Here is a 144,179-nt window from a genome sequence, read left to right as displayed (position 1 = left end):
GTGTACATCCCCAGACCTGAGTCAAACATATCTGCGAATTCCTCACATACTGTCGCTAGACTTGCAACTTGCGTCCGGTTGATTCTTGCCTAGTGCATCAAACCAATTGAGCCCGATCAGGCTCGTTCACTGACCCCCTACTACAACAACGTCCAGGTGCCCAGAAAACCCCTTAAATTTCATGGCCAGTGTGGCCGCACCCTTGACTGCAACTCTGGCATTCTGGAAGTTGGTCAGTATAATGTCAGATGGCCTCAGCTTGACCCATCTCTTGCTGCAAATGTATATGAAGTTAAATGTCTCAAGTGATATAATGGACACGGCTGAGTCCAGCTCCATCTTGCAAGGGACCCCTTGTAGCTCCACCTGAAGTCTAAACTTCAGCTTAATAGGGCGGCAAGCTCCTGTGTGGCAAATACTTCTGTGGCTGGAGCAAAACCCTATGTTATACTGCCCCAGGTCCCCGGTACCTCTCCTAATTGGAATGTCCGACTGGCGATTCAATTGCCGGTCCCTCTGGCAACCTCTGCAGATGGATGCAATGTCTTCCTGCAGGACAAGCACATGGCTGTCTGGAACCTACAGTCCATGCATTGGTGGTGGCCACCACACCCTGGACACCTAAGGAAGTGATCTGCCTTGTAATTCGCCCCTTGTTGCTTGTCGCTGTGACATTGTTGGTCATTGTGCCTTTGTAGCTTGTCAACTTCCATGTTGTCTTTGTGGTCTTCCACGTGTTCGGGGTCCTCGTAGTGGATGGCTTCCTCATGCTGTGCTGTTTTGGCAGGCCGCATGACTCGTATGGCCCCACTGGCAGCTTCATCCTCCATGATCTCTTTCAGCACATCTGGGAACGACAGGGTCTCTTGATTCCAGAGGCTGCAGACGAGCGGGTCCCGGAGCCTCTCCTCTACGTTGGAGAACTGACACAGGCATGCAGCCTGCCTCAATGCCATGATGAATTCAGATGCTGTTTCACCTTGTTACTGAACCCGCTGTTTGAATGCGTGGCACCAAGTGATTACCGACAGCTTGGGCTGGAAATGGTCGCCGAGCTGTTTCTTCAAGTCCACGAATGTTACAGACTCCAATGGCATTGGCACGAATAAGTTATCCACGATGTTGAATGTGGCTGGGCCACACACACACACACACACAGGAGTGTAGTGGCCTTCAGGCCATCCTCAGCAACTTGATTCGCACAAACATAGTTCTTGACTCTAGATAGATACAAAGGCCATCTTTCTGGGTGAGCTATATCAAATTCTTCCAGCTTTCCGACCTTTTCTGTTGGTCTTTGTGGCTGGGGCTTGTTGTGTTCTTATCCTGCTCCTCTGTATGCCCAGGGACTGTTCCTCTGGTGCATGGTCAGTAGTGTGGTTGTGCTAGTCCGACCGTAGAGGGGGAATTGCTTTTCCCACCAGGTGCATTCAGCCTCTGCCCTAGTGACTCTCAGCTCAGTTGGAGAAGCAGGATCCCACCTTCATCGCCAGTGTTATATATTAGGTTCGTTGCTTGATTGATGAGACGAGACGAGACGAGTGAGTTCAGCAAGAATCATTCTTTATTTGCTTAAAGGTAAAGGTAAAGGTTCCCCCGCACACAGGAAAACAAAAGCCATTGGTGACAGGGAAAAATGTGAAGACTAAATGCAAAGTTCCAGAGAAGGGAAGAAAGATAAAGGAAAGTACTGAGCTGTGCAATGTAAGAAGCATGATATGTCATATAAGAGCATGTTACACTTATATGAAGAAGGCCAGAAACTCCTTTATGGCAAGAAAGGCTATGATCAGAGGTTGTGATGGGCAGGAACTATATGACCAAAAAGGAATCAGAGCAACTTTACACAAACAAAGGCAAGGCCAAACCATAAGAGAAGAAGCTTACCTACCAGAAATGGAACCAGATATCCTGGAGAAAAAGGTAGTGTGGACACTCAACCAGCTGTCTAACTGCAAAGCCCCAGAAATAGATGGAATTCCTGTAGAGTTGCTGAGACCACTGCCAACAAAGCAAGCATGCTTTGCCAAAGTGCATGGAAGTCTGGCTAGTGGCCAAAAGAATGGAAAAGGCCAATATTTATCCCAATAACAAAGAAAGGTGATACAAAGGATTATTCCAATGACTGAACCATAGCCTTGATACCAGATGTAAGTAAAATTCTCTTGAAGATAATCCAGCAACATTTGAATCCAACAGGGAAATGCCTGTTGTACAAGCAAGATTTCAGAAAGGCAGAGGAACATTTGATCATAGTCAATCTATGTTGGATGATGGAAAAAGCAATGGAATAACCAAAAGACCTCTACACATGCTTCATTTCCTACAGAAAACCCTAGAATTGTATTGACCATGACAAGCTCTGGAATTGCCTCAAAGAACTGGGAATATCACCACACCACATCCAGTTAATTCAGTCATTGTACTGTGATTAGGCAGCGACGTTAAGAACAGAATATGGAGACACAAAATGGTTCAGAATTTTTAAAAAAACACTTGGCAAATTTGCATCCTATTGTCAGGATCTCCATTGTCAGACTGGCATCTTGCTTGGTTCCTACCATCAAACGGAGGAGGCATTCGGGGCAATGTCTAAATATAATGGTTCTAAGCCATGAATAATCCAACCAGTTATTCCCCCACTGCCACCAACTAGTACAGGGGTGTCAAACTCGCAATGTCATGTGATGTTCACAACTTATTGGAACATTTTTTTCCCATTGCTGGCCATGGGGTGGGCATGGTTTCACAATAATGCATCTGGCCCATGGGCTGGCAGTTTGACACCCCTGAACTAGTAGCACCTGTATAACCATCAGGGCACAAACAAAAGCAAAAGCCCCCAAAACAGAAGGCATTGAAGTCTTCTGGAGGGAGATGAATGGTTCCAGACACATAAAGATGAGTGCACTATGAGAAATGGTTTGACGTGGGTAGAAGCTAAATTGTATGCCTCGAAAAGCCAGAGACTGTTAACTCTAGAGAAAAGTCATGACTCTAAAGCTACCGAACATTTCAGTTCATAAAACACTCCACTTATTCAAACAACAGTTTTGATCGCCATCTCTGAGAAAGGATATTAAAGGTTACATGGCAAGCTGCTCAGTATCTGCCTTAGCCAAATGATGGCAAGGGAAAATACCAGGGCTCCTTTAACCAGTAGCAGAGCCTAGACTCCATGTAAAGAAATCTCCATGGACTTTATTGTGGAACTCCCTAGGAGTTCAGGAAATATGGTGATCTGGGTCATTCTGGACTTATTCTCTAAACAAGTACATTTCATACCCTGCCAAAAGATCACATCTGCAGTGCCTTGGCTAAACATTTAGTTCAATGTGTCTATAGACAGCATGGGGCTCTGCAATGAATATTCTCTGATCAGTTTGGAGAGTGCAATTCACCTCAAAGTTTTGTCATGAGTTTCTAAGAATTTTGGGGACTTCCCAGGGACTAAGCTCCAGTCATCACCCCCAAACTAATGGGATGTGTGAAAGAGCCAATGGGCAATACCTCAGGTTTTATGTAAATTACCAGCAAGACAAATGGATGGAGCTCCTCCCATTTGCCTCAATAATTTCATCCATAGCAGCACAGGCTTCACACCATTCAAAGTGGCCAAGGCCAAGACTTTGCCTCACTACCAGAATTACCCTTTCTTTCACTTGTCTCAAAGACTGGGTAACCCAATTACAAAACATCTGGCCAGTAGGCTAGAAAATTGCTAGAAGAGGTAAGGGATGCCTATAAAAAGCAAGCAGACAAAAATGCATGAAGTCTAAGGACTTTAATGTAGGGGATCAGGTGTGTTTATCAACCAAGTACTTGCAATCCAGGCCATCCTCGAAAAACCCTTGTTGGACCTTTTCCCATTAAATGCCTGATTAATCCAGTCACAGTAGAACTTGAATTTCCCAAATCACTCAGGTGCATCCACCCAATCCTCAACTGCAGTCTGCTGAAATCTGAGACACTGTCCCCCTGTACCCAGTGCCACCAGCTCCACCTGAGCTTATCATGATCAAAGGAGAGTAACATTCCAAAGTCAAAGACATTCTAGATTCCCTCAAACACTGTGGGAAGAGCCAGTATCTGGTGGCATGGAAAGACTTTCCTCCTTCCGAAATGGAATGGGTGGATCTTAAATATATTAAAGCCACCAAACTCCTTAAACACTTCCACAATCGATACCCTGACAAACCAAAATGATCTAAGTCTGGGTTTTCTTATTCTCTCTCTCTCTCTTCTTTTGCAGGACTAATGTCCTTGTCAAGGGGTACAGCATGTCAGGATGTCCATCGTCAACCTGATGCCTTGCTGGCTTTCTGCCATCAAAGGGGAAGGGAGGGGGGAGGCATTTGGGGCCATCCACACATGTGTATCTGATGGTGGGAAATGGGAGGCAGAAGTGACAACAGAAGAAGACCAGATCAACAAACTGATTTGCGCCAGGATCTTCAAGTCCATTTGCCCTGAGAATAGAATGTTACCAGTTTCACATCTCAGAATTTCTCAAAACATCATACCAGTATCATATTGGATGCCAAGGGGACTGGTCATGGGGAGGGCTTGGGTGTTGGAAATAATAGCTTTGTATTTTGTGCAGGAACACCAGATTCCACCTGACTTTACTACAACCAGTTTCTTTCAGTAAAAGTTCCTTTGCTTCAACTACATGGAGTCATGAGTCTTACTTTCCTGAGAGAGCAAATGGGGACAGGTCTGACTTCTGTACTGTTCAACATGTACACAAATATTTGTGAGAAATGCACATTTAGAGGAATCTAGCATTGAGGTTAAAATGCAGATGATACAACATTGCTCACAGAAAACATGGAGGATCTGGAGTGGTTAATCCTGGGAGTCAAGGATGATAGTGAAACATTTGGACTGCACCCTAACATCAAGAAAACAAACTGCAGAGAACACATAGGTCAAAGATCTCATAGATCAACAATGAGACCATCAAAACAATAAAAGAATTCATCTTCCTGGGCTCTAAAATTGACCAAAGTGGTAACTGCAGCCCTGAGATCAGAAGGCATATAGCACTTGGAAGAACTGCAATGTCTGGCACGAATAATGTCTGGAAGAGTAAAAACATCACCTTCACAATCAGATTAGTTAACTCAGCAATGTTTTTCAATTGCTACTTAAGGCTGCAAAATGTGGATTCTGAAAGAGGCATAAAGAAGATTGGTGGACGCTTTTGAACTATGATGCTGGAGGCAACTATTACTCATCTCATGGACTGCAGAAATGACAAAGGAAGAAGTCCTAGACCAAACCTCACCAAAAATATCACTTGAAACCAAGATTGCCAAACAGAGGCAGTCATATTTTGGTCATGTCATGAGAGCTGACTCACTTGAAAAGTCAATCATGCTAGGAGAGATCAATGGGAAAAGGAGAAGGGGTCACCCTAATACCTGTGGTACTATAAAAGATGACACCAGGATGACCTTGGTGGATTTGAAGCAGGTGATATGAGGAGTGCTGAACCATAGAATGGCCAAGGGTCAGACATGACTAAATGGCTGATGACAATTTTTCACATTTCTATATTTAGGTTATAGACTTTATTTTGGAAGTAGGTCTGATTGGAGTTTGTAGAACTTACTTCATTTTAGAGAGCATTGTTAGATCACTAGCCCAAAGGAAACAAATTTGACAAGAAGGTTGTAACTACACTACTTTCATTGGGAATGGCTATAATAACAGAATCTTACAGTCTGATTTGTCCCTTTTCTTATATGCCAGTGAATTAGAGAGTTGTCTACCTGAGCTGCTTCCAAATGTTACCCTGTTGTTCTGGATTTAAAAAAAATATTTGAATACCTTTTGCTTGGGTAATGTTTCTTGCATATTTACATCAAGGTCATGTTCTGTATTCTCTATATCAGGGCTTTTCAACCTTTTCACCCATTGTACCACTTTTAGGATATGGCAACATACGAGTACCACCAGTCACCTAGCAAGGTGTCAAAAACGTGATGACCCCCCAAAAAATGGAAAAAATGGATGAAGTACAGGTAGTCCTTGACTTACAGCAGTTTGCTTAATGACTGTTCGAAGTTACAATGGCACTGGAAAAAGTGGCCCCCAAGCCACAGCCAAGCAAACACCTGCCCGCCCGGCGGCGCTCTTCCTCCTGTCTGAGATTTTCATTGTTGAGAGCATTTCTGCTGAGGATTGGCAGCAGGGGTGGGGTGAGGGGGTGTTTGGCTTTTATTTCCCCCCTCTCTGCTGGGTATTGCAGCAGGTTTTGGTCACTTCACATGACCCTGGGACACTGTGACCATCATAAATATGAATCAGTTGCCAAGCATCTGAATGTAAATCACAAGACCCTGGAGATGCTGCAACATTCCAGCTGATCGGTGCTTCTTCTGGGCTCAGCAGATATGCCGGGATCAGCACCGAGCTCCAGCTGTAGCTTGAAGCCGATCCTAGCGCTTCCGCTGAGCCCTGACAGTGCTGCAGCTCCAGCCGTCTTTTGCTCAGGCTTGTGCATTGCTGCCACCAGTTCAGCTCATTCCCATCCCCCACTACCACTTTTCTAGCATGGTCGCATACCACCTGCCAGGTGCCAATGTACCACAGGTGGTACCCGTACCACTGGTTGAAAAGCCCTACTCTATATCACTTCTCTTATTAGTTTCTAGACCCCCCTTACATGCCCAGAGAACTTTGGCTCAAGGTCATTGGAACAAACTTCAGATTCACTTCTATCTATTTCTGCTAGCAACTCCCAAGATTACTATATAAATCCTATATATGGTAATTAGTGTTTGTCCCTAGTCCTCTTTCTGCAGTTGTTCAGACTGACTTCCTTAAATCCTCCCTGGCTGTTCCTGCATCCCATGCAATCCGTCTTGTAGCCCTAAAGTAGATGAAGCTGGGATCCTGGTTTTCCCCCACCTTTTCTTAAGCATGAAAGTAATTTTTCTAAAGTTTAAAGTTAATGAAACTTTCTGAAAACCCTTTATGTCAATAGCTGAACTAAAAATTACTAAAAAATCTCCTAGTGACTCTTGTGGTCAGATGGGAATTGATTTTTCTCACCTACAGCTGTAATTTTACCCATCAGAATGCATCAATTGTTTGGCTGAGGACAAGGTTGTTGTTAGTTAAGTGGTATAAATTATAATTTGTGACTCTGCAGTTTGGTGCAGTTCAAAGATCAGGATTCCAAGTTTGACAAGTTAATTCTTAGAATTTCATCCAGTTGTAAGTTCTACTAGCATTTTCTTTTACACAAAGAAAATTGCACAGGCATATAAGTTGCAATCTCAAGACTTCACTGTAGCTGATACAGCTGTTTAATCAAGTGTTTCAGGAACAAAGGCCAAAGGGAATTCAAAGAATTGACTGAATGTTTAAATAACTGAGTAAGCTTTACAGTGGAAAAGAAAGTGAAGAAAATGGAATCATGAAAGAATATCATCTGTTTTTCCTAGGGAACGTGAAAAGCATACATAGTAGGCACTTGAATAATACTCTGTGTGATGTTGCTGCTGTTCCACACAGAATCTCTGATGTGAGAAACAGTAATGATCACCACTATTTTGTGGGAAAACAAAATTTCTCTAGACAATGGGAGAATAAGCCATCGTCTTAACAATGTAAACTGTTTACAATGTTAATTAATTTATAACTAATGCAGGATACACTATGAGAGAGCAAGCTGCCTGCAAAATGGTCAACACTTGGGCTCCTCTTGCCCTGTCCCTTTAAGACCTCTTCCTAGATAGGGTCCAGTGTTCAAGTGTGTCAAGATCCATTTGGATCTTGAGCCTATCTTTTAGGGTATTGCCTATTCTTGCCCGTTTGCAAATTTGATGAGTTCCCTTTCTATTCCCTCATCTAAATCATTTATAAAAAAATATTGAAGAGTACAGGGCCTAAAATGGAACCCTGTAGTACTCCGCTGCTTACTTCCCTCCATGTAGATATAGTTCCATTAAGGACTACTTGCTCAGTGTGATTTCTCAGCCTGTTACAAAACCATCTGGTGATGATGCTTCTATCTCACATTTTTCTAGTTTACTAAGAAGTAGGATGTGGTCTACTTTGTCAAAGGTACTAGTACTAGTCTTTGATGCTTGTGTGTATGTTGCTTGGGACCTGTCTAGTTGTGTCGGCTTTCTTGGATTTTGGAACCCACTGATCAGGGTATATGTAAAAGAACCACTGAAGTGTACATTCTGCTTTGTGAGCACTATTCTTTTAAAAGACTAGAATACTTTTATCTTAGCTGGGTTTTTTTCCCTTGGTATATTTTGTGCGTTTTGTCTCCTGCTGTAAAAGATGTGCCCCTTAATCAGAATTTTAAAAAGAACCTTGCATGTGCTATGGGAAAAATGCCACAAGGAAGCCTTTGAAATTATGTACTCCACCTGAGATATTGTAATATATTCTTTAGTTGCTTAACTTCCTTTTTTGCAATGTAGGAAGAGAAAGTGAGTGAGATCCTATCAGTATAGTGTAGAGGCCATTGAATATTTCCATCACAAAAATTTAAAGTTTCAATAGAATATATTTTAATACCAGCTATTCAGTCTTTTAAGAGAAAAATAAAAAGAACTCCAATTGATATCTTGGCTGGAGGCAAATTATCTGAAAAGAGATTTAAAAAAAACTGAAAAAAAAGAGTTTTCCATAATATAAGCCCAAATGCATGCTATTTAGGAATAGCATATCCAAGACCACTAAGAATAATGGGCAAGGTTTTTGTTGTAATGAAGTGTTATAAAGAATTAACTACCATGCATACAATAAAAATGGACAAAATGCTTTGAAATGTTGAAAGAAAGTGGTCTTGTGGGCAATGTGTCAGCAAAAATAAATATTGTTTTTATGACAAAAAAAATGCTGCTACCAAGTTTTTTTTTATTACATTTATATCCCGCCCTTCTCCGAAGACTCAGGGCGGCTTACAAGCTTAGCAGTAGCCTTCATTCTATGTATATGCCTGCTTGTTAGGGCTTTCACACACACCCCCCCCAAGCGGCATTATTACAAAGTCAGCTTATTGCCCCCAACAATCTGGGTCCTCATTTTACCTACCTCGGAAGGATGGAAGGCTGAGTCAACCTTGAGCCTGGTGGGATGCGAACCTGCACTAATTGCAGACAGCTGGTGTTACTTAAGGAGGCATCAGCCCACTGCTCCACCAAGGCTATGCCACTAACCTGTGGATTAGGATTAAACTGTGTTATAGTTCTGATAGTTCACCCTAAAGTGAAATTCAGACTACATTGTTTTATTCTAGAGAAAATATATTTAATATCTCTATTTCACTTGTTAACCATAATCTATTTTGGGAATTGTTCTTATTCAAACGTCTGCTAGTGCCTCAAAGAGAAATCATAAGTTATACATTTGTGATCTTGCAAAAATCATTATCAATCTATAATTAGTATTGTGATATATTAGTGTGGTTTGTTGTTTTCACTAATGATGAACGAGTTGCATTTTGAAAACAGAATATTTTTAATCAATATGAATGGACATGTTTGGAGGCTAGAAATATAGAGCCCTTTGTATGTCTAATTTTTTTTACCATTGAGATGTTTGTTTCTAAAGCACACACTTCTATTTTCAAGATATCTAATTTAATAAAGTAATTTCTGACAAAACATATATGTATTAATGATTGTACTGTTAGGGAATAATAAACAGCAATCCTTTTCAACAGATAATTTATTTTTAGCTGTATCTAAATTGCCTAAACTTTTATTCTGATAAAAATGGCATTTGCTTTAAATAAAAACGTAATGCTTCACTTTATACTGCAGTCACAACATCTATTTGATATGTGCCCTTTATGGCAAAATATATATGAAACAAATTTGTTTCCAAGACAAATGCATGTAATCCAACTGATCCTTGTGATTAAATCAAAGAGATTAACTGAATATGTTGTTCTCCTCTCTCCCTCCCCTCTCTCTCTCTCTCTCTCTCTCTCTCTCTCTCTCTCTCTCTCACACACACACACACACACACACACAACACAGAGACTAATTATTAATATAATTAATGAAAACTGTCATAACATTAGTCTTCTCTTTTAATAAGCATTGATATAACATCTTCAAGCCAACATGTAGTTTCTCAATTTTGTCCTCACCATCTGTAAATCTGAAATGCTTTAAATATGATGTTGTGTACATCTTTTTTGTTTCTGGAGCTCACAGAAAGCACTGGGAAAATATTTCTCAGTTGAGCCGGTCAATAGAGTTTAGAATAGAGAATGTAAGCCAATCAATATTCATTGGTGTGTGTCCAGCTGGCTAATCATTGAGTTTGCTGTCTTTAAGGTACTGTCACGAATTAACAAATAACATTTAAATTTTCTTCTCACAAAGAGAAGCAAATAATTGTTTCACACTCCTTCCGCTCAGTATATATGCATTTGTTCACATGTGTTTGTGGACATTCCTCCTGATAGGTTGCTCTGGTAATTGATTTCTAGGAGCTGGAAATTTTAAACAAACTTCTATAAATATGGAGAAAACTTCTGGGAATACAAGTTTCATTTGCCACTAAGGAGAAGACGCAAATATACTTTTTTCCCCAGAATGCTGGAGGTTTTGTTTAGTTTGTACAGTATCTGTGTGTACTAAAAATATGGCACAATTGATGCAGAGACAGCAAAAACATTATAAAGAAAATATAATTAATTCCAACATGAAAACTGTGATGCATAATGCTAAACATTTAGCATACCATCATATTTCATAAGCAATAATCTTTTTTATGAAAAACAGTGGATACCAAGGAATCAAAATTGTAGTGTGTGTATGTGTGTAATGTTACTCCAAGTGTAAAAGAGCATAATATACAACTGATAATTTCTTAGGACACTACCTAAAGGTAGTTTTTACATATCAAAAGAGCTACCCTTTTTGTTTTACATCAAATACATTTGTACATAAAATTAAGCTTATTTAATTCTTGGACTATTTCAGAAAAGAAAAAAAAGGGAATTTCTATCTAATGAGATTGTCATGAGCAAGCCTACAGTTTTATTTTTTATTAATTGCATTAAATGTTAATGCATTTATTTATTTTAAAGTATTAGAATCCATGTGGAAAATCCATAGATTATGTTGTTCTTTGTTCAACAATATTACCCTTGTTATTAGGAATTTTTTTGATTAAGATAACTTATAGCTTGAAATTAGATGAATACAATCTTGGCCAAATTATGTGAACAAGAAATTTATTGCACTCAGAGCTTTGCCACTCATTAATTAATATCTTCTGTCACAGAAATGAATGTAACCATGAATGGGTAGAATATTAAACTGGAATTCTAAAGCATATTTATCTAGAATGAAATAGCATTTCAAGCCCTATTTTGCAAGAAAATTCTTACATTGTAATGTATTTAATGTCTGGAATACAGCCAACCTCCCAATCTACGTACTACAGATGGAAATTGATCAAGGAGAGATAAGGGAATAAGGGGGAAAAATCCTGACAGTGAGAACAATCAACCAATGGAACAGACTGCCTTCAGATGTTGTTGATGCTTCATCACTGGAGGCTTTCAAGAAAAGACTGGACTGTCGTCTGTCAGAAATGGTGTAGGGACTCCTGCTTGGGCAGGGGGTTAAACTAGATGATCTCCAAGATTCCTTCCAACTCTGTTATTCTATTCTACTCTACATTTTGAGGTCATGGTTAAAATTGACATTTACATGGGATCACATTGTAGATTTATCAGGCTTATTTTCCAACACTAGTAAAACATTGCACAAAAACATTGTCTTAATTATGAAGAGATTTTTTTTGGTTAATGCAATTGCTGTAAAATATACCAAATAATTATATCAAGGAAACATTTTGGCCAGATGTTAAGGTTGATATACATATTGATAAAAATGCTTATGTAATACAGGTAGTCCTCGAGTTATGAGTGTAATGGAGCCTGCCCATTCCACTAGTAACTTAAAAACTTGTGGGAATGAATCTCGTACCTTGAACAAGATCTCTCCCTTACTTGTTAAGATGCATGTGGCTTGTTAAGTGAACATGAGGTATCCCAGGGTGAGGAAGACCATGGAGGGCCTGGTGATGGAATAGGCCCCCAAGGCCTCCTTGACCCACTAAGATACCTTATGCTTCCCCGTCTTTCTGCCACGTCGGACTCACCTTGAAAAAATCCATCTCCTCTCTGCCACGGTTCCTGCTGCCACCCAGATCTAAGGTGGGGGACTCTTCCACATGCCTTCAGAGACTGGATTGGGGCATCAGAGGCCTTCTCCAGGCTGTTGCTGCCCGGATCTGAGGCTGGGGGATGCTTCTGCAGCCCTCCAGCAGCCTGATCCAGAAGCTGGAGGCCTTTTCCAGGCTGCTGCCACCTGGATCTGAGGCTGGGAGATGCTTCTGCAGCTCTCTGGCAGCCCATTTCTAGGTGCCAGCAGCCTGGGGGAGCCTCCAGTGCCCAGATCAGGCCTCTGGAGGCACGTGGAAGCATCCCTCGGCCTCAGATCTGGGTGGCAGTGGCCTGGAAAATCTAGCCTCCAGAGGCATGTCCCAGCTTTGGTTCAGTTCTCTGTTGCAGAGACCAGAGGCCTAAAGTACATGAGTTCCTGCAAGATCAGTATTGTGAGATCTCGTCCCACTGATCTTGCATGATCTTGCATTACTTTAGACCACCATTCTCTGTGAACACACTGAAGGCCTGGAGCAGCCAGGAAAGTGAAGGATCTCGATCTTCACAGGGTGAGTATTGAAGGTCTGGTGCCTAGGGAGACCTGGAGTGGAGGTGGGGAGGGAGGGAATAACCAGGGTGAATGTTGCAGAGCCTCTGCGGTCACTAGTAAGCGTGAACAACTGCTGTGGTGCTACAATATTCATAATTTCAGGACTTGCTCATAAGCACTAGGGAGCGCTTATTGCATAACTTCAAACGAGCATTAAGTGAACACTCGTAACTCAGGAATTACCTGTATGATCCTTTCCAGTACAGGTGATAAAGTGCTTATATCTGTCTAACAATAGGACAACTCTTTATAAAATAAACAAAACTAAACAGGACTAAATTTGGTATGGTGGAAGACTTGGCAAAAATCAAGTCTAAAAGTGTGCTTCAGACTGTGGAAAAATAAACCAGGCATCCCTCCTATGGGAAAGGAAGTAGGGCAGCTGTCTAGAATGCTGAAAGCTCCTAAGCTGATTTCTGTCTTCTTTCCTGGACACATGTTCCAGAATAGAATGTATGCAGCCAATTCCATGCAACCCAATATACATATATTCTGTACCCCAAAATGCAACACTGTTGTGTATTAAACAGTTATTATTTCTCACACAGACCACGAGGAGAAAAGCACAGCAGCCCGCTGACAGCTGTCAAACGGGCTGCCACTCGATAACACGCAGAACAGAAGCAACTAATAGCTGCTGCACAGCTATTTATACGGTTGGCTTCTAGGCGGCAACCAATAGGTTTAAACTAGCAGTTTCCTGCCATAAACCTAATTAACAGCTTGGAGACAGCAAGTCTAGTTCAGCACAGCAACCGATACATAACACACAGAAAGTAGGTCAGCCATTAAGCAAGCAGTCAGACAAAAAGCAAGTGAATTAAGCATATAAGAGCCTTGGTGGAGCAGTGGGCTAATGCCTCCTTAAGCAACACCAGCTGCCTGCAATTAGTGCAGGTTCGAGTCCCACCAGGTTCAAGGTTGACTCAGCCTTTCATCCTTCTGAGGTAGGTAAAATGAGGACCCAGATTTTTGGGGGCAATTAAGCTGACTTTGTAATAATGCCGCTGGGGGGGGGGCGAAAGCCCTAATAAGCAGGCATATACATAGAATGAAGGCTACTGCTAAGCTTGTAAGCCACCCTGAGTCTTCAGAGAAGGGCGGGATATAAATGGAATTAAAATAAAAAATATAAGGCCAATACATTACACCCCTTCCCCCTAGATAGCACAAACTCTCAATTGTTTTACATATTGCAGGTACTTAGGTAGCCTTCTTGACCATTCAGAATGTCTAGGGGTTACTGGGATGTCCCAGTCTATCTGCTTGCCTACCAGGCTGGGTAGACCAGGGCTCTGAGGTTCAGTGGAGTCACAGTGACTCGAGTTCCTTTGGCTGACCAGTCCCAGTCAGCCCAAACCAAAGTCCAATTATGCAATGAAGTCTGCAGGGCTGTCTCTCAGTTCAGTTTGTTTGTCTGTCCTGATCAGTGGGAACAGTCTCTGTTCACCATGAACAAGAGTTCTTTCAAAGCATGCAAGCTGCTCTGTTGGACCGCTGTCCTGTGGACCCTGTGTTTCTCTCTCTTGGGAATCCTGAGCCAGTGATTGATCTGCTAGCTGTAGATGTAGCTTATCAATGTGCCGGTGAATGACTCACCCATCTTCCAGGACCACCTTGCAGGAGAGTGGTCCTGAAACCTTAACAACATTTGCTGCTACCCACAAAGCCCCTTGCCCATAATTCTGGGTCCAAACCCAGTCCACTTGTAAGCTTCTTGGTGCCTTTGGCTGTGCAGTGTCTGAGGAGACTCTGTCGGGGTGCAGCCTGTCCAGTTTGGTGATCAAACACCTGCCCCAACAAAGCTCGGCTGGGCTTTTGCCCATGGTGGTGCAGGGTGTTAGGTGCTGGCAGAGTAGAAAATCAGCCAGCCTGTGGTGCCAATTCCCTGTGACAATTGGTTTCAGGGATTCCTTGGTTGTGCAGACCATATGTTCTACTTGACCATTTGATGACAGGTGAAAGGGAGCCGACGTGGCATGAGGTTTGCCCTGAGGAAGGCCTGGAATTCTGAAGCAGTGAACTGGGCCCTGTTGTTGGAGACTAAGATGTCTGAAAGCCCATGTGTTACAAATAGTTTTTGCAGCACCTGGATGGTCCTAGTAGTAGTCATAGTGGAAATTGGTACCACCTCTAACCATTTAGAGTGGCTGTCAACCACTATTAAAGGCCTGGCAAAATCAACGTGGATTCTTGACTATGGTGTGTGTGTGTCCTCCCATTGGTGGACAGGGGCCTGTGGCATCTCCGGTCTGGATTGTTGACATGTGTAGCAACCATGTACTTGGGCCTCAATAGCTTTATCTAGCCCTGGCCACCAAAGGTAACTCCTCGCCAGTGCCTTCATCCGGATTATTCCTGGATGGCCTTCGTGCAGAGACTGAAGAACCCTGGGCCATAATGAGCTGGGGACTATGACTTTACTTCCCCAAAGGATGCACCCTTTATGAGCTGAAAGTTCATTCTTTCTCATAAAAAAACTTTGAAATTCTGGCCCTGGACATTTGTCTACCCATCCTGTGTGAACCCAAGTTAGTATGCAGCTAAGCATTTTGTCAGTTGCTGTCTCAGCAGCTACATCTCCAGCATGGAGAGGAGACTCTGGCAAGTCCTGTAAGGCTAAAATGCATGCAGCCAGAGCCGGGTCTGGCTCCACGTATAGCAAGGGCAATCTGCTAAGGCCGCCTGCATGGTCCATTTCTTTGCCTGGTTTGTGAATCAGCCTGTAGCTGTAGGCTGAAAGGAATATAGACAAACTCAGCATTTGAGGGGACAGAATCTGAGGTGTCTGCCTGTTCGTAGTGAATGATCCTAGCAGTGGCTTGTGGCCTGTGAAGACCATGAAATGGTGGCCATACAAATAGTCATGGAACTTTTTAACCCCAGCCACAATGGCCAAGGCCTCCTTGTCAATCTGCGCGTAATTGCACTCAGCAGAAGACAGGTTCCTCGAATAATAAGCGATGGGAGACTGTTTCCCATCAGCCGATAGATGGCTCAACATAGCCCCAACCCCATATGGGGATGCATCACATGCAATGCAAACTGGCAGCTTTTTGTTAAAATGAGTGAGCACCGAGTTTGAGGACAGCAGTGATTGCTGGAAACTCCTTTCGTGGACATTGGTCCACTGCCACTGAGCGTTTTTGTCTAAGAGCCGGTGTAATGGCTCTGCCACTGCAGCCTTATGTGGGAGGAATGCATGGTAAAATTTAAGAAGGCCCAAGAAGGCTTGAAGCCCCCCCTTGGAGCTAGGGCTTGGTGCCTGCTGAATCACTTTCAGCTTTGAATCCGCCAGATGAATGCCATTGGCATCAATGCGGAATCCCAGGAACTCAGTTGACTTGCATTTCTCTTTTTTTTAATTTAAGTCCCACTTAAATTTTGTAACAGATCCTGAAGTTGAAACTCAAATACTTTGGCCACCTAATGAGAAGGAAAGACTCACTGGAGAAGAGCCTAATGCTGGGAAAGATCGAGGGCAAGAGAAGAAGGGGACGACAGAGAATGAGGTGGCTGGATGGAGTCACTGAAGCAGTAGGCGTGAGCCTAAATGGACTCCAGCAGATGGTAGAGGACAGGAAGGCCTGGAGGAACGTTGTCCATGGGGTTGCGATGGGTCAGACACAACTTCGCAGCTAACAACAACAAAACTTTGTAATTGTGAAGCTGAATTTAAGTGATGTGCTTTATTTAAAATCTTGATCTTTTGCCAGTTTAAGGTTTAGCTTGACTCCTTTTTTATTAATAAGCAGACAAGTCCTTCTTTAAATTACTCTTCTTTTATGATGAATTACAGTCCAATGTTGAGAATAGAGATTAATCCAGAATCATGCCCACCTCTAAGATATCAGCTTCTCAGAGCTGCATTTATTCTTGACCACAGAGAATGTAATGCAACAGAAGGAGAAAGCAATGTGAAGTTGCTTATACCCTCAAAAGCTTTTTCTCATGATGGACAATATGACCACATTATTTATTTAGTTGCACCGTTCAGGAAATGTTATATGCTTTTAAATCTATATAAAGTTAAAAAAAAACCCTGCTGGTTCTGATATTATCCTAGCATAAGACAAAGTATATTGAACTTTCCCCCTTCTTTTTGTTGATGATTCTGCTTTTCCGATTTCTGGATTTTTCCAAGGTCCTAGAATTGTGCCTAGATATATAATTGTGATTTTGTTCACTTGAAATTATTCCAATGGTATAAGCTCTGATCTGATTTCCTTGTTAAACATTAATGCCAGCATTTTAACAGCAGCCCTGGCATATAAACCAAAACAATCAATTGTACATTTAATTATCTACTCTGCCCATCTGGTTTTATAAAATGGTGACCAGTCTAGTATAATAATTGCTAACTGATATTTTTCTTATCCATTAAAGAACTGAAATGATGAATGGTGGTTTTGTAAAATTTGAAAAATGTCATTGTTATAAATAAATAAATACAATTCAACTTTTTGGACTAAGATTGACAAAATATGAATTAACTTTTTCTGGTATTAATTAGATTACAACATGTACTCCAATCCCTCAGCAGAGTCACTACATATCATTTACATATCAAAATGTTTTCGGGCATTTAAGATGTACTGTACAAAATGAAACTTATTTCAAGATTAATTTACATATATGGGATTTGTCTTTGTGTTTGAAGAAGACATATAAATTATTATAAAAGTCATTAAATACACCAGTTTCTTCTTTGTACAACAATGTAAGAGACTGGATTGGCATTGCTATTATGTTCTTTTACGGAATAGGGGTATAGCTTTCCAGTAGCCTTTAATTCTTTGGCTCAGGTCAAAATGTGTTGCCTTTCACACATTCATGACAAAACTTAACCTTTCTTCTCTCTGTTTTTCCACTTTAATGTAAGATCTTTGGAGGCAGCTTAAGAATTCTTAAAAAGTAAAAAGAAATGTAAGAAGAAACTAACATACAAGGTTTGGCATTTTTACTGAGGTTTTTTACTGTTGAAGAAAAAATGTATTATTTTTAAACTAGATTTGAATTTTAAATTTGGGGGCTATAAAATGCAGTAGGGTGTTCATAATTCTGTGCTGATAAGTTTATTTTTGCCCTGAGAGTGATTATTTTTATAAGGATTTTGAAACTGAGCTAGGACAAGGGACCTGAAGAGTGTTAATTGCACATTCCTGTGCTATGAACATGTGTTTATAATCCCCATCATATTGCACACTTCCTTCCTTTTGTCAATAAAGCAACTGTGTATTTTTCAAGGGGTATGTTTTTCACCCTGCTTATTTCGGAGTTGCTGTCAATACTGTCTTGCCTTTGTCCCTCAGCTTGACAATTTTTCACTTTAGTGTTCTGATGTTTATTGTTCTCAAGTCAGTGCACTTATTGCACAAGATTATGGTTAATTTTCTTTTGGGGCAGCGAAAGGATTTTATTTTTGCCGAAGAAAAATAAATCCACTCTGCCTCAAGATCCTTCAGCAGAGAAATATAGTGCTTTTCATTAAAACACTCAACAGACATTCCATTAAAAGGTAGAAAAATTGCTTCAAATTTAATTATGCAGGAATAAATTAGAATGGAGCCAAGCCAACACTGATAGACTTTTGCTCATTTTTTGATCTGTAAAATATATAACAGTTTTGGCCATCAGGAAGATTAAAAAAAACCAAGAACAGTAAAAATCTAATAGTAAAAGTATTTTTCATTTCTTCATTAAGAAGAATGTAATATTCATTTAGGTACTGCAACTTTTCACATGCCGATTCTAAATGTACTAAAATAATTTAAATTCACTTCAGGCTTCTATTAGACAAAAAAAAATATGTTTAGGACAATTGGAGGTGTTCATATAGGAATAATTTTTCCATATTTTTAAAAGCACCAATGGAGCCAGTAATCCAAGAGGTATAAGCTGCCTAAAGAAATGGGAAACTAAAACATAATTGGAGGAGAAAAATATTCAGATATTCACAATAAGTTTTATAACAATGTTGTTTTTGAAAAAGAAAGTACATTATATTGTTCAATAATGAGTTCTTCACATTAACTAGTGAAAAGCCACTGTCCCATATTTTTTATCTTTAAAAGAGATGAGGTCCCTTCCAGCTCTATTCTATTCTATTCTATTCTATTCTATTCTATTCTATTCTATTCTATTCTATTCTATTCTATTCTATTCTATTCTATTCTATTCTATTCTATTCTATTCTATTCTATTCTATTCTATTCTATTCTTAAAGCTGAGAGAAAGCGATCAACCTGAATTCGCCAGGCTGGCTTCATAATGACCTATAAAGCTCTAAATGGCTTGGGTCCGGATTATCTAAGGGAACACCTGCTGCCGGCATCAACTTCCCATCATCCTGTGCACTCCCACAGGGAGGGCCTTCTCAGGGTACCGCCGGTTAAGGAATGCTGGCGGGTTATTCCCAGGTGAAGGGCATTCTCTGTGGGCACGCCAGCCCTATGGAACCAACTTCCCATGGAACTCAGTACTGCCCCCGACGTTGGCTCATTTCACCGGGACTTGAAAACCTGGTTCTTCGAGCTGTTTGGCCCAGACTGAGGGGTTTTAATTCATTAATTTATTGGGTTTTAGCTTAACTTTAGGGACTGTAATTTAATTAATAGTTTTAGTTGATTTTAATTTTGTATACTATGTATTTTAATTCTCCCTGTAAACTGCCCTGAGTCCTACGGGAATAGGGCGGTATATAAATTTAAATAATAAATAAATAAATAAATAAATAATATCTAAAGCAGGACCAGAACCCAAGGCCTCCTGCTTTCTAACACAATGCCTTTAACTAAACTGGCTCTCCTTAAATGCACTAGCAACCTAAGTATCAAAAACTACTTAAAACCTGAACTTTTGATCTAAATGCAAACTCACATTTTGTAGATTTATTTCCCTTATATATAAATACCTTTCAGTTTCTGGTTTATTTGTAAATGTTCTTTTTCATCTCAGGTTTAAATTTCTCACTAATAGAAACTTAATTCTTCTCTGGCTACTTTCATGAAACTAAAACCAACATTGTTTTAAGTCCTCTAATGCAACATACTGGTCCTTTATTAATTGAATCTATTTATAGCTATAGATTAGATATAGATTTAGAGTCATAATACTCCTAGGTGGGTCAATTAAATTAGATATTTTTCTAGTTTTCCATTCTGAGAAGTTTCCCCCTTTACTCTACTTGGTTAAGGAATTCTTGATCTCCAAGGACCATTGCTGAACTACAATAATTGAGGGCTTTCTCCAAAACCCCAGGACTTCTTCAAGGTGTCAAGCACTACCTTTTTATTCTGCTGCAAGATGAGGATAGCAAGAATGTTATGCTGTAATGTTTCTCTAATATTTTGATTTTTGTTTGATTCTTCACAATTGCCTCACTCTCGTTGGATTACTCTTCTGTGGCTTGATCTCAATTCACATTGGCAAACACTGGAACAAGGCGGACAGGAGAGAAAGTTACAGGATCATCTGGTGAGAATAAATCATGAGACCATATAATACAGATGTCCTTCTGAATATATTGAGGAAATGTGAAAAAAAATGCAGAAAACCAGTTCTATATTTGCAGTTGGAACTACAAAATCTGCCTAAAAATCAAAGTTATCTGATCCAAAGTCTGTAAGATAGTGCATATATAATATATATAGCTGGACTTAAGCTGGTTGAATGTTGATGTTCTTGTATGATTGCATCAAGTATATACATTACTTTGGTACATGATATGTCACATCTCTGCTGTTCACTATTTATCTGAGTCTCCTAAAATGCTTTGTGTTTAGATTGGCCTACAGAATTCAATAATAATATCTTTTTACCAGGATATTTATTACTAATCACCAGGTAAAAATAATTGAAGCAGCACTTGCTGCCAACCTGCTTAAAATGAAAATCGATAGGCAAAATGAAAGAGAAAAGGGAGATCAATAAAGCTTGACAGATTTTCCAAAGAAAAAGGGATTGTTTGTTCATGTGAGAAGATAATAATAACAATACAGTAGATTGCAACCAATATCCAATTTACAAGTTAACTTTGAAAAATATTCTGTGGTATTCTCTGGTAACGAAAATGCTTCCAGGTGAATTTTGCTATTTTGCTGCATTTATTATAAAAGATTGGCAAAACCAGAATATTTTTTAAAACCATAGCTGAGTTCAAATGACTTTCTATAATACATTTTTATATAGTCGCCAGTCCATTTAATATTTGACAAACTGCTTTTTCCTTCTAATTTACACATACTTTTAAAAATTATGGATTAGACAAACAATGCATCACCAAAAAAGATAGGAATTTAAGCACATACATTATTTAATATTATTTTATTAAGATGGTTCAAATAATAAGAAACTCTGGTAATGTTTAATGACAATTGAGATAACATTGGGTTTCTATTAGCTAGGATAGTAATACTTATCCCTGATAATAAATTAATATATATTAGTGAAATAACATATTTATAATATGTTCTTAAATTATTTTCTTTTTAACTGTGTGTGTTATATATACAATATATATATTTATATGAATATATTTTGCAAATATTCATAAACATCAAAATAATGTTGAATTCATCATCATGCCAATATGTGTGTGTGTGTGTGTATTATTTCATTTCTTAATGCAAAATAATACAATGTCATCACACAATTTCATTTCATTTGTGTGATGATGTCCTGAAACATGCAACTTTGCTAACCTTCAGATGGATGCACATTAAAGTAACAACTTGGTTTCATATGAGTAAAGCTCAATCATTCCCTAAAATGTTTAGATCATATAAATGAAAACCATTAACAACATGTTAAAAATCATGTATATTGTTTTAATAGCAATGGAATCTTGCCACTAAAATAACATAAAATTCTTATTCTAAGAAGGCCAGGTTCCTAAAGGTCTAAAAATGTGGTTTGACATTTAAATTTATTAAATCTCAATGAAATTCTTTATAGATAAAATTCCTTTTAAATATTATTTATTTATTTTGGCCTTTAACTAGCAAATAATGTTAATGTTAATGTTAATGTTAATTTAATTTATATACCGCCCTTCTCCCTGGGGACTCAGGGCGGTTCACCGGGCATATAAATAAAAATACAATACTATACAAAAGTTAAAACAAAGATTAAATCAGTGCCCAATTAAAAAACAATAATGCAATCTAAAATGACAATTTAAAACCCAGCTCCCCCATCAGGCCAGACCGGCCAATTCAAACAAATGGGTCTTCAGACCACGACGGAAAGTTCGGAGGTCCGATGCCATCCGGAGCTCCACCGGCAGTTGGTTCCACAAAGCCGGGGCACCCACAGAGAAGGCTCTCCCCCTGGGGGCCGCCAGTCGGCATTCCCTGACCGGAGGCACCCTGAGGAGGCCCTCTCTGTGGGAACGCACAGGGCGGAGGGGAGTTGAAGCCAGCAGCAGGTGGTCCCCGAGGTACCCCGGACCCATGCCATGTAGGGACTTAAAGATCATAACCAAGACCTTGAACCTCACCCGGAAGACAACTGGTAACCAATGCAGCTCGCGGAGCAAAGGTGTAACATGGGAGTACCGGGAAACTCCCAAGACAACTCTCGCGGCCGCATTCTGTACCAGTTGGAGCCTCCGAGTGGTCTTCAAGGGAAGCCCCATGTAGAGAGCATTACAGTAGTCAAGGCGAGAGGTCACAAGCGCATGAGTGACCGTGCACAGGGCATCCCGGTCCAGATAGGGCCGCAACTGGCGCACCAGGCGAACCTGGGCAAAAGCCCCCCTAGTCACGGCCACTACATGATCTTCTAGGGTAAGCCGTGAATCTAGGAGGACTCCCAAGTTGCGAGCCCTATCCATGGGGGGTAAAAGCTCACCACCCATAGAAAGAGATGGAACATTTTGAATGTCCCGGGATGCCGGAATGCACAGCCACTCAGTCTTGTCAGGGTTGAGCTGAAGTCTGTTCCTCCCCATCCAGACCCGAACCGCCTCCAGGCAACGGGACATCACAGCGAGGGCATCACTGGGGTGGTTTGGGGTCGAAAAGAAAAGTTGGGTATCATCGGCATATTGATGATACCCAACTCCAAAACCACGAATGATCTCACCCAGCGGTTTCATGTAGATGTTGAACAGGAGAGGCGAGAGAACCGACCCCTGAGGAACTCCACAAACGAGAGACCTAGGGGCCGATCTCTGCCCCCCTGCCAACACCGACTGCGAACGTCCCAGGAGATAGGAGGAGAACCACCGAAGAACCGTGCCTCCCACTCCCAATCCCCTGAGACGCCGCAGCAAGATACCATGGTCGATGGTATCGAAAGCTGCCGAGAGGTCTAATAGGACTAGGACAGAGGAATATCCCCTGTCCCGAGCCCTCCAGAGATCATTCACCAGAGCGACCAATGCCGTCTCCGTGCTGTACCCGGGCCTGAAACCCGATTGGTAGGGGTCCAGATAATCCGCTTCATCCAGGACCAGAGGGAGCTGATGCGCCACCACACTCTCAACAACCTTCGCAAGAAAGCGAAGGTTGGAGACTGGACGAAAGTTGTTCAATACAGCTGGGTCCAAGGCAGGCTTCTTGAGGAGAGGTCTCACCACCGCCTCCTTCAAGAAGGTGGGGAAATAACCCTCACTCAAAGAAGCAGATATAACCGCCTGGAGCCAGCCTCGTGTCCTCTCCCTAGCTGCATAAACCATAAATAAAACAATGACACATAAAAAAGTCAAAATGAATAAATACAAATACAGCATATAGAGCAGACATGTCAAACACAAGGCCCGGGGGCCGAATCCGGCCTGCGAAGTGGTTTCATGTGGCCCGTGAAGCCATCCTGGAAACATTGAGGGAACGGTCCCCACTGCCTTGGCCCTGGCCCAGAGACCCTCCTTCTGCCAGAGACCCTCAGATCTCTCCCACTCCTGCCCAGGCCCCCATAGGCACCCTTGATGCCAACGATGTAGAGCTGGCCACGCCCACCCAGTAGGCCCTACGCACTCTAGCCACGCCCACCCAGTAGGCCACACCCACCCTGGCCATACCCACCCGGCCCCCTGAGGGCAACCGCAATGCTGATGTGGCCCTCAATGAAATTGAGTTTGACACCCCTGATATAGAGCCATACAACTTAAACCTTATTATGGATCTTCTGCTGAAGCTTATACATTCAGTATCTTTATTTTAGTCTTTTTGCATTTTCATAGATCTTTCCAAAACTATATTGTTTACTTTTTATTTTGTTTTCCATTTTCAGAATTTATATTGCCATTTATTCTTTGGTAATATTGTCTTTGCTCTGATTGAAATAGTTGATTTTGCTTAAATTGTATGATTTCTCCCTCATAGTATTCAATTTTCTCAGTTATTGCTGTTATTTGTTGCTTTATGATTTCTAAATATTCTTCACATTTTCTGGTGCTAAGGTAATTTTTTATGAAGCTGTCTTGATCATTACACTGTTCTGTTTTGCCTCTTTCGTGGTCCATTTTAACCCTTGCAATTCTTTATTATAGGTGCCAGAACTTTTTTTGGAGCACTATTTTCAAAGCTGGCAATCAAAGTCTTCCTACTGTTAATTCTGCATATGCCTTGATAGTATTTCCTCCAGTGAGTTTGGACTTTAAGATCTTCTTCACTCTCTTGATGTATTAATCTCTAATATTTTATTGACTTCAGTGTGCTTGAAAGATTCCCAGGTGTTTGTAGTAATCATCTTCATCCAGACTCTTAATAGTATTTTTGTGGGTCATCTTGATTCCTTCAGTTTTCACTATTTTTTCCTTGTTTTATAGTGAATGTGACACATTTGTCCATTCCAAACCTCAAATATTTTGGCTATATATATGTGGACAGTGTTGAGCAGTGATTCTATTTCAGATGGAGTTTTCTATACAGTTTCAGATTGTCCATGTAAAGGAGGTGGGATAGTCTGGCAAATGTTTCTGATGTTTGGTAGCCATGCCCTGAGTTCTTCAGTATTGTTGACAGAGGAAACAGTGCAATGACAAATAGTATTGGTGATAGTGAATCTCCTTGAAATATTCCTTTCTTTATATTAACCTCTCCCAGTCTCTCACAATTGACCTGCAATTCTGTCTTCCATTGCACCATCGATCTTTGCACAAAGCTTCTGATGTTTCTACTGACACCTGTTATTTCTAGGCACTTGACTATCCAGTCATGCGGCAGAGAGTCAAATGCATTTTTGTAGTCAATCCATGCTACATTTAGGCTGGTTTTCCTTCTCTTGCAGTTTTCCAAAATCATTTTGTCAATTAGGACTTGATCTTTTGTTCCTCTGCTATTGGGGTGGTTTCCTTTCTGTTTTGGTGGAAAGAGATTGTTTTCAACTCGATGCTGTTGGACTGCATCAGCTACCACACCAGTTAGCAATTTGAAAGTTGTTGTTAGCAATAAATTGGCCTGTAGTTACTTGGTGCTGCCCCTTTTGTTGGATCTTTCATTATCAAGTAGGTTTTCCCAGATGTTAGCCACTCTTCAATTTCACCTCCTTGTAGTATGTTGTTAGAATGCTTGGAAATCAGTGGGTATAGACCAGTTAGATGTTTCAGCCAAAAACCATGCAGTTCATCTTGACCTGGTGCTGACCAATCCTTGATCTTTCTTGCTCTTTTCTCTACCATTTCTGCTGTTATTACTATTTCTTTCATTTCAACTTTTTTTTATTCTTATCCACCTCTTTTAACCAAGCTGTGTCATTGCATTTTTTTGGGTTGTCCCACAACTGCACCCAGAACTGCACTGTTTCTTCCTTATCAGATACTGACTGATTCACTGCAGTTTGTCCATTGATAGATTAGTAGAAACATTTCTGATTGGATTGAAATTGGAGGGTTTGTCTGTAATTTGCAATTCGAGCTTTATATCTGCCAATCTTCCTGGCTGTAGCTGTTATTTGCTGCTTTATTATTTCCAGTGCTTCCTTGATTTTCCTTGTTTCTAAATTGTATTTCTTGATTAGATATTCTTTGGTCTTCTTGTTCTTCAGCTTCTTTTCTTTCATCTGTTCTTGCATCTGTGCTTGCATCTGATCTCAACTTGCTGATCTCATTTTCCAATCTAATCTTCCATTTCTGCGGTGCATTGTTTGGTTTTTCTTTCTTCTCTGTTGATTTTGCCTCCCAGGTATTCAGTTATAACTGCCACTGTGCGGTTCAATAATTTATTTCTTGCAGTGAGTTGGTGCTTATACTTGATATTGCAGTATTTGCATCTTTTAATGCTTGTGCTAGATTCTTTGTTTCAATTATTTTATTTCTTTAGTTAGAGGACATAGTTAGAGGATATTGTTCTTCCCAAGGCAGAGGAGAAGGTGCCTGATTTCCAAATGAAAATAATTATGTATTTCTTCTGGATTCCTCTAAATTCAATTCCCCTGGTTTGCCTCTACATTCTGAGTTAGTTCAGGCAAGACTTTGATTTTTTTGCCTGGGTATACCTTTGCAGTTCTTCCAATTCTACTTCTGTGACTACTTTATTTCTTATTATAAATCATAATTGATCTGCTAGCCTCTGTTCTTTTATTTCTGATTCTGGATATAGTTCTTTCCAGAATTGGTGCATTTATTTTAAATATCCTCTTCTTTTTGGACTTGATCTGTAGTAACAGATCATTATTTCTTTGTTTTCAATCACTGTAAATACCTTTTCTTCCAGTAATTCTGCAGCTGCTGGCCCTGATTGCTCAGCCAACAGTCCTGAATCCTGTGGCCCATTTTTCATAGATATCCAGGAACTCAAACATCTAGCGTGGCTTATTAATCCAGGCAACATCCAAACTGGTATGGCTTTCTGAAATTTTCATCTCACCATATTTTTCTGATTCCTCTGATGAGACCTGGCCAGTATATTGAACTATGTCCAGTATGGCATAGCTCTCATCTTCCTCAGAACACATAACTCCCACAGCCACATCAAGGTACTGATTCACTGGCAGTTGTTGTTATTATTAATCATCACATAGTCAGCCAGATGTTCAGATTGGATTTGACATTGAGTCCTTACCAAGGACCTGAATTAGGTAGATCTGGATGTTTGGTGGTGTTACAGATTGCAAGCTCAGCAGCAATTCCTATTGGTTTCCAAAAGCAAATAGCATAGCTGACTCAGGAATTCTGGAAGTTGAAGTCCATGAGTCATAAAAGAGCAAAGCCTGCAATAGGCTTAAGCCAATAGCAGCACAGCTTGTGCAAAAGCTTTTTTTTTTTGCAAAAAAAAGTGCTGGTACGCTGTTCTGAGCATTCTATGAGAAAAAAAGCCCTGGCAGAGATGTTAACAGAGGAAATAGATTATTTTGTTATCTAATTTTACCTTCCGAAAGACAGAAGCAGATGAAAAATGTGAGGTTTTTTCCTGTTGGCTTTTTTGAATTAGCTGTTTTATATTCTAAAAGTTATTTCCTAAAGAAGTAACCCTTTAAATAATTTTAATGTCCTCCTCTAGTGCAGGGTAGGCAACTTGGCTCTTTTATGACTCAAGGACTTCAATTCCCAGAATTCCTGAGCCAGCATGGCTCAGCTTGGAAACCTCTTCCTTTCCCCTCAGCATGGCTGGCTCAGGATTTCTGGGAGTTGAAGTCCAAGAGTCATAAAAAAGAGCCAAGATTGCCTAGCCCTGCAATAGGCTTAGGAAAGACAATAGAGGGAGCTTTTTCTTTTTTCTTTTTTGCAAAAAAAAAAGTGCCGGAACGCGTTCTGAGCATTCTATGAGAAAAAAAAGCGCTGGTGATGAATATTATCATCACACCTTGTGATGGGGAAACCCACCATTTCTCTGCAGAATTGGTTCCATTTCAAACTTCTGTTACTGTTATGAAGTCTTCTTTACAGCATTCAGTTCATATTTACCTTCCTGTACTGAAAATGAAGCATTGTTTCAGTCCTTTACAATGATGGAAAATAGGTCGAACTTGTGTGTGATATCCGAACACATACTGTAGTTCAGAATGCCATTATAATTTCCCTTCATTCCTCTATAAACATTTCTAATACCTTTCATCTATCCTCACAAGATGTAATTTATAGTGCTATAGAAGAATGGGTACTTAAAGTATCGAATCTTGCAGAAATGTCTAAGATTTCTGCTTATTTGAAGGATCACTCACAAGAAAGATATATTTCAGTTTGGAGGAGATGGATAGATTATATTCAGAATAAATATGGGACTAAAAGTTCCATTTAGCTTATGAGTAGATTTTAGATTGTTATTAATTTTAGTATTAGTATTGATTATATTTTTGTTTAAGTTATTATTATTATGTTTTTAATAATTTGAATGTATCTATGTTAAAGGGGAGTTAAAGCACATTATGAATTTGGTTAATTTTATAATGGATAATCTTAGTTAGAATATGATTATTATATCTATAACCCTGTATTCAGCTCTGGGAAGTGGGGGGGAAGGGGGTGGTTTGGGGTGGGTGGGTTTTGGGGATATGTATTGTAAAAATTTTCTTGTAAAACTCTTTAATAAAAAAGTTTATAGTGCTCTGATTTTCATCAGTGACTCTTTGCAAATTTGTCCTAATTTGTAAGAATACTTTTTAAAATCCAAGAATTGGACAAAACACTTCTGGAACTTTGGCCAGCATGAAATAGAAGGCTTCTTATGATTTTAAAACTATATTTCTGTTCAAGAAAGGGACTGAGTTACTTGGCAATAAATTCACAGCTTTTCTGAAGGAATATTTAAACTAAACAACGGGGACAGTGAGTTAATTGATACAGAACATCACTGTCCCCGGCAATCTAAGAAAATAGGGAAACTTAGGCACCACACAAGTTATGTAACAAGTAAACACAGGGTCAGTCATAAAGGACTCAAATGTCTGTACACCAATGCGCAGAGTAAGAACAGTAAGCAGGGTGAACTAGAAATTCAGGTAAATGAGGGCAGATATGATATTGTTGCCATTACAGAAACATGGTGGGACGAAACCCACAAATGGAACACACAGCTAGAGGGATTTAAATTATTTAAAAGAAATAGACTAAACAAAAGAGGAGGTGGAGTTGCTGTATATATAAGAAATAAGTTTATCTCTACAGAAATAGAGCACAACAATGATGAGAACTGTAAACCTGAATGTATTTGGGTCAATATAAAAGGGGGGGGGGGAAATGACATTGCCATAGGTGTATACTATAGGCCGCCCAACCAAGCAGAGGAAATAGATGAACTTTTTGCTGGTCAGTTAACTAAGGTATCTAGGAAGTGCATCACAATAGTAATGGGTGAATTTAATTACCCTGATATCAACTGGGAGACAAATTCTGCACCAAGTGGAAGATCTAACAGATTCCTGACAAACCTAGCAACTTTCTCTCCCAAAAAGTAGAGAAGGGAACTAGGGGATTAGCCATATTGGATTTAATTCTCACAAACAGAGATGAAATGATAGAAAGTGTCAAAGCCACAGGAACCTTGGGGGGAAGTGATCATGCAATATTGGAATTCAACATTATGGAAGCACAAGCAATAGAATACAGCCAAACTAGAGTCTTGGACTTTAAAAGAGCTAATTTCAATAAACTTAGAGAGACCTTGGGAAGAATTCCATGGATGAGAATCCTAAAAGGGAAAACAACTCAAGAAGCTTGGGAAATTTTGAAAAGTGAGATAATAAAGGCCCAGTCTAGCACAATACCAACAAAGAAAAATAACAGCTTTCAAAAGAAACCAGCATGGCTGCATAAAGAACTCTCTGATAAACTGAAAGATAAAAAGGACAAGTATAAGAAGTGGAAAGAGGGGCACATAACTAAGGCAGAATATCAGCAAACAGCCCGTGCCTGCAAAGATGAAGTGAGGGAAGCTAAGGCTCAAAATGAACTAAGGCTTTCGACCAAAGTAAAAAATAACAAAAAAAGCTTCTTTCAACATATAAGAAACAAGAAAAAAGTTAAGGAAATGATTGGTCCATTAGAGGGGGAAGGTGGCAAGAAGGTGACAAGCAACAGGGAGAAAGCAGAACTATTTAACTCATTTTTTGCATCTGTTTTTACACAAAGGGAAAAAAAGTCCAACCTACCAAAACCAGTGCCATAAAAAACAGAATAGAAACGCAAGTTAAGATAGGCAAGAAAATGGTATGTGAGCACCTGTCCAGCCTAGATGAGTTCAAATCACCAGGACCAGACGAATTTCACCCCAAGGTTCTCAAGGAACTGGCAGACGTGATCTCAGAACCACTGAACTATATTTTTTCAAAGATCCTGGAATACTGGGGAACTACCAGAGGACTGGAAGAGAGCTGATGTAGTTCCCATCTTCAAAAAAGGGGGAAAAAATAGATCCAAGAAACTACAGACCTATCAGCCTGACCTCAATACCTGGGAAGATTCTGGAAAAGATAATCAAACAACAAATCAGCGAACACCTTGATGCAAACAAAGTTATCACTAAAAGCAAACATGGGTTTGTCAAAAACAGATCATGCCAGACAAACCTTATTGCATTCTTTGACCAAGTGACAAAACTAGTGGACCAGAGGAATGCTGTAGATATAATTTACTTGGACTTCAGTAAGGCATTTGATAAAGTAGATCACAACCTACTGCTTGATAAGATAGAAAAATGTGGGTTAGATAGCATCACCACCAGATGGATTCATAGCTGGCTGACAGGCTGTACTCAGCGTGTGGTCCTCAATGGAACCGCATCTACATGGAAGGAAGTGTGTAGTGTGGTGCCCCAGGGCTCTGTTCTGGGCCCAGTGCTCTTCAACATCTTCATCAATGATTTGGATGAGGGGATAGATGGGGAACTCATCAATTTGCAGATGACACCAAGCTGGCAGGAATAGCCAATACTCCAGAAGATAGGCTTAAGATACAGGAGGATCTGGACAGACTCGAACACTGGGCACTATCTAACAAATTGAAATTCAATGGTGAAAAAAGTAAGGTTCTACATTTAGGCAGGAAAAATCAAATGCACAGGTATAGTATAGGTGGTACCTTGCTCGATAGTAGTAACTGTGAGAGAGATCTCGGAGTCCTAGTGGACAATCACTTAAATATGAGCCAGCAGTGTGCTGCAGCTGCCAAAAAAGCCAACACAGTGCTAGGCTGCATTAACTGAGGGATAGAATCAAGATCACGTGAAGTACTAATACCACTTTACAATGCCTTGGTAAGGCCACACTTGGAATACTGCATCCAGTTTTGGTCACCACGATGTAAAAAAGATGTTGAGAATCTAGAAAGAGTACAGAGAAGAGCAACAAGGATGATTGGGGGACTGGAGGCTAAAACATATAGGGAACGGTTGCTAGAATTTGGTATGTGTAGTTTAATGAAGAGAAGGGTGAGGTGTGACATGATAGCAGTGTTCCAATATCTCAGGGGCTGCCACAAAGAAGAGGGAGTCAAGCTATTCTCCAAAGCACCTGAAAGCAGGACAAGAAGCAACGGATGGAAACTAGTCAAGGAGAGAAGCAACCTAGAACTAAGGAGAAACTTCCTGACAGTTAGAACAATTAACCAGTGGAACAACCTGCCTCCAGAAGTGGTGAATGCTCCAACACTGTAAGTTTTTAAGAAGAGACTGGACAGCCATTTGTCTGAAATGGTATAGGGTTTCCTGCCTTAGCAGGGGGTTGGACTAGATGACCTCCAAGGTCCCTTCCAACTACTTCTTCTTCTTCTTCTTCTTCCTCTTCTTCTTCTTCTTCTTCTTCTTCTTCTTCTTCTTATTATTATTATTATTATTATTATTATTATTATTATTATTATTATTATTAGTCAATTTTTGCAGTTATTTTGCACAGTTGACTTATGTTTTCAATCAAAAATCTCTTCACAAATATTATTACTAACTGGTAGAATCATGGAGTTGAATATGTCAAGCCAAATAGTTGCTCCTTGAAAAAACAAAGGGCAAAGTATTAACTGTTAACAAACAGATTTTTCAAGATTTATTTATCTGATTGTTTTTTTCTTTTGAACGTTTAGTTCAAAACGTTTAGTTCCTCACAGAAGTGAAGATTTTATATTTTTTCTACAATATTGTGTTTGTTACTTTCTTAAATTTATTTGCTGCCCATCTCCCTTTCCAAAATGACTCTGAAGTATTATGTATTTGAAGACTTTATAATTAGAGCAACACTGATACATAGAAGTGTAAAATGATTTCATTAATGCTACTTCTATTGGAGTTTTCCTTTAATTCATTGTGAGGAAATAAATAGTGTTAACTTAGAAAGAAGTATTCCTCAATTTTATTTCCATCTTATTTTTGTCTAGATAACTATAGAGCTACTAAGTACGCTTATTTTGTTGACTTATTTTCAACTAATAATTCATTTACATACTAATATTTAATAGTATATATGTAAGGAATTCGCCCTTCAAAATATTATTGACATCTTTGTTTAGCTTTTGCTAGATTTAAAATAACTTAGATTCAGTACACAACTTGAAATAAATTCCTAATCTAATATAAAGAGGTTTTTGCTACATTATTTTTGCTACAAAAATGTCATTTGGGAAAAAATGGGTTACATTCTTGACTGCTTTTCTAGATTCCTCCTCCATATAAAGAGTTGGGAACATGCTGGGAACATTCTAACATTCTCTTTTTTGATATATCAACTGAAACAACAATATTTAAAATGTAAAAGGTTTATTTTCCTTTCATCAAGCATTTTCTACATACATAACACTCATATATGTAGGATAGATCATAAAAATGTAGAAGAGATGAACTACTGTAAATCATAGAGTAACAGGCTGTTCACAGAATCTTTTATTCTGTAGTAATTACTGTTATTATCACAATGGGGAAAATTGCTAAAAAGATTCAGAATTGAGAAATTTAAAGTCATTTTTGTTGGTCAGTTATCTGCTAGTTTCTTTAATCTAAAGAGAAGTCTACTGTTTCATAGTCCAGGATGCTAATGACACACAAGAAAATAGAAATTTCTAATTTCTAATTCGCTTTACCTATTAGAGTAAAATATTTGATTGCATTGAATCAAATATCAGTTCAATAGTTTCAGGTATAGAAACCCAGTTTTTAAAATGATAACAATAGTCAAACCAATCTATGTATTTCTTAAAAATCTGAAGAAAACACAGCAATATATTATTTTCTCTTTTTGTAGTGATTACAATAATTCTAAATTTTAGAACCTTAATTGTTTCTATGTAGACATATAAACAACATCCCTAACTAAGTGGCAGTTTATAAACTAAAGTAACCATGAAATAGAAAGCTAATGGCAGTAATAAGTTAAAAAATTACTTTTATCAACAGTACTAACAAAAGGCATGATAGACATTGTATATGCAATAGTGGTACTATTTAGCAAGATGATCTGAATCATTTATTTAACTGTGAATTTTATTGATTTCAGTGTACTGTACTTTCAGAAAGAAACTTGAAACACAATCTTATGTAAGAAAAACTGAACTCAATGTGATTTACTTTTCAGTAGACATATATCATTATTCTCCACTTTTAAAGACTTAAAAGACTTCTTAATTCTCTTGAATTGAGTGGAACCTACTTCTGAATAGGATTACTGTGTAAAGTGTATTATTAAGCACAATGAACTTATAGTAAGACATTATTTTTTGCCAATTTAAATAACCCTTACTATTGATTTTAAATAAACATTTTCTCCTAAGCAGCTAGATATTATGTTTCTCTTCAATAAAACTAAACTCTACCATATTGATGCAACTGTTTTGTAGGTGGGAAACTAATAATTAAAATCTGAACAGTTAACAAAATTTTAATCTTAAATTGTAATAAAAATAACCATATCTTCAAGCTGTAGTAATAAAAATGATAGCACAAAATGTTGCAAATATTTTTTCCCTTTGACTTAAAACTATGCTTTAAAATTTGTGGAGATGAAAATTTTTAGATATTAAAAACTTTGCAGAAGATAAAGAGAACTTATAACCACAAGAATACAATTACATGTTTGTAGGTTTTTCTTTCCATATGAGACATTCAAGGCACAAAAATATTAAATAGTGGTCAGGACAGGGCATAGTGTTTTAATGCAAAAACCTAACTATGCACATGGTGTGTAATATTAGCAATTCAATGAATTGTTTTTGTTGTTGCTGCTGTTGTTATAATGTGGCATCATTTTGTCATATATCCTATGTATTTATTATAATATAATATTGTCACAAATTGGCCACTTTTCCCCATGGAGATTACCAACAGTACATATTTCTCACAATTTAAACATTTTTTTTATTTCACCAAAATTCCATTTTAGTCAACCACACAACATGTACAGAAGGGTCTAACATCTTTAATATAAAATAATGACAATTTAGAGAATGAAGATAAGTGCAATGTACTTTAAAACTATATCCACTTGGGTGTTATCTAATATGGTTCTTTATGCCTCTCCAACCCAAATTACTGTGTTTCCTCTCTCAACTTCAGTGATTTCGCAATTAAGCTTATTTAATCGTCCATCTAGAATAAACAAGGATTCCTTAGAAGGTGTCATCAGGTACTGACCAAAGAGCCCACTGCCTTCAATTAATCGGTTCTTATTGTTCCAAGGCCATTCATCTGGTTTAAGAGGTTCCTTAAGATTCTTCACCATCTTCACCTTCCCAGAGAACAGTTCTACAAAAAGGACATCAGTCTGTGTACTAGAGCTACCAAAAACATTATATTGATGGACTTCAGTAAATGATGGTTGGAAAGCCACATCAGATATGTGCAAGTTTGTGTGAATGTCAAAGGCATCTTGTATTTCTCCTCTTAGTGTAATTGTCTGGACCTTCATGAGACCTTTCACATCATCAATGCTGACTATGTAGTGACCATCTGGAGAAATATATGGAGATCCTGTTACATCACCATTATATCCAATAATTGAGTCAGTTACACTATCTACTATTATTTGTGGTGGAATAGCTCCAGTAGTGTCAGGCTTACAGTTGACAAAATAATATCCTCCAATATGTGTATATGCCAGAGTCTTTGGAACACAGTTGTAATCCTTTAAATTAATTGTCTTGATATACGACATTGTTTCAAGATCAATTTTCTGGAGTACAGGCTCATCCTTGTGAAGAATGAATCCAAATCTAGATGAAACAGAAAACATTTTTTTAAAAAAAAGTTATATCCTATAGTAATTTAAAGATTTGTATAGGAAGCATGCATTCTTTTGTGTCTATACATGATTTAAAGATACATGAATTCACTTGTTCAGACCATATAGTTGATAAATGGTATTTGGATATATGAAATCAAAATGTTTAGAAAAAAATTGTCTGCCTGCAATATTTTATACCTGTAATGATCAAATCACAAAGGCAGGTTATGCTTCAGGATTGTAAACTTTAAGTAATACACACAGAGCCAGTTTGGTTTGCAGTGGTTAAGGTTCTTGCCTGAAACCATTCTATGCCTCCTATAAAAGTGAAATTCAGTTGGGTGACTTTGGGCCACTAACTCTTTCTCACCCCACCCCACCTCAAAACATTGTTGATAGATAGATTAGATAGATTAGATTAGATGATAGATTAGATAGATAAATCAGATAGATTAGATTAGATTAGATTAGATTAGATTAGAATAGGATAGATAGATAGATAGATAGATAGATAGATAGATAGATAGATAGATAGATAGATAGATAAAAATAATGCCACCTAAAATATTACCAATTAAGGCAAATAAAAGAATATTTTTGAAAGTGTACTTACAATGTTAATTCAGGAATATGTTTACCATATAAATAGAGTGAAATGATACAGTGTTTTTAAGGCATATATTTCCAATAAGATTGAGTTTATTTTAAATAAAACAACTTGCATAAATTAGGAGAAATAAACAGCCTCAATGACTAATTTCCCACTTTTGTCATGAACAGGAAATGATAGTAATTTTTATTATTGAAATATTTATTCAGTCTTCATTTAAATTCAGAGAAGTTAAATTCCATAAATATTTAGGATTATGTCTTCAAAAGTATGTTCCAAAAGTAGTTTTATACTTAAAAATGATTGATCCTGGAAATTAGCTATATTGCTGGAAAACATAATATAATATAGCATAGTCTAGCAAGGCTGCTGTTAATAACAAATTCTACTCTCCACTGTATAACATACTTGACAGTTAATTGGGTATAAAGCATTATAAACATCCATTTAAGCCTTATACTGTAGAAAATGTCAAAGAGCAATTGTCAGGATGTAGCCAAAGTACATAATCAAACAATCGATCAAAGTGATAAAATTAGCAAATCCTACTTGTCTGTCTCTAATATACAGAGGACAAATTGGACGTTAAAGAAGAAGCCATTCAGGATTTATTGTTAAAATAGTAATTTTGCCAACAAAAAACCAAGGACCTGATGTTTTAGTTTCCTAATTCATAGTTTTTTGACCAATCGTCATAACTGAAATGACCAATTATCATTTCAAATATATTTAAAAATATTTTTAAAAGGTATGATTGGTATTCAGAAAGGCAGACAGTGACCTTCCAATAATATTATAGAAGAACCATTTGCATGAGCACTCATTGTAAGCACAGCTCTGTACATTACTATTACAGTTGGGTCGTAAAGTAGGTAAAAATGGAGTTTTTCATACTACTTACACTTGAGAGGACAATCCATTTCAGACACAGTGACATAGAAAATGCAGATTTAACACTGTTTCAAAGAATAGTTGATAATCATAGTTACAACAAGAATTAAGCTGAATTGGAAAAGGAGGCAGTTCATGAAGTGTGAGTGTCTGATTTAACAACTCTATGAACCAGAACCAGAAAATTCTAGAATGGCTCTAAAATGACAGATTTTTGTACATTTGTAGCTAAAGATGAAATCTGAGAATTTCCCTTAGAGGAAAAAAAAGGAAGATCAGATTTCCTGAAATTGCTCATAACTAAGTAAATTTGAATGAAACAGGGACAAGGCAAGTTGTAAATACATTTTAAAATTTGATTAGATAGCTTGAATTCAAAAAAAGTATCCTTTTGTTCTAGGAGTCAAGTCTACTGACATTTAAGATTTTGATTTATCTTTTTCTTGTTTTCCCTTGGGTTTGAGTGATCTCAACACAAGTAATACAACAACTAATAATTATTTAAAACAAATGATTATAGATGCATCATTATTTTCTTCAGATACAATGCAGTTTTACTTTTATTGCTCTTTTTCATAACTGTACACATTTTTAATCCTAACCCTTTGATCCTCTGGATTGAATTTCTTTCTATTCATTCCTTATACATTTAATAAACCTGATGAATAGGGTTAATATTTTATTACATGAAATAAAGACATGATGAAACTTGGATTGTAAGCCCACATAAAGGTAAAGGTTCCCCCGCACATGCGTGCTAGTCGTTTCCGACTCTAGGGGCCGGTGCTCATCTCCGTTTCAAAGCCAAAGAGACAGCGCTTGTCCGAGGACATCTCTGTGGTCATGTAGCCGGCATGACTAGATGCCAAAGGCGCACGGAGTGCTGTTACCTTCCCACCGTAGTGGTCCCTACTTTTCTACTTGCATTTTTACGTGCTTTCGAACTGCTAGGTTGGGAGAAGCTGGGACGAGTAACAGGCGCTCACTCTGTTACGCGGCACTCGGGATTCGACCCGCCAAACTGCCGACCTTCCGATTGACAAGCTCTGCGTCCTAACCCACTGAGCCACCGCGTCCCTTTTAAGCCCACATAGGGATATATATATATATATATATATATATATATATATATATATATATATATATATATATATATATATTCCTTGATAAGATTAAAAATACGAATCCCAGGCATATTAAAATTAACACTGGGATGGAACAAAAAAAACTAAAACAGTTTTTATTGCTAAAAAAATCAAGCTTTCGTTGGCTAACTGCCAACGTTGTCAGGATGGAAACGCTGGGGTGGGGAGATTGCGTTTATACTGTTGGTGTCTGCACTTCGCTCATGGAGCGTGTCACTGGTCTGTTGAGGCCAGCCGTATTCCTTTGAGTTGTTGCACATCCGTTTTTGGGGATGTAGTTGTCTCTGAGTGTCTGTTGTCAAAAGTGGATTGCTGACAGTTCCATGTGTTATAGCCATAGCTCTAGCCATTGCCCGTGTTCTTATACCAGAGGTTCTAAATAGTTTTTTCTCTTCTTCCCTGTGTTCTACAATGCAGGGTGGTTGTGTGTTTGTGCAATCTTGATATTGATACAATGAGGTGCTCTGTTTGGTCTATCATGTGGTCAATGAGCAGAGCGCGGAACCAAACAGGCTTACCAACGGTCTTTCAAACCTTCAATGCTTTCTCTGATGACACTGGTAGAGGACCAGCAAAAGCTTAGATTAGGTAGATATGCTTTAAACGATTACTTTTTATTGCTTATTATGATCTTTTAGCAATAAATGACTGTTTTTTATCCATCACGGTGTACAAAGATTTTATACTTTAAGTAAATATGCCTGGGATTCGTATTTTTAAAATTATTAAGAATATATATATATATATATATATATATATATATATATATATATATATATATATATATATACATACACACATATTCGAATCTCAGATAAAGGGTATGACTAACTGATGAGAACATAAATAGTTCGAAATGATCATCTTAGCCTCCCAAATTCTTTATTAGCAATTTGAATAATTTGCACAAATAATGAGCTGTCATAAGTTGACTAGTTCCTGCGGATAAGCCCTGAGCCGGGCCAAAACAGGAATGAAAGAGTTAATTAGCAAGGTCCACTCAAAAAACCTTGACAAATACTTAAACATACATTTGCCTTGCCTTGCAGCTAATATAAGAGAGAAGGAACCCGTGGCTCAGGAGGTTAAAACACTGCCTGATATATATAATCAGCCCGGGTTCAAATCTCAGATAAAGGGTATGACTAACTGATGAGAACATAAATAGTTCGAAATGATCATCTTAGCCTCCCAAATTCTTTATTAGCAATTTGAATAATTTGCACAAATAATGAGCTGTCATAAGTTGACTAGTTCCTGCGGATAAGCCCTGAGCCGGGCCAAAACAGGAATGAAAGAGTTAATTAGCAAGGTCCACTCAAAAAACCTTGACAAATACTTAAACATACACACATATATATATACATATACATATACATACATATATATATACATATACATATATACATATATATATATATATATATATATATATATATATATATATATATATATATATATATATATATATATATATCTTTGCTTGATTTTTATATCATTTATTTGTATTTTGGCTATGGAATTCTGATAACAGAAATATACAGGGAATTATTGAAGGTTAAAAAATATCATGAAGATCACCTTTCGTAAACTGATGTTTCCAGTTACATGTGATTACCAGTTTATCATATTTAATGCATGTCTGAATGATTATACAAATTGGAATTATATAATTAAATACTATGGTAGTAAACAGCAATATTTTTGGAATTTTCTGGTCCACAAAGGATCATGTGTGATTAATACCCATTTATTGCATTACTCAAGAAGGTCTGATTATGTTAGCACCAAGTGATCTCTTTTTCATATCTGACACATTTCAAGACAATGTAATCTATTAAATAAACAGTTAATTATCTATTTTGTGACTTGTTATTTTCTAAAGAAAATATGCTTTAAAAATATTTGTGTGAGACCAGTGATATTTGAATGACTATTGGAAGAATTTTATTATTAAGGATAAAATTATTAAGGATAAAAATTGCAAAATTATTAATTTTGTGGATGCAAAATATTTTAGCATTTCCTATTTTCTTTCAGTTTTAAAGCTTTAATATAGTTATTTTTGTTTTATAGAAAATTGCTCAATTATTACATTATTAAAAATGTTTTGAAACTGATAATTTTCTCAAAAATAAATTTCTGAAAATTAATAAATAAATATACAATAAATATTTTTGTAACCACTCATGTATACTTTGTAACTCAATAACTATTTAAAGTAATGTACTGGAAATCAGCAAAACATAACAATACTTTAAATTTTTCAGAAAATGACCTTTTAATATTTGAGCTAGGACATTTGTGAGCCAATGTTTTTATTGCTCTCTGGAATTGAGAACCTTGTAAAATGTTATTGATTGTACTGCTTCTGAGATACTTACTTATAACTCATAGGTGAACATTACTTGGATCATCTTAAACATTTCACTCTGTGATTGATTTGACAAGTGTTACCTACATGATTATTTTCAAGAAGTTTGTGTATGACTATTCATGCTTTGGCTATTATTTCAGTATTTAAGAAACTGCCACAAAGAAGAGGGCATCAAACTATTCTCCAAAGTACCAGTGGGTAGGACAAGAAACAATGGTTGGAAACTGATGACAGACAGAAGCAATCTGGAATTAAGTAGAAACTTCCTAACAGTGAGAACAATTAACCAGTGGAACAGCTTGCCTTCAGATCCATTACTGGAGGTTTTTAAGAAGAGACTAGACAGTCACTTGTCTGAAATGGTATAGGTTTTCCGTAGTGGTGGAATTCAAATCTGTGAACAACTGGTTGTCTGTTTGAATGCTGCTTCTGAAAGTCCATTCTGGGGCTGGGCAAAAAAAATATTCTATTCTATTCTATTCTATTCTATTCTATTCTATTCTATTCTATTCTATTCTATTCTATTCTATTCTATTCTATTCTATTCTATTCTATTCTGCAAAAAACTACTATCTTGGTTTTTGACCTAAATCACTTATTTCGCTAACTTAGGCTCATCTATGCAAAAGCAAAATCTATCTTTTGCTCATTCATTCCAACCATTTTTCCTTATTTAGAGATTGGGAATTTCTGACAGAAAATAAAATTGCAAATGTTCAATGAAACTGGAAAAAAATAATGTACAGGCATGTTACTATTCATTGCTGTTACTTTGCTACATTGGTTTTGCTTAGTATGATTGCTTTAACTTTTTATGCAGAATATTAGCACAACTTTTGTGAATACAACCATATTTTTAAAGTCCTGTGACTATCTAGAGTCTAGATAGGTCTAGATTCTAGACCAATCTCTTTGATAAAATTTTTAGAAGTGGTTTGCCACTGTGGGATTTTAATTAGGAAGAACAACTTAATTAGCATACATCATCTCATCATGATGAAATTTCATATATATATTTAAAATATATAAATATATATAAATATTTAAAATAATTTGGTTTACAACTAAATAGAAAATTAGATTCTAATTTAGACTCATTAGACTCAGTTCTAATAACTGCTCTTCAAAAGTTAGTCCCATGAAATGCCAAAGGCCACATACATAAAATTATGTTGTAAACATATGAATAATGGTTTATGATGATGATGATGACGAAGGTGGTATTTCAAGAATTCCAGAAAGTGTCGAAGTGTTTTTTTCTTCTAAATGAATAATTAGCAATATGTTTGTTTCTTTGTGGAATCTTCTCCTAGAAATGGTTTAGCTCCATCCCTTGTACTATTCCAAAAATCAAGACTTGGCTATGTTATCAAGGATGGGGCATCCCAGGGAACCAGGGAAATTTTGCAATGACTTCCTTACTATGATTAATATTATCCTCTTTTCTGTGCCTTTTTAATACCTTATTTAAACTGTGACTATTTTTATGATGTATTTTTTAGTTTTTAATTCAGTGTTTTACACTGCCCAGAGTTACTTTCATGTGAGATGGGCAGCTATACAGATTTGATAAATAGAGTAGACTAAAATTTATTTTATAAAATTATTTTTTATTTATTTTTTATTTTAATCCCATTTATATCCCGCCCTTCTCCGAAGACTCAGGGCGGCTTACAAGCTTAGCAGTAGCCTTCATTCTATGTATATGCCTGCTTATTAGGGCTTTCATACACCCCCCAAGCGGCATTATTACAAAGTCAGCTTAATTGCCCCCAACAATCTGGGTCCTCTACATCTGAAGTTCTAATGAAAATGCTCAGACAAAATTATTAAAACAATTATTTAACATAAACAAACAAGACTTAACTTTGAAAATATTAAAGAAATTACATTTTTACTTGTTTGTGAATTGATATGTCCCCTATGACCAATAACAGTTTAGGCAAACAGAATGAGCTATTTCTCAGACTAATTAATTCTATTAAAACTCTAGGCCATCATACCAGTTATATGATTGTTCATTCTTGTACATGTGAAGATAGCTGCTGTGTGATGTTCAGAACACCTGCTAGAACTATTAAAAGAGCTAAAGATAAGTAATGAATATTTTACAATTACCTAATTTAACACTGCTTTGAAACACTGTATAACATTATAATTACAGAGTTTAATTTATTCCAATTATCTTACTTAGATTTATGAACTGTGGTGCTAACTTCTAAAAAAAAATTCTTTGGGTATTTTTTGTCTCTTATTCTACACACAAATGGAATTTTTAAAACATAGGCTCTTTGGGCATAATTGAGGACCTCCTGTCATTTTCACAGATATAGATTCAATTACTTTAATATAAATGCTTGCACTAAACTAGTACAAAATTAGAAGTTATTCAACACATGGACAAATTTAACAAAAATTCCATACCTGTTTTTTTTAATATGGCACCTTTAATCTCTTTCATTAATCTACAGCACAGAATCCCTGTAATGAGCTACATCTCCCTCTCAGCAAAGAGGATCAAGGCTGGAATCTTGGTTTGGCAGTGAATAGGATTTTCTGGATTCCTAGGATCCTTTTGGGCATATATGGGAAGAACTCAGGGACAGAGTGCAAAGATAGTGTAGAACTAGGGAATACTTACCCCAACTTACGCCCATTGGGACTGACACACATAACTGTGATTTATTGCCTTCCTCCGTTATATGTGATCTTATTGCTTATCTGGATGGGAAGCAGGGGTTATTATGGTCTGACAAATTGTGATAGTAGCTAGACACCATGCCAAACACAGAAATTAATGACAAAAGGCCCTTTTTAATATTTTGAGCAAAAAGTGGTCCTCTGCTTATTTACCTAAGAAAGCCAAGTCTTTTATTTTGCCTACCTTTTTCTGCAAACTTTTTCAATGAAAGTTTGCAATTCCCTCTTTTTTAGGCTGGGAGGAAATGGCTCAAAATCACTCAGCTGGCTTTTATGGCTAAGGTGGGTTTAGAACTCAGAGGCTCATGATTTTTAGCCTGATGCCTTAAGCACCTTCCAAAAGGTGTCTTATATAAGCACTATTATACCCAACAAACCAACTATTAGCATTCATGCATGGATCATAACAATTCATATCATATATTCATATCAATATTGTTTTAGAAATGGAAAAGCATGTCACATTTCAGAACTTTTCATTTTTTAGAGTATTTGCTGGAACCTATGCTTTAGGATTTTCATGTAGCCCACAAGGGACTTAAACTTCCTCTTGTACCAAAACTGCTTTTTGAGCCAGCATCATCATCAAGCCCATGCTTGCTGCTTAATTTTCCTTCAGCAGTCTTTGAAAATTTAGCCTTCTCCTGAAATTTCTTTTTTTTATTAAAGAGTTTTACAAAAACAAAATTTTACAATATATCTCCAAATCCCTCCCACCCCAAACCCACCCACTTCCCCCCGCCACTTCCCAGAGCTAAATACAGGATTATAGTTACAATAATCATATTCTAAATAAAAATTATGCATAATATACAATTAACCAAATTCATAATGCGCTTTAACTCTCTTTTAACATAACTACAAACAACGTGCCAATAACAATATCCCACTAAAATCTACTCATAAGCTAAATGGTACTTTTTAGTCCCATATTTGTTCTGAATATAATTTATGCATCTCCTCCAAACTGAAATATATCTTTCCTGTGAATGATCCTTCAGATAAGCAGAAATCTTAGACATTTCTGCAAGATTCGAAACTTTAAACACCCATTCTTCTACAGTGGGCAAACTATCCTTCTTCCAATATTGTCCCACCAGTAATCGTGCTGCCGTTATCATGTTCAACATCAAGTTAGTTTCTTTAACATCACAATCTACAACAATGCCCAATAAAAACAATTGCGGGGAAAACTTTATCTTTCTCTTGAAAATCTTTTGAATGTTCCACCAAATTTTAATCCAAAAAGCTTTTATATATCTACAAGTCCACCACATGTGAAAATAGGTAGCTTCTAAACTACCACACCTCCAACATTTAGACTGTAAATTAGGATACATGTTGGACAGCTTCTTGGGATCCAGATGCCATCTATAAAACATTATATAAAAATTTTCTCTTAAATTTTGAGCCTGGATAAATTTAACATTTCTGACCCAAATTATCTCCCAGGTGTCCAACAAAATTGGTTCCTGAATATTTTGTGCCCACTTAATCATGCAGTCTTTAACCAGTTCCGTTTCTGAATCCAATTCAATTAAAGCATTATATATCCTCTTTATATGTGCACAATTTGAATCTCTAATTTGCTTTACTAAATTTTGATCTGTAGTAGTAACATAACAATTCATATCATATATTCATATCAATATTGTTTTAGAAATGGAAAAGCATGTCACATTTCAGAACTTTTCATTTTTTAGAGTATTTGCTGGAACCTATGCTTTAGGATTTTCATGTAGCCCACAAGGGACTTAAACTTCCTCTTGTACCAAAACTGCTTTTTGAGCCAGCATCATCATCAAGCCCATGCTTGCTGCTTAATTTTCCTTCAGCAGTCTTTGAAAATTTAGCCTTCTCCTGAAATTTCTTATGTGATCCCCTTTTGCCAATATATTTCTGTAGAAAAATTAGTCAGCTAGCTTTCCAAATGTAGATTTTAGATTGAACCCAAACAGTACAATGCAAAGTCTTTCCTGTTCAGTTTCATTTTGTACAGTCTATTATTTCTCCATCCTTAATAAAATCCATCCCATTTTCCAACATATTTGATTTTTTTAAAGGTATTTGGGGGCATTTTAATATAAATATTTTCCACTTTGGATTAATATACAGTAGTATACTCTGATTTGTACACATTCATTATAGCTCTATATTTTAATTGAAATCAAAAGATGGAAAAATCTATGGATTTTGACATATAATTGTTTTTTTATTCATTAAAAAGTATTGGATGCCTAATTTACAATAAAAATCTTAGCTAAAGTGGTGGGGTAGAATGAACTGAAGGGCAATATGTGGGGAAAAAATCTGTTTTACTAGAGCAAGAAGTCAAAGGAAAATGATGCTTTTTAACCTGCATCATCTTTACTCTGCTTTTTATGACTGAACAGACATATGTTGAAATGGGGACAATTTTGCTTCTTGTCATTTTTATCTCATGGTGATGGGGAAAGAGGAACAGAGCCATAGAAAAATACTGGTTTTATGTTTTTATATATGGGAAAGTAAAATGTTTCTTCATAAAGTCTCTGGATGTGTCAGAAAAGCTGAATTTTAGAGCTGGGAGATGTCCCTCTCAAAATGGCAATTCAGAAGCTGACCTTACAGGGGGAAAAAGGCTATATTTAAAAATGTCAGTGATACATTTAATATCCCTCAGGTATTTCCATGTTACTTCCATACTTTCAAAATCAATAATTTATGTGTTGCTATGAAGCTTCTATATTTTATTTCCAAGTTTAGCTTTAGTAAAGATTTGTATTTTGTTTTCATAATTTTCATAATGAACAGCAATTAGATAGTTTCGATGTCTTATATCACTTATAATTAATTCCGTTCTTTTAATCTTTTTGGGCATTCTTTTAAAATACAAGGATTGTTTTGACCTGTTTATTGTTTTATATTTTTTTTACTATGTGCCACCCAGGGTCACTTCTTCTGGGTTGGTGTAATATTAATATTACACAAATTGTTCATATTTATTTAAACCATCAATAAAAACTCTTAAACCAAATTATAATTTGTGAAACTGGACTTTCCTAATTAATGTGTAAATGGAAATTTTAACTATAAAAACACAAGCTCATTGTTTAACTCTATTTAGTTTTGACCTATAAGCAATTTAATGTGATATTCAAGTATGCACTGGAAATTGAGTTATTTTCTGTAAAAATGGAGATCAAAGACAATATACTCCTGTTAGAATTATCTATACCTATTTATTTGAATTCATTTTAGAAAGATAATTTTTAAAAGTTGGCATATTCAAAATGACTGGAAAAACCAGAAATATGTTAGGGCTGAATTGCGAAAGGCAAAGCAAGAACGATACACTTTTCTATAGTTTGGTAATTAGGGACATATTTATTTAAGTAATAGTATTCTAAGCATAAGAACATTGATAAAAACATAGACATATCTATAGGCCTACAAAGGATTGTAAATTCAGAAGATAAAATCTTATTTTTAGGTTGGTTCTCTTTACTGGATCTTAGGAGGAAGGTGATTTTCATGCTACTGTTCGTAGGCCTTATTTTGCAAGCAAAACATAATCTGGAATTGACCACTGAATTATTTAATCAAGAATTCAAAATTATCACACCTTAACATAATAAAACATGAGTAAAAGAATGGTCATCTTCAGTACAAATGAAATATATTGTGGGAGATGAAAATATAGCCCCCTCCTCATATCACAAGATGAGTCTGGAGCAAACCTGTGATAGGCCCCACAGTAGTGATTTTAAAAAAAGCTTTGACTTGAACTTTATACTATTTCACAATACGAACGTACTATTTATAATCTGCTGAGCTCTGTGCAATATGAAATTTCAGAGTACATAGGTCTATGTATATTTGGAACATGAGTATTATAACTGTGGGAGAAATAGGGAACTGAAAGTAGCTGATGGATGTGGGCTGCAATGTACACAGGTATATTTGGAAAGTTATGTTCAGCAGAAAGTATATGTGGAAAGAAGTTCAGCAAGGGGTCAGTAAGGGGTCAGTAAGAGGTCAGCAGAAGTCAGCAGAAGTCAGCAAAAGTCAGCAGACCATCTGACTACAGTCTTAGAACAAGAAAGGGTATAAAAGGTTGGGACTGGACCTGACTGATTTGCCATTTGCCTATAGCTGTCCTATTGGAATTTGCTATAACCATTTGGTCCTCATTGCAATAGGTTATTAATGTACGTGATGATGTGTTATTATGCTTGCTATGTTCCAAATTATTACAAAAATAAACCTCTGAGTCTTAAAGTAAGAATTATTGGTTTGTGTTGCTGTCTCTTGTCTTTTCCATTGGGTTTTTTCCAGGACAATACTAAAAAGACTAGCATGAACACAATAGCCCCTAATTCAAATGGAACAGAGCACTCAAAAAGTATTGAGGTAGAAAGCTATTTACAATAAAAATCAATTCAGTTATATTCAGCAGTAGGTTATACTACATTTGAAAATCCAAATTTATATGGTATTGCAGCTTTGATATCCTTTAGTTAAAAGATCTTTTGTTTCATTTGGAGATAGTGGTTCATCTTTTTTTCATTCACTTTCATGCCTACATTTTTTCCTCCTATATCTAATTGTGCAAGTAAAATCTTGTCTACAATAATAATAAAGCATCAGGGAGAAAAAAATTAAAACAACATGCTTGTTTTCTATAATGGCTTTTACCTCAAGCCATTCTGTACGATTTCTCTGCTTGGACTACAAAGTAATTGATCTTCAAGTGGCGATGCAGCATGGGAAATAACAGATATTTAGCCCTGGCTGTCTCTTTTCATATGGTAACTATTACTGAGCTTTGGGTGAAACGTTTGTGAGTGGAAGGAAATATTCCCTTCCTAACTGAATTCAGCAACATCAAATACAATGTTCAAAGACTGCTTAAAGTTTAATGAGTATAATGGCCTTGAGTAAGTGAAAATATGCTAAAGAAAACATAGATTGTATTATATGAAGTAGGAGTGACACACAGACTTAAAAAAAAAACTTTTATATTGTTTAGGTTGTCACACCTTTCAAGGAGCCTTGAGAGCACAGTGATTAGAGTGCAGTATTGTTAGCTAACTCTGCCCATAGCCTGGAGTTTCATCCTGACAAAACTGAAGCCTGACTTAGCCTTCCAAGGTTAGTAAAATGAGGATCCAGATGGTTGGGGGGAATATGATGACACTGTAAACAGCTCAGAGAATGCTGTAAAGCACTATATAAGTCTAAGTGCTATTTCTATTACTATTTCAAACAAGAGGATAAATCCTGGGACAATGTCCACTGTATTGTTAGTGGTAAATAATTTAACCCCGTACCTACAAACTGAAACAAGTACTATGCTAATATACATATATTCCAATTCATAGATATGAGTAAAAGGTCAGAAAAAAAATCAGAGGTAAAATATAAATTGCTGAACAATATTTCATTATTTTATGTCACAATAAATATTTCTTCTAATGTCTTAGTTCAGGAGTGTCAAACTGGTGGCCCATGGGCCGGATGTGTCACGTGTAGGCCACACCCAGTCTGGCTCCACAAAGGCAAAAGACATCACAATATGTCACGATATGTTACGTGACATGATTGAGTTTGACACCCGTGTCTTAGTTGATTCATATGATCTTCCATCAACATATAGCTGTCCTTTAGTATAAAGGACCATTTTTTCTTTCAACTAAGCTATTCATTAGGTTTATTTTTTTTTAAAAAAAACTTCACTTTTTGTTTTGCTCATTTATAACTTTTACCATACAAATGGTAGTACATACAGGTTTTCCTCAATTTACAACCATTCATTTAGTAACTAATCAAAATTACAAGGCCACTGAAAAAGTGACTTGCAACCAGTCTTCTCTCTTATGACCTTTGCAGCATCCCCATGGTCACTTGATAAACATTTGGGTGGTTGGCAACCAGCATGTATTTAGGATGGTTGCAGTGTCCAGGAGTCAGTGATTGCCACTTGCAACCTTCCTGACAGTTTCCAATAATCAAAGTCAATTGGTGAAGCTGGATTTGCTTAACAATCACATGATTCATTTAGCAACTGCAGTGATTCACCAAACAACCATGGCAAAAAAAGTCATGAAATCGGGCCCGACTCACTTACATTTAGGGAGGAAAAGCCAAAGGAACAAATATAGGTTGGGTGAGACCTGGCTTAAAAACAGCAACTATGAGAGGGACCTTGGAGTCCTAGTGGACGATCACTTGACTGTGAGCCAGCCATGTGCAGCAGCAACCAAAAAAGCTACTACAATCCTGGACTGTATAAACAGAGGCATAGAATCAAGATCACATGAAGTATTATTACCGCTTTATAAAACCCTACTAAGACTACACCTGAAATACCGCATCCAGTTTTGGTTACCATATTACAAAAAAGATGTTGAGGCCTGGAAACTAAAACATATGAAGACTTGGGTTTGGCTAGTCTAAAGAAAAGAAGAAATAGGGGAGACATGATAGCAGTATTCCAGTGTCTGAGGGGCTGCCACAAAGAAGAAGGGACCAGGTTGTTCACCAAAGCACTAGAGAAACAATGGTTGGAAACTGATCAAAGAGAGAAGCAACCTGGAATTAAGGAGGAATTTCCTAACAGTGAGGACAATCAGCCAGTGGAACAGCTTACCCCCAGAGATTGTGGGTGCTCCATCACTGGAGATTTTCAAGAGGAGACTGGATATTCACCTGTCTGAGATGATATAGGTTCTCCTGCTTAAGGAGGGGGTTGGACTAGAAGACCTACAAGGACCCTTCCAGCTCTATTCTACTCTATTCAGTTAAACTGCCTTACTTAACAACAGAAAATGCAGCCTCAATTGCAGTAAGTTGAGAACTACCTGTACTTTTTCACATTCAGGTGAAAAATATGTAAATTTTTAAAAATAAATTTGTATGTACTATTTGATTTTAGATATTTTATTAGCATTTACTAGAATTTTTGTCAAGCATTTTTTGGGTTTTTGTTCTTGATTTTTTATTTGTAAAGCAAAGTTATAAATATAAAAAATTAAACATTTTTATTATTATTTTTTCAAATTTATCTATCTTTTCCAAGTTTTCATATGGTAGTTGTAGATACTGCTCATATACTTTTTGCAATATAATATAAAATACATAGAAAAATACAACAGTGAATCCATTCACTAGAAGCAGAAGGATTGAAATTTATGTTTTTATATTTTCTTAAAATTTATTAATGGGTTATGGAGAACAATAAAGTTATTACATTTCATCAGAATGCAAAAAGATATGTAGATTAGGAAAAGTCCCATTGTGTCCATCATCCTATTTCACAAGATCTGAAAGCCTGAACAATGCATTAATTAAAATACCATTTTTATACAAGTCCTGTTACAGTAGGAGAAATATTAGCTCCAGGACTAGAGATAATATACAAAGATGTAAGCATTGAATGGAAGAGGCTACTTGCAAACTAAAAATCAACTTGTGTTGGAATAAATTCTAGCAAGCATTGGATGAGAGTTGGGTAAGATTGTGTTGTAGAAATGCTTTAAAAGAGAGAAACCCAGACTTTCTGGGACAAATCTACTAAGAACAATAACAGTTTTGTGTAAAAGTGACATTCATATTGATTCAAATACCCATGGGTATAGCATAAAATAAATCGTGCTGGCCTGAGATTGATTTGATCAGCCACGAAGCTCACAGCCTGATAATATTCTTAATATTGTCATGAAAATAAATGTGACAGACTTTATTCTCCTTGCAGGAAGGATAAGTTATTAAGAAAATAAATAAAAATAGAATGTCTGATTCAATATCTGACACCCAACCTCAACTACATTATAGTTCACTGCCTACCTTATGTGGGTAATGAGGAGAGTTGCAGATGGAATGAAAAAGTCATCCACTCTGTCAAACTGCTTCCCCACTGGTTGAGTGTGAATCGTGTGATGAGAAATACTTCCACTGGCCTGGGTTATCACCTGGAAAACATATTGTACATCTCTTAAGTCATCATTTATTTATTTCAGAAATAAAGTGAGCTAATCTGGTGAGTCTGAAATTCCCCATTCAGAAGCTTTTAAAGAGATAAGCCAAATACATCTACAGGACAGCATATTGGGAAATACTTTAAGAACTACTATATTACTGCTATGTTTACATTATTGTGACCCTTTTACCCCAAATGATATCACTATAATTTAAATTCTTAAGTGGTTTAAATTTTGATGAAATAATTGACTGTGTAATACAAAGACAAAGGTGTCATCTAATATATCTGTTACAGGGATGTAGGTTTAATTGTCTTCCAATAATTCTTTTACTGGAAGACAAGTACCTTTGATACAATCCTTGTCTGCTTAGAGGATAATGATGGTTTGGTGCTTTTTTAGTTTTTTGAGGCCTGCCCTGTCATCTGCTTTCAGTTAATTCTGATTCTGTGGTCTTCTGATCTGTGATATAGTTGTCATGGTATGACTGCCCTTGTTTTCTTGGGTCTCTGAAATAAATCATTTAGTTTTACATGCTGCTCATAAGGCTGTGAAGAATTCTAATTGATTGGCATTCTCTGTTATAGTTGAGGCCTTTATGTAGGATGTCATATGCCATTATGAATAGTCGACAGCTGGACAATTCAGGTACAGCTACCTATTGGTTCCTGAGGTTTAGCTAGATAAAGTTTGCTTTGGTTTGGAACTTTGCTTTCCTCTTTTTCTTATATTAATAGACTAACTAACAAATCTCCTTTCCTACTATGTCGTTGATAGCCTCTCATACATTAAGTGCTCATATATTTGTAACTATCCTTCTGACAGTTTTCTATGTGAATATGAGGTTGGGCCTCTGTCAAAGAAGCAATGTATTTTCTAATCAATGCACAGATCTATATTTAATATAAAAATGCATATACTTACTTGTAGTGTAGGAGAATCCTTATCAAAGCTTCCCCAACTGAGCACCCATACTTGATCATGTGATTTATCATAATGTAGTTTCACCGGAACTGGATCTGTACTTACAGCCTAAAAATTATGAAGAATTCAGAAAATAGATACTAATTTAAATAGTGTAAATATTGCAATACATCTAGTGAAAAGTAAATAAAATTATTTGTCAATACTTAAAATATTAGACAACTGTCAATTAATTTGAAGCCAGATTACTTTTGTTTAAAAATGTTTGCTTATTATTTGAACAAGACATGGATACATGTTCACTATGCACTTTATTAAATTTATGCCAAGCAGATATATTAAGAAGCTCAACTATTTATTTATCCTTTTAGTATATTGTAATGCTTCCAAATTTAGGGAAATTTCTTTATTTGTGCAATTAAGATTAAAAAGCTAAACAAATAAAACTGCTGAGTATATGCATTTCATTTTAACAAAAAAAATAAATAGAATTATTTTTAATGTTTTCATTATCCAATCACATAAATTAGCCCTAACCCTAATTAATGCAGAATTACACACAATACACACACAAGCATACATATATTTTGAATGGTGGTTGAGGGAGAAGATCAACATGGTCACAGAGTGAAAGCATTGTTAGTGATATCATAACTCTTCTAATTTTGTTACTCTTTTATTTACTTTTAAAATAGTTTACTTAGTAATTTAATGTCAATTAGTCATCTTTGTATCCTGCACTGGGGTCAGTAATTTTAGAACTTTAGAATTCAGATTAGTTGATATTTTAGTCCAATACTTTGGACACCTGCCAATGGTGGGAGGCAGCAATGGCTACAAGACAGGAACAAAAAAGAACACAAATGGAAAGACCAAAGAGAAGAATATTTCAAGTATTCTGACTACTCTAAGGTTCAGAACCTTCCAGGCAGCTAAAACTAAAGGATTAAGGACACAGCATGCAAGTCCTCATCTCCCCTTTTCTTCTCAGTGTCTGCTAATGAAACCTATGCCTTATTGAATTGAGAAAAAGATGATTTTCCTTCCTCCAATGAGAATTCTGAGATAGATATAGGGAAGAACACTTTTAAAACCACAAGTAATTTCAATGTGTATGTGGACTTCATTTACAAAAATCGCCTTTTAACTGCTGAAATTATTGCAATTTTCCTTCAACTGCTAGATGCCAATCAGAAAATAGACGAAGGCTATAACAGAAAAGTATATAAGTAAACCTGTTATGGAGTCATCCACCAACTCAGCTGCTCAAAACCTTATTCAAAATTAATGTATTGTCCAATATCCTTTGGGGTAAATTACTCTTGTAGTGACTGTTCCAAATTGCAATTAATACTCCTAATGAGGGCAAATGGTACAACAGACAACAGAACTACAGCTCCTATTACAATTTCTTCACTGTAGAACATACCCCAGCAACCTTACAGAAATCTCATGGTTTCCCAGATGGCATGGATTTGAAAGAATAATATTGACTTTTAGGCATTTTGCACGCCCTTCAGTGCTTTTTAAGCCATTTTCCAAGGGATTTCAAATTATGCCTATATAAGTCTTTCCCAATAGCAATGTACACTCTCTGCTAAATTCTGGGAGGAGAGCCAAGCCGCAAGGAAAGATGGCATAAGCCCCAGAGTTCATAATATCTGCCAGCAACTATCTGCACAGCAGAGTGCTCCACCAAATCCAAGGTCAGGACCAGATAAGCATAGGAGGCATAACACCCTCAATTTAATTAAAGGGAAGATACAGACATCAGCCAATCCTATGGAGGATGAGGAAAACTAGCTCAGTTGTTTGGCACTCTTTCTACAGAAGAACAACAAATAATTATACACAAACTTGAGGCAGTCAAATCAGTGCTTCAGTGACTGCTTGCAACTGAGTCCCTCAACGCTTTACTGCCCTCTAACTGTCCTCCTACTGAAATGTCGACAAGTTCATTGTCTGGGTGTTTAGCACCCTTAAAAAGAAGGTGCTCCAGCTCAAAGCTAATCCAGACAAATGAAGGGAACATCAAACTGATCAATGTAACACATTCCTTCTACAATCTTCCAGATGATCAGCCTAGAGGTGATAATCTCTAAAACTGGACTCTAAAGAACAGACTGGTTTCATCCCCACTGGTTCCCCCTCTATGGATTCTGATTCTATTTATCCAATGGCTGCCCTGTCTACAACTTGTTATTTCTATGAAAGTGTACTGTCAGGGTCCCCAAAGAAATGTGTTCTTTTCACTTTCCCCTTTCTATGCTTTGCTTTGCCTTTGTAACCATTCTTTGGGGCCTGCCATTCTATTCAGAGGAGGGTTGCTCTGGGATGCCTTTCACTGTCTTGCTGCTCTGCCCTTCCCCCAGGAGTAGGAATGCATCTCCCTCATCAGGGTGACGATTGGTGCTTAGAGCTAGAACAGGGGTGTCAAACTGCCAGCCCACAGGCCAGTTTCATCATACCGAAGCCATGTCCACCCCGTTGCCGGCAATGCAAAAAGAGTTGCGATACGTCATGACACGTCATGTGATGTGGTGAGTTTGACACCCGTGAGCTAGAAGGAAATGAAAGTGAGAGAAACCTTGAAGAATGCACCAACAGAGCCAGTTACCAAAACACTATGCCACCTGTGTATTGGCGGGATTTCAAATGGACACTGGGACTCTGGTGGAAGGAGTAATAAAATTAATATGTTCTCTCCATAGGAATTTTGATGTATGACTGCCTTTTGCCTCTAATCCCCATTCTGGCCTTATTTGTCTGCCTGTTATACTTCTCCTATGGAATTATTCCAGACTCAATACAATATCCACCTAAATGGCAACAAGGGGTCTGCTCTCTTATCTTCTCCTCCAATCACCAATTTGTTCAACCCAAGTGTTGTTCCTTCTGCACAATTATCCAGACAAAGCAGCTTCAAGAAAACCAGCAAAGTGGCAATTACATCCAGCAGGCCCTGATTTTCTTAGAACTCTGCCCCAATTCAATTTTTTTAGAGTACATGGATGTTAAGGGATTTTTAAATCCCAATTACTTTTTTCTGTTACATCATGTATATTCTAGTCTCAAAGTTGGCAGACCTGAAGGAGTGTTAGATCTTCAGCTTCCAACTTTTGTGTTTAAATTGTAAAACAACTGTTCAGTTTGAGAATGATATATTACCTTTGTTAGTCTGACAAATTTTCCTTATTGCTCATTAATTTATATCTTCTTCTTAGAATCACATTCACATGTCATCCAAACCTAGAACCTTCAATGGCTTCTATGACTTCTATGGTTCAAAAGTGCACACTAGCAATAACTACATTTTATAGGTCACAGTGGGCAAATTACAATTCAGCAGCCATCAAACTGTTTATTGCTAAAACAGTTGCCCAACTATTAAAGATGACAAAACATCTATCAGCTAGGAGAATTTTTTGTAGCTTGCATGTTCATGGAGAAATATGGAGAAACGAAGTTATTATGCCTGATTTTCCTCAACCCAGAAAAAGATTTTGACAATGTTCTGCATTTGCTCATATGGTATGTAGTATGATGTGCCTGGGCTTCTCATAAAATAATTCCAAGAGCTGAGAACGATATAGTCCCAGCCTTTTTTGTATTAGGAGGGGTGGTCAACCAACAGGCAGCCACTATGCCAGAGAGCATCAGTTGCGAAGGACCAGAATTGATGACAGGCTACAGATCACCTCCAATATGGAACAGCAGCTGTCTCTGCCTGATCTAAGGAAGTTGAGAGTGGAGCGGAAGGAGACACAGAGAAGGTTGGCGAAGTTGTTTGCAAGGAGACAGCCCTGTCCCTCCTCACATGCTGCCTCATGTTTCTTGGCTCTGAACTTCAGACTTTGTGAACTTTGGACTTGGCTCTCTGACTTCAGACTCTTGGACTGTCCTGTGGTTTTTGGAACCCTGGATGTGTGCTATGGACCTGGTATTTGTGGGTATTGAGACTTCCCTCTTTGCCTTGTGGGGCAGCTAGGACCTAGTTAACGGAACTGGGGAATTCAGATTGAGGGAAAACTGAGAGTTAGGGTGGAGCTTCACACCACCATTGGTGGGTTGTTTAGTGCTTTGTTAAGAGTGCAATAAACAGACTCTTTTTAACAACCTGCCTCCAGAAGCGGTGAATGCTCCAACACTGGAAGTTTTTAAGAAGAGACTGGACAGCCATTTGTCTGAAATGGTATAGGGTTTCCTGCCTGAGCTGGGGGTTGGACTAGATGATCTCCAAGGTCCCTTCATCATCATCATCATCATTATTATTATTATTATTATTATTATTATTATTATTATTATTATTATTATTATTATTGTTGTTATTGCTGTTGTTGTTGTTATTTGTTGTTATTGTTGTTGTTGTTGTTGTTGTTGTTATTATTATTATTATTATTATTATTATTATTATTATTATTATTATTATTATTATTATTATTATCTGCCTTGCCAGCATGACTCGGGTGAGAACAGATGGAGGTTGCACCAATAATATAGAAAATGTGAGGAAAACACCTACAGTATAGTGTTATGGCCATGTTCTAGGAGCAGCATCCCACACCATTGCCTGCACCCCTTGGCACATTATTTGCATAGAGTAACTTTGCAGTCTTGCCCTTGCTCGGGAGAAAGCCAATCAATAGTAAAAGAGAGAATTAGGGATTGATCACTAAAATGATACAACCAGTGCTCTTGAATTCTATCACCAAATATTAAATAGCTGCAATCCTTCTAGTAAGGGTATCTATACAATCTAACCCTAAGCAAACATAGATGGGCCTTTTCCAGAGTCCATTTGATGCCATCTCTTCAGTGCTGCTAGTGGGAAGATTTCATGAAATCCCTTATTTACAGAGTTTGCACTTATGGACTTAGGGAAACAGAAGCTTTTGCCCATGTCATCATATGATGCCCTTTGAATGATGGCTGAATGATGCTTTGATCTATCCAATAATAAATTTGAGAGACATACTGATAAATTTTATGTTTATTTCTTTTCTAAGTATGTTACCTCCATTCTGACATACCATACCCAGATATCTGACCTAAGTCCAACAATTGTACAAAGTTTTTAATTAAATATGCTGTTTTATTGTCTTACTGTTTTCTTTTTCTCCCTGATAATGAATTGCTGCATTAAACTATTTCCCTTTTTCTGCTGTAAAGGCTGGACAAAGACTGTAATAAAGATATTTGATTTAATACATATATTCCATTTTAGCTGTTTAATTTTTTTTCTTTGCTGTTTTGGTCACACTATTATAGAACTGTGAAGCACAGCTTGTTTATCAGTTTGACAAGAAGAGTACCAGCTGGCTAATTAAGTGAATCTGATTTAAAGTAATGATGTAGATCCTCAAGATAATGTGAAAATGGCTGGCAAAGACCACTGCAATGTTTAACTAGACTCCTGAGGTGTTACAAAAGCCTCTGTATTCCCCAAAGCAAAAACTGTTTTTCTTCCAGATTCATGGGCCAGTTGTTTACTGCTTTTCTTTTTTAAAACTTTAGTAGATAATAGTTTCAATAGTCTTTTATATCTGGATAAACTGTACATTAAAGTATCACAATAAAGAACTAAACTAGAAGATTTGATAGTCACTAGAAATGCAATCTAAGTACTTTTAAAAAACAATTTTATTGAAATATATCTACAGATAAAACTAATACAAAATATAAACAAAAAAGAAAAGAGTGTAGAGAAAAAGAAAAAAAGTCAAAAACAGAAAGAAAAAAAAATAACTTCCTCAAAGTATAAGAAACTTGAACAAGACTTCTAGTTTTGACGTCACGGCAATGCAGATGCAGAAAGACAGGGCTCTGTCTTTTGTGTTTGGTTTCGCCCTGCTGGGGGATCCTGGAAAGGGTCAAAAGTCGCCCCATAGGGGTGGCAAGCAAGGAGAAGACTCTTGTTGATCATGGTGTGTGTGTGTGTGTGTGTGTGTGTGGCAGCCCTCCCACCTGATCTGAGGAAGCCCTCCAAATCAGCAAGGGAAAGACTGGCTGCATTCGTGTAACCAGTCCTAAGCTGCTGACAACGGAAGTCAACAAGCACTACCAAGCAATTTTACAACATGGAGGAAACTAGGTGAGACCTGATCCTTTCTTTATGATTTTAAAACCTCTTCCTGAAAATCTGCCCAAAGCAATCCTCCTGATAAAAGAGGAAAAGGGAAATTCTGCCCCATTCCCTCAGGAAAGAAAAGCGGTGAATTAATTACTTGGGGAAAATGGTGAAACTCATAAGACCTATTTGGAATTAATATATACATACAGCTTTAAAATTTGGGGACTAAAAGTGTTTTAAGACCTTTTTTTTTAAAGAAAAAGACTTGAAAAGTTTACAATATAAGTTCTGGATCTAAAAACTGAAAAGTGGCATTGATGACATCTAGTGGTGAATTATGGCACTATAACTTATTTATGCCTAAAAGAAACCTGGCTTGAAGCCCAGAATTAAATAACATTTTGGCTGACCTTGGAAGTTTTTACTACTGAGAATTTCAGCTGACAAAAAAGGAACAGGCTTGGGGCTGCTTATCTCGGTGGCAGAGATGATAAATATTTTAAATTTGGCCTGTTTGGATTTTGAACATAAATACTGACTTTCACAACTGTATTGTGGAATTATTTTCTTGTAGAAGAAATGTATGGAACACTTTTGATTATAAATTTTGATTGTTGAACAAACTTCAATGTTTCTTTTTTCTCCCTGGACAGTCAAAATATACTATGTCCACAGCATTTCACTGGTCTACTAATTTAGTCACTTTGTCAAAGAACAAAATAAGATTGGTTTGGCATGATCTGTTTCTAACAAACCCATGCTGGCTACTAGTTATAACTTTATTTGTTTTTAGATGTTCACAGTTCTGGTTTTTGATTATTTTTTCCTCAGTATCTTCCCAGGTATTGCTGTTTGGCTAATTGGTCTGTACTTTCCTGGGTCTGTTTTTTTGTTTTGTTTTTTTAAGATGGGAACCACTTCAGCTTTTTCCAATCCTCTGGTAGTTCCCCAGTGCTCCAAGATTTTTTTAAAGATATGGTACAATGTTCCTGAGCTACCATCTGCCAGTTCCTTCAGAATTCTGGGATGTAATCCATCAGGTCCTAGTGATTTATATTCATCAAGGTCAGACAGATGTTCTCTTACCATTTTCCTGTTTATTTTAATTTTTATTTCTAGTCTGTCTTTTACAGTTATGTTGTTGATAGGTTGGGCTATAATTTCTTTTTGCATGAAGACTGATGCAACGAATGAGTTAAACAGCTCTGCTTTTTATCTGCTGCTTGTTACTTCCTTGCCATCTTCTCTTTTTAGTGGACCGACTGTTTCCTTGACTATTTTTGTTATTTATATGTTGAAAGAAACTTTTTTTTAATTATCTTTGACTTTCGTTGCAAGTCTTTATTCATTCTGAACCTTTGCTTTCCTGACTTCATCTTTGCAGATTCGGGCTATCTATTGATATTCTGTGTTAGTTATGTGTCCCCTTTTCCATTTTTTTTTAATCAGAGAGATCTTTGTGCAATTGTGCTGGTTTCTTCTTGGATTTGTTGTTTTTCTTTTTTTAGTGGTATTGCATTGGACTGGGTTTTTATGGTTATATTTTCCAGTGTACCCCACACTTCCTGAGTTTTTTTCTCCTTCAGGATTTTTATCCATAATTTTTTTGGTTAGGGTCTCTCTGAGTTTGTTAAAATCAGCTCTTTTAAAGTTTAAGACACTGGGTGGATTATATTCTATTGCTTGTGTCTGCATTATACTGAATTCCAGTATGACATGTTCACTCTCACCCAAGTTTCCAGCAACTTCCTCTAGTTTCTAACTTTTGGATGACAAAGTTGTCAGCTAAGTTGGTTAGGAATCTGTTCAATCTCCCACTTGCTGCAGAGTTGAAAAGCTTCTATTGTTAGTGTGTGTGTGAGTGTGTGCATCACTCTCTGTGAGTGAGGGAGTGCACATTCACAAAATCAATGTTCTAATCCTTTTATTGTTTATTAAAAAGAAGAAAATTAAACTTGCATCAAACTTCATTCATCAACGAAACTCACCCAGTGTAGTGAAACTTGCTTTTTGTAATATCCAGAAACATATAACAAGTAATTTCCAAAAATGATTAAGAAAGGAAGTATAGAGCACAACAATGATGAAAACTGTAAACTTGAATGCATTTGAGTCAATATAAAAGGGAGAAAAAATGACATTGCCATAGGTGTATACTATAGGCCACCCAACCAAACAGAGGAAATACATGAACCTTTTGCTAGTCAGCTAACTAAGGTATGTAGGAAGCACATCACAATAGTAATGGGGGACTTTAACTGCCATGACATCAACTGGGAGACAAACTCTGCACCAAGTGGAAGATCCAACAGATTCCTGACAAACCTAGCAGACAATTTTGTCACCCAAAAAGTAGAGAAGGGAACTAGCCTGGCTAATTGCCTATCAATAAATCTTGAAAATAAAAATAAACCATCCTCTGGGACCAAATGTCACGGAACAATTAACAGTCCGACCAGAGGTGGATGGACCGTGGTTCATTTGCATGGTCAATATCAAAGAAAAGAAATCCAAAACATGTTCTATAGTAAAATTTGTTTAAAATTTATTTAGGGAAGAAAAAACAAATGTACAGGTATAGTATAGTGGGTACCTTGCTCAATAGTAGTAACTGTGAGAGAGATCTCGGAGTCCTAGTGGACAATCACTTAAATATGAGGCAGTAGTGTGCTGCAGCTGCCAAAAAAGCCAACACAGTGCTAGGCTGCATTAACAGAGGGATAGAATCAAGATCACGTGAAGTATTAATACCACTTTAACAATGCCTTAGTAAGGCCACACTTGGAATACTGCATCTAGTTTTGGTCACCATGATGTAAAAAAGATGTTGAGACTCTGGAAAGAGTACAGAGAAGAGCAACCAAGATGATTAGGGGGCTGGAGGCTAAAACATATAGGGAACGGTTGCTGGAATTGGGTATGTGTAGTTTAATGAAGAGAAGGGTGAGGGGTGACATGTTAGCAGTGTTCCAATATCTCAGGGGCTGCCACAAAGAAGAGGGAGTCAAGCTATTCTCCAAAGTGCCCGAAGGCAGGACAAGAAGCAACGGATGGAAACTAATCAAGGAGAGAAGCAACCTAGAACTAAGGAGAAACTTCCTGACAGTTAGAACAATTAACCCGTGGAACAACCTGCCTCCAGAAGCTGTGAATGCTCCAAAACTGGAAGTTTTTAAGAAGAGACTGGAAGCCATTTATCTGAAATTGTATAGGGTTTCCTGCCTGAGTAGGGGGTTGGACTAGATGACCTCCAAGGTCCCTTCCAACTTTACTGTTATGATTATGATTATGTGACTTCTATGTCCATAAAGGCTACAAACATGGCTCTCCCTCAGCTGTCTTATGGTCTTCTCACCAGAAGCTTCTGTATGGTGTCCTTGTAAGTTCAGTTCACCATTATTTCCACAGAAGTCACAACAAATAATCTCTTATCCCATATCTCAACTCATTCTCTGACATACTACTATTAATATTAATATTAAATAGATGTTAGTTCTCATGAATCAGTTGGTCTTAGTTACAATCAGTTCATTGCTATGTCAGTTTAGTAATAATTTTATCTTAAAATGGTCCAATGAAAGTTTGTTTATATGTATTTTTGTACATATTTAATCAAGCATAGATATTTTTAATCCCTTTATATCATTTTAACAAAGAAATTAAATACTGCGTACACTTTTCTCTCTTTTCTTGAAATGCTATACATAGAAAGCTATGTTATGCAGATAGAACTGGGAAATGTCCAACACAGAACAGCCACAAAGTTATCAGCAAGAAACAGAACTGAGTCCCTATGTGGCTACTTTCAAAATACAGATAAATATATTCAATATATTCCTGTTTCAAATTCCCCAATGAGCAAAGGAAAGCATTCTACTGCTTCCCACAAGAAAAGATAATAAAATCAACCCCCCCCCCAAAAAAAAAGGATTTATCTATAAATGTACAAAAAAGTAAGTTCTGTAGAAATACATATCAACACACAGGCCACCTGATAACAGGTTCATGTTCAAGGTGCCCAAAGTGTATTATATGTTCCTGTGTGTTTTACAATCAAAGTGTTTCCTATAGAGTACTTTTTCCAATATGTATTTCACTTCCTTTGGAGTTCTAAGTTTGAGCAATATAAGGCTAGATGTGCAGACCTCATCATCTGAACAGTAGTCTTTCAATGTTATACTCTTCAGAGAGATAACCATGCAGCGTATATATTTTCTGCAGTGACATGGCAGGATGGTCATTGATATGAGCAAAGTTCTTTTTCAAAAAGATTTATTGCCATGGTGGAAAATTCTTTGTGCCTTTTTGGAGCTGGGCTAAAGCTGCATCATAAATAATAGAATAGCCTACTACATCACTTCTTTTGCAGCTCTGAGTCATTTTTTTTCCACGGCAGTATTTTCATTTGGGTATGATGTCTCAGTGCAGTTTATATGTTCCATTGGTTTATATGTAGGTGACCATTGTTTTTATTTTGATTTAATTGAATTTTATTTTATAATATATTTACCTAAGAATTTGGGAGAAATAATTATAGGGTAACCACGAATTTAATCTGGCATAACAAGTGTAACACTGCATTCTAAAACAATTTTTCTTATGTATTCAGTTATATTTTAACAAAATAACATTGTTTCACTCTGTTTACCATGGCATGCATGTTTGGGGATAATATTCATTCTCGTGGTAATGTGTATACCTATCTGTACTAAGACAAGTTAGGTGGGGTGAGAAAATGCATAGTTCTAATCAAACTGCACTAGAGGAAAATCAAAATTCTTATGTCAGAACTGCATATTCTGTGATTTAGATTAAAAAAACACACTCTTGAAAAAGTAAATGCAATTGGATATTGTATCTTGATAAGGGAAGTGCTTATGAGACTAGAAATAATGCTGAACCAATGGTTTCACTCAAACTGCCAAAGAACTATTAAAACCTCAACTACTGTATAATATGGCAAAAATAAACTGATATTTCTTCCATGGCTGGCAACTTTCTGTAGAAATTTCTACAATAGATAAAACCTTTCTAGTTTTCATATGGAAATTAATGTGACAGAATGAAAAGACCATAATTCTATTTCTCAAAAAAGAAATCTCTCTGCCTCTGAAAATGGCATGTAAAAATATAGTGTGCCATTCAGGTAGAGAAAGGCTGTGAGCACAGCCAATGTGAACTGCAATAAATGTTATACTGAAATAATGTTGTATATTCTAATACAGATCTTTCAAATTTCAAAGCCTTTTTTGGCTTGAACCTCATAAACAAAAAGTAAAAAATAGAAACTATGTGTATTACTTATATCTACATAATATAAATTACATGCGCTAGAACTATCTGATTCTTATATTATTTTTTTTAAAAATAATTATGTTGCTGAGCAGTATGATATTTCAACTCTATAACTTTTTTACACTATATGTGCACTATTTGTGATGTTATAAAGAAAATGTATAAATAAAACTTTTGAGCACTGGAAAGTGTTAAAGAGAAATCTTTCGTGGACACTTTTAATCAAATTGATTTTCTTTTCCCCCCTTTTCTTCCATTTTTATGAAGAAGACAGCTGCTTATTAAATATTTTATGCCTATTTATGCAGTGAAAAATACTGTTTGAAGAAAATTTACAGTAACATATTTTAAAATATCCCATTTTTAGATCACTATTTGTGTTTCAATACAAAGTGATAAAATGATTTTTTTTCCCTACAGCAAAACATTGAAAACATTTTTCTGGATGGTTTTAATTGGTTTTCTTTTGTCATGGATGAAAACTTCTAAATCTGAAACTTATCTAATTATAGTACTTTTAAAGATTTGTAATTGGTTTCTTTGTTTGATATGTTATATAAATAAATTGTCCATAAATGTATGTATATCAGGAACATGCATGAACTGCATTTATTTATCTAAATGGACAAAAAATGCAGAACATACTGTATATGATAAACTAAGGACCCAAAGGAAAACAACATCTACAGTTCTGAATTGTTATTCTGCAAATACAAATGTATATGTTTTGTTCCATTACTGTAATAGTCTAAATTGGTTCTGAGCAGAAAAATATTATGCATTTTTTTAAAAAAAACTAAATTATAATAGGCTGCTTTAGAAATTATGTCAAAGGGAAATGGGCAGAGTGCGATATTCTGAGATTTGATTAGCATTAGTGAAATGCTAAAGAATTTATATGACTGTCCAGTTTTAAATACATTATTATTCTTCCACAGTCTCTCCGATTTCCTACATTTTTATTAAATCCTAAGGGAATAGATTGTTAAGGATATTCTACCCTTTTAAGTTCTCCCTTGAGCTTAGCTATTATTGTCAATGCTAAGGACAAAGTTGCTCATGAGAAATTGCTGGAGAATTTTGTCCTTTCCTGGAAGATTTGCCTACACAATTTCTCTGGTCCACAAATCTGTTAGAGAATTTCAAGAGTCTCCAGCAATTTTTTGAGCCCAATTTCTTTTATGCTACTGTCAAAAGCAAAAATAAGTAAACCAGTAGACTTTTGGTGGTGGTGTTTCTTTCCAGTTTCCAATGTTCCCATTCATAACAATTTCATACTAAAGCTTGCTGTTTTTAGTGTATGCATTTTGATTAGCAATTACCTAATGTACTGTAGAATACGTTCATAAGAAATATGACTGACAAAGATATGAAGGATCTGTAGACAAAGGTACTAAAGCATTTTTAAATATCTTAAAATCAAGATATTTGGAAACAGATCAGGCAGATTCCTCCCTAATTCACTGAATATAAGAAGGGGGTGAAGGTTGAAGAGTATTGTCACACAGTCAGACTTGCAAGATTCTGTTATTATAACAAATCAGAAAGAGGTTTTAGCCATCTTGTACAGTTAATTTTCTTATTTGGTCTATCTAGTGCAGGGGTCAGCTACCTGAAACAGTGAAAGAGCCACTCAGAACCGGTTCCCTCACAAAAGGAAAAACTGGGAGCCACAAAAAATGTGTGCACATGCGTATATATGCGCGCATGTGCAGAACAGGGTTTGACTGAAGAGTGGAGCCAAGGCAAGATATGCACCTACCCTGCATATTTGAATTGATTGGTTGAACTTTTTTAGTCCCACTTTTTTTTTTTTTTTGGACTGCACATGGCAGAAGACTGGGAGCCGCAGGAGACGGCTGAAAGAGCCGCATGCAGCTCCGGAGCCGCGGGTTGCAGACCTGTGATCTAGTGGGACAGACATTACACAATTTTGCAAAGCATTTTCAGGAACAAATGTGTATGATTGTTACCACACTATACGTGAATAAGTAACTGAGTAGATTTTTTGTAAGACCGAGGCTGCTGCTTTATTGCAGAATGCATTGGGGGGAAAAAGTGACTTTCAAAAATAAATGAAAGTAAAAGTTGGAGTGTTGATTGAGAATAAACGTAGATAAATTGAAGTTAATTATTTTCTCCTTAATCCATAATTAATATGCATATCTGTACATATATAAGCTACACTGAATTCAGTAAGATTTACTCCTACAGAAAGGTGGCATGGTAATTTAATTTAATGCAAACTGAATTCTATAGCAATGCATCAGTCAGGTCATAATTGTATTTTGACATTTGTATGTTTTCTAAATTTTGTGATGCATTTCACCAAAAAATAATAATAATAACTTTCACAAAAATGCACATATTCAAAGAAGTAATACAGAAAAGTATTTACATTGGATAACATTTTTTAAAATGTGAACAATCTATATTTTCACACACACACACACACACACACACTCAAAATGAATATCTTACCGTAATAATAAAATTAGCGTTAACACTGAAAAGGAAATCAAGTTTGCCTAATTTTTAAAAATGAAATTGTTTCATCATTAAAAAATATTCATCTACTCCCACTGACTCCAAGAAAACATATATAGATTGGTTGCCTTATATAAGTATATGTGCTTTGACTCATCATCTCCCCCTGAATTTATAAAAAAAGCTTATTTATTATTCCGATACCAGTTACATGGATTTGTCAAAGTATGTGAGCACAGTTTTTATTATTATTTTGTCACAACTGATTTGTACATGTTTGTTTGTTAAGCATGCATAATATTTATTCAATATGCAATGCCTTATCAGGATTTTTTTATACTTCCACTAGGGATTAGGAGAATGGAGAGATTAAAAGAATAGAGGTGTCCTATAATATGTGGTAAGATACAATATATGGCTGATAAACTGCATTAAACTGATTTCTTTATAGAGTGATTTAAAAAAAACACGTGCTTTAGGACTGAGTAAAAATAGACAACCTAATCATACTTGGCTGCTGGAATTAAAAGTTGACCTGTAAGTATAATTCCAGATTCCTAACAGGCATGACAAAAGCAAATTTAATGTTCTTTATTTTAAACTCCTGTTTTGCCTAATATAAACCAAATCAATAATCAATGAAGACAAATTGTCTTGTCACTCACAATAAAGAGTTGAAGGTATTTTACAGGAAGCTATTAACCACTCCTGACATAAAACAATATCAGCACAATACAATAAATGGATTTAACTCTGAAAAATGTTTTGCATTTCTCAGGCCTTATTGGAAGCCTTATAACAACACAATAGTAAAACCTCTTTGGAATTTCACAATCCAGGTTAGCCTGACAAGTGACAACTACTTAGTGGACCCCTACCTTTTTTACATCAGGGTCTGGTTTTGTGGAGGACTATTTTTCCCAGGGATTGGAGGGGAAGAAGAGTGTGTAACCTAGATCCCTCATATGTGCAGTTTACAAGAAAGTTCATGCTTCTATGAGAATGTAATGCCGGATAGTCTATGGTGGAGCTGAGGTGGTGAGTGGCTGCAAATACAGATGAAGTTTGGACCACCTCCAGCTGCGCAGCCTGGTTCCTAACAGCCACCAACCACTATTGCTCCATGGCCCATGGGTTAGGGACCCTTGTCATAGAGTACAAGCTTTGCATGAAAAGGAGCCACAAATTTAATTGGAGGTATCTCCATTTAAATCTGTAAAATCTCCAAGGTGTAACATAATATAAAAGAATGTTTACATTCCAACTTCCAAATGTTTCAGTCTACAGCTCTCAAAAATATTTATACAGGCTGGAAATTCAGAGTCCCAAATACCTGAAAGGGAACAGCTGAGGTAAGCATATGTGAGGAGCCCTGTGTTCTTCTTTTGAATATGAATTGGTACATTATCTAAGTAATATTTTGAATGTTACTAGTGCTTTCTGAAAAAATGTATTTCTTCAAACATGGGCATTTTAAATTAGTTAATTACTATACAATAAGATATCTTACCTGCACAACTTTTTGAGACTGTACATCAACAATTAGCACTCTGTCCAAAGTTGGCTGAGTTACATATATGAATTTATCCTTGACATTAGCAGCTGATGCCCAGACACATCGCTGGACTTCATCCCCATCAGTTTTTGGACAGACTTCATCCTGGAATTAAGATAAAATTTGGGGTGAGTGGAGGGAAAGGGAAGAATATAGCTAGCCTAGAAAGCAAGCATTTTGAAGGATATATCTAGAGAAAATGAGCTCCTATCTCCTATCTCCAACAAGATAAAATGAAATTGAGCTATTATTTTAGTTTTAAGTACAACATTATGTTTCATGTGCCTGCATCAGGATAACCCCTCCTTAAGCAATTTTAAACAATATATCTTAAACAATCTAGCTTTCTTTTGAAATTACTTATAAAATATTTGTTAAATAATATTTATTTTTAGATGAATAGATTTTAGACATACCCAGAATATTACCTTATAATTATATATTTTTGCAGGGTACAAGATGTGAAATATACTGGGAGTATCTGCAGTTCAGGCAAAACTGGATTATATAAAAACATGAACTACTAAATTCCAAGAAGTTTCTTATATACTAGGAATACATCTAATGTCGTACCAACACATTTAATCCTATTTATATTTCACTTTTAAATAAACAAAACTATGATGTCATAGCTCTAAATAAAAATATAAAAGTTTATAGAACGTTAATAATCTCAGTGCATTAGATTTAAAACAATATTATGTTCAGGTAAATCCCTAGAAATGAATAGGAGTTCCGTTAAATATTATGACTGAATTTATTTTTGACATTAATGAGTTTTCTGACATATGACAAAGGTATTCCATGTGGCAGCCTTGAACTAGAAATTAAGCTGCCTTAAGAAATTACTGTCCAGTTTTCAAGTTAGGCAGATTCTGACTGGACCTTCAGTCCCAACAAAGGCTACTGATGAATGAATTTTCCCTGCCTTCTTTTGCAGCCTACTCATGGCAAAAAACCAAATACTGATTTCTGTGAGTGGATCTTTAGGAGAAAATAGTTTCTATTGCATGAATAAATAACATTCTGCAATTATAAAATCATAACATTGGAAAGAACTTTGGGAGACTTATAGTTCCAATACAGGCTGATCCATAAACTGGCTGCTTACTCAACATTTCACAAGTCTGCAGGCAGACGGGTGGATTCATTTCACCGTTCTGTCAACTGAGCTAAAAGGAGAAACTGGCAAACACTTGCCAAGTTCATCCCAGTCTATTTGCTCAATCAAAATATATATTTCTTAGGGATCGGTTACAAACAGTGAGGGTCGGGTCTGCTTTGTCCACCCCCCTGAAGCTCTGCACCGGCACGCCACAGGGCTGTGTGCTTAGCCCCTACCTGTACTCTTTATACACTTATGATTGTGTATCATCTGACCCATCCACTGCGATAATCAAGTTCGCAGATGATACAACTGTGGTGGGTCTTATTACAGGTGGGGATGAGATAGCATATAGGGCGGAAGTACAAAAACTATCCATATGGTGTAGTAACAACAACTTGCACCTAAACATTGGCAAGACAAAAGAGATGGTGTTAGACTTCTGGAGAAAAAAGGAGGAACCTGCCCCACTTTACATCGGAGAGAACTGTGTAGAGCGAGTTTCCTCCTTTAAATTTCTGGGAGTCTACCTCTGTGAAGATCTGACCTGGAAAGTTAACACAACCCAGGTGGCTAGAAAGGCCCAACAGAGGCTTCACTTTCTTAGGGTCTTGCGGAAGAACAGGGTAGAACAACGGCTAATGACCCTCTTTTACTGGTCTACTATAGAGAGCGTCCTCTCGTATGGTATTGTGGTTTGGTATGCTGGTCTGACAGCTGCGGATAGGAAAGTATTACAGAGGGTAGTGAGCACAGCACAAGACATTGTGGGCTGTTCCCTGAAACCACTGGATGACATCGCCAGGGCTCGTTGCCTTGGAAGAGTGAGGAAGATTCTCAGGGATGACTCACACCCTGGACGGTATCTCCTTACTCTCCTACCATCCGGTAGGAGATATAGGAATATAGCCAGCCGTACCAACAGGCTGAAAAATAGCTTTTATCCGTGGGCTGTTAGGCTTTTAAATGGGACATAATCTTATGCAGAATTGACTTGGGAGGCCGGTGTGTGGTGTAGTTGGTTCACATAGTGTGGTGGGATGGAGGCTTTGTTGTCACTGTGTGTTGGGGGGAGAGAGCACGGGGGGAGGCTCAGCTAATCTCAATGTACACATGTTGTACTTTGACAATAAAGGTTTATTATTATTTATTATTATTATTATTTATTATTATATTTCCCGAGCATTTGGCTTTGCAAGACTTATTACAAGCATTTCAACAAGCCAAAACAATAAAAAGGTAAAGGTAAAGGTTCCCCCGCACATGCGTGCTAGTTGTTTCCAACTCATCTCATCTCATCTCATCTCCATTTCAAAACCGAAGAGCCAGCGCTTGTCTGAAGACGTCTCCATGGTTATGTGGCCAGCATGACTAGACGCCAACGGCACATGGAACGCTGTTACCTTCCCACCATAGTGGTCCCTATTTTTCTACTTGCATTTTTACGTATTTTCAAACTGCTAGGTTGACAGAAGCTTGGACGAGTAACAGGCACTCACTGTTATGCGGCACTCGGGATTCGACCCGCCAAATTGCCGACCTTCTGATCGACAAGCTCAGTGTCCTAACCCACTGAGCCACCGCGTCCCTTACCAAAACAATACTGGATTCTAATTCAGGAGTATGATTGCACTGGAAAAGAAGTGGTATTTTCTCCCTATGTTTTATGATTGTCAGGAACACATTTGGCGTCTACTTGTTGTACTTGCCCACCCAAGAACAAAAACATACAGGATCCTTTCCTCCTTTGCAACTCTTTCTCCTAGTCAGACTCTTGTATCTCTATCATTTTTCTGTTTTTTTCAGTCATTTCTGTCAAGACAATTTAAAATGTCAGATTTTTTTCCCAGTTTACTGGCTTAAAAAGAACAAAAAAACTAATACCCAGTGCTTCCCTGTTCAAGCAGCCCAGGATGACACCAGCAACCAGAAGGGAGAGACTGTGCCCACCATAACACATGCTTTCTAACTAGAACACATACTTTAACTACCTTAACACAAGGCAGACAACACAGCATTATGTGTGCTAGCAAAGGTTGAGAAACATTAACCTTGATCCACACAAGAAAAAATGGTCATTATTAGCCTTTTGTGGCAGGCTAAGGATAGGTTCATGTTGGGGCTGTCCTTGCACCAGGGCAAGCAGGCTGAGCTCTAATCCCACATTGTTACAATATTATGAGATGGGAGAATACTTATTATCAAATGTATAGTCATGTTTATTCTATTTACACAAGTAATGCTGAGAATGCCTTATAGTTATAGATGTCATTCTTGTTAATATAGTAGCAGAAACCACTTCTTTTAAAGTGAAGGATAATATTGATAGAGTCTTTAGTTGCTATAAATACAAGATTTGTTTTTTAAAAAACACCCATTTTTTCATTTCCCCAATTGTGTATGATTCTAATTTAATTACTAATATTGAAAGGATGATCCTACCTAAGAATTCAGATATAAGTATTGGATCTGATACATGTAGGTATGTATGTACGTATGTACAGTATGAAAGTGTGTAATTATTTATTTGAAGACAAATTATACTTTGGAATTCATAATTCTAGGAAAAAAAGCTTCCTTAAGGTAATGGGCAAATATTCCATGAATATCCCTAAGCATCCTTTTAGTTTCCAAATATAAAGTGCTCCATGGATTTACACAGTATATTATATTGATCATTAGTAAATATCACATTCCTAACAACACATTATAAATCAGCTACCAAATATGAGTAGAAATGATTGTAATATTCCAATATTAATAAAGAAACAGTTTAATGTTAAATAATGTAATATTTTGCAGCAGCTATTTTTTTAAAAAAATCTTTCACGTCTATATCTTTTTTTTAAAAAAAGCTTAAAACTGTGGCACATGTGTCTGTATTTCTCTTCATAATATTCTTAGGGACAGCTCATCAAAAATATTTTAGCATACATATGATACTTATTCCTAACATAACTGCTTTTATTTGATGCATCCTAGCAGACTGCTGTAGCAATACTTTTGAGGTATCAAAGATTATGACTTCATGTGAAGAAAAAGCAGCAGGCACTGATGAGTTGTTAAGCAACTATCTCATTTCCATTCACAGGAACTTCTTTGGCATAAAAAAGAAGAAGAAAAACTGATAACTGTCATATGGAATATTTTAAAAGACACATTTTATAGTTGATTTAGAATTTTATAGACTCAATTTTTGACAGTTTTTTCTTGATGCACTGTGAAGACACAATCTGAATCATCACATGTCAAAATGAAATTTAAATAAAATTCCTAATCCCACTTATAAAGTGTGTGTGCGTAAAGGAAAGGCTGCCATGAAATATAAAATCATTTCAAAATAACAGCTGTTTATTAGAAATAATTAGACATTATATAATATATCCTGTAGATTATCTATCTATCTATCTATCTATCTATCTATCTATCTATCTATCTATCTATCTATCTATCTATCTATCTATCTGACATTATTTGTATTTATTTATTTTGTTTGATTTCTAAGGCCACCAAACTCAACACTGACTTTGGGTGTCATTCAGACAATATCTAAAAATATTTTAAACATGCTAAATTGGCAGACCTTGACATGCTAAAGTTTCGGGAAACAAGGTTTTAGAGATTATTTAAAGTCTTACAGGGTCAAGACAGTCAAAACATCTGCTGTTGTTGTTAGCTGCAAAGTCATGTCCAACCCATCACAACCCCATGGACAACGTTCCTCCAGGCCTTCCTGTCCTCTACCATCTTCTGGAGTCCATTTAAGCTCATGCCTACTGCTTCTGTGACTCCATCCAGCCACCTCATTCTCTGTCGTCCCCTTCTTCTCTTGCCCTCAACCTTTTCCAGCATTAGGCTCTTCTCCAGTGAGTCCTTTCTTCTCATTAGGTGGCCAAAGTATTTGAGTTTGAACTTCAGGATCTGGCCTTCTAAAGAGCAGTCAGGGTTGATCTTATCTAGGACTGACTGGTTTGATCGCCTTGCAGTCCAAGGGACTCGCAGGAGTCTTCTCCAGCACCATAGTTCAAAGGCCTCAATTCTTTGGTGCTCAGCCTTTTCTTATGGTCCAACTTTCACTGCCATACATTGCAACTGGGAAGACCATAGCCTTGACTATACACACTTTTGTTATCAGGGTGATATCTCTGCTTTTTAATGTGCTGTCTAGATTTGCCAAAGCTTTCCTCCCCACAAACATCTGAGGGAATGCTATTTCAAAGAGCAGGTGTCAAGACTGAGAATTCCCTTTGGAACAGCATTCCCATTATTTCCCATTATAACAGCCAGATTCTGGGTTCATACTACTGTCATGGTTACAACAGATGAAACCCTTCAAAAGAACTTTGAGGCATTGTTTTTTATTCGAGAAAAAAAGTATCGGCACTACATAGTTGAAACCAAAAACTAAATTCCCCTCCCCTGGATACAAAGTAACAAAATATAGTTCCCACCTCCAATAAACAGTCATAAATCATATTCCTCAAATAGCTTGAAGTGTGGGCTTCCTCCCCAGCTCTCCAGCCCAGCAAAACACTATCATCTCTGGGCCCAGTGTCTTTGGGTTTTCACGGCCGAGTATTTATTGTTATGACTATCCCACCTCCCAACATCAACTAATTCTAAAAGCATGGAGAAAATGGCTGCATTTTCATCTGTTGTCAAAGCAAGAACATCCGATGTTAGCAGCATTGACAGCTACAGTGAATCAATAGGTCTCATTGCCCATTTTTATGCATTTCTTCAGCAGCTTTGAAAGGGCATGGAATTCTTGAATTCTCCTACTGATCATAATAAATTGATTGAATTAACGGGGAATGAAGCATCTATATCTTTGTGACAGTAAAAATAAAATACGTGTGTCTTGTTGACTTGTACACCAAGCACTTTTCATATAGGCAGCAGTGCATCATTTGTCCATATTATCTATACAGAACTGCATCATTTTTCTATGTACTATTTTTTGTATGTTTATAATCAATTGACAAACTTTTGCAAACTTGTCATTTACCTTATTCAGAAATATAACCCTGACATCAAGATTTAGGAGGCAGAAATATTATTGGGCAATATCAGAGACTGAAAGCTATATCAAAATAAGAACAACAAAACTTGATGAATGTTGAACCTGATTTGGAAAAAGTGATATGAATTGTAGCCTTTGAACAATGAAGTTCTTCAATATTAAAAAATATTTACATATTTTCTTTTTACCATTTACCCGTAACAGAAAGTGTTTCAAGAGAATATGAAAGATCAGCTTTAAAAATTTATCACCTTTAAGAAATTTGTCGCAAGCAAGATGGCTCTACAGGGATGTCATACTATTAGCATTTTGAAGGAACAGATTGGGGCTGTGAATGATTCCAAAGAGAATGTGGTAGTTGAGTTAGAACTAACTAACAAACAAAATCTAGTTAAAGCTGAAACATCAAACATTGTTATAGATCAGAATGCCAAATCTTTCACAAATCACCTTTGTTGTGTCAGGGAGAGAACTGCTTTTTTCTATGACTCTCTTTTTGTAATGTGCTCTGTATGTATTTACATATATATCTTGCTTTCATAGAGCTGTGGGTATCTGTAATGGACTATAGGAAGATGAGATGCAAGCCAAGAGTCAAATAAAAACAATCTGAGTAGAAAGCAGGAGAGCATCTCAGGTCTGACCCTACCTGCTTCTCACAAAGATATAGGAAGAATATACAGGTAGCCCTTGACAGTTTGTTTAGTGACCAAAGTTACAATGGCATGGGAAAAGTTACTTATGACCATTTTTCACACTTACAACCATTGCAGCATCCCCATGGTCACATGATCAAAATTCAGATGCTTGGCAACTGACTCATATTTTTGATAGTTGTCCCAGGGTCATGTGATCCCCTTTTGCAGGCCTTCTTACATGGAAAGTCATAGGACATTCATAGAACATTGAACATAGAAAGGTTGGAAGCGAACTTGGAGGTCTTCTATTCCAGCCCCCAGTTTGAGCAGGAGACCTTATACCATTCCAGGCTGATTGTCCAATCTCCTTTTCATAAGCTGGTAATAAAAATATTTATATTTAAAAATACCAACTTTAAGAGAATACTAACTTTTTATCCTATACCGTTCATCTGGGTTTGATCAGGTCTGCTCACTCTTGCTTGTAATTAAGTGGATGCTTTCAAAATGATTCTTTAAAATTTAATGTTTAGTATTAAATTCAAGGTAATGTTATAGAGAAGTTGATACAAATGATCCAAGTCAGTCAGGGTCCAGCAAACACTGGTCCTCAATCTCCCGCAAACTGGGATTCTCCATTGTTGCTGCGACTCTCTCTTTATCGTTGATTTGTTTGTTGATGTCTTCCTCAACAGAATGAGCCCCCTCTGATATGTGTATTGTCTGGTTGTGCTTGAAAGGTAAACATCACTGAAGTTTCATTCTCAATCAGAGTCCGATGAGCATGGCCAGCAAGCAGTGGGGCACATTGGGTGTGAACTGGATAGTGATCAGGTTCCCCAAGTCAGTGAGGAAGCCAGGTTCATTTAACAACTGTGTTACTAATTTAACAACTTTGTTAAGTTGTTTCTCTTAGCAACAGAAATTTTGGGCTCAGTTGTAATTCTAAGTTGAAAACTCCCTGTATTCAGACTTTTGAGATTCTGTTACAGTAGCAACATGATGAAAATAGTGTTAGTAATCATAATTTTGATTTTGTAGTCTGGACTACTTTGAAGGCTGACAGTAACTATAGGAGGGCAAAGAAACTAAATGATGAAATGACTATTGCAACACCATGATGTAAATGTTGCCCTTTTTACATATGCATTATTCGTTCACAGGCCACTGTGTAAGAAACTTGCAGTACACAGTTTGTTATTTAAATTACATAAGGGGGCTTTCAAACAATCTCAAACAATCTTCAGAGGCTGACGTTATTGTCTTTTTCCCCCAGCAAAAATCCCTGTTTATGTTAGTTTATTCAGGAGAAAAAAGTGGTAAACCTCCTATCCTTTGTCAAATTTTTTTTAAAAAAATCATAGTGATCAAATAATAGGAAAAAATGTGATTTTTCCCCAATGTTTCTTTCCTTTTTAATGTTAATTATATCACTGCTTCTTGACACTTCCTTAAACAAAAGTTATTTTCTTTTCTTTTTTGTTAGTTATAAGAAAGAAAGAAAACAAAAACAAAGGTTCAGCCTTGCTCAGGGGTTTGGAATGATTTTACTTTGTTCAAGTCAATATAAACTAATTCTTTTATTTCAATAGAGGATTTTTATATTCTAAACTAGTTATATAACATGTTATACAAACGGATCAGAAAAGTTATAATAATTATGTTAATGTGTTCAAAGAAGATGCCACAGCTTTTGTGTTCAGAGCATTTGTTGTAATGATGCATCAGATTTATATGTATCCCAAATCCAGAGGCAGATGCAAGTAATTTAAAAATATTTTGCAGGGGCAAAATAGGATTTAGTTTCTGCATTGTTCTGGTCCCATCAAACTCTAAGTATAAGCACTTATTTGTTGAGGCAAGTTTTTGTTTTGCTCTCTCTCTCTCTCTCTCTCTCTCTCTCTCTCTCTCTCTCTCTCTCTCTCTCATAATCAATTGATAAGGAAGAAATCAATTTATGAAAGCCCTTTTTAAAAAATCAACTTTTTTTCAGACCATTGAATGCTAAGTGACATTCAGATTTCATTGACTGGCAATGTCATTAGAATTCAACATTCATCCAGTACTAACAAGATCAACAGAATCTCACAGCCAGTGATGGGATGTAATTATTTTATTATGTTTTGTCCACATAACTTTCTCTTAATTAAAAAAAATCAAAGATAGTAGTTACATTTAAAAATGTTGAAACTGATTGTTTCTCCTGCTGTACAGTTCCCCCCTAACTGCTTGATTTACTTGACCTTTGAGTATATACTATAGGAATATTGCTTCTTTGTTCTTACATACTAATCTATTTCTAAAATTTCTATTATCATCGTGTTATATTGCTATTATTATTAGTACAATAGTTATAAAGGTAGACCTTGACTTACAACCATAATTGACCCCAAAATTTATGTTGCTTAAGTGAGACATTTGTTAAGTGAGGATTGCCCCATTTTAGAACCTTTCTTGCCACAGTCGTTAAGTGAATCGTTGCAGTTGTTAAGTTAGTAACCTGATTGTTAAGTGAATCTGGCTTTCCTATCGACTTTGCTTGTCAGAAGGTCACAAAAGGTGATCATATGACCATGGGACATGAGAACTGCATAAATATGAGTCAGTTGCTAAGAGTATGAATTTTGATCATGTGATCATTGGGATACTGCAAAGGCCATAAGTGTGAAAAGTGGTCATAAGTCACTTTTTCCAGTGCCAGTAGTCTTTGAACTTTGAACGGTCACTAAATTAGCTGTTGTAAGGATTACCTGTACATGAACTGTATTAAACACTTTAAGTCATTTTGGTCATACAGTATAGGTTTATAGTTTTATCTGGATTGAGTTTTGTGCCAATTAAGTTTCTGTAATAATGTCTATCTGTATAGATGTACACTTATACAAATGTAGAATTTCTACTTATGTATGCATTATTACTATTATTGTGGGGTGAAGAACTTAAGAACATTGCTAATCTTTGTTACAGATTTGTCTTTCCATGAATGCACAATGGCACTATTCATAGAACAACCACTTGAGAATATGACACTGCTTTTAAAAAGTTGCAAGCATTTACAACACCTGTGCTTCTATGAGTCTTTAAATACTATTTTGAAATCAGATCTGAAGTACTACACCACCTTATTGTGATGGGCTTTTTGAAATACTTGTACTGCCCTATTATTCACACCAACTTTGTTTTAAAAGCAGATGCAAACTCTTCTAATTCACATCATATCTGAGAGGGACTATCCTTTTCATATTTAACATTTGTATTTAAAAGTGCACTTTTTTCACTTCTGTTTTACCCTTGCATGATAAAAGTAGAATGTAATCTGTCCTTTTATTTGTGTAAAACTTCCACCAATGCTTGGGTAATTTTTCTGAATAATAATAACAATAATATTGTATGTAACTCCTTGTTCACTGACGTATAAATTTAAACAGCATGAACACATTAATAGTGTAGTTTTTTTTTCTTGTGGCCCTGATTCTTAGGACCTATCCAGTGCTTTTAGATCTGGATATCTGAAATCCTGTAGATGTTTAGTTAGGACAAATAATAATAAATTTACATAAAACTCTCTACCTTAAAATTTGCATTAGCATTAGAAACCTGCACATTAAAACAATATATAATTCAGTAAAATACGCAACTTAAGTGACTTCTTCATCAAAGGATTTTTCAATATTTGAGAAGGATTGCAATTTTACAACATATCACAGCACGTTGTACAAAAAATTATTTTTGCATGTGCTATAGATGAAGAAATTGATTTAAAGACTATAGGTTGGAAAGAGTTAAAAGTTTTTATTTTTTAAAACCTAAGCAGTAGGTTTAAAAATAATAAAAGTTTATTTAGACAGCTTTTTTACTTCAGTCTTGTGGTCAAGTGAATCATGACTTTGACTTTGACTTCCATATATTGCAAAGTTTTTCCTTTAAAATTTTCTTTTTCTACCATTATGGAACAGCTCCATTATGGAGCTGCAAGCACCATTAAGAACAATTCTTATGAACACCTTTCATAATCAAAATCAGACTATCCTAAGCACAGACAGGAGTTACTTGAGCCTTGGAATAATGCTTTTAACAATAGTTTATTTATTTATTTAATCGGATTTATATACCGCCCTTTCCCGCAGGACTCCGGGCGGTTTACAGGGTATTTAAAACAGGAAATACAAAAGTTAAAAACAATTAAAAATAATTACAACAGTCCCTGAAAAAGTAAAAAAAAACCAATTAAAATTAAAATTAAAATTCTCAGCCCGGGCCGGAGAGCTCGAAGAGCCAGGTCTTCAGGTCCCGGCAAAATGTGCGAAGGTTGGGGGCAGTCCTAAGCTCCACGGGCAGCTGGTTCCAGAGGGCAGGCGCACCCACTGAGAAGGCCCTCCCCCTGGGTGTTACCCACCGGCAATCTTTTACCGGCGGCACCCTGAGAAGTCCCTCCCTGTGGGAGTGCACTGGATGAAGGGAGCTTGATGCCGGCAGCAGGTGTTACCTCAGTTAGTTAGTTAGTTAGTTAGTTCCAAGTAAACCCTGATGCAATACAATTTTCTTTGCTTTTAGTTTAATTTTATCTTATTCATTGGTAATTCAGTATTACTGTTTAGTAATTGCCAACAAAATATAGAACATAAAATATACCTGGAAGTGTAGGATAAAAAACTTTCATCTGGGATTTAGTATGTTTTCACAAAGTTAATGTGTATTGAGTTTCATTTATGCTGTGGCTCCTGCCCTTCGGACAATCTTTCCCCTGAAATGAAATCGTCTCTCACCCTTCCCTAAGACCCTTAAGTCCTGGTTCTTCCAGATCACTTGAAGCCCCAAAGGGGAGCATCACACTGGAGGTAGTAGATTAACTAAGAGCTAATCCCATCTCTCCCCCCACCCCCTGTGCATCTCGTTCCTGCCTTCTCCATCTTGTGGCCATGATTTTACTTTGATGGTATTGTCATTTTAAGGAATATTTATTGTCATTGATTTTAATGTTTTTATGCTGTAAGCCACCCATCTGTCACTTCAAAATGAGATGGGGGAAATAAATATAATAATAATATTGTTCTAGAGAAGATAAAGTAATAAAACAGTATAAATTAATTACCAATACAGTATATTTAGCTGGGCATTTTATTTTAAAAGGATTAAGATTGGGGTCTTGTCTATTAAACAGTTAGGACAGGGGTCGGCAACCTCGGCTCTTTTATGACTCGTGGACTTCAACTCCCAGAATTCCTGAGCCAGCATAGCTATGCTGGCTCAGGAATTCTGGGAGTTGAAGTCCACGAGTCATAAAAGAGCCGAGGTTGCCGACCCCTGAGTTAGGAGAAACTTTTTCCATCCTTCTTTCCCTCTTTCTTTCCCATTCCTTTTGAGTCACAATTCCCAGTCTGACGTTTGGGAATATTTCAATATTTTCATAGCAGTAAAAAAAAAATCTAATGGAAAAAGAAATCTTTCCATCAGTTTCCATTCTTTCTAAAATCTAAGATTTTAGGTAGTGATTTGGATTTAAAAGTGCCATTGGAAAACCTTATTCACAGTCTAGATTTCACAGAATATTACGAAATGACATGAGAAAAATGATCATAATCTCAGACCTTTGTGTATATGTTGTTACGAGAAATTTAACTCAATACTTTATTATGCTGTGCTAGAATTTATCAATAAACATCAATAATAATTAAATATTTAATTCAGTCTAATTTTAAGCAATATAAATTTTAAATTAAATCTAATTTAATGTTTCTTCCAGATGTCTGACTTCTTTAGTCTGCTATATCTATATTTACATACACCACCCTGATGTATCATTCAAAGCCAATGATAGCCCTTAATGTTGCTATAGGTTGCACTCCCATATTTTAACACTGATGATATGATATTTTGATGTAACACATCTTCTGCAAGTACTTAAGGAAGCCTTCATAGAACAGCATTAATACAACTATTAAATTCTCACTTATTTGGAACCAGGATTTTTTTTCTTGGAACAAAGGATCACTGACAAAACCCAAACAAACACTTAAAAAAATACTGATAATGAAGAATGTCTTTCATTCTTTTGTTTGAAAGAACGTCTTCAGTGTTTGGCAGAGTTCATTACTGAGGTAAAAAGTAAAAACCTAATAACTATATTTCAAGAATACTTGCCTGAAATCCAAGGAGCTTTTCATTAGGCTTAATGTGTCTCTGGAATTCACACTCTACTGGTTGTATCACTTTGATTCCATCTTCATAAAACACATAGAACATATTACCAATTCCCAGACCTTAGGAGCAAAAAACATGTTAAAGTATATTAAACAGAGCCCTAATTAAATGATTAAACAGAGCCTTAATTAGAAGCCAAAGAGGGTGATTTCTTAATGCATGAGAAGTTAGTAAGTCCGATTCTATAGGGTTTTTCAAAATGTAAATTCAAGAGTTCATGTATTGGCCTCAATGACAAACAAATGACCTTATGAATATAACTCTGAATTATTTAAAGTAAAATGGAAAAAACCCTTATACTGTACATGTCATTATCCTATATCTGAGACTTAAAAGAATTAAAGTTCAGTGATGCCATAGAAAAAAATAATAATAGTATTTTAAAATATACCTTTTAAAAGAGCATTTTTACATATAGTCAGTCATGACTTGACTTGAGTTTAGAATAGAATGGAATAACAGAGTTGAAAGGGACCTTGGAGGTCTTCTAGTCCAACCCCCTCAGACCAACTGTATCTGACAACTAGAGTTTCAGGTATGGTATTTTTTAAGATAATATATCCCAAAGGATACCAAAATGAAAACTAGTGTTGAGTAGGACATATACTTTTAGGACTGGATTTCTGACCTGGTAAATTTTTGTATAATTTTTTAAGATCAGATCCAGCAATGGAAATGAATTTAATTTAATTTGTGAGAATACACTAAGAAAAAACTTCTATCCTCCAAAGAGATTGGTTTACTTGTGTATACAGGAAATCAGGTTTTCAACATATTTAAAAATATGGAATACACATCTGGTCCCAATACATTTTGGAGTGTACTTCCCACTTTTTCTAGGATAGGAAAGACATTAAATACTTCCTTCAGACTAGTATCCATTGGTTAACAGATACAGGGACAGTGACACACCAAATCTACTGCCTGTAAAATCCTTTGTAACTTTTTTCTGCCAGGATATAATGGGAAACTCCCTGCTTCATATAATTATTTTAAGTACCACAAATTGTTCATACTTTCACAGAGCCTGCAATAACTATAGGCAATTTACAAGGATATAAAATTCTTATTGCATTTCTATTCCCATTCAGAAATTTCCTTGATTTCTAACAAATGAAGGTGAAACTAAGGATACAGACAATATATTTGTATTCGATTTTATAACCATTCATACATCTAGAGAGTGATCCAGCAGAAAGATAAACACCCAAGTATTTTTTTAAGCAAAGAAGCAATTTTATTGTCATTTGGAATGACAAACTGGGTTGTTGGTATTCTCTGAGCTTGGATGTCTTCCTGCAGAACTTTCATTATAAGGCTAAATAACGTTATCAGTTCATGATAAGATGTTATTTTGTTTTCTCTCAACTATTTATAAACAATTTCCTTAATCAAAGATAACCAGGTTCACTTTCTGAAACACATTATAATGCCGATCATTGCAGTAAGAAATAACTCAAGCAGAATTTAAATACAAGAGTGCAATATAAAAAGAGACTTAAAGAAAAATATCTCAAAGCTTAATAAGTTTTACAATTTATTACAAATCCTATAAAAATAGGGTGCAAACACACCAGTCCCATTCAGACATCCAAATATCCTATTAGTTTCCTACCATATATCCTATTAGTTTACTATCCAGTGAAATATATTCAATCCTATATTCTATTTATAGTCTTTTCTGTTGAATCTGCATATCCAGTGATTAAAAGGATGCAAATCATACATCAAATACTTCTGGCTATTAGACCTTTTTTCTCTGTTCCAGACTCAGGGAGGAGTAAATCAGGCTTCTGAAAGTAATCTTGTATTTGAGTGAACAAGAATATAAACATCTTTCAAATATTGCCATGAAGTACCTAAAAATCCACAAGCCCATTTTGTCCAAACATATTACTATCAGGGTCCGCAACATACATTATAGCTATGAATTCACCAAAAACCTTGGACTTCTCATAGATAGGAGGGAATAGTCTATCAATTCACCACTATATTGCAGACATGTCAAACTCACAACATCACATGATGTCGTGTAATGTATAGGAGCTTTTTTCCCATTGCCATCAATGGGGTGGGAGTGGTTTCCTGGTGATGCGTCTGGCCCATGGGCCAGCAGTTTGACACCCCTGCTATATTGCCTCCAGAAAATCAAAGACCTAAAAACAGAAGAGGATGAAATTATAGTTTTTATATAATGTCCAGCACTCTTCCTATCCATAGATACAGAACTAGCAATAGAATCCATTGCAGCAGTACTATACAACACTTTCAGAGTACACTAAGATTGAAATATCAAGACCCATGGAACTCATAGACTGACCTTCATCTTGTCACCTACTTTTCGCTCAATCAACAAATATACCAAACATAGGAACATCCATGGAAATACCACTATTAGGAGTCATAGCTAAGACCATGATGCAATGTCTAGTATGTTACTGCTACTAGACATTGCATCATGGTCTCAGCTATGACTCCTAATAGTGGTATTAGTAACACTTCCACACATTCAAGTGAAAACATGGTTCTGTTAGTTAGATAACACTTTCATCATAATAAAAAGAAGCAATTAGAGAAGACAATCAAAGCATCAATAAAATAATAAAATATACAGGAGAACAAGGAAACAACAATGCACTGGATATTGTCATTAGCAAAGGAAACTGGCACATTAGAGCTCCATGTTTTTGAAACTATCTACAGCATACAATGTAACATACATTATGTAGGCAGACAGGTAGAAGACTAGCAGACTGAATCCATACCAATGGGCAGAAAGAACACATGATGAAAACTGCTTAAGTTTGTAACAGAACAGGTTTAGCCAGTTTCAATTGGGAAACTGAAGAGTTAGATCAAGGGAACACAAAATGCTCAGGAATTTCTACAAGCTTGACATTTAGACAAATCAATCACCAATAGACATGTAGAAATAAACATTTTAAAAACACAGTTAAAACCCTAGGAAGGAAACAAATCTCTTAGAACACATTCCAGCCCCAGTGCTTCCTGTTGCCCAGGAGCCAACACTCAAAAGAATCAGGAAACAGCATTAGATAAGCAATCACTAATTAAAGTACCATAGGGAAGGCAGCACACTTTCAGTAAGACAGGCAGGCCAAGCTACTATACAAAACATCCAATAAAACCCACTGTCTTTCATATTGATGGCATTAGCTAATATGATAATGAAATATCTACAAGAGAACAACCAGATTCAGAGAGCACTAAGAACCCAACAGTTCAACCTTGAACTACAGTACATATGTTGTCTTCTATTGGTCAAGTTTTAAGAAGAGAATGGACAACCATTTGTCTGAAATGGTACAGAGTTTCCTGCCTGAGCAGGGGGTTGGACTAGAAGACTTCCAAGGTCCTTCCAACTCTGATATTTTGTTCTGTTCTGACCATGAAAGTATAAAAATGTTACCAATATCAAAGACACATAAGGGTTCAATGTGTCCCCAATCTTTCTCCATGTTTCTGTGATTCATTTTAACATATCCCTGTCTTATATCAAATGGAGATAAATTTAAATTAATAAAATACTACAGTTAAGAATTTGGAGCATGAGTTGGAAGAATCTAGGCAGCTTTTATAGTTTTGTTCAAAGAAATCAGTAAGTGAATATTTTCACCCTATGGAACAGTGACAAAATAATATCTGCAGATCAAAGTGCTTTTAGAAGCAAAGGAGCAGGAGACAATAAAAAGAAGATGACCTTGTGAATAAGTCTTACTATTAGATTCAGTAAAACTTAATATTTCAAAATCACAAATCTCTGAAAGCATAGAATATATTATTTGTCTTTCATAGGCTCAATTCATCAGCTTTTGGAATCTGTTGTTTCAAAATTTTAACTAATCCTTTGCTGTATCACATGCATTTAAGTTGAATGTTGATGCTTAAAATATTTCATTGGGATAACCCAAGCAGGATTTGTGTGCAAGAAACATCTTTTTAAAATTGCGATATTTCTGTTTAAAATATATTTAAATTTTAAGTCCATTCTTATATGTTATTTATTAGAAGCAATTTATTAGGCATGAAGCTCTGTAGCTTCCTTTTTTATCTATTTGGCAATTTTGCAAGTTTAAAAGATCAATAGGTTTGTAACTTCAAGATACCAGATAATGCAATTTTTTTAGAAGATTCACAATTTATCATTCTTTATAAAAAAGATGATTTATATCCCTCAGTTAACATTCTGACAATATATAACATGATTAGCTGGATGATTTATGAAAGCAGAAGGGCATATTTGGGGGGGGGGAGGGAATCCTCCACTGGAATTTGCTTGTGATATAATGCATATAATATGGGCCATAGATACTGATTTTTTCTCTTAATGAAAATAACCATGTTACATTATTTGCAATGACAAGCAATTTTAATTGAAACAGCAATTTATGAAGACATAATTAAAATATAATAACTATAGCTATTGTGTGCTTGAAAGAAATAACATGTATATGAGACATGTTCATTATTACAGAAAGGAGAAAAAAGTAATAATACCTTCCTCTCTCCATAATATGTTAGCAACTGCAGCATGTAAGGGAGAAAGAACAGAAGAAAAAATGAAAAATAAAAATTAAGAGCAATAGTGCACTATTTTTAAAAATGTGAGTCTGAGATATGTATATATATATTGTTCATGTACTTGTATATTATTTAAAAAATCTGTATACTGTTCATTATTATATATATTGTTTTTTATAACTCATTTACTTCATTTTGGCAATTTTTAGTATATGTGGTCAAATGTAAACATTACTTTTATTTAGTTATTTTCAAGCAAACATATAGACATTAGGAATACTTATGCTCAGTGTTATTTTTGTAAAAGAAAAAGGTGCCAGAACTCACACATGTCATATAACCCGCCTTGCCTACCCTACAAGGTTCCATCCAAAAAAGGTGCCGGAACTCCGTTCTGAGCGTTCTATGAGAAAAAAAGCCCTGCTTATGCTGCTTCTTGCTTTAAAATGACCAGTAAAATTTAGAAGGGAGCACTTCATTACAATTCATATAGATAACATATATACCTAAGAAATTGCATTTCAAATTGTTGATATGAATAGGATTTATTTGAAGGTGTCTGGATTTTTCTGACAAAAGAATCAAATTTGGCTTCTAACATTTGGCAAAGGGAAATAAAAGAAATCTCAATTTAACCATATATTTGCTTTTCTAAACTCAATGCATAATTATCATTCATTCATTCATTCCATTTTGTGCTGCCCAAATTCAAAATACTTCAATCTCACAATACAAACAAACTCACAATACAGTGGACAATTTAAAAACTATATAAGAAACAACAATAAAACCCCTCAAAATATTTATCTTCCTCTTAAATGGTCTATTGAACGGCAGGGTGATCTTTCTCTCCTGCCAACAATCAACTGATTTTGCTCTCTAAGCTGCTTCTTTGGCAATGCTGGATTTGAAGGAGAACACTTAGGAATTGTCAAGGTAATTATAATTTAGTAGCTGACTGGCAGAAATGATATACAGAAAGTGAGTCAGCAAAGTATTTGGGGGGTAGTATCCCTTTAAGAGACAGTCTGAGGGAAATGACAGTTGGAATCTTTAGCTCACTTGAACCGTTTTGTACATAACTGACTACCTTGTATTCTGTATGCTCCCTGAATGTTGTTGTTTCATATTGTATATTAAACCACAGTTCTTTTAACAAACCACTGTTAGATGTTTATGCTCCTGTGTTATCACAGGAAGAAAATAAGAGAAAGGCTGAGATAATTTATATTTTATAAACAACTGGAATGACCCAATACAACTTTGGGATGACCGTGGATCCACCTGGGAAAATCAAATCTGGAAGATTGCAGTTCCCAGTAGGTGTGGCCAGAAAGTTTGGTTTCCGTCTCTTGCTCTCACCTGATCTTTTTTAAAAAAACATGCCTTGGTTTTAACTGCACTTTTTGAAATTTCTATTTCACTTTGCTTTCTATCTTTAAAACTTAGCCAACTCGTCATATTTATTTTAACCCTTGCTGGATTATACATGGGTTTTTTTCCTGTCTTTTTCCTTTGATCTACTCTGTTGCTTTGTTTCTTTGTAGTTGTGGCGCGTTCCTGTGCAGTGAATGTACCTTGACTTGATGTACATCTGTAATGGACTCTCACTAAAGGAATTTTGTATTTTATTAACTTTTTAAAAATTCTGATCTCATTTTTAAATTTTTCCTTTAATCTTGGATTGAAACCTCCTCTTCTTTTGTCTATTTTTAATGTGAGGAATGTTTTGTCCTTGAATAACTCTTTACCTTTCATTGGTAAGCTTTCGGAGAGCAAACAATGTATCAGCTTACAGGCAAGGCTCTTTGGGAGGCGTTCAAGAAAAGGATGCTTTTCCAGTTGGAATTTTGAAAACTTTAGTAAAAAGTTTAACAAAATAGCAATGGCTACAAATCAATGTAAAGAGAATGTCCAAATGCAAGTAACTGCAGCTAAATCAGACTCACAAAAGGAGCTTGGCTGAACTGTTAGATTTGGTGGAGAAGACTGAAAGAAATATGGACCTTACAGACTTAGAGCTGACAGAATGGATGAGTGATAAATTGGTTTCTCTTAAGAAGATCAAAGAAGATTGGGGAATTGAGTTATTATATTTAACTGGAAAATAATTTCACCTGGACCTTTTGGAGAAAATAGTTCAATTTTGGATAGTGGATTTATTATACTTAATCAAACAATTGATAAGAGATATGATTAAGAAGCAAACAAGGATATTTGATCCAGAATGGATCAGAGTTAACTTTGTTTTAGGAAGGATAAGAAGCTGTCATAAACTTTCTATGAGTTAAATATAATAATAGAATGTTAACAGAGGGCTTTGAAATTTTCATTTTGCTGCTGTTCTACCTATTAGCCATTTTGTTATTTATATAGTAAATAGATGGCATGGCAGGTGAATAAGTGGCAAATAGAGTTAGAGGTTTTAAAAAATGGGGCACTGCTTTGCAAAGGGTTGGAAACTAATGTTGTTGCAATATATTTATCAGTATTCAACTGGGGGGATAATATATGTGTATATTGGCTACCGGTTGCCCTCCGGGGGAGATTCAAGGTGCTGGTGATGACCTATAAAGCCCTAAATGGCTTGGGTCCAGGATATTTGAGGGAACACCTACTGCTAACATCAAGTTCCCTTCGTCCTGTGCGCTCCCACTTGGAGGGCCTTCTCAGGGTGCCACCTGTAAAAGACTGGCGGTGGATAACACCCAGGGGGAGGGCCTTCTCAGTGGGTGCACCTGCCCTGTGGAACCAGCTGCCCGTGGAGCTTAGGACTGCCCCCGATCTTCGTTCATTCCGCCGGGACCTGAAGACCTGGCTCTTTGAGCTTTCCGGCCTAGGCTGAGAGGGGTTTTTTTCCCCCCTGAGGGATCAAATTTAATTATTTTAACTGTTTTTAACTCTTGTATTGTATTGATGTTTTTAAATACTATATAAACCGCCCTGAGTCCTACGGGAAAAGGGCGGTATATAAATTCAATAAACCTAAACTTAAACTTATATGTTTTTGTCCCTTTTTTAAGCACATTTTTTTCAAAATTTTGTTTATTTTTTGTTTTTGTAAAAAATTCTTTTTGTCCTTTTTATAGTTTCTATTTTAACTTTTTAAATGAAAATAAAAATATTGATAAAAATAATATTAATATTGTTTAAGTCTAAACACAGATACCCATGTATGCACAGACTTAGTGAGACTTTTTAAAAACTTTTGAAAATAGAGTATGATTGCCCAGGAATGAGTAATCAAAGAGACAATGAAATACTGGTTATCCTTGATATTCTTCTGGAAGTGCCTCAAAGTATGACTAATGCTAGTGGGCCTGGTTCTCAAGGAAATGGCATTTTGATGAGACACTACAGTTTTTCCACTAACTTGCTGTCAATAAAATTATTGATGTCATTTCATTGTAGTTTTTAACTTCTAGCTTTTTATGATGATTTTGTTTATCATAAGGCACCTCAAGTCACTTTACTGTGAGAAGTGTGGTTATATAAATCTGATTAATAAATAAACAAAACAGAAATGTAGGACATAATTCCTTTTTTATTACAAACTAACCATATAAGCAACTCTAAGTAAAAAGATAATGGGTATCAGTTTAAGACTACAGTTCCACATATCTGATACTTTATTTTCAAACAAATATTAAAAGCACTCAGAAATAGACAACATAAATGTGTAGAACATGTCTAAATAATGTAAGAGGTAAAAATTAATCCTAAACCTTTGTCACATAACATATACTCAGACTAACAAATATGCAAATATACTTTTATTAATGAATACATACCTATCATTTGGAATACATAATGAAATCAGCTGACATGTCTTTTTATTAGGACGGAATCTAAATCCTTGCTTAAGATGGGACTTCAGGTAATCATATTAGCTCAGCTCTGATACACCAATATATAAATAGTAGGATACACTTAGCTTTATAGACCAAAATGTATATAGGCCTGATATAGGATGTGTACTATTATAATACTATGTTATTAGCAGAACTACTATCACATCTCAGTTGCAAAAATGTGCATAATTATTTGATTAAAAACAACTTTTTCTGTATTATTTTGCTGCTATCTAATATTTATCCAAAACTTGGCAATCCAGATTTGATAGCTCTAACCACTAGTGGGACATGCAAATGATGGTAAAGTATCCAACTTGTCTAGGCATTTGTAATGTTTCTGGATAGTCGTAATGGCAGATCTCTCTCTCTCTCTCTCTCTCTCTCTCTCTCTCTCTCTCTCTCTCTTTCTATCTCTTTCTTCAAATTTACACATATCTATAATTTGGCATACATATTTAAAATATGAACTTAAATATGCTACTTCATTTTGTTTGTTTTCATTTTGCTTTTAGAATAGGTAGGCAACCACTAAAATTCTCTAGAAGAAGAGGCAGTAGCACATGCATTTTTGGAATTAAAAAAAGTCAGATCATTCAAGTTTCTCAGACTCAGAGTAATAATTATGTTAATATACAGAAGCATATTTAATTAGACTTATACTGGAATAACATTTAATGAACAAGAATTATTATTTCCTAACTTCTGTTTAAATTGCTGTTCAACTGGGGAAAGTGGCATCTGTTGGGATTTGATGTCAGGAAACAATTAAGATCCTAAGAAACTGCAAGAAATAATCTGCATCAACCTCATTCAGATATCATTTTTAACTTGAATATCTTTCCATATTCAAGGTTTAATCTAATTTTAGTTAAGACTGATCTTCCAAAATTTTAACTGAATTGGAAAATTTAATAATCTTTTTTCCAATTGGCCCTGCAATACTTGCTGATGTCGTCGATCCATCTTGTTTTAGGTCTCTTTCATGGACACTTTTGATCAAGTGGGATTAATTTATGACTGCCTTGGTCCACCTGCCATCAATTCTTCTTGCTATGTGACAAACCCATTTTCATTGCAATTCTTTTACTCTCTTGGTGATATCATATACTTTTTTTTTAATTTTTTATTAAGTTTATTGTTTAAAAACATTGGACACAGTACCAGCGGGCTGACAAGCCTTCTTGTCTACAATGTTCAAATATATATATATATATATACATGTATATATGTACATCAAAAATACACTTAAATACACTTAAATTACAAATCAGTGAAATAACACAATATTTAAAACAATGAGCTAGTCTGTAAAACCTAATAGAGACCTTTCTTTTTATCCCTCCAAAGATACAATTTGTTCTAAATTCTATAATAATCTGATTGATCTTTATTCTTTAGTTCCAAAGTTAGTTTGTCCATTTCTGCGCAATCCCAAATTTTCCTAATAACCTCTTTTTCTCCTGGGATCTCATTCTTTTTCCATTTTTGCACAAATGACATTCTAGCTGCTGTGATAATATGGATCATCAAATATAGCACATCTTTAGGACATTTCTCTTTCGTAATTCCCAACAAGAAAAGTTCTGGACTAAACTCAATATCTTGTTTTAGTATTTCTTTCAGCCAAATCCAAATCATTTTCCAAAATTTTTGTGTTTTACTGCAAGACCACCACGTATGGAAATATGTGCCTATCTCTTCAGAGCACTTCCAACATTTGGGAGATGCTGTTGTATACATTTTTGCTAGACGGGCTGGGGGAAGATGCCATCGATAAAACATTTTAAATAAATTTTCTTTATAAGATGAGGCCAGTGTTATCTTTTTATTTCTGTCCCAAATTGTTTGCCAAGTACCTAAATCAATGTTATGTCCTAAATTGTTAGCCCAAATCAACATGGGATCCTTCACTTGCTCTTCAAACAGCTTATATTCCAAAAGCAATTTGTATAATTTCTTTATCTGTTTGGAGTCTGGACCCAATAATATTTTATCCAATGCTGTTTCAGAGGTATATATCCCCCATTCTTTTTTATCCTTCCTAAATCTTGATTGGATTTGTAAGTAGGCCCACCAATCGAGTTTTATACCTTGTGATTCTAGTTCATTCCTAAGTTTCAATTCCCCCTCCTCATTCATAATATCTTTGTATGAAATTATGCTACCCACATCAAATAGATTTGGGTAAACAATTGCTTCAAGGGTGGATAGCCAGACTGGTACTTTAGTGTAATTGTGAGATCTAATTTTTTTCCAGGTATTAAGTAACGCTTGCCTAATCCGATGTTTTTGAAAGTGTGAGAAAAGACCTTGTTTCTCTGTCCATAGAAAAGCATGCCAGCCATATTGCAAATCGTGACCCTCTAAAGTTAATAGTCTTCTATTTTTCAAAATTACCCATTCTCTAATCCAACTCAGAGCCGCGGCGTGGTAATATAATTCCCAGTCTGGCAATCCAAAACCCCCATTTTCCTTCGTGTCCTGTAAATATTTCAATTTAATTCTTGATTTTTTCCCCTGCCAAACAAAATTTAATGATAATTTATTCAAATTTCGAAAAAACTTAGAATCCAGTTGTATTGGGATATTCTGGAACAGAAACAGAATTTTGGGCAGGATATTCATCTTGATGACAGCGATTCTTCCCAATAATGAGAGTTTTAGGTTTCCCCATCTTTCCAGATCACCTTTTATTTGATTCACTACATTATCATAATTATCTTTTTTGAGTGAGGTGCATCTAGCTGTAATATTGATCCCTAGATATTTTATTTTCTTGACTATTTCTATATCCATGATTCCAGCCAAATTTTCTTTTTGTTTATTAGTCATATTTTTAACAATCATCTTGGTCTTATTTCTGTTTATTCGCAATCTGGCAACCTCACTATATTTAGATAGTTCTTCCAATAGATTTGGTCCCGTCTGATATGGATCCTCCATAATAAAAACCAGATCGTCCGCAAATGCTTGAAGTTTAAAGGTTTCCTTTTTAATATCATATACTTTTGTTTGTTCTTGAATCCATGTGCAGGCCTTTCTATCTTGTGTTGTCTTGATGTTAGTGTCCACATTTCACTGGCGTATGTTAGAGCAGGTAGCACACACTGTCCAAAAACTTTTGTCTTCAGGCATAGGGGGAGGTTGTTCTTGAAAATTATGCTTAGCTTACCAAACACCTGCCAACCACATTTAACACACGATTCAATTTCCTTTGTTATATCACTTTCCACTGAGATCAGTTGGCCAAGGTACAGGTAGTAGTCTACTACATCTAATTCTTCTCCAGATATATATATTTTCTTTCTTTGGTGAATTTATGAAACATAACCTGGCTCTTTTCCAGGTTTAATTTTAAGCCAAATAGTTCTCCTACTTTGTGCAGCACTTGTGTGTCTTTATAGATCTTCTGAGTATTCTGAGAAGAGACATCATCTTCAAATCTTAAGTGATTTCAATAGGCTCCTTTGATTTTTATTCCATCTTCTGCCCAGCATAGTTTGCAAAATATTTTGCAGGCTGAGAAAAGGATAGGTGATATTGCATCACTTTGTCATTTATCTTGTTCTATGTTGATGTCCACTTTAAGATCACTAAGGGAAATTGTTGCTGTTTGTTTATATATTGACTGTAGTAATTTCATGTAAGCAGTATCTACACCTTGGATGAGCAATGCAACCAATTGCTTGCTGGAATATATATATGTGTGTGTGTGTGTGTGTGTGTGTGTGTGTGTGTGTGTGTGTGTACACAAACACACATATATACACAAACACATACATACATTTCTTTATATATAATATTTGATATTATAGGTAGTCCTTGACTTACAACCACAATTGAGCCCAAAATTTCTGTTGCTAAGTGAGTCATTTGTTAAGTCAGTTATGCCGCATTTTACAACCTTTTTTGCTACACTTGTTAAGTGAATCATTGCAGTTACATTAGTAACATAGTTGTTAAGTGAATCTATTGTCCCCATTGACTTTGCTTGCTAGAAGGTTACAAAAGGTGATCACATGACCCCAGACACTTCAACCATTGGATACCAAGCATCCAAATTTTGATCACATGACCAAAGGGATGCAGCATGGTGATGTGAAAAATGGTCATAAGTCACTTTTTCCAGTGCTGTTGTAACTTTGAATGGTCACTACATAAACTATTGTAAACAGTTATGGATGTTAATGGATTTTAGGAGCTTAATTTATAAAGTATTTTATACCAATTGTATATATTAAGCAACTACTATAATTACTGAGATTTAAGAGTAAAAATATATGAATTTAATTTCCTTTTCTATGAAAATTCTATAGATACTACTATACTTTTTCAGGGTTTATTTTTACATCTTAGGATATTAAAAGCTGCTGTTTACAGAAATAAGTTAGTGACTTCAGACATACATCCTTGTTTAACACTATATATTTAGCCATCAAATCAGTAGCCCAACTTATTCCTTTCTGAATGAGATAAGTAGAGTAGATATTGTTGAAATGAGATGCTGCAGACAGTTGTTATGTATAATTTACTTTTGCTACATATTGCAGAATTACAGAAGTCACTTATGCACCAAATGAATCAAAATAGCTTTTAGCCTCATCATGCATTACATGAAACAAAGAATAGTTATAAATCTAGAAATTCTTAGCATTCAGATCACATATCCTCTTTCTGGGTGGTAAGACTCTGAGATGGAAAAAAGCCTTTCTATTAGAAAATTATCTACTGAAGAGAATGCAAGCACGAGATAATTTCTGGCTTGCCGTGAATGAACAGATGAAAGGATTTAGAGAAGCTACTTCATTAATATTACAGAGTCACAGTTGCTGAATCGTGCAATGTGAAGAACTAAATATAATAGGTTGCAAAGATTAAAATATGTATGATCAATATTAATTCAGCATCAGATATTAAAGCCATCCAGAAATAAATGCAAAACTTTTTCCCCAACTGGTTCAGGAAGATAATTTGAACTTTAGATTACCTGTATTAAAACAAGGCCAATGTTTATTTATATGCCTCAGCTCAGTGAATATTGTTGTAACATCAGGAACCATACTTTTTCACTAGCATGGGAAATGTATTGAAAGTTCTTTTGTCATTTCTATGAAGCTGGTACTTCCAGATGGAGGGCCATTAAGACAATCTATTATGATGCTGTTGCTCAATAAAAGCCTAAACTAGGAATATCTTGAATATGAAGAATAATAATGAAATACTATTAATAGATCATAATAGTTTTGTGTATAATACCTTTTTCAATCTTCACATGATCTAGATGTCTTATATGTTAGCCACCGAATGGTTGCTCTGATGATCCTTTAAGGATACATTGGCTCTTTGCCTGTCATCTGTTTATTGATATGCTACCCTTGGGGGCACGGATGGAGATTGTTCTAATAACCTTAATGATGTGGCTTTATAGATTTACTAATTATTGTTTTGGCTTGTGAACCCCTAAGAATGGACATCTTGAGATGGTGTAAAAGTGATAAGAAATAAATAAATGGATAAGGTATTGAGTGTAAGAGTTAAGGTGCTGGGATAGTACTATGAAAGGTAGGTTCAGGTTCCTAATTCACCTTGAAACTCACTGTCTGATTTTGGACAAGTCACATTTTCTTGTCCCAAATTTGTAGGACAATTATAAAATTATAGAAATCTCACATGAACACTGCCCTAAATTTCTAGAGAAAAAGTGGAGTATACATTAAATGCAATCAAGAAACAAATAAGGGGAGATGATTTTGATCCATTAAAGAATAAAGTATAAAATATAAGATCAAGAAATTTATTTAAGGGATATCTTAGAGTGGTTTATCAATGAAAAATTCAAGCTTACTTATAATATTTATTTTGTTAATCCATTGTTTTTGCATTGCTGCTTTTGAAACCTGTTACACTTTAGACGAATATACATATCATCCCTATAAAATTGGTCGCACTGGTGAATGATCTCTGGCGGGCTCGGGACAGGGGTTGTTCCTTCCTCTATCCTAGTCCTATCAGACCTTTCAGCAGCTTTTGATACCATCGACCATGGTATCCTACTGCGGCGTCTCAGGGGGCTGGGAGTGGGAGGCACCGTTTTACAGTGGTTCTCCTCCTACCTCCTAGGCCGCTCGCAGTCGGTGTTGACGGGAGGACAGAGGTCCACCCCGAGATCTCTCGTTTGTGGAGTCCGTCAGGGGTCGGTCCTCTCTCCCCTCCTGTTCAACATCCACATGAAGCTGCTGGGTGAGCTCATTCGTGGTTTCGGGGTGGGGTATCACCAGTACGCTGATGATACCCAACTTTTTCTTTCCACCCCAACCCAACCCAGTGATGCCCTCACTGTGATGTTCCATTGCCTGGAGGCGGTCCAGGTTTGGATGGGGAGAAACAGGCTTCGTCTCAATCCTGACAAGACTGAGTGGCTGTTCATACCGGCATCTCGGGCTGACCAGCCTTCTCCATCATTAACAATAGGGGATGAGGTATTACCCCCCGTTGATAGGGCTCGCAACTTGTGAGTCCTCCTGGATTCACGGCTCAGTTTGGAAGATCATATAGGAGCCGTGACCAGGGGGGCTTTTGCCCAGATTCGCCTGGTGCGCCAGTTGCGTCCCTATCTGGACCGAGATGCTCTACGTACAGTCACTCATGCGCTCATGACCTCCCGGTTAGACTACTGCAATGCCCTCTACATGGGGCTGCCCTTGAGGACCACCCGAAGGCTTCAACTGGTGCAGAATTCAGCCACGTGAGTTTTGATGGGAGCTTCCCGATACTCCTGTGTAACACCTCTTCTCTGTGAGCTGCATTGGCTTCTGGTTGCCCTCCGGGTGAGATTCAAGGTGCTGGTAATGACCTATAAAGCCCTAAATGGCTTGGGTCTGGACTATCTAAGGGAACACCTGCTGCCGGCATCATCTTCCCATCGTCCTGTGCGCCCCCACAGGGAGGGCCTTCTCAGGGTATTAATGAATGCCAGCAGGTTATTCCCAGGGGAAGGGCGTTCTCTGTGGGTGCGCCTGCCCTATGGAACCAACTACCCACAGAACTTAGGACTGCCCCCGACCTTCGCTCATTTCGCCGGGACCTGAAAACTTGGCTCTTCGATCTGTTTGGTCCAGACTGTGGGGTTGTTAATTTAACTGGGTTTTAGATTTACTCTTGGGGCTTGAATTTAATTTAATTGTTTTATTTGTTTTTAATTTTTTGTATTCATGGTTTTAACTGCCCTGTAAACTGCCCTGAGTCCTACGGGAATAGGGCGGTATACAAATCCAATAAAATAAATAAATAAATAAACTATTTGTTTTTCACTGGACATAAATTTCTTTTAGCATTGGATCTCATTAAACAATACAAAAACTAAGAACTATTAATGAATTGCCATTTTATGTTTTGATTAATAAATTTTATTGGGAACACTTGTTAGGACTATATTTCCTTTATAAATAAAATAAATAAATAAAATAAAATTAATGTACCATCAACGTATACTTTAATTATTAATGTCTAAGTGTAATAAAAAGGTAGTCAAATTTATGAAACAGTAGGGTTCATTTAATGTGATCTTTCAATTCATGACAGAGAGTGGAGAACAGGTCTTTGTAATACTTTACTGGATGTGCTTTTAGACTTATAACAACTTTGCTAAAAATAGTTTAATTCAAACTTAACAAATAATTGCCATTTTATTAGGTTAACACAAATTGTATGTTAAAATATTAGATTGGATTGTCATTTCATCTAGCAGTCTGAATATCTATATCTGTCTGTCTGTCTGTCTGTCTGTCTATCTATCTATCTATCTATCTATCTATCTATCTATCTATCTATCTATGTATCTTATACCATTATGCCTAAGAAGCTGATCTTAATTTTAAAATGCAAATGTAATCTCAATATTTCAAAGATTTGTTTTATGTTAACAGATTCCATTGTTGAAGAAATCAAAGTGATAAGAAATTAAAGTTTTGTATCTTTTACTTCAATAAATCTGAGTAAAAAATACTGTGAGAACCTTTATTACAGTCAGTAAAAGCTAGTTTTCCCAATGGTTCACTTTAATAGCAAAATGAACCATATCTCTACTTCAAACAAACATTTCTAGCACTCTGATGTGTGTGAGATTGGCACTTTATATTGGGAAAAAATCACTTTAGTACATTCTGTAGTAAGAGAACATTCCAAAGCTTTTAAAGCATAAAGATCATGTGCTTAACATGCATTCATTTGTCAAGCAAAGTGACAAATGTATAATTGCAGCCAGTTTTGTAGAAAGGGCTATAAATAATAGGGGCAGGAAACTTAAAATTGTGATATACAAATACATTAGAGACTTGTAAAGCAAGATAACCATCAGAGCTGATGGATCCTGCAAGTATATTGGAGAAGTTTACAATTGTCCACAACTTCTGAGGAGAAACCTATATGTTGTTTTAACCTTGTACACTGGCCACTGGGGGTGGTGGTGGTGGTGAGATGAGCAATGATGTAAGTCAATAATCTCCAGCCTGTTTCGCATCAGGCTGTTGGGGTCTGTAGTGGGGTCTGTGTTGTCTGCAGCTCAAATTGAAGTGCAAATTTATAGTCAGTTTGGTTCAGTTTGAGATGCAAACAACACAGACTCATCCCCAATAGCCTTGCACCTGTCTTCAACAGGGATGGAACACAGGGCAGAAAACATCCTGCATTAAAACAAAAAGGCTCCACACACATTTGCACTGCTCAGGTCACCCTGAGGATACAGGTAAACCTCTAAATGGTCTCAATTATTCTCTAAGAGAATTCAAAGGGCCAACTGTCTGCAAGGAATATAAATCCTTCCATTCCCCACCGTCCAATCAGAGCTGAAGAAGCTTCTTGGATGAGAAGCAAAATGTCCTCAAAGAAGAAACAAGAAGGTCCAAATGCCTCTTGAAAAAGCACCTTTGTGACAGGTTAGATGACAATTACTTAATTTAGGGTAAGAGCAGGCAAGTTATGGTTCAGAGTACTTGCAGGTACCAACATCATTTCTTAGGGGCTTCCACTGTTTGCACCACTATTAATTTTCAATCTTTTAAAACCCTAAGACTCCAATGACTATGAAACGCTAAGAGGAAACAAACAAATGACAACTACCAGTATCACTAGTAATAGCATCGACGCAACAATACACAACGGCTGAAAGAAAAAAAAAATGAAACCTGTCAATTCTAATCAAGATTATGTTATTAGAACACATTCATTGAATGAGAATTCTAAGAATTTTGTTGTGATTATTGGTGAAGGGATTCAGAAAATCATGTTATCATTTGTTAAAGGAAAACAGTGTAGGTTTATGTTATTGCATACATGAGAATAATCTCATTCACCTCTTAAGAGAATTAAGCTTACCTAAGTTGGAGCACAGAGACAACCATGGCTGATTATAAAAAAGCTAAGCAGAGTCAGGTGTGGTTAAAGTATGGCTAATCTCAGATTAGATTGGGAACTTGAAAAATACCCTGGACAGCAACTGTGACCACCTCTTCTTTATAGCTGCTAAGAAAATAATATGATTGCCACCAACAGTTAAATTAAATCCTGTGGTCAACTTTATTTTTTAAATTCTCCATAGAATCAGTTGGAATGAGTTTAAACCTTTGACACAGTGGGAATGTATCATATATTTACAATAAATTAGAAATTCTGCCATCTAAGTTAGCAAAAACAGTGCAAATAAGCAACTGAGACAATTGGCATGATTAATGGCCATGTTTTAACAAATGACCCCTTCATTCAATAATACTTTTCAGAGTTACAATCTGTATTTTAATCATTTGTCAATAAAGTTGGTAATGTGCCTGATATTCACTAACAAACAAGTAATATAAAAACTGAAATTCACAGACTAAATTTCATCTAATAAATTCTCTTGCAAACTATTGTAACAGGAAAATATTTTCAGATCTGAGTTTTATAATAGGAGTCAAAGGAAGTCTCTTGCAGCTAATTTATTGTGTATATTCTGACATGTGATAACTTCAATTTAGTTTCATATTTGGATAGAAAATGACTGTGGGTTGGAGGTGTGCCCATATCCAAAATTTTCTGTTATGTTCACTGGGATTCAAAGTGGTAAGGGGAAATCAGTGCTCTTATTTTTTTATTTATTTCTTATATTGAATTACTTATAAATTTATACTTTAATTCATAATAATAAAGACTACATTGACTTTATGTTATCACACTATTAATTTATAACAATGAGGCCCACTGAAAGGCAAGCTTCTTAAATATTTCTTTCTGAGTCAAAAAACACAACAAACAAAATAATCTTCTGAAATTATGTATATTGTTATATATCCTTTCTAGTACATGACATAAAACAAGAAATAGTACGTACGGGTTTTCCGTGCAGAATCCTCTACAAAAAGGGAAGAGATGTCTTCATCAACTCCTGCTTCATTCTTCGCAATGCAAGTGTATGCTCCTGTATCTTCATAACGTACATTGCTAATATGGACTTCACTGCCATTTGCTGTACACAGAATAAAAGATATATAAATATACGTGAGTTATGATTTTAGTCACGTTATTGAGATTACAAAATTAAATGTATGGGTTGTTTGCGTAAACCAATCCATTTATATTGTTTGCTATTTCTTGTACAAGTTGTATTCAGTTAACAATAACTGCAACTGTAACTCCATCACTCAACAACATGGTCATAAAATGATACATCAAAATGCATGATATAAGTTCATAATTTTCAGCTGCAGTCATTAAGCAAATCTCCTCGGGTCACTCAACACAAAGCTACTGACTACAACTTGTGCCAACCTGTCAGCTTCCCCATTTACTCTACTTGTTAGAAGCCAGTTGTGAAAGTTGCAAATGGAGATCATGTGAATACATGACCCTGAGCCCCATTGTAAGTGGACACTGGTTTCCAAGGACCTGAATTGTGGTCATGTTACTCTGAACATGCTATGACAGCCAGAAAATCAAAGACTGGTTGTAAGTCTCCTTTTTTAACACACAATAAGTTTGATCGATTACTCAACAAGTGCTTACTAAGAGAGGATTACTATATTTTATTTTGAATAATATAAATTTTGCCTACAATATGTGGTTTCTTAGTGAAAATTCACTTTCTCTTACTATTAGAATTTGGGAATTAAAATAATAAAACTATACCATATCAATGCCAACATGCATATTTTAACATTATTCAATATACCGGTAATGGAATTATATACTAATCAGATGTACTATTTTAAAAAGTGTAAAATGTTCCTCTACCACTGAAAATATGTTTGATGTAATAAAATACTGTAGCACTTGAAAGTCAATATAATTATATTTGTAAGTCAGGTTTATAGAAAGAAAGCTGAATTCTACTATTGATTTCTGACTGAAAGTGCGGGCAGTGTCCATGAGTTGTGACTTACTGCCTTAATAAAGTCAGACATTTCAGATAATGTCGGCAAGTTTTTTGCAAACATTACTGTTCTCAAAGATTTAAACAAATGGCAATAGGTACCCTTTAGATAAACTGTTCCAACGAATACCTGTCAAAATTCTCTAATCCTCACTTTTAAATGGAAATGCATAGCATCTCTGGGTTACTGAATGATCAACAGTTTCATGTAGATATTGAAAGTGAATGATGAGAGACTCAAGTCCTAAACATAAGATGGGTCTAGGTTTTGACCTGTCTCCCCCACTTAAACCAGCGGAAACTGTAGCTAAAATACTGCAATATGGTATATGATGAAAAAGGTATGTATTTTTGAACATAACAAATTATGATATTAAAAGAGGTTCCTTTACCTTGAAGAGTTAACTGTTTGGATAACTTTGGAGTTATATCAATTCCATTCTTCAACCAACCAAGCACTGGATTGGGAATACCCTCAGCATGGCATCGAAGGCTGGCTGTCACTCCTGGCTCCCTAGCTTGGCTTTCAGGGAAGACTCTTATAACAGGTGGAACTGTATAAGAAAAAAAAAGTATATCAAATGCAAAGATTATGAATAGAAATAGAAATATTTCCTACAATAATCAACGATAAGAACCACGTTCATATATTTTGTCAAAGAAAAGAACAATGGAATATGGTAACTAACCCTACACAGCTCTGTCAAACAATCAGATATATGATTTTTAGGTTTGCAAATAAGTCTTGATTTGAATCAGATCAGAGATTCATGACTCAGGTTTTCGATTGAGAGGCAAACTTTCTTAATCTGAGTTCAGATTGGGAAAAGTCATTCTTTGAATATAAATAGTTGCGTACTGCAGCTGCTTCATTTTGGGACAGAATGTGATGAAAATAGCAATGGTTATTTATGAGAAGCTTCAGTTAAATATGTCTAAAGGATTCCTAACAGTACTTTTAATACATAAAGCCTGACCTGATAGGGAGATCTAGCAAAAATAAAGAAGAACACAATAGCCCTAAATGGTGCTCAATTGATGTAGGAAATTTCTTATTATTACTTTCCAAAACTTTTTGAAAAATTAGAATTTACTCCCCCTTTACAACTTTAAGAATAACCACTGACACAGCCTCTGTAAACCAATGTGTTCTACTGTCTCTGTTTAATGGTTGCTGAGCTTGGTCAATCTTATCAGTATTTCGTTGGGGCAAAATTAACCACCGACTCACTTTTATGCAGAATAGAGCTTTGTGACTCTAGTAACTGGCTTCTTCATGAAAGGGGAGTTAATGCATGTGATACATAGACTATACTTTCAGCAACAACCCTATGTTGTTTAGCTAGTTAGCAGAAGCAAGAAAGCAGGCCAGCATAATGAAATGACAATGATGAGATAGCATGCAGAAATTGATAATTTAGCTTTGTCCATCCCATTTTTCTATCTCCAGAACTGTTATCCATTTATTTATATTCCATGCCTGCCTCAATTGTGCAGAGTTTTAAAACAAGAATATGTCATAAATTTGCCATGAGTCCATAATGTGAGTGCTGTCAACTGTATAGAAGTATAATACATAATTAGATTATTACTCAAGTGTATATTGAAATTTACTATAAATAGGTTTATAGCAGTATTATAGATAAATGCTCCAATAGCAATTAAAGACACCAAGGGGCTTAAAGATTGGACAAATCTGGATACACTGTTAACAGGTCCAAAATAATCATGATTAGGAAAGATGGTAAACATAATTTTAAAACAGGGAAAAAATCACTTTTACAAATGAGAGGTCAGACTATTATGTAAAATGGAAGAGTTCATAGTTTAAACCCAAAGAAATATTATACCTGGGAAAGAAGCAATTTTATAAATTAAAGAAACCTGAATGGAAGACAGATAAAAAGACCTGAAATCTGTTATCAGTCATGAAACCCAAACATCTAAAGACTGAAAACAAAGAAAGACTTATACATAACATATAAAGATTAAAAAAGTCCTCGCGGATTTTATTCCACTAATTGTTGCTGACTATAGGGGGCATTGCTCATCTCTGTTTCAAGGCCATTGAGCCAGCGTTGTCCAAAGACATTTCCGCAATCGTGTGGCAGCATGATGTCATGGAACACTGTTACCTGCCCATCAAAGTGTTACCTATTTATCTACTCACATTTGAATACTTTCGGACTGCTAGATTGGCAGGAGCTGGGGCAAGAATGGGAGCTCACCCCATCACATTGCACTGGGTCTCAAACCTGGACTTCTGGCTTTCCAGCTGACAAGTCCAGCATCTTACCTGCTGAACCACTGCACCACCACATAACACATGGTGAGATGGAATTGACAAGGATATTCTTGTCTCTTGTTTCTTCAGATCAGAATTTCTAGCCAGTGTATTGACTTAGATAAATCTAGTCTCAGGAAAAAGCCACAGAAAGCTTACTTTTGAATGAATACTCTCTTAAATAGCAGAATGTATAACAAACATTTGTGTGTTTTTATATTTTTATATAGATGTACACCGATAATGCTATTTTGTTTCAGGGTAAGCTTCATGAAATGGGCAGAAAAAGAAGAAGTGTTTTAAAAAGACATTTAAACTAGGAGTTAATAAATAAAAAAGGATTTCAATTCTATAATTAGGACTATTAATTATATTTTTCATTACTCTTTTTAATTCTTGAAAATTTTACATTTATTCTATCACAGGCATACTCTGATTAATGTCTGTGTGGGTGTGGGTGTTTTTGTATGCATATTCTTTAAACTACTAACCTCTCTCTTTTGAAAGAATCATGATTTTTCTGATCTCCTTACATTCATTCATCACCCAAGCATTCATGACACTATCTCTTCTTGTTTTACTATGCCTGATTTTTGATACATTAATTTTCAGATTTCTGTTTGTCATTGTTAGGTACAGCCTACCTGTGCAAATTATTCTGGTTATCAATTAACTTGGCATTAGCTGCATGTAACAGTACGCATATATTTAAATTTCCAATCAAGACACCTCTGATATTGGCACAAGCTTATAAAATAATCAACAAGCTATCTATCGCACATTCTTGTCTGTCTGTGCAATGTTGGAGCATTTAAGAAGAAATCCATTTATTCTCACATAATTACATCATGTTACGTTTTTAAATATTTACCCAATATTGAATTCTATATACAGGCAAAACTTTCCATAATTTAGACACATTCTATTATATTTCTTCTGAATTAGCAAATAAAGTGTAGGGACCTTTTCTTCTTATTCACATTCATGCATTTCTAATTGTCTGAAAGAGCAAAAAACTGAGTTTAGCATTCCCTGCATGGAATAAAGCAACTGTACTCTTTTTTTGCTTCCCATACCATCCCACTCAGAACTCTGAGAACATTTTGCCAGATACCTTAGTAAATTAATCCCCATTAATTTAATTAATTAATCCTCAGCCCTGCCGGAGCTTCTCGATATCCTCTCGGGGCTGGTGATTGAGTTCCCCAAATTTATGGTTTTGGGTGACTTCAATCTACCATCCCTGGAAGGATCATCTGAGTTAGCTCGGGAGTTCATGGCTTCCATGATGGCCATGGACCTGACACAAGTAATTCAGGGCCCGACTCATGTGGGGGGCCACACGCTCAATTTGGTTTTTCTATCTGGACGGTGGTTAGATGATCTTGGTGGGGGTTCTCCAATTGTTATGCCCCTGTCATGGACCGATCATCATCTCCTGCGGCTGGTCTTCCATTTTGCCACTCCCCATCATGGGGTTGTTGAACCAATGAGATGGTTCCTCCCCAGGCACTTAATGGACCCTGAGAGGTTCCAGGCAGCGCTGGGGTCCCCACCTGCCTCCTTTGCTCACAGCTCGGCAGATACCTTAGTGGAAGCCTGGGAAAAGGCAGCCACGGAGGCACTCGACCGAGTTGTACCCTTGCGGCCCCTGACCCAGTGCAGATCCCAGTGGGCTCCATGGTTCTCTGCGGAGCTCCGGGAGATGAAGCATCGGAGACGGGGCCTAGAGAGCTGTTGGAGATCCAGCCGGTCTGAATACGACCGATCACGACTAAGGTCCTTTACAAGGTCTTATCTCACGGCGATGAGGATGGCAAGGTCTAATTACATTGCTACCCTCATTGCGTCTGCAGATAACCGCCCGGCCACCCTGTTTAGGGTGACCCGCTCCCTCCTTAATCAGGAGGTGAGGGAGGAGCCCTTGCAGGGTTGTGCCGAGAAGTTTAGCCAACATCTGTCAGACAAAATCGCTCGGATTCGGACTGGTTTGGACTCTGACTGGGCAGAGTCTGATGATCAGGACATGGGCGGTCTTGTCGATGTTATCTGGGAGGAGTTCGATCCTGTGACTCCAGAGGAAGTGGACAGGATCATGGGGAAGCTGAGCTCCACCATGTGTTTATTGGACCCATGCCCTTCCTGGCTCGTTTATGCGGCTCGGGAGGGGACACGAGGCTGGCTCCAGGTGGTGATATCTGCTTCCTTGAGTGAGGGTAGTTTCCCCGGCACCTTGAAGGAGGCAGTGGTGAGAGCTCTCCTGAAGAAGCCTGCCTTGGACCCAGCTGTATTAAACAACTTTCATCTGGTCTCCAACCTTCGCTTTCTTGCGAAGGTTGCTGAGAGCATGGTGGCGCATCAGCTCCCTTTGGTCCTGGAGGAAGATGACTATCTGAAACCAATCGGGTTTCAGGCCCGGGCACAGCACGGAGACGGCATTGGTCGCTCTGGTGAATGATCTCTGGAGGGCTCGGGACAGGGGTTGTTCCTCTGTCCTAGTCCTATTAGACCTCTCAGCAGCTTTTGATACCATCGACCATGGTATCCTGCTGCGGCGTCTCAGGGGATTGGGAGTGGGAGTGGGAGGCACGGTCCTTCAGTGGTTCTCCTCCTACCTCCTGGGACACTCGCAGTCGGTGTTGGCAGGGGGACAGAGGTCGACCTCGAGGCCTCTCGTTTGCGGAGTTCCTCAGGGGTTGGTCCTCTCGCCTCTCCTGTTCAACATCTATATGAAGCCTCTGGGTGAGATCATTCGTGATTTTGGAGTTGGGTATCATCAGTATGCTGATGATACCCAGCTTTTCATTTCGACCCCAAACCACCCCAGTATGCCCTTGACGTGATGTCCCATTGCCTGGAGGCGGTCCGAGTCTGGATGGGGAGGAACAGGCTTCGGCTCAACCCTGACAAGACTGAGTGGCTGTGCGTGTCGGCATCTCGGGAAACTCAGATCATTCCATCTCTTACTATGGGGGGTGAGTTATTACCCCCCGTAGATAGGGCTCGCAACTTGGGAGTCCTAGATTCACAGCTTTCTTTAGAAGATCATATAGTAACTGTGACTAGGGGGGGCTTTGCCCAGGTTCACCTGGTGCGCCAGTTGCGGCCCTATCTAGACCGGATGCCTTGCGTACAGTCACTCATGCGCTCGTGACCTCTCGGTTAGACTACTGCAACGCTCTCTACATGGGGCTGCCCTTGAGGACCACTCGGAGGCTCCAACTGGTGCAGAATGCAGCCGCGCGAGTTGTGTTGGGGGTCTCCCGATACTCTCATGTTACACCTCTGCTCCGTGAGCTGCATTGGCTTCCAGTTGCCTTCCGGGTGAGATTCAAGGTGCTTCTAATGACCTATAAAGCCCAACGTGGCATGGGTCCGGAGTACCTTAGGGAGCACCTGCGGCCGGCATCAACTTCCCTCCGCCCAGTGCGCTCCCACAGAGAGGGCCTCCTCAGGGTGCCACCGGTCAGAGAATGCCGACTGATAGCCCCAGGGGGAGGGCGTTCTCTGTGGGTGCGCCTGACCTTTGGAACCGTTTACCGGTTGAGCTCCGGATGGCTCCCGACCTTCGCTCCTTCTGACGCGACCTAAAAACCTATTTGTTTGAACAAGCCGGCCTGGTCTGATGGGTTTTAACTAATTTATTTATTGTATTTGGGCACTATGGTTTAATCTATTTTTAATTTTTGTATTTTGGTATTTTTGGTATTTATTGCCCTGTTCACCACCCTGAGTCCTTCAGGAGAAGGGCGGTATACAAATAAAACAAAACAATAAATAAATAAATAAATAAATAAATAAATAAATAAATAAATAAATAAATAAATAAATAATACTTTTGTCATTTACTTTTCCTGTAAACCATTCTTTCTCTTTCACTCTATTTTTTTTTTGCAATTATATATTTTTACCATCCAGTATATTTCTCTCATTGCCACTTTTCACACAAATATCACGTTACATGAGTGATTTTTCCTCCAGTATTTTTTACTTTATAATTTTACTTTTATTTTAATTTTACTTCTTTCTTTTTTTCTCTATGACTTTTATTCCTCATGATTTACTCTTGACATTAGCAAAGTCTGTCTCATATTCAGAACCTATCATCACCCTATTATTTCCCTATATCTTCATTGCGAGACCACCTGCTGCCAATGTCAATCTCCCATCTCCCAGTTCACTCCCACAGTCGGCCAGGCAATGCCAGCTGGTGACCCCCAGGGGGAGAGCCTTCTCTGTGGGTGTGCTGACCCTCTGGAATGAACTGCCTCTGGAGCTACGGATGGCCCCTGACCTTCGATCCTTCCGCCGTGACCTGAAGACATGGTTGTTCCAACAAGCGGGCCTGGACTGACCATGGTTTTTAATTTGGTTTTTATTGTGTTAAATTGTCCCATATTTCTTATATTAATTGTTTAATTCTTTTTTAATTTTTGTATTTTATGTCTCTTAATTTTTATTGTTGTGAACCGCCCTGAGTCCTTAGGGAGAAGGGGGGCATATAAATTTAATAAATCCTAATCCTAATTTATTGTCACTATATATAGTGAATTTTATTTTTACGTTCATTCCCTTATCAATTACGCAGAGGAAATGATTTCTCTAACTATTTAGCAGAAAGTAACTTTTAGTAGAGGATACTCTATTAAATGTGTAGGACTATGGCAAGTATCAGTTTGTTAAACATTAGATTAAAGCAGGAATATTGCTTTCTAGGTTTGTAAATTAACCCCTAGGAGTCAAAGTCAATACAGAATTATTGAACAAAAAAGTATCATTTCATTGCTGAGTGGTAATCAGAGGATTATACAGCATTCGATTATTTGTGATTACACTGTTAGTACAGTTACTTTTATATTGAACAACAAAACTCTTGTGTCATATAATTGTATAATACAACTTATCATGTATAAATGAAATTCTGTGTTACGGTAAAGCTTCATAATTAAAAGTGATGGCCTATACAAATTAAAAGCTAACTTCCAGTAGTACAATTTACAGTATAATACAGGCATTAAACACTTCTTGCTATTAGAAGTATTACTGCATTTAGTTCTTTTCAGAAATTCAAAAGCTTGCACCAGTCACAACAGGATGAAAATTTTCATAGATCTCAGGGAGAAGGGAAATTTGTCAAGGTTGGGCTTCTGTGTTAAATTTTATTTACATATCTGTGGAAACAGATAGAAGTATTAATGTATATATTTGTTATGATCCTTTCATGTGGTTTTAAAATTCTATCTAATAGTGCAAGTATGTTAGGTAGCATAGAAATAAAGGAAAATATTTAAATATTTTTGAAAGTCCTAGACAGAATCATTCTCATTGGACCATGAGTGATTTTTTTTAGTGAGTCACGTTCTCTCTCTCTCTCTCTCTCTCTCTCTCTGGGTCTTTCTCTCTTCCAACCCTCACCAAGATATCTCACAGAAATGCTAATGTGGGGAAAAAATAGAATAAATTATTATGTACACAATGGGTTGATCTATCAAATATATTATGCTTATTTTAAACTTTGAATTAATGTAATATATTTCAGGAATACCAAAATGATTTATTGTTCTAGGATCAAACTCTTTGAATTAAGAAGAAAAGTGCTTGCTATTGCTGCCAGATAATATGTTTCAATATTCCAAATCTCTGCTTTAGTTGACTTACAGGTAGCATCAGACATTCTACATATATATTATAATTTTTGGTGTGATAGATATATATATGGATAGATAGATAGACAGACAGACAGGCAGATGATAGATAGATAGATAGATAGATAGATAGATAGATAGATAGATAGATAGATAGATAGATAGATGATAGATAGATAGATAGATAGATAGATAGATAGATAGATAGATAGATAGATAGTCATTTTTTTTTTACTGTGGGCACAATGGCACACATTAAAAATGAAATTTAGTTGCTTGCTCTCAAAGTGTACACATACATACCACACATTTAAACATACTATATACAACATATGTATAGACCTACACCCTTACATATAAGTAACATATAAATATTAATCACTGTCCATCTTGAATACATAACGGAAGGAGGAAGCTGCCAATAATCTTTTCAGCCATCCTCAACACTCTCTGCAGTGGCTGGAAAAAGTGGACTAAAAGACTGCATTGAGGCATTGATCAAAGCTGCAGAAAAACGGGCTAGTCACCATATCCATAGAAGCAGGAATCTACCACACTAGACATCATGTAAGTAGACAAAGAACAGAAGACAACAGTTGTGATAGATATAGAGGTGCCAAGAGATGACATCATAAGAAACATCAAAAGCTGGAAAAGTACCAGTGGTCATTTGCAGAGCAATTACAAATAAGTCCTAAGGTAGCATTAAATCAGACATGTCAAACTCGTGACGTCACATGACATCGTGCAACGTATCAAGATGGTTTTACCATTGCCGGCAATGGGGTGGGCGCGGCTTCCACATGACGCATCCGGCCCACGGGCTGGCAGTTTGACACCCCTGCATTAAATGCTTTCCTTGCCATTTCATCTTTCATCACTAAGTTGGCAATACAGGTAATCCTTGACTTACCACAAGTGAGAACAGAATTTCTGTTGGTAAGCAAAGTGATTGTTAAATGAGTTGCGCTCAACTTTACCATATTTTTGCCATGGTTTTAGGGAAATCATTGCAGTTCTTAAGTGAATTATGCTATCATTAAGCAAATCCAGCTTTCCTTATTGACTTTGTTGGAAGCTGGCAAGGTTATAAATGGTGATCACATGACCAGGAACTGTAAACATTGTAAATACATGCTCAATATCAAACAACCAAATTCTGACCATGTGACAGTAGATAACTGCCTATGTGTATTAAGCTATTCTTATGAGAAATATTTTTCTGCTATATCCAACTAAGTTAATGAAAGAAGTACAGTATATATGAGAATACATTAGTTAAACTACAAATATAAAATAACTCATTGAACCACCTGTGCTTTATATAGTCAGGAATATAGTTGCATGATTAAATTTCATTGTTTTTATAGTATAGAGTTCCTTTATATATTAATACTAAACTTGTATGTGTTTTTAATGGTTCAGTTTAATTCTGTTCTGACAGATTGTTTCACTGAATTCCATGTGCAAGAATGGAGAGAAAGCATATTGTAGATGTCAATCATACTGAATGACTGTAGACAATTTGTATTTTATAAGGGAGATACACTGAAGAGTTATTAATTAAGATTCCGAAGAAGGAAATTAATAGTTTGGGAAATGGAAAGCTGCTATTCTTAATATTTAAATTAATGGTTTTATGTTATTCTTTTTTGCAAACACAGTCCTCCCTTATAAAATTTAAGAACAATAGAATGGTAGTCTGCTTATAATATTTAATAAATCCTAGTTTGAAAGCAGCTCAAATTAAGCTATTAAAATAGGTTGTTAAGATAGGTAAGCTACAAGAACCTTTCATTAACTTTATCTGCAGAAAGGAAGACCTACTTTGTTTATTTTACTAAACAATTATTATTATTTTTTACTATTAATCTAATTAGGAATTACTGTAACTTATTTTTTTTTCTTTATTTGAAAGGAAGAATCTCTGGTTAAAATCTGGTCTTTAACCTAGTGAAATATTATAAGAGCCTCTGTATTTGTTTGTTGTTCTTACATATTCCTAAATAAATGCAATCTGTATTTTTGCAGCCTGATATAATAGGCCTAAGAACAATACATTTCTGAATATTATGAAAATGGTTGTCTTGTACCACTCATTGGGATAATGACACAGATTGGGAGATTTTTCCTGTTTTCATAGACTTAATGGTATTTATTATTTCTTAGAAAGCAAGAGTTGCCATGTGTAATCTAGCTTCTTACCTGGTTATATTCAATATTATATACAATAATGAGTGAAAATATAAAATTGCTAATTGGACAGGTTATTCAGTTAACTGGAATAAATCTCATTTATTTTCTATAGGTCTAAATCTTTATCTTTGGGGAGGGAAGTTAATTATGGCTTAATTTCTTTCAATATCTTGGAATAATTATTCCAAAGGAAGTTTCTTCTTTTGTAGATGTAAATATATTAAGTTTTAAGTGTCTGATAAAAATTAACTTCTTATATAAAAATTTATAGGCAACCCGTAAAAACTGTAAAAATGAATATTATTTCATGATTCACATATTTACATAGAGTATACCTATGCTACTTCTGAATTATTTTAAGTACTATACTATATAGAGCTATCATTTATTAAGAATTTTTAATGGATAGAATGAACCCCAGATTTTAAAAAAAATCAAAATTATAACTTTTGAATGTTGAATAGGAGGGTAATTTTCCTGGTTTTCAGCTTTATCATTGCACTAATTTATTATAGACTATCAAGCCTGGGGAAAAAAAATCTGGATAATGTCTTTTCTACACTGGGTCACATTTCAAATAATTGTACCTTGGTTGGCAAATGAATTAGCCATGATTGCAAGAACCCCAGAACTCCTCAGTGGTTTTGCTAAACATTTCATTTTTCAAAAGGCTGAAAAAGAGACAAATGAATTGGTTCTCCTAAATCTGATTCTAACTAATTGGGAAGTGACAGTTGAAGAGTTAAAAGCAGTGAGTACCTTATAGAAATGATTGTCGTATCTTGTACTTCATGATATTAGAGAATGAGATATTGGATGATAATTATACATGCACACTAAATTTCAAGTCAGCCAATTTTAAAATGCTAAGAGGAGTTTTAGACAAGATACCACTGATGGAAAGCCTCTGTTCAAAAGGGATGGGGGAAAGTTCAGAACATCACAAAAATAAAATACTAGCAGTATAATTGTACACAATTCCAATGAGGAAGAAAACATCAGGTGCCGTTTAGGAAATGTTCTGCCTTAGGCCCAGTACTCTTCAATATCTTCATAAATGACTTAGATGAGAGAATAGAACGGAACTCATCAAATCGGCTGACACTAAGCTGACAGGTATACACCCCAGAAGACAAGCTTAGGATCCAAAAAGATATTGACAGACTTGAACAATCAGCCCTATCCAACAAAATGAAATTTAATGTGGAGTAAAACAAGGTTTTATACTTAGGCAGGAAAAACCAAACGTACAAGAACAGATTAGGTGAAGCCTGGCTCAAAAACAGTAACTGTGACAGGGACCTTGGAGTCTGGGGAGTGGTGAGCTGAGAGCCACACAGAGGCCTTTCAGGCACAGAAGCAACAACAGGGGGAGGGGTCAAAATGGCAAGCCTACTTCCTGAAGCCTCTGTCAGCTAAAAAAAATAAAACTGAGAAGTGCTCAGAATGCAGTCCCTTTCCCGGCTTGCTCCTTCCTTCCTTCCTTCCTTCCTTCCTTCCTTCCTTCCTTCCTTCCTTCCTTCTTCCCTCTCACCCTCCCTCCCTCCCTCCTCTGCTTCTCTTTCCTTCTTCCATGCTGAGGAAGGAATGACAGGAGGGGAAGAGATTGCCAGTGCTGCCGGTGGCCATACTGTCACCGGCCGTTGCTATCCCACACAGGCAGGGGCAGTCTTGTGAAAGGGAAGCCTGGTGGCTGAGAGGCTATATCAATGAGCAGGCATGGTGCTAATCTACTGGTGGGGGCCATCAAAGCCAGAATGCGCTCAGCCTTAGATGCATGGGGAGCCCTGGAGCCAGCAAGCCCCCCCCCCGCAGTCTCTGCCCCACACATGGAGGTGTACAGAGACGATGGCAAGCATGTGAGCTCTGGCATCCTGGGGGAAAAGGAAGTGCTTCTCCTGCATTTTTTCTTTCTCAGTGGTCAGCAGGGATGGTTGCCGCCTACTCTTCGTACACCCAGGGGGCAGGGCGGGGGCAGCATCTTTCCCATCAAAACCTTTTATATCCTCTCTTCTCTCTCCCATCCTCCTCCTTTTTTCTTCAGCACACCTCCAGCTCCCAGAAGCGCTGATCAGCTGGACCCCAGAGCTGATCCTGGGGCTTCTGCCAAGCCCCTACAGCCCTGCAGTTCCAGCTCTCTCTCCCTCAGGCTTGTGTGGCACTGGCACCACTTCAGCTCATTCCTTCACCCCCCCCCCCCCGCTACCACTTCTCTAGGATGGTCATGTACCACCTGCCAGTTGCCAAAGTACCACCGGTGGTACGCGTACCACTGGTTGAAAAGCCCTGATCTATGCAATCTACACCACAAAACCTGTGGAGAACACCATAGATCAAATGGTGCAGCATCCTACAGCCACACCACAAACATCAGCAAATTTCAAAAAAGCAATTGAACCAGTCTTTTGCAATCCCTTCCATAGTATCCGTTCAATAGAATGGTGCTGGATATCTATCAATGATACCAGCAATTCTAAGGGAGAAGCTAGCAATGGGACATTAAATTCTCAACTTAGATCACTTTCAAATTCTCAGAAGCCTTATCAGAAGCTGCACTCACATCACTCTATAACTCACAACACTCACATCACTCTATATCAAAACTATAACAAAATCACTGTTAAAGGGATAAATTAAAAACAAACTGTTTAATACTTACCTTTCATCAGTCCCCTGCTGACATTGTCAGAGTAAAAGCTGGTGGTCAGGAAACCTGCTTATATGGCCAGCTGTTTTAGCAACCTAGTCATAGACTGCATGACCGGTCTACCCGCCCCTCATTCTCCTTCAATCAGCTGTGGTGCTACTGATCGTGCTGTGCTCGTCTGCATTTGTTTGACCCTTGGCGTTTTCCCTCCCCCCTGCCTTTTCCATTGCCAGCAATGGGGTGGGTGCGGTTTTGCCATGAGGCATCTGGCCCACGGGCCGACAGTTTGACACCACTGAGCTAACCCAACCCCTTTACTCATGAACTCTCTCTCCCAGAACAAATGCACTCTGGGAACCCAGACTCCATTTCCTTTAGCATTTGGAGGGAAGCAGAAGCACCAGGAAGAATCCAGCCTAATCTGTGGCACATGGTTATCTGAAGACAAAACCCACATCCCATACACACAGCATTGCTGGGAAAATTTAGATTTATCTGTATTTGTTAATTGTTATGTTCACCAGCAAGTCAATACTGCTTATTTTGTATTTGGATTTTTATTGTATGTATTTCTATTTTTCCCCAGTCTTGCCCATCCTGTTCCTTAAATAAAGCATTCAGATCTATGCACATGGTCTGTTTTATTGGAAGATAGGTGGGTTTAGCTGCATATCACGCTGCACACATAGTAATATGTAGTAATGGCAGAACAACAGTATTCCAGTATTTGAGAGGCTGCCAGAAGGAAGAGTGGGGCAATTTATTTTCCAAAGCACCAGAAGGCAAGACAAGAAACAATGGATAGAAACTAATCAAGGAGAGAAGCAACCTGGAATTAAGGAGAAACTTCCTATCAGTGAGAACAATTAACCAGTGGAACAGTTTGCCTTCAGATGTTGTGGGTGATTCATGATTAGAGGTTTTTAAAAAGAGACTAGACAGCCATTTATCTGAAATGGTATAGGCCAGGGGTAGGCAACCTTGGCTCTTTTATGACTCATGGACTTCAACTCCCAGAATTCCTGAGCCAGCATAGCTGGCTCAGGAATTCTGGAAGTTGAGGTCCATGAGTCATAATAGAGCCAAGGTTGCCTACCCCTGGTATAGGGTCTCCTGCTTGAGCAGGGGGCTGGACTAGAAGACCCCCAAGGTCCCTTCCAGCTCTGTTCTGATTGTGATTACAGACAGTGCTTGCCTGAGCTAAAAGACTCATGTATAGGAAATAGAATATAGTGTCCTCACCAGAGAAAGGTACCAGGCAATAATATCTGTTTATAAATGGTCAGAAAGTCTAAAACACTGATGGAATTTAGGCTGGCATGGAAAGCTAAAATGAATTGAAAAGGTTACCTTGTCTGTCAGTAAAAAGAGGAAGAAATGGACGAGACAGCCCTGCTATTGTAGAAAACGGTAGGATGATAACATGTTAGGAATAAAGAGAGATTTTTCTCATCACTTTTGTTTTAGTCTCCTCTTTGAATGCAAAATATGTTCCAAGGAAATAGGTAGAAAAACTGGATGGGTTGGCAACAAAACCAAACAAAACAATGAGATAGTTAAATATGCTTATTATGATCAAATTCAAGTATTCAGGACTAAATCAGTTATTAAGAAACTAGACGAAGCCTGCAGATAGCATCTTGAAAATTACATCTGTGAACATTGAAAATCATGGAAGAGAGGACTGGTATCAGGAACTGGAAATTGATTGTATCTTCAAAGAAGTGGGCTATTTGGTCATTACGTGGACAATGGATTGGTTGAATAATCTAATCCAACAAGCATACATCAGTGGGTTTAGGTTATCTGGAAGGAAAAATATGTAAGGTTCATTTCTAAGATATTCTTCAATATATTCATAAATAACTTTGATTTGGGGGTTATAAATTAGGATTACAGAATTAATAGATGACAAGAAGATGTGGGGGATGGAGTAGAACAGAAAGAATCAAGAGGGTCTTGACAAGCTGGAATGATGAATAAGGCCTGCCAGGTAAATCTCAGTAGGGAAAATTTCAATTTTGGTATTAAAAATTTAAAAAAAAACAACAACAACCCATGAGTGTAGTCTGGCAGAAGTGGGACCCGCAAAACAAAATATAAATGTCTTAATGAATCACAAATTGAACTTAAACCAATAGTGTGATACAGCTGCAAAACAAAACACTGCCACGAAGTATAGAATGAATTTCTGGTAATTCAGTGCCAAGTTGAAGAATATCCCTCATTCCTTTCTATTCTGTGTTGGGCAGCATACAACATAACCACCCACTAAGTTTCAGGGAGAGCCTATTATCTTTACACCTTTAGGTCACTCATCCCATGTAGAAGGTGTGCTTATTTCCAACCCATCATGAATACAGCAGACAGTTAGTTTGCATAAATGTATAACATTTGAAGAATGAGGGTAATAATTAGATTCATTCTCTGTGATTTATTGTCACTGCAGCTCACTGACTGTCTGTCAGTAAATATAGAAAACTACATTTAGAGTCTGACAGTATGCCAAGTCAGGCAAAAAGCAAACCTTCTTCTTTTGCTTTACAGAAAAGAGGGACGGGAGACAAGGATCCATCTCCTTAATTATGGTTCTCTTTCTTAGAAGAATAATTATGAAGAATCTTTTCGTTCCAAGTTGAGGTTAATATTGCTTGAAGGCTATAAATTGCCTGGCTGGATTGATTCTATTTTAGTACCAGAGTATAAGAAATACCGTTTATCAATGCTTTTGATGCAGTGAGCCACTTTGATTCAATAACCCTTTCACTTGTATGTCAATATGATGAAGTGATAAGCAAAGCCTGTGCTGAGAAGAAATCAATGAGAAAAATCCCTTTACTTTACAGCTTAGCTTTGCATTATCTCTCATCATTACCATTAACCTCCATGTATATGGAAGGTAGAGGATCGCTCTGGGTAAATTCCACATTTCTGCTGTTTTTGTTGTTATCAGATTTAACATTAATATTTAATGACATTAAATTGGCACTTTTTTATCTCTCATCTATGTTATCATTGTTCACATACATATACGTGCTGAAAAGTTAATATTTCATTAGATATTTTAACTCATCACAAAAATACAAGTACCTAACCTCACACTGAGATATAAGAGAATATAAAGTTACAGTGCAGAGGGGAAAATAAAAAAACACCAGTAAAATAAAATACTAATATTTAAAAGCATAAAATGGTTGCTGATTCACAGCATATTAGATATTAAAGTTCAACATAACCTTATTCACTCTTTAACCTTCTACTGGTTCTTTGGTTATACAAATGTCATTACATTAATTAATCATTTCCATTGGACTTACTTGTCTGTCTTCAGAGGCCGAATAGCAAAATTATAAACCATTTAATCACCTTTATCTGAAAAATGCACTGATCTTTTTAGCTTCCATTTTAGCTCAATATATAAATCTTTTTTTAAAAAAAAAATCTTCAATATACAAATTGTTTTAGAAAACTACTAAACCCATTCATGAATAATAACACTATAAATTACAATCTGGTTACCTTTGTATTATCTGTCATACTTTTTCTAACAACAACAATGTGGGAAGCATACAAGAAGATTAATGAGTTTGCTCTTTGATCTAGGTAGAAGTAAGGACATCCTCTTCTTAGCATTTTTAGCAATGACTTTTGATTGCTTCCTGTCTTTATAAGAAATTACCGTGATTCTGATTGTTTTGTCTAGAAAACTAATATTCAAATTAGATACTGTTATCTTCTTTGAAAGATTTTTATATTCTAATCTAAACATTAGTCTTAACATAGAATATATCCAGTGCCTTTAAGTTACAATAGCTAGTATTGTTATTATAAGTTCCATTTTTCTTTAATACAAGATATGTTTAATGTATAAAGCATGTAGTATTTTTTTAAAAAAACCATCAGGGCCATAAACAGATTGTTCATGGACAATGCAACCACATGATTAAGTTATTATCCAAGGCTACTCTTTTTCATTAATATCTATAATCCTACAGATTTTATACTAAGAAAGAATATTGCTTACTGTGTTAAGAACTCAAGTACCTAGTAAATAAACTCTGTAATCTTCCTTTCTTTTTTCAGTAAATATTAGTTGTTTTAAAAATGCTACATGTACCAACTAAACCATATTTTATGCAAATTTTAATAGAAATTATTAATGAAAACTTACTATCCATGTCTCCTTTTTACACTGCAATTAAGAAATTCAGGCTTTCATTTTAAATTTAAATTTCACTCTGTTTAGCACCCAGCTTAGTAGAAAAATATTTTCTTACCATTCACTTGAAGAATATGAGTCTGATAGATTTTATCATAGCCATCTGCATAGCAACTATAATTCCCCATGTGAGTTGTAGTAATCTTAGTAATATATAGGGACCCATCATCTCCAAAATCCTAAAGAAAAAGAAGAGGTGATCACAATTACCTTCAGAACATTATCCTGTCTACTGAATTTCTCTAACTCAGAAAATAAAGTGTAATAGTTTTAATCTCTTATACCAGAATTAAACCTTAATTTTTAAGGTCTTCAAAACTTTCAAGCTCTATAAGCCTGATTCTGTAGATATTGACTGCATTTTACCAGATGACAATCTTGCACCCTCCATGATATTCAGATTGACATCTGGCAAAATGCAATTTTCATGGTGTCAATCAGATTACAATGTTCATTTTTTGAGTTGTGTATGGGGAGAACATATACATAGTGTGGCAGATTATTTGTTTGGTATTAACAGTAGTAAATACATACAAAGAAATAAATAGTTGAAAGCTTCAGGAAGGCATAGCACTTTAATCTTTGCATTCAATGGTTTAGATGTAAATGAATCTTCTTTCAACTAGATTAGTATTAAGACAAGAGATTGATTGAACTAATTTTTTAATTTGTCACATTTTGAGTCTCATTCATGATGTAAATCTGTTGATGTTGTACAATATATAGTGCAACACTAATATCAGAAAGTTAGCTTTCAATAACATTTTCACAGGTTGTCTACTGAAATTGTTGTCGTTGTAATTTAACATTCACATGAAGATTAAAAATAAACAACTAGCAATCTAGCATAGCAGCCATTTTATTTTGGCTCTAGAAAAGTTAAACAATAATTTTCACAGGAGATTCTCATACTGTTAGTGTTCTCTGCAAATTGCATTAAGAGTTGCGTTAAATGTACTATATATATATATATATATATATATATATATATATATATATATATATATATATATATATGTGTGTGTGTGTGTGTGTGTGTGTGTGTGTGTGTGTGTGTGTGTGTGTATGTATATATGTGTACATATATATTTTGCTTATACGGTGCTTTTTTTGTAAAAGAAAAAGGTGCCGGAAGTCACACATGTCATACAACCCACCTTGCCTACCTTACAAGGTTCTATCCAAAAAAGGTGCCGGAACTCCGTTCTGAGCGTTCTATGAGAAAAAAAGCCCTGTATATATATATATATATACACACACACACCCACAAGCATATTCCACATATATTCCTTTAGAGAAGTCAGCATAATATGCGAACAAAAGGAAGTCCCAAGATAGACAAAGTCAAAAAAAAAGTGAAGTAAATTGGAAAAGTGAATCACTGATTTAATGAGGATATATATTAGCCCTTGGGAGAGAGAGATGTTATGACTTATTTCTCCTCTCCATTTTCCTGTGATGGAAAAAAAAATCAAATGTATGGCACAGATAATTCAGCAGTGAGCCCAAATACATGTATTAATGGTCTAAGACGAAAAGACTAATGATACAACTATCACAACTATTTCAATTCTACTTTTTCAATGTATATGCATCACACTGAATGTTTTACAACTTTTAATATAAATGCAATATTTAGAATGTTTCAAAGGAAAAAAAGTTTAAAAAAGAAAAATAAAAAGCAGGAAGAAGAAATTGCTCAGCCAGTGGAATGATTTTTTTAAAAAAAAATATTTTATTTGATCATGAAGCACTATTAGAGGGGTTGCCAATCTAACTTCCTGAAATGGGGAATTCCAAATTCCAGGTCCAGCACTGAGAAAGTCTTTCTTTGCTTTAATCAAATATATTTCATGTAGTTGGCAATAGAAAAGGGATTTCCCTTTAGATATTAGGAAGTGGGCCAACTGATACAGGAGGTTCCTGGGTCTTGAGAGCTTTGAATCTTAGTGGAACTTCACACTAAGATTTAATTATATTGAGAAGCAAACTGGTAGTCAATATAGCTCTTATGGAAACAACATAATATGTTCAATCTTGCAAATATAAAACAGCATTCTTGCTGTTACTGAAATTTCTAAAGATTTTTCAAAGTATTCCTGAGTAAACTGAATCTTAGTAACCCAACTTGGAAATAACTAAAGTATATTTCATGTCATCATAAAGAGAAAGTTTGCACATCAGCTTAAGTAAAATTGTCCTTCTAAAGCAATCCAAAATGATGCATTATATTAGGTATTTCTAAAAGGGCAACAGAATCAATGGATATACTCCAAGTTATAGCTTCAGGATAGAGCAAGAAAGCTGTGTCAGTCTCACACCCAGAGTTGAAACTAGGCTGAAATGGATCTATATAATCTATTTCATTTAAAACCTCTGGACTTTAGGTGCATACAAATTCATGTTCAAATGAGATGCCCAAGAAAGGAAAGTTGCAGAGCAATGGAAATAATTAGGGTTGTCTACAGTTTTGTATCCAGCTCTAAAAAAGATGTTTGCAGGCATGAAGCATCTTCCTGTACCTCTTAGAAAAAAAAGTGTTACATTTTTACAGGATTCTGTCATTATCTCCATAAAGGATTATTATTATGGTTTGTCACAAAGCCAGAAGTTTAGACTGAACTTGGCAGTCTAAACTCCCCCGATTAAATACTTCTCAAGGATCCAGGATAAGCAGATGTTGCTGTTGATGATATTAAAGTTATCATTGCAGGCCAGGTAAAAGATGTTAGCTCATCTGCATAGCAGTGAAGTCTAAACATTTTGATGTGCTATTTCCATGTACAACTGATGCTATTTTCTCTGCAGCTGCCCAAACTATTCAATAAAACAATCAATAACAAAACCATAAACATGCCTAAAAGCAGCATAATGTGAGCTTTAAGAATAGTTGCCATAACAAACACCACAGGTAGAATCTCATTAATGAGTGTTCTTTTCTCCTTCCAAAAACAAAGATGTACCGGAAGGATTTTTCACAAGTAAATCCTACAATGTTCCTTAAGCATTGGCAGGAAGATGTGTTTTCATAACTCAGTAGGATTTTCCAATCTTTGGATCCCTTTTGCACTACCTACCAACTGACAGGATATTCAGCCTTCTGAAGAACATATACTATATCACCTTTTTCCATATCATTCTTATGACTTGTTGCTCATGCATTGTTCAAAAATATCCTCTAAAATTACTACTGCTACAATATTTTGCTCCATTCTTTCTTAACAAATTGAATTCAAATATTCTCCTCCTTTGATTGTAATCTTTATTTTCTTTTCATTCTTTTTAGTGTCCAACTTTCAAAGTCCTATCATATTATTATTATTTTTTTACAAAGAATCCAGAATACCATTAGAGGGATTTTAACTGTTAATATCAAATTCTATACAGAACCTTATTCTATACATTTGTAACTTTTCAACATCAATATTTTAATTTTTAACCTATTGTAATTGGGTTTTTAATTAGAGTTAAGGGTTTTAGATTTCAATTAAGGATAATTTAATTTATTTTAATTTATTAGCTTTTGTATAGTAATACTGTTTTAATCGCCTTGTGAACCGCCCTGGGTCCTACGGGAGAAGGGCGGTATATAAGTTAAATAAATAAATAAATAAATAAATAAATAAATAAATAAATAAATAAATAAATAAATAAATAAATATTCTAAATACCCTTTTTCAGTTTATTAAAAATATATTTTCCAAGTCTTAGACCTGCATTTAAAATTTTCTCTAAGGAGAAGGAAATTCACCCAGTGAATTTAAAAAAAAATCTGCTCCAAAGGATTTTAACATTTTCAAAGCAATAACAAATAATTCCAAAGATCATTAAGAAATAAGACCCAGTTGAACTTTTGTTCATAAAAGGCTGCATTACCACTGTAAGCTTAGATGGTACCCCTCAACTCCCTGCCACTTAATTCATAAACCAACTGCAAAAACTTGTTTCTGAACTCTATTCATGAGGAGTGGCTGTCCAGCATTCAGCCAATGATGTCTGCCATAAATGTCATCCCACTTCAAAAGGGACCTCTAAGTCACCATGGAACTCACCAAAAGTTCCATACATTTAACATTTTACATGTCTGGAGTCACAGTTAACTGACACCAGTTAGTAAGATTTAAATTTGATTAGGTGTCATATTTTTGTTTTACTTTGTGTATAAAAGATTAGCGTATTAGAACTATAATATGGTTTAGCGTTTAAATTTATTATATTCACTAATATTTTTAATAAGCTTATTGGGGCTTTTAAATATTATCGATTTAGTTTGCCATCCTGACATGACTTTCAGAAAAACAGATGTGACAAAGCTTCAAAAATAAACTCACTAAAGCTCTAAAAGTAAAAGAGGCACATTTTCCCTAAATTGTTCCCAGAGTAACCAGTTAAACGCGTACATAAACCTATAAGTAGGGCAAAGTATATAATTGGATCAATCTGTTCATGTCTCTTAGCAACTTATGCTGAGAAACATGACATTCAGCTTGATATTGAAGGTCATTGTGATTATCCCTATTAATACTCTAATTGCTTATATATAAAACTAAGCAGACCTGAATTGCAGAATACCAGGAAATAGCAGCTGTAGGCTAGATTATCACAATATAGTGCATGCACATAAACTTGACTGGAAAAAAAAATTACCTCTAGAAATAATACAATATTATCTTACTATAGAACGGAATGGAAAATATAGTCAGACGTTTTTCTACAAACAAAATACTCTCTGGAAGAGAGTAGACCAAGCACTGGATTTAAATGAGCAGAAAGAATCATATAGAATACTTTTAGTTTGTATTATCTGAACATTTTTACCTTTGGTCCTGAATTCCACAATATCATAATTCCAAATTAGAATAATATAAATACTTAATGCAACATTTACTTCAGTTACTGAAATACAGGCAAACCAACACATGCAGTCTAATTCTTACTTTGTAGAAGAAAATGCAGACATTTCATTCTATTCTATGTCATTTACCAATTTCTCATTTCAATTACCGTAGATGTAACTCAAATTATATTCTAATAGCATTACTTTCTAAAAGGTTATGTAACTCATTACAACAATCACCTTTGATAAAGCAAAATAATATAGCAAAAAAGTTGATTTTCTGAGTAAATAGTACATAAATGCTATGAATATTTGGCTTTCTGACCCAACAATCAATCAAAAACATATTGATTTGCTGATCCAAACATAAATCACCTTAGGAGGAAATACTGAAAGCTTTGTGAAAATTACTTTCTTCTAAAAATGTGTAAGAAAATATAGGTGTGGTCATCATGCATGATGTGTGGGTAGAGTTAATAAAGAAAATAGTTTGGCAAGAAAAAATTAAAAAGGGGATGATTAAAGGCTTAAAAAACAAAAAAAAAATAATGTACATGTCAAGCAAGAACAAATTTGAAATTTGTAGAAAAAGCGTTCAATGTGTTAAGTAATTTGATTGGTACATATGGCTTGCAAGAAGTAATCATATGTATGAAAGTTTATTCTCATCATGGTATTATAGGATATGTGATTTTGTTTAACTTTTCTTTAATTAATTTCATCAGTGAATATTATAGATCAGGGGTGTCAAACTGTCGACCCACGGGCCGGACGTGTCACCAGGAAACCACGCTCACCCCATTACTGGCAATGGAAAAAAAGCTCCAATATATCACATGACATCACCTGACATCACGAGTTTGATATGTCTGTTATAGATGCTTCCTTATAGGATGTGAACCTGTCATGGTGTAGAAAGGGGCAATTTAGGTTGTTCTTTAATTTTCTTAAGGATCAAACCTAATGCTCTAACACAGAGTTCTCCAACATTTTGGGCACCAGGGACCAGTTTTGTGGAGAAAGATTTTTTCCACAAACCAGAGAGTGCATGGTTTTGTGTGCTGCCTTGATCCCACAGATGGGGCTTTGCTTGTTTGTGCAGACTGGTTGCTGGAATACTGTGGACCGGTACTGGGCATTGGGGACCCCTGCTCCAGCAAACCTGTTCCTAATTCCTAAAAATTACTTTCTACCTAGGGAGAATACGTAACTTTGGTCATCAATGTAGAAATCAAAGTCCATTTCCTCAAATATATTTAAGAATATAAAGGAACCTTAACTGCCCAATGACCTATGTAGTCCTGCTGGAATTGGGGATGTCTAGTTTAACGAAGAGAAGGGCGAGGGGGGACATGATAGCAGTGTTCCAATATCTCGATGTAAAAAAGATGTTGAGACTCTAGAAAGAGTACAGAGAAGAGCAACAAGGATGATTGGAGGACTGGAGGCTAAAACATATAGGGAACGGTTGCTAGAATTTGGTATGTGTAGTTTAATGAAGAGAAGGGTGAGGGGTGACATGATAGCAGTATTCCAATATCTCAGGGGCTGCCACAGAGAAGAGGGAGTCAAGCTATTCTCCAAAGTGCCCGAAGGCTGGACAAGAAGCAACGGATGGAAACTAATCAAGGAGAGAAGCAACCTAGAACTAAGGAGAAATTTCCTGATAATTAGAACAATTAATCAGTGGAACAACCTGCCTCCAGAAGCGGTGAATGCTCCAACCCTGGAAGTTTTAAAGAAGAAACTGGACAGCCATTTGTTTGAAATGGTATAGGGTTTCCTGCCTGAGTAGGGGGTTGGACTAGTTGACCTTCAAGGTCCCTTCCAACGTGATTATTATTATTATTATTATTATTATTATTATTATTATTATTATTATTATTACTATTATTGTTGTTGTTGTTGTTGTTATATAAAGTCAACAAACCATGCCTATTGTACAGTATTTTTTCTGCAATTGATTTCTCGCTAAACAGTATCCAGTCAACAAAACCTTATACCATGCATTTGTGTTAGCCATTAAAATTATAAGACAGTTATTTCTACTGGAGATAAATGAAGATTTAGAATAAAATATTACATTACTTTTTGGTTTCTTACAGAATAACAAAATGCCAAGAATAAGAAGTTTTGAGAAAAAAAACATTTTGAAGCAAATTCAATTAATAATATGATGGACTGAGCAACATTTTAAGGCATATATTTTTAAGAAATAGGTGTAGGCTAAATAAGTAGGATAATATTGCCAATGGGCTCATAAAAATCATGGAATTTAGAATATGAAGCAGCACTAGAAAATTTGCAATACATGTTAATCACACACAGAGAAATATATACATGTCATAAAATATTTCATATTACTTAAAAATTAAAGAAAAATGTGACAGAAACAAGGTGATTTGAAGCTGTCTTCATCCATATGAAATGCAAATTTTATTATTAATTAAAACAAGAAAATAGACTCTTCAGAATTCTTTTGTAACATATAAGGACCAAGAAATCAAAGGACCTTTTATAATAAAGTTTTTAAAAAGGCACATGTGCTGTGTGTTCCTGTCTAAACGTTTTGCAATATAGAGAAATGTATAAAAATCTCAAAATTAAGAAATGCTAACTACACCAATATTAAAAGGAAACTGCAGTGAATAACTATCTCTACCAAGATCATGAGTAATTAATAAGGCAAATTCCTGAAAAAAATACTTGCTTATATTTAAATCAAGATATTTTCTTTTAAAAATGTATGCAATTTTTTTAAAGATTCATATTTGAATGTGATTCATAACACATTGGTCTTAAATATAATATGCAGCATTGCATTTATATGTATTATTATTATTTTAGATGTGTTTTCCACTTCTATAAAATATTCCTTGTAATGCAGAACCCAAAATAGTTTAGCCAAAAAAAAGTTGTTATACAATGATATTGGAAATACACTTTCTTATGCAGTCTAGTCAGTGTAGAAGTTGCATTTAGGTAAAGCAAAGTTTTATCCTTGTACTGTTTCACTGAAATTTTAAGTCATATATCTCATCCGTCATCCTCAGGCTGGTGGCTTCAGGATGATGGATGAGATTTCGTCGAAATATTGCTCTTATACCTTCAATTCTACGTGGGAAAAAACCCAAATGACCAAAGATCTACATACAAACACCCACGAAAACACACCCACACACACACACCCACACACAAATATATATATATAAATATATGGATCTTTGGTTATTCGGGTTTTTCCCCGCGTAGAACTAAAGTTAAAGTTAAAGTTAGTTCTACGCGGGGAAAAACCCGAATAACCAAAGATCCACATACAAACACCCGCGAAAACCTCAGAAAACAAATATATATATACAAACACACATACATACACACACATACTGGTGTATAAAAAACTTCATATGATGCAAATAAGCTTCTATATATTGACACTAGTTATATATATACACAACATATATGGTTATTTGCATCATATGAAGTTTTTTTATTTTTTATACGCCAATATTGTTATATAAAATTTGAAAGAGTTAAATTCCATTTACATAATATTTCAATAAATTGGGCGTGATGGCTCAGTGGTTATAGAAGTTGAGCTTCTCATCTGAAAAGTTGTCAGCCCAGATTCAAGACCTAAGCACTGCATGATGGGGTGAACTCCCGTCACTTGTCCCAGCTGCTGCCAACCTAGCAGTTCGAAAGTATGCAAATGCAAGTAGATCAATAGGTACCAATTTGGTGAGAAGGTAACAGCATTCTGCCTGCCTCAGCATATAGTCATGCTGGCCACATGACCACAGAAATGTCTTTGGAGAACACTGGCTTGCTCAGCTAAGAGTCAGAGGTGAGCACTACCCCTTTAGTTGGGCACGACTGGACAGGGGAAACATTTACCTTTATATTTTCAGTAAATTACAACTGCACCTCAAGTATAATCATACTCATTTAAATCCTAATGGACTAAAAACCAGATGGATGAATAAAAGAACTACTTTGGGATTTATTGCACAGATCTTGAAAGAAAACTAGAAAGTGCAAATATTTTCAATATTATCAATTCTGAGAAACAGTTTGCCATATAAGTTGAATTGAGACCTCCCAGAGCGATTTGGTCAATGTAGTTAAAAAATGTATGTCCAGCCATTTCTTTGTTAGTAGAACTCAAACTAATACCATTTAGCCATTAACAGATCTTTATGCATGTTCATAATACATCTTTTTATCTTTGGATTTTAGATTCCATCTATATAAAATATTAGCAGTGTCGTACCAGTATAAACTCAAAAGTCGTATTAGATGAATACATCTGAACTGAATAGAAAATGTTTTTTAAAATATGTCACCCAGAGAAATCAAGATATCAAAACTGTGCAGCAGACCTGGGTTTGCCTCCATCCTTTTACCTGAACACAAGAGGTTAGTTAACAGGGAGTATTTGAATGTGTATGGCATGCTGTCATTGAAATAAAAACTTTGCCTATGAAAGAAGCCTGTTCAAAATGCAAAAAATAAAGAATGTGTATTATAGTATGTAGATGGATTTTAATTCGGTGCAAAAATGGTAACTAAGAAAGAATGAACAGGAAAAGGATAGCATTTATATATGCTGGGGAACTTGGATTAAAGAAAGAGAAATCAGTTGAGTGAAAGATGATCATCAATAATGTTTAAAGTAACTGGAATGTATTTTGCTAGTAGCAGAGGCAGATCAGTGAGCAGATTAATTTAGAAAAATGTTAAATACCATTCACTGAAAAGTATGCCAGATATCATGTGCACCACAACTACAATCCTATCCAAGCTTGCAAATTAAGCATGGGTTCATATAGATAACTAATTCATTGTGTGACAGTCTTGCAAAGGCTGATACTGTGGATTTTACATGTATCATTCCTGAGGGTTATTTAATGGTGGGTAAAATATTTGTGTGAGTGACCTCTATAAATAGCTAAAGATTGCATGGTGGTTCAGAAACATTTTTACAAATATTTATTATTTATTTATTATTTATTTATTTTTTCGACTTATATACCGCCCTATTCCCGTAGGATTCAGGGCGGTTTACAGGGCAATTAAAATCATACCATACAAAAGTTTAAAAAATTTAAAACAATTAATTAAATTTAAAGCCCAAAGTTTAAAAAATTAAAACCCCTCAGTCTAGGCCCAACAGCTCAAAGAGCCAAGTTTTCAGGTCCCGGCGGAATGAGCGGAGGTCGGAGGCAGTCCTAAGTTCCATCGGAAGTTGGTTCCAAAGGGCAGGCAGGCACGTCCTGGCTACAGTCATAGATAAACTGTCTTTGTACATTATATTTTTTCTAAGAATACTTTTCATTGCATATCTTATTTCAGACTGTTGCTATGCTAAGAAAACTGTGTATTATTAGAATAGCTACTTGAAAGCCTGTTTTTGAACATATTTAGAATTAAATATGTTATCATACTGGAGTTTGAGGCTGGGATGGAATTTAGAACTATTGTTTTATAGCGATATGGGTTATTTTTCAAAGGGTGAGTTGAAGAATTGGTGTCAAGCTACTTCTGTCTGAACCATGGTCATTAATCTGTGGGATGTCAGACAATTCTACCTTGTCCCAAAGCAAATTAAATAGACATTTCAGAATCTCTGGAGAAAAATTATCACAGGTACAGAGCTAATATAAATAAATACCAAATAAGCTTTCTAAGAATAATTTGGATAATAATTCTGAGCAAAAGAAAAACTCTTGTCTTTTCTGGAGTTAAAAAAAGCAAACAGAACAGGAATCAAAATAGCAAAAAAATTACATAGAAACCTACCTACATAAATGCACAGAAACAGAGAGTGGCTTTTGCTTTTGTTTAAGAAAAAGACAAAAATAGATCTATAATTGCCAACAGTGTCAGAAATTCTTTTAAACAAAATGTAAGTTTAGTGAGAACGAGAGTCAGACAGAACAGGAGGGAGAAATTGTCTTTTCTGTCCATCTCATGATTCAATTATTTCCTCCTTGGTACAACTTTTGTTTCTACTGGAAGTAGACAGAGGGATATACAGATAGACTCATATATACACACACACATAAACAGAAAGAGAGAGAGAGAGAGAGAGAGAGAGAGAGAGAGAGAGAGAGAGAGAGAGAGAGAGAGAGAGAGAGAGAGAGAGAGAGAGAGAGAGAGAAATAAATGAACATATCATATCAAATACATTTCATTCTGAGCAAGTATCAGAATGCATGAGTCTTCTACTTCATAGAATGTAAGCAACAGTGTTGTGATTAGTAAATTAACATAGATTGAGGTGGGTAACTTTCTAGAATAGCATTAAATATATTTGGAATAAAACTGGGCTTTGCTTGTACTTGTGGCATGCTGGATAAAATATGACGCCCTCTTTTTTTAAACTGTTAGCAGGGTACATGTATCAAAAGGCTAGTAAACCTGTCTACATTAACTATCTTATGAAACAATATCAGAGTATGTGAACGTCTTAATTCACCACAGTTATGCCTGGGGTTACAGGATAAGGTGGTGTTACATATTTATAAGGTTATTTGGAAAAACAATGAAATGTGGGAGAGTCTGATTCGAAACATCTATTAGATGACATGGATGTATGTGTGAGAATGAAATGCAACAGTACAAAAAAGTAATAGGGTATTCGGAGATCCATTAATAAATGAAGGTTCTCAGTCATCCAGGTAGAGTTGTCTGGAAGATGAGTCATGACAACTGGATTTCTTTTCTTGTTGGTTCAAAATGTTTTACTGCTTAACAACATAGCTTCTTCAGTCTGAGCAAGTTGGTTAGGGGGTCCCCATATATGTCCTCCAGGGACATTTCTATTCAGATTAGATAAGAAATGAAACCTCCCTGAAGGACATACATAGGATCCACCGAACCAATTTGCTCAGTCTGAAAAAGCTACTTCGAGTTGCAGCACAACATTTCAAACCAGAAAGAAAAGAAGTCAAGTTGCCATGATTCAACTTCCAATCAATCAATCAATCAATCAATCACAATAGAGCTGGAAGGTACCTTAGATGTCTTCTAGTCCAACCCCTTACTCAAGCAGGAGACCCTATACATTTCAGACAAGTGGTTGTCAAGTTTCTTCTTAAAAACCTCCAGTGATGAAGCACCCACAGCTTCTAAAGGCAAGCTGTTCCATTGTTTGATTGTTCTCATTGTTAGCAAGTTTCTCCTTAGTTTGAGGTTGCTTCTCTCCTTGATTAGTTTCCATCCATTGTTTCTTGTCCTGCCTTCTGGTACTTTGGAAAATAGTTGACCCCCTCTTCTTTGTGGCAGCTGGAATACTGGAATACTGGAATATAGCTATCATGTCAGCCCTCATCCTTCTTTTCTATAGACTAGTTATATACAGTTCCTGCAACTGTTCTTCATATGTTTTAGTCTCCAGGTTTTTAATCCAAATGATTAATAAATGAGATTGGTAACTAGTATCTATCTGTTCTTAAAAAAATGAATGCATGATTTAAGCATGTCTATTCCTGCAAAGATATGGGAAATGAATAAAAATAACTCTATGAGTTATGATTGGTGATTGATTGATTGATTGATTGATTGATTGATGAATGACTGATTTGATTAGGGTACATGGATGATGATGTTTCTGAAAGTACAATAATCATATTTGTATCTGATCTTGGGAAAAATAGATATGGGAAAAAGGAAAATGAATGAATGAATAAAAGATAGATAGATAGCTACATAGATAGATAGATAGATAGATAGATAGATAGATAGATAGATAGATGATAGATAGATAGATAGATAGATAGATAGATAGATAGATAGATAGATAAAAGTGAATGAAGATAGAACAAAAATAGTGTAACTGCAGGAAGAGGAAATCTTAAATAAAAAATAGATTCATATTCTAACAGAATGAACAGAAAGTGGATGTAAGAATATGATGTGAAACGTCTTCAAAATGAGTGAAAAAAATACTAGAGTGCTGCAAAAATTTGTACAGTTACACCAATGAGGAATATGTATGTATGTATGTATGTATGTATGTATGTATGTATGTATATCTGTTTTCGTAGATTTTCACGGGTACAGGTATGTAGGTCTTGGCATACATATATATATATATTATGGAAGCCATCGAAATAGAGAAACACCTCCACAACATGAATAAACATGATGATACCTGCCGCCTAGCCCTAGTCAACAAACGTGTCCCAGCCACGAAAACTGACACTGGACCCACAACAACACAGGATGCCACCACCAATCATCTTCACCAGACTCAAACCCAAACCCACCCCATAGACGAAATTCAACCACCATTCAGAAGCCAAACCACGGCAGCATCTCCAGCTGCTGCACACACACCCCCGACCCCCACACAAAGCAAACTGACACACACCATGAACACAAGGCCAGACCGCAAACTCAAAGCCAAACCAAAGCCCGGGATGTTACACCACAGCCTTCTGCTCAGGACATTACATCGCAGAACTCAGGAGGTTACAGTGCTAAAGCTCAGGATTTCACAACACAGCCAACCACCCAGGATGTTGCAGCACAGAACTCAGGATATCACTACACAAGAGCTCAGGATGTCATCACACAGCCCATTATCCAGGTCGTTACAACACAAAAAACTAATGGGCACACAGCCAACACCTCAGCCACACAGGATGTTACAAAACAGCCGACTAATCCACAAACAATAACTTCATCAACCAATCAACATGTAACAACACAGCCAATCAACCCGCTTACAGCAACAAAGCCAGCACCCCACACACCCCCACCAGTATTTATAGAGAGACGGCAGCTCCGATCACACTTTGCTTACACAAGCACGAAGCCGAAGACACCAGCTTGAAGATGACGAGTGGGACCTCGTCGAAACGTCGCCAAGACACTATCAATCTTACATGGGAAAAGACCCGAACACACCATGACCTACATATATATATATATATATATATATATATATATATATATATATATATATATATATATATATATATATATAAAGGTAAAGGTTCCCCCGCACAAGCGTGCTAGTCGTTTCCAACTCTAGGGGCCGGTGCTCATCTCCGTTTCAAAGCCGAAGAGCCAGCGCTTGTCCGAGGACGTCTCCGTGGTCATGTGGCCGGCATGACTAGACGCCAAAGGTGCACGGAGCGCTGTTACCTTCCCACCGGAGTGGTCCCTATTATTCTACTTGCATTTTTACATGCTTTCGAACTGCTAGGTTGGCAGAAGCTGGGACGAGTAACAGGAGCTCACTCTGCTAAACGGCACTCGGGATTCGACCCGCCAAACTGCCGACCTTCTGATCGACAAGCTCAGCGTCCTAACCCACTGAGCCACCGCGTATATATATATATATATATATATATATATATATATATATATATATATATATATATACCGTATATATATATGTGTGTGTGTATATATATATATATATATATGTATGTGTGTGTGTGTGTATATATATATATATATGTGTGTGTGTGTGTGTGTGTGTGTGTATGTATGTGTATATGTATAGACACACACATATACATACACATACATATATATATATATGTTTATGTATGTGTGTATATATATGTAGATTTCTTTCTTTCTCTCTCTCTCTCTCTCTCTCTCTCTTTCTCTCTTTCTTTCTTTCTTTCTTTCTTTCTCTGTTTATATGTCACAAACATATACAGACACCCACACACCCATCAGATCCTTTCTCATTTTGCAGCTTTCATTTCCTGGCTATCAGTCTCTCCATCTTCCTGATCCTCTTGCCTTTAAGCCATTATAGTAAAAATCAATTTTAAAATAAAGAAGAAAGAAGAAGGAAAAAAAAGCTCCACTATTTGACTAGTTCACAAGAAGAATAAAGGTTCACTGTTTCAAAGCTTACCTATAGGATTAACAGAATGGCAACGCTAAGCAAAACAAAGCAAAACAGAGCCAAGCAAAACCAGGCCCCAAAATTATAGCCAGTATGTTGGTAAAGACATAATATAATACAGAGAGCAGCAATCAATGACTGAAAAAGGTAAGAGCTTGTCTGTCACAAATGCACTAGCTTACTGGGGTAGAAGCACAGCTTATAACAAAATGAAGCATAGCAGACAGAACACATAGCATCACTTGTCCTGGCAGCAATGGAAACAGCTACATGATGAAAAGCAAGCTGAGGACAGCCTGAGAAAAATGTCTTGCACTCATGACCTCCAGAATCAGAAAGTGAGCAACGGGATATATGGGTAAGCCCTCAATGAAATTTATATGCAAATAGCCCCGCATAGGAGTGGAGTACGTGTCATACTTTGTGATATCTATGAACAGAATTTAAATCACAACTGTAGAAATAAAGCAAAATTTAGAAAAAATAAAAAGTGATAGGGTTATGCGGAAAGGGAAAAGTTCGGTTTCATTCAACTACAAGAAATAATGTAAATAGACTGTACCATAAATAAAAGAAACTAAGACTATCGTTTCCATTCAAATGCATGTGTTAAAGTTGGAATAATTAAATACATATCAGCAACTGACTAGAGAATGTAATGTATCTTTACTTCATATTTATAAATCAATCTAAAATCAATCATTTCAGTTTTGTGGATATTGCCACTTTTTCATCTGATGCAGTAAAACAAAACAAAAATAAATCATCTTTCTATAACAGAAAAATGTTCTAGATAGAATTCTTCAGCATCTATTATCTGCCTTTCTTTTCTGCTCATTTATGATATGATTAGTACAATTATTTCATTGGTGGCATGATGTACCGGACAATACAGATACATGTGGCTTTTGTCAGGTGATGTAAAGTCAGCTATCACTGCTAAACAAATGTATCGTAATTCGTAATTTATGCAGAGCACCAAAGCAAGCTTACTATCTCTAGAGTTATAAATAGTTGTACCAGAGCAGAGACTTTTCAAGTGCTGAAATTGCCTTTGAAAGTACCACAAATGAATAAGTAAAGTGCTGCACTGTACAGCACATTCTCTGAATAAATTCATTTGAAGTTCCTCATCTCTGTTCTCCCATCCAATTTAGAAGCCCGGTTCTCCTCAGTGGACTTATCCAATTACTCTGCTGTTCCCTTGGGCTCTAATTTCTATTTAAGCAAAAAATAAAGAAATGACTTCATCACAGCTATGTGCACAAAAGTTCAAAGCTGGAAACTGTATTAGGTGTCAAAATGTAGGATGGTATTTAATTTAAAACAGAGCTTCAACAAAAGCCACAACTACATGCAAAATAAAAATTACAATTACACTTTCAGATAGCTTCACAAACTGTAACTAGGACACTCATAACATTCAGTTTTACTTATCTGATCAACTGTACTAGTCAGAGCAACATTACTCTTTGTTCAATATTAAAAACTCTAAAGTAGATTGTATCTTAATTCATAGGTATGCGTTGAAATAATTTATTCAGCTCTCCTCTTTTTCTATTTCTTTCTAGCTACCGCTACTTGAATAAACTGTGTTGAAAATAAAATAATGTACATCAGACTGCACTCCAATGCTTACTTACTAAACAATAAGCCCTGCTGAAACCAAGAGAATTAAGGCTAGTCTGTAAATTAAATTGTGTATTTTAATGGGAGCAAATTTTGAAAAAAAATTCAGGGGATCTTTGATGATACAAATTGGACTAGCAAATGTTTTTTTTTTTTCCTGAAGGAATAATTTACCATATGGTTGAATAGCAGTCCAATAGTTTTAGTTACTGGGTAAGTCACAAGAAGGCATTGACTACAGTCTGTGTCCAAGTCCTGGTTCCCTTTACAACCCAGGAGGGAAAGGGATCGGATATATCAATGGCAAGGTAGAGGTCAAATCTAGAATCATAAAAGACTACTTTTATGATTAAAATACATAGATTCAAAAAGACAAAGACAAACTACAATTATCAATGCCATTCTTGTCATGGACTTTTGATTCTGAAGCTATAGAGGAGCACCTGATAGACTCACAGGTGGGAAGTCAATAAACTGTTAGACACCTGAACATAATGTCTCAGATCCCATATAGTTAGCTATCAATTCAGGGAATAAGGAGTCAGATCATGAATTTAAGAGAGTAATTAAAATGCAGCATCAACTAAAAAGACAAAGTAATAGAAATCTGCATGGCTCCTTGACAAGAAAGAGTGCCAAATCCTCTAATCTGGAAAGGCATCAGACTCAAACTATTTAAAAATATCTCTTATGTTCTGTCTTCTTGTTGGAAACAATTCTCCATACATGTTTCTATTTTATTCCTAATTTTTCTGATTCCTTACAGAGAATGGAACTTTGCCCTGCATATCACACTGGACTACTCTTCTTGGCTATATTTAAGGTTAGCCACCCTAAAATACCCTAGCCTCCATCCAGGAGTTGGTGGCTCCAATTAATCCCATAGTCAAAAGCAATAGAGGCCCACAAGATTCATCATTTGTTCTGAAGTAAAAGACAGTTCTAATGTTTAGCAAGTGATGTTGTCAAGACTTTCATGTCACTTATCAATTGATGTGCTACTTGAGAAGATGACAATAAGCAGATTAGAATTACCCTGGGCTAAAAACATTTATTACATGATGCTATAAACATTTCCTAACTTTATGCTTAAATCACTGCTGAAAAATACAACACACTTAGAAAAACTTCCATGATTAAGGCATATGACCGAGGCATAAAATAAATAAATATAAAAGCTTGATATCTTTTCACTGATAAATATGCAATTAATTTAATTTAATTTAATTTAATAATTTAATTTGTATACCATCCTTCTCCCGAAGGACTCAGGGCGGTGAACAGGGCAATACATAATAAAAAACAGAATACAAAAATTAAAAAGTAATTAAACCAGTATGCCCGTAAAATTAATACATATTAAAATTAAAACTATTTATAAAAACCCAACCCCATCCTATCAGACCAGGCCAGCTTGTTCGAAAAAGAAGGTTTTGAGATCACGCCGGAAGGAGCGAAGGTCGGGGGCCATCCGGAGCTCGACCGGTAAGCGGTTCCAAAGGTCTGGCGCGCCCACAGAGAACGCTCTCCCCCTGGGGGCCACCAATCAGCATTCTTTGATCGGCGGCACCCTGAGGAGGCCCTCTCTGTGGGAGCGCACTGGACGGAGGGAAGTTGACGCCGGCCGCAGGTGTTGCTGTAGGTAATAATTATAAGGATAGTTTATGGCATTTAAAACCTTGGAAGTATATATAAATAAGGAAAAGTTTAACCTGGCTTAATCTACAAATCAATCAGAAAAATGTCTCCACCATAAGGAAAGAGACTCCGTTTATCCAACAACAATGTGAAAACACAGTGCTCGGAAGAGTTTTTACTTTATTCATTGGTGAGAGTTATGGTGATATTAGGTGAAAAAAATATTCCTGTATTGGCAATAGTATGATTCCTGAAAGTCAAGTAACTCTTTAGGTAAATTTAAAGTATGTTTCTCCCCTAACATGATTTCCCTATTCCCACCTCAGGAAAATGGGGATCCATATAGTAGAAAAACAAGACTCATATAGAGAATGTTAAAAAGCAATACTTTTCTCCTTAAATTTTATTACTTGAATTTGAATCAGGCCCACATGATGTTTTAACAAATGTGATTGCTCTAGTTAGAATGACAAAAAAATATTATAATTATATTAAGAAGGTCAATAGATTGCTGTAATCACTTACATTGATGTCTTCTAAATCTAGACTCTTCAGAGCGACATTGTTCCGTTTCCAGATGATTGGAGGTCTCAAGGTCCCCTGAATGGCACAACTTAGAACTGCACTTTGTCCAACTATTGCAGCCGTAATGCTTACTTTCTGATCTTCTGGCAGGTTCAGTTGTATTACCTCTGTAAAAGATATGTTGCATTTAATACCAAATTGCACAGAGTTTTCTACACCTAAAGAAATACCCAGTATCTAGCTCTATCTTACCTTATTTTCAAGTTTACTCTAGTCTAAGGCACCACATCTGGGTTGTAAAATTAACTAATGAAAGCAAGACAATAATAATAATTGCATCTAATTGCCCTCTAGCAGCTGAATGGTTTATTTTATTCTATTTCTTTGGGCAATCCAGAATTTCTATCCCTAGCTTAGTTCCAGGATGCAAGATAAGCTTAAGGAGAAAAAGATAATTTAGGATAAGTTCCTAGAGAATTTTGCTCCAATGACTTTTGTACACTTTTGCACATTATTAACATCACACTCGCTCATTTCCATGAGAAAGGCAGACCTATGGACAACAAATTTGCTGCAGCCCACAAGAATACATTGAACTCTAAAACTATCGATATTATGCTACACTTACTTCTGTAATTTAATGGTTTTATTTTGTTAATGTTTGAAGGAGTAAACAGACTACCAAAACTAAAGTCAGCCTCCTTAATAGCTTGCTTAAGGATTTGCAGATGCTACCTCACAGGTGATCTTAAATCAGAACTTGTAACTTCCATTTTATCAGTATAACCTGACATTTTACACCGTATTATGATTCAACATTATCACTAATCAGCATTATTATACTAATGCCTGTTTTTATCCTCTTTCATTGGGCAGAACCTTCTGATTTGTTTCCAGCACTGTTCAAGTAATGATTGTGTGGTCTCCATTTGTAAATTGTATGAAGGGAAAATTGTATCCATTTTATCACAAGAGGTTTTGAAATCAATGTTAAATGGAACTCTAAGAAGAGTGGAGATTGTCAGAGAAATTACAATGAAAATTTGTTCAATTTTTAGATATTTTATAATTTAAGCAATGAATATAATTTCTCACACAACCTATTTAATTAAACAAAGAAAGAGAGATAAAATAGAACTTTGACGTATAGGTTGCAAATGCACTAAATGGGAATGTCAAAAGAAACATCCATATGTGATTTAAATCAAATGGGAAATAAATCTAAAATTGTATCTGAAAACCTAATAGATAAAATTGCTCAACAAAGATAGAGAAGGGAACTAGAGGATCAACTATACTGAACTTAATACTTACTAACAGAGATAAAATGATAGAGCCAAATTAAATTATGGGAACTTCAGTGGAAAGTGGCCATGTGATATTGGAATTCAACATAAGCCAGGCACAAGTAACAGAACAAAGTCAAATCAGTATATTAGATTTTAAGAGAGCTGATTCCAACAAACTTAGAAAGAGCTAAATTCCATGGATGGAAATCTTAAAGGGGAAAACAACTCAAGAAGTTGGCAAACTCTGAAAAAATGAGATTATAAAAGCCCGATCTAGCACAATAGCACAAAAAAGAAAAACTAGTGAGTCTAGATGAAACCAACCTAGTTGTATAAAGAATTCTCTGATAAGCTGAAAGACGAAAAGGACAAGTAGAAAGGGGGAAAGAGGGATGGATAACTAACCAGAATAACATATATAGCATGCAAAGGTGAAGTCAGAAAAGCTAAGGCTCAAATGAAGGTAAGACTTGCAACAAATGTCAGAAATAATAATAAAAAGATCCTTTAGTCCTCCATGGAATTACATCTACTTGGAGGGAAGCATGCAGTGGAGTAGCCCAAGGTTCTGCCTTAGGCCCAGTATTCTTAAACAACTTCATAAACATTTAGACAAGGGGATAGAAGGGGAACTCATCAAATTTGCAGATAACACCAAGATAAGCAACATTTTAGAAGACAGGTTCAGGATTCAAAAGGAATTTGACACATTTGGCATTGATGCCCTATGTGACAAAATGCAATTCAGTGGTGAGAAAAGTACACTTTGGTAAGAAAAATCAGATGTACAGATATAGAATAGGTGGTACCTGGATCATCATCAGCAATTGTGAGAAGGATCTAGGAGTCCTAATGGACAACACTTAAATATGAACCAGCAGTATGCTGCAGCTGCTAAACAAACCAATAGTTCCTAGGCTTCAACAATAGAGGGATAGTATCATAGTCATGTGAAGTGTTAGTACCGCTTTATACTGCACTAGTGTGGGCACACATGGACTACTGCATCCAGTTTTGGTCACCACAAAACAAAAAGGATGTTGAGAGTCTAGAAAGAATGCAGAGAAGAGCAACAAAGATGATTAGGAGACTGGAAGATAAAACATACAATGAACGGTTGCAAGAACTGGGTATATCCAGTCTAGCAAAGAGAAGGCCTAAGGGTCAATTGATAGCTGTCTTCCAATATCTGAGGGGCTGCCACAGAAAGTAGGGATTTGACCTATTCTCCAAATCACCTGAAGGCCAGACAAAAAGTAAGGGTGGGGAAATTATCAAAGAGAAATGCAACCTAGAACTAAGGAGAAATTTTCTGACAGAACAATTTATCAATTCCATCACTAGAGGATTTTAAGAAGAGATTGGACAGCCATTTGTCTGGAATAGTATAGATCTCCTGCTTGAGCAGAAGGTTGGATTAGAAGACCACTAAGGTTCCTTCCTACTCTGTTATACTGTTACTGTTATTGAGTAAGTTCTCTGCTAAAAACAATGAGATTTTGCAGGTCAGTTTGTTATGTAAATTTTTATTGATTAATGACAATCAAATTTTTCAGGGCTATGTCAACCCTTATCATTTACTGCAGCATGAAGTCATCCTCGCTGACATTTATGACTCTACTACTCTGATGGGTGGGGGAGAGTTAGGTGAGTTAATATCTACAATATCTACAAACATATTATTAGGGTGGTTATATTACAGGATGCAAACTATTTCAAGTAAAGCCTTTGCAATTGATTAATGGGGATTTTCTCAATACCAATGGTATTCAGCTGCTGGGATTACATTCAAAGCACCTATTATATTTATACCGTGTCTGCTTTCTTTTACCAAAGTCATTCTACTTCAGTTCGCAAGCCTTTGTATTTTGTAATTTTCTCCATTTCTTTATTTCATTTTCTGCTGACTCTACTGCAACATCCACTGTCCTGATATTTTATTATTATTATTTCTTATCTACAAATGTTAAGTTTGGGCTGTAATGTGGGACACACTTGCCTGTTTGAATTATAATGTGTCAGAGAGCATTAGCACATTAGTTTCTTAATTTTTTTGTTACATTGTCTGTTTTGCGATCCCACCATTTCTTGCTTGCAGGCAAATGGTATTTCTTGCAGATCTTCCAATGTTCTGTTGTTGCTGTTTTATCATGTCATTATTTGTAACCAGTCTGTGTGATCTTCTTTCAGCTGCTAACCAGGTGATCACTGTTTCTTCAGCTTTATGACAGAAGTTGCAGCTTCTATCTTTTGCTGTCTTCTTAATTCTGATCTTGTATGTTGTTGTTGTTAGCTGCGAAGTCGTGTCCGACCCATCACGACCCCATGGACAACGTTCCTCCAGGCATTCCTGCCCTCTACCATCTTCTGGAGCTCATGCCTTCTGCTTCAGTGACTCCATCCAGCCACCTCATTCTCTGTCGTCCCCTTCTTCTATTGCCCTCAATCTTTCCCAGCATTAGGCTCTTCTCCAGTGAGTCCTTCCTTCTCATTAGGTGGCCAAAGTATTTGAGTTTCAACTTCAGGATCTGGCCTTCTAAAGAGCAGTCAGGGTTGACTGGCTTGATCGCCTTGCAGTCCAGGGGACTCACAGGAGTCTTCTCCAGCACCATAGTTCAAAGGACTCAATTCTTTGGTGCTCAGCCTTTCTTATGGTCCAACTTTCACAGCCATACATTGCAACTGGGAAGACCATAGCCTTGACTATATGCACTTTTGTTGACAGGGTGATGTCTCTGCTTTTTAGTGTGCTGTCTAGATTTGCCATGGCTTTCCTTCCGAGGAGCAAGCGTCTTTTAATTTCTTGGCTACAGTCCCCATCTGCAGTGATCTTGGAGCCCAGGAAAATAAAATCTGTCACTACCTCCATTTCTTCCCCATCTATTTGCCAGGAATTGAGAGGGCTGGATGCCATGATCTTGGTTTTCTTAATGTTAAGTTTCAACCCAACTTTTGCAGTCTCCTTCTTCACCTGCAACAATAGGCTCTTTAGTTCTTCTTCACTTTCTGCCATTAGTGTGGTATCATCTGCATAGCTTAGATTTTTGATATTTCACCAAGCAATCTTAATTCCAAGTTTTGATTCATCTAGCCCTGCCTTTCTCATGATGTGCTCTGCATATAACTTAAATGGGCAGGGCAACAGTATACAGACTTGCCGGACTCCTTTCCCAGTTTTGAACCAATCAGTGGTTCTGTGACCAGTTCTCACTGTTGCTTCTTGACCCACATATAGGTTTTTCAAGAGACAAGGAAGATGGTCTGGTACGCCCATCTCTTTAAGAACTTGCCACAGTTTGTTGTGATCCACACAATCAAATGCTTTAGCATAGTCAATGAAGCAGAAGTAGATGTTTTTCTGGAACTCCCTAGCTTTCTCCATGATCCAGTGTACAGTATCTTGGCAATTTGATCTCTAGTTCCTCTGCCTCTTCGAAATCCTGCCTGTACTTCTGGTAGTTCTCGATCCACATACTGCTGGAGGTCTAGCTTGTAGGATTTTAACCATAACTTTTCTAGCATGTGAAATGAGTGCAATGGTGCAATAGTTTGGACATTCTTTGGCACTGCCTTTCTTTGGAATTTAAATGTAAACTGATCTTTTCCAATCTTGTGGTCACTGTTGAGTTTTCCAAATTTGCTGGCAAATTGAGTGTAGCACTTTTACTGCATCGTCTTTTAAGATTTTGAATAGCTCAGCTGCAATACTGTCACCTCCATTAGCTTTGTTGTTGCTCTAAGGCCCACTTCACTTCACATTCTAGGGTCGAGGTCAGTGACCACCTCATTGTGGTTATCAGAGACATTAAGCTCGTTCTTGTATAGTTCTTCTGTGTAATTTTGCCACCTCTTCTTAATCTCTTCTGCCTCTGTTAGGTCCCTGCCATTTTGGTCCTTTATCATGCCCATTTTTGCATGAAACGTTCTCTTCATCTCTCCAATTTTCTTGAAGAGATCTCTAGTCCTCCCTATTCTATTGTTTTCTTCTATTTCTTTGCACTGTTCATTTAAGAAGGCATTCTTATCTCTTCTAGATATTCTCTGGAATTCTGCATTCAATGGGGCATATCTTTCTTTTTTCTCCCTTGCTTTTCACTTCCCTCCTTTCCTCAGCTACTTGCAAAGCTTCCTCAGACAGCTCTTTTGCTTTCTTGCATTTCTTTTTGTTTGGGATGGTTTTAGTTGATATCTTTTGTATAATGTTGTGAACCTCTTTCCATAGTTCTTCAGGCACTCTGTCTATCAGATCTAATTCCTTAAATCTATTTGTCACCTCTACTGTATATTCAACAGGGATATGATTTAATTCATACCAGAGTGGCCTAGTGCTTTTCCCTACTTTCTTCAGTTTAAGCCTAAACTTTGCAAGGAGAAGCTCATGGTCTGAGCCACAGTCAGCTCCTGATCTTTTTTTTACTGACTTTATAGAGCTTCTCCATCTTTGGCTGCAGAGCACATAGTCAATCTGATTTCTGTGTTGACTGTTTGGTGATGTCCATGTGTAGAGCCATCTCTTGGGTTGTTGGAAAAGAGTGTTTACTATGACCATCGTATTCTCTTGACAAAATTCTATTAGCCTGTGCCCAGCTTCATTTTGTACTCCAAGGCCAAACTTGCCTGTTATTCTGGTTATCTTTTGGCTTCCTAGCATTAATCCCCCATGATGATAAGGACATCATTTTTTGGTGTTAGTTCTATAAGGTGCTGTAGGGCTTCATAGAACTGGTCAATTTCATCCTCTTCAGCACCGGTGGTTGGGGCATAGACTTGGACTACTGTGATATTGAATGGTTTGCCTTGGATTTGAACTGAGATCATTCTGTCACTTTGAGGATTGTATCCCCGTATTGCTTTTCCTACTCTTTTATTGACCCATTTCTTCTGAGGGATTCTTGCCCACAGTAGTATACCTGATGGTCATCTGAATTAAATTCGCCCATTCCTGTACATTTTAGTTCACTGATTCCTAAGATGTCGATGTTCAGTCTTGTCATCTCTTGTTTGACCACGTCCAGCTTTCCTTGATTCATTGATCTTACATTCCAGGTTCCTATGGAGATAAAATCTTTACAGCATCAGACTTTCCTTTCACCAACAGATACATCCGTGGCTGAGCGTCCTTTCGGCTTTGGCCCAGTTGCTTCATTCTTTCTGGTGCTACTAGTACTAGCCCTCTGCTCTTCCCCAGTAGCATATTGGATGCCTTCCGACCTGAGGGCTCATCTTCCAGTGTCATATTGTTTTGCCTTTTGGTACTGTCCATGGGGTTTTCATGGCAAAGATACTGGAGTGGGTTGCCATTTGCTTCTCCAGTGGATCACGTTTTGTCAGAACTCTCTGCTATGACCTGATCGACTTGGGTGGCCCTGCACGGCATAGCTCATAGCTTCATTGAATTACGTAAACCCCTTCGCCACGACAAGGCAGTAATCCATGAAGGGGATTTTGTATGCATTTAGTCCTTAAAGCTTCGTCTTGTGTGGCCAGATTTAGCCCCTCTCTTTATTCAACTCTTCTTCTCTTGCAGGATCCAATCTGGGTCAATCCACAGGGTCCAAAGTTTTTCTCTGAGTATATCTTCTTGAAATGCTAGCGTTACTGGCTTTAGTGCATCTCCTTCACTATCCTTCAAATAATCTTCCAATGGCTATTTTTCTTCTTCAACTGTCTGGTGTATTTGCAACATTCCACTCCTACCTAGTTTTCTTTGTAAGTAGAGTTCATCAACATTGCTGAATGGAGGAAGGACATGATTCATTGTCAATATTTTTCTGGTCTTCCTATCTAGAGCTTTAATTCTGCTTGAATTTAGTCTATTATTCTAGCTATATATCTAATGATTGGAACTGTCCAGGTGTTAATTGTCTTGCAGCTATTTGCTCGACCAAGTTTGGACTTTAAGATCTATTTTCTTCTCTTCTAACTTTTTAAATTAACTTCACTGTGGTTGATGTTGTCAGCTCAAAGGATGTCCAGGTATTTGTAGTAATTGTTTTTTCCAAAGGGCATATTGATTTATTCATGTTTTACTACTTTTCCCTTGTTGATGATAATGGTGGGACTTTTCTCTTGACCAAACTCCAATATGGACAGTGTTGAGTGGTGATTCTATTGAGTGTCTCAAATATGTATATATGGGAAATGTATGCTCACAAGCATAACATTATTATTACTATTATAAAATGCACTAGTGGTTATTCAGTATTAAAAAGTGGTTTTTTTTAAATGATCCTGTATTATCTTTTTATCAGGGTGGAATTGGGTGACTGGATGGAGCTGAGCATTTACCGGCCAGATGCCCTTCCTGATGCCTATGTGGAGTTTGCAGCAGATATTTTCTCTTTGTGACCTGATAGAGAAACAGCTATTACTGCCTAGATTTGAACTCTCAACCTTCCAAGTAGGAGGTGAGTGTCTTCACCACTAGGCCACTGTACTACTATTAAAAACTATATATAGCTTTAAAACTTCTCTCTCTGTCTCTCTCTCTCTCTCTCTCTCACACACACACACACACACACACACTCTCACACACACTCTCACACACTCTCACACACTTTTAAAAAAAATCATATATGAATGAATCAATTCCTTGTAATCAAGAAAGTAAGTTTCTATTTACATGATATTAAGCTTGTTAAAATTAACATACTTTATAAAGTTTAATAAATTATTACAAATTTGTATATCACTGTCATAACAGTGTACATGAAATCCTCAAGGTTGGAGGAAAAAATAACATGAATGTTTTAGGTTGTTTCAGTTAACAATTCTCTGAAAAAAAATGGAAAATGGAATATGTATTTTGGAAAAGACAAAATGAGAACAAAAGGGGTTATAACAAAATTTATATATATTGCATTTTAATTATTAAACTATTAAAATAAGAATGTATTATACAGATATATAATAACTAAATTTAAAATTGTACATTTTTATCTATCCTATTCAGGTCAGTTCTTTTTTCACCTTTATTCAATACCCCTTTGTGTCTCAACCAGCAAACATTATCCAGATTGGAGCTGACTAGTAGAATTAAGACTACATTAAGCATGAATGCATTTAGTTTGCCTATTTGGACTGTAATTTAAAAGCAATCACCTCCAATGATATAGAACAAATCCTTTGCATATAATCTACAGCAAGGTTCAAACTCTTAATGAAAGACCATAAAGACCTGAAATAATCATAACAATAAACCCATAGAGTATTGTGATAGGATAGCTGTTATTTTTCATTCTGCAGTTTTAGTATCATTTTCCATATTGTGAGAAACGTATGATGCTATTATATGCCCTCTCTTTTACTGCTCCCTTTTGCTTTTAGTTCGCACTTTAAACATATGTAGTTCAAAAAAAAAAAAAAAAAACAGACTGCCATGAGTGGAACCGAAACACAGGTCAGGTTTTTTAGAAAAGAAAAGATAATAACCTATTTTAAAATGTAATTTAAATGTAATTTTAAAATGGCAGTTCAGAATAATGCTACATTTGTAACAAAAACAGTTTGTCAGCATGCCAATCCTAGATATACAGCTAGTTTGAAATCTTTATAAATCTTTCTTTACAGATTCCACAAAAAGCTGGTGAAATGAATCTGAGTATTGCTTTCTTATTCTTGGAAAAGCACTTTGTTATTAGGTACACATTTATTAACAGTGTTAACTATATGCATTTAGGTCTATAGTAGGACAGCCTGCATATTAATACAGAGCTACCCAGAGAAAAGCAACATCTGCACTGGGCTTTGAATGTAGATAAGGTG

The 144,179-nt window shown here is 36.4% G+C and overlaps 2 protein-coding genes across 3 annotated transcripts; both read right to left on the bottom strand.

The window, feature by feature from the left end:
- Window positions 1-34,033: 34,033 nt before the first annotated feature.
- Window positions 34,034-73,770, bottom strand: LOC310643444 (follistatin-related protein 5-like). Of its 2 annotated transcripts, XM_083367878.1 has the most exons (5): window positions 73,759-73,770; window positions 66,824-66,973; window positions 51,462-51,569; window positions 50,404-50,528; window positions 34,034-34,842 (listed from the first exon to the last, which is right to left on the bottom strand). In XM_083367878.1, the coding sequence occupies exons 1-5, from the start codon at window positions 73,762-73,764 to the stop codon at window positions 34,140-34,142; spliced, it is 1,092 nt and encodes a 363-aa protein (XP_083224004.1). In that variant the 5' UTR covers window positions 73,765-73,770; the 3' UTR covers window positions 34,034-34,139. The 2 variants fall into 2 exon arrangements, with proteins under 2 accessions (XP_083224004.1, XP_083224005.1); XM_083367879.1 differs by lacking the exons at window positions 66,824-66,973; window positions 73,759-73,770 and adding an exon at window positions 66,647-66,762.
- A 446-nt stretch (window positions 73,771-74,216) lies between these two features.
- Window positions 74,217-112,430, bottom strand: LOC310643551 (follistatin-related protein 5-like; the record flags this gene model as incomplete). Its single annotated transcript, XM_083368023.1, has 5 exons — window positions 112,417-112,430; window positions 100,025-100,186; window positions 98,595-98,729; window positions 79,776-79,894; window positions 74,217-74,366 (listed from the first exon to the last, which is right to left on the bottom strand). The coding sequence occupies exons 1-5, from the start codon at window positions 112,421-112,423 to the stop codon at window positions 74,217-74,219; spliced, it is 573 nt and encodes a 190-aa protein (XP_083224149.1). The 5' UTR covers window positions 112,424-112,430.
- Window positions 112,431-144,179: the final 31,749 nt, after the last annotated feature.

This window comes from Vipera ursinii (assembly GCF_947247035.1).
Source record: "Vipera ursinii genome assembly, chromosome: 7".
Classification (NCBI taxonomy): domain Eukaryota; kingdom Metazoa; phylum Chordata; class Lepidosauria; order Squamata; family Viperidae; genus Vipera; species Vipera ursinii.
This window is presented reverse-complemented; position numbering and strand designations above follow the sequence as displayed.

Bases quoted from the DNA above. Each gene is read 5' to 3' on its own strand.
- LOC310643444 (XM_083367878.1), bottom strand. The intron at 51,570-66,823 runs GTAAGATATCTT...CATAATTTTTAG, and splicing joins AGTCTCAAAAAGTTGTGCAG to GCTGTAAGTACAGATCCAGT. The intron at 50,529-51,461 runs GTAAGTATATGC...TATGTTTTCCAG, and splicing joins AGGATTCTCCTACACTACAA to GTGATAACCCAGGCCAGTGG.